Below are 131239 nucleotides of genomic sequence, written 5' to 3' on the forward strand. Positions count from 1 at the left end.
TCTTTATGAAAATTAGTTATCTTTATTACCGTTACAGTTTAATTTGCACATTCCCACGTTTAACATTAAGCACTGCACATTTAAAAAGAGGCCGTCACTCATCATTTTATCTTAAAATACCAATCAATCTGAATTAGATTGATTGGCATACAATGCACTATTTTCTATATTATCTATGGTAACCTGTGTTCATATAGTCTTAAACAATTTCCCGTGCATTTCCTACTATTGTATGTAAACGTGTTACATGAATCTGTGGTTCTGTAAGTAATACTAAATGCTAATGCTCTTGTGTTTTAAGACATTGTGGGGAAAATGACTTTGTCTGCGTTACCACAGAAACATTTAAAACACAGCACTGTACATTATGTATACTCACTAGCCACTTTATCAGGTACACTTAACATCTATGATACGACTGTCTCAATCCATTACATCCCAAAAGTGCTCTGTTCGATTTAGATCTGACGACTCCTGAGCCAATTTGAATACTAACCTTCTTGTCACATTCAAGCTTTGCGACATGTGTGACATGGTACGTTCGCTTGCTGGAAGCAGTCATCAGAAGATGGGTACAGGCATCTGTACATCTGACGGGTTCAGGGATGGACGGTAACAATACTCAGGCAGGCTGTGGCTTAGCTGGTACTAAAGGGCCCAAAATGTGCCATTAAAAGAACCCCCACATCATTACACCACAACTAGCAGCCTGATCCACTGATAAAAGGCAGGGTGAATCCATGCTTTCACAAGTTCTCAATCTACCATTTGAGTGAAACAGCAGAAATTGAGATTCAAAACAGATGTTTTTCCAGCCTTGTATTGTCCAATACAAGCCTGTGTGAATAGTAGCCTCAGTTTCCCGTTTCCTGTTCCTGCTGGTTTGACACAAATGCTGTAGCTGCTGTAGCCTGTCTGCTTGGTGCATTCAGAGATATTATTCTGCATCCCTTGATTGTAGCTAGTTATTATTTGAATTACTGTTGCCTTCCTATCAACCCATAGCAGCCTGACCATTCTCCTTTGACCTCTTCCATCAACAAGGCATTGGCACACAGGATATAATTCCCAGTAAACCTTGGATAGTTGTGTGGGAAAATACCAACAGATCAACAGTTGCTGAGATACATAGATCAGCCCACTTGGCACCAACAACTAAGTCACTTGAATTACCTTTCCCTCTCTTGGTTATGCTTAGTTTGAACTTCAACAGGTCTTCTTGGCCATGTATGCATTTCTAAATGAATTGAGTTGCTGCCATGCGATTGGCTGATTGGGTATTTGTGTTAATAGGAAATTGCGAAGATGCCTACCTAATGAAGTAGGCAGTGAGCGTAATTCAGTAAACAAAAGCAAAAATCATGGCTTTACTTCTAATTAAAACATTTTCAAATAAAAAATTATTTCAAAAGATGCTGTTGTTAAGACGTTTAATTTTTTTGTGTGAGAATAAGCTGAAGATTTTCTACCTTCCTTGACTGATGTTCCTCTTGCTGATAACAACAAACCATTTGCTTTTGTTCTCATGACTGAGACACTGACATCCTACATGTGATGTATGTTCAAACTGAGGTGTATTTATAAGACAGACTTTTTATAATACACCTCACATGCTGGCTGATCCTGATTACAAGTTACAACACAACTGCTTTTGATAATCACACAGTTACAATTATTATTCAGAAGGCTGTTTTTAAGTAAATAAAGACAAAGTGGATGTATATCTTAACTGATTATATTAGTTTGGTTTTTAGAGATATGTGTTAGTACTCTGCTTTTATTGTCTTCCAGTCCTGAGAGAGCTGTAACACATTGTGAAAATAAATGGGTACATTTGGTACTGCTGGAAGTCAATAATCAACTGGGAATTGGCATGAAGGTGCAGGCAATGCCATGCTTAGTTTGACACAGAGAGGCATTTCATCACTCCAGTGATTTATATTTATTATTTACGATTTTTCTTTCTTTTTTTGCACTTCCAGTTTGGTTGTAAACTGTAAGAGAAATTGTCCTTCTTTCCCATTAAAAAGACTTCAAATGGAAATAAAGCGGGATTCTTTTTTTGTTCTTATACTGAGCTTAACCACATGGTGAACCCTGACTGCTCATGCCCAAGCAAGCTAGAACTTATAATTTAAAGGCCTGGGTGTCATGAACTGCTGCACCATCTCATCTGTGACTTGTTTTCGCCTCTCTTGATGCTGGGCAATCATTGGCTGCAGAGTCTCAATCAAAATCTTCTTCAGCTCTCCTGTTAATAGAGCCCCACTTGTGTAGTCCTGCAAAAGAAGAGATTGAATGAGTACAGGCAGAGGGGAAATAAGAGGATGAGGGAAGGAGGGACTGACAAACAGCTCAGATTCTACTTCCTCACCTCTTTTATCTTCTCCAGCTTTTCATCATCCTCCAGGAAGAAGGTCAGATACAAGAAAGAGACATCTACCTCTGTGTTGCCACCATACTTTCTGTGCTCTTCCACGGTGTCTTTTCCTCCCGAAAATGCGTGTTTGTTGATCTGCGACAAATTATTACAGGTCAGAGTAAATCAGACAGCAAACACAGATATTTTGAATCTGAATAAGAGTAAAGAGCAGCACCTTATTTTTGATCTGTTTGGGTGTGTCAGTGAGGAAGATAGATGAGTTGGGGTCGCTGGCGCTCATCTTAGTCTGCGCCCCCTGCAGGGCAGGGAAGAAAGTGGAGTGCAGCAGGGCTGGTTTGAGGAGGCCGATCCTTGGAGCGACATCACGGGTCATTCTGAAGTAGGGGTCCTGAGAATGTGAGAAGACGGATAAGAACATAAATAACTGCATACTGTGAACACCACTGTACATTACGGGTTGCTACGTATTGATTTAATGGCGTCTTGACCTGGTCTATGGCACAGGGGATAAGACACGGCACATCTTTTTTGCCGCCGAATATCTGCGGGAATGAGCTACTGAAGGACGGAGCTGCCTGGATGGCTGGAAAACTGATCTTTCCTGGACGTATTAAAAAACCCCAAAACAAAAACATACCATTACATACCAAGAAGTTATCACACAATCACACTTATAAGTAAAATAAATGATTAGATGACATAATTTCAGTCATTTTACCAATGCAGTCGCTGTCTGTGAAGCCAAAAATGCCTTTAACCTGGTTAAATGTCACATGCTTCTGGACCTTTACCACATTTCTGTAGAACTGAGGTGATGCACTGCAGAATATAATACATTGAAATGAGAATCAAAACATTTCTATTCATCTGAATTGGAAAAAATATGGATCTATACACACACAGTTCTTTATTTTTTTAGTTGTTTTGAAACAGTAATGTCAACACCAAGGTCTACCAGATAAACATATAAAGATAGTCTCTTGGCATATTTTACCCCATGTAGTCAAGGTCTGAGAAGATGAAGGTCTTGTTGACATCAAAGCCACAGGCGATGATATCCTTGGCATTTTCCACAGTGAAGCGATGACATTCCTCAAGTGTGAGATCTTTCCACAGGTATTTCTCGTCATCGGTCATCTGGACCACGAGGGGGATGTCAAACACATCCTGAAGCCATCTGGAATGAGGACACTACCTTCAGTTTGAACTTAGTCTAAAAGTCTAAACGTAAAATTCACTGAGCATGGAATCAATAATTTTAGATATTGAACACAATATTGCGATCAGGCTGAGAGATGTCACAGAGCCACTTAATGCTTTAAATTTCATTGACATCACAGAATTAAGAGGTAGAACTCACTTGGTAAAGATGAAAGGGATGAGGTGACCAACGTGCATGGCCTCTGAGGACGGACCTCTGCCGGTGTAAAGGTAGAAGGACTTGTGCTTTTCATACGCATCTAAGATCTGATGCATATCTCTGGCAGAAACAGTAATAGGAAGGAATTATCAATGTGTGTTCTCAATACACTCCTATCTTTATGTTTTCATTTGGAATAGCAAGTAAACATTAACCATGATTCAACATTACTGATGACGTGCCATATAATCATTTACAAGACCATCTTTTCAACAAAAGTTGGTAAATTAGAAACAACAAAACCCATGGAAAGCTGACCTGTGTGAGAAGAAGATTCCTCTTCTTAGGAAGTGATGGGCTCTCTGTCCCGAGACTTTTTCTATTCTTTCCAACAGCTCCTTGTCAATTTTACTGCTGCCAAACCTCACTAGGGAGTGACATCACACATTCACCAGTTATTCAGCTTAAATTACCTCATATTAATGTATTAGTGAAGTACAGCTCTTGAAGTGAAGAATTAAAGCTCATTGAAAAACCCACCTATGAGTTTATCATAATCTACTCCTTTGGTGCTGGAAGCAGAAACATTCCACGGGTCAACTAAGTCTTCTCCATCACAGTCATCTGCTGCAGGCCCATTGTTTGACACAATCAGGTTTTCTGAAGGTGGACATCCTGCCTTATATTCTTGGCCCGTCATCTGTTTATAGTCCACTTTCAACTTTAGCAGCAGCTGGACAGCAGCATCGATTTCAGCCTGGGGAAACAAAACAATTGTATTAGATGATAGATATCCCAATAGAAATGACACAGTGACAAACTGTTGTAGAAACAATGGTTTTTTTGTATTAATATGTGTGTGTGACCCCTTCTTATTCTGTTGAATCAGTGTTGCATTTATAGCATGTACACACTGGCCAATTTTTTTCTTACTGCTCTGCGTAAGTCAGTAAATAAGATTCCTTCTAAATCAACTGTCTCATGTTTACTGCCTGGAATCTACATGCAGCAACACCTGATTTCTCTATCTGAGGAAGCATGTATACCTGAAGGTGAAGTGGAGAGAGTGAGAGAAAGATGTCTGCATTACTAAAGCAAAAAAGAAGGACAAAGTCAGACTGTAAAAGACGATTTCCGAAGTCCGAGGAGAAAGCCAGACGCTCAAGTTGTTAAAAAGAAAGTTTGGACTGATATGAAAACGGACTTCAACAAAAAGAAGAAAAAAGGTGGAGGACAAGGAGCATGTGATCTTTCAGCCCTAGATGAGAAATTAATTGCAATTAAAAAAACAAAAACAAAAACCCACATAAAAACAAACTCTCCTGATTCTCCAGCATCCATGGGATGCCAAGGAATTAGGATATAATTGATGACATCCAACATTGATATAAGTTGTTTTTTTAATGAAAGATAAAATTATTTGGAAATGTTTAAAAGGTTAAAGCCTACAGCTTTCCATAACTATAGTTTTCTTTACATGGAATTAAAAAAAATGCAATAATAATTCTGTGTATTGTGTGGCTCATGTTGCTTTGGAAAACTGTAAACAATGGTCGACAGGCAACAACACTAACAACAATAATATTAATAATAACAAGACATTATTATTATTATTTAGTATGATTATTATTATTGGTGGCAGTAGTCATTTTAAAGACCAGGTTTCCATTTGTGTGTTCGTGAAGTGAGTGGGACTTCTAATTTCTTCTGTAAGTGTGGACGACTTCAGGTATAAAAATATTGATATGTCACCAATTTGTTTGTGAAATGTTCATTCATATGCATGATTTATGCACAAATTTGTACATATCCACTGTTAGCAAATGAGGAGCAATGTCAGAATTACAGTACATGTAATTACAATACACCCATCAGGAGGAGGTCCTCCCTTTGCTGCCAAAACAGGCATGGACACCAGACCTCTGAGGATTTAATGTGCAGTCTATCATAATATTTTTGAATGGACCCTCAATGCTCATTGGAGTGGTCAAATAGTGCCATTGCCATGGTGGTGTAACGGTGGCACATGTCAAAGTAACATCCATTCCACATGAATACCAGTCAAAATTTTCATAGTAATACAATGATCAATGATGACCAGTGTGGTGAGTAGGGCTGCCACAAATGATTATTTTGATAGTCGACTAGTCACCGGATATTTTTGCAATTAGTCGACTAATCAGATCATGCATCCATTGGACGTAAAACATACAGCTTATTGCACCAGCATGCATCTGCTCTTATATAACTATCATCAGTGTTGGGGAGTAACGGAATACATGTACCGCCGTTACGTATTTAAAATACAAAATATGAGTAACTGTATTCCGTTACAGTTACCGTTTAAAAAGGTGGTATTCAGAATACAGTTACTTTGTTGAAATAAATGGATTACACTGCGGTACTTTCCTGTTTCATTTTGTCGCGGGTCAGGACTGTTTGGGTTTTGTTTGACAGCTACGTTCTGTTGTTCCAGGCGGCAGCGTTACGGTTGCCATGGTTACAGGGCGCCGCTCTCTCTCTCTCTCTGCGACTGTGTGTTTCCTGGGTGAGAGAGCGCCTTTTCGTTGTTGTTGTTGTTGTGCTAAGCTAACAGGCAGAATGCTACAATGCTCTAAAGAATGTAGCATCAAGGGCAGTGTAGTCCGTGTTGCAGGGAGAATGGACTGCCATACACGTTATGTGTCTGTGAGCGCGAGGAGGGAGAAAAAGGGGAGTGGAAAGGTACGAGTTGTCATCGAGGAAAAACGGGAGCTGGAAGCATGTAAATATAATAATAACCACTTCAGCCAAAAAGAGTGCCTGATGAGCCCAGTTGTAAGTAAGCTATTAAGACTCGACTGTACACCGTGTTCGTGTTTTCCTCCGAAAACAATAAGTTGCATTGGAGCAGTCTTTCAACGCCTCTCTCTGTCTCTCGCAAGAAAAGTTGACCCACACAACAAAGTAAAGCTATTTTTCGGCTACAAGCCGACAGGGACCCCGCCGTATTAGCCAGAGGTCCCTTTACTACAGTTCGGAGTCGCGGACCTTCAGTAATAGTAATAAATCACACAGCAATAGTACATTCACGTTGTTGTAAAAAGCATGATAATATATTAAGTAATCCAAAGTATTCAGAATACGTTACTGTCATTGAGTAACGTAACGGAATACGTTACAGAATACATTTTGGGGCATGTATTCTGTATTCTGTAATGGAATACATTTGAAAAGTAACCTTCCCAACACTGACTATCATTAGCTTACAGCTTTAAGTGTTTAAGATATGTGCTAACTAAAAATAAAGACAAGATGATAGTTTATTAAATGTTAATGACATTTGCAGATTGTTTCGGTGAAGTTTAATAAACTCCTTGCTATCTAAAATATAACAGGACACCGGAGTATATTCTCGAGCATCTCATGCTCAGTTGTCTGCTTGACGTTTATTCAGCTGGTCAAAGGAGCTTGCAAAGACTGTGTAAAAACTATAACTTTAATCTCAACCAAACCGATTTACTCAGGAACAAATAAAATACTAAAAAAAGCCAAACAATAACATTTGTAAGTTATCTAAGTGACTTATATATGTTTAACCTGAGTAGCGAAAGACGGCAGTGGGTTTGAAAACGATTTGCCGGGAGTCCGGTGCTCTCATGGGCTCCAGTGAGCCTTGCCCCCGGCTAGCTATCGAGCTAGTGGGTAACAGACGTCTCCGAAAACGTCGGAGCGCTTTTGAAAATATGTGGTGTCTTGATAAACTGAGCAGATATTTGAGGTTCACACAGCTACATTCTGAAAATATGTTAAACGTTTATTTTGTGACACAGAAAGAATAATAAGAATAATATCAAAACTAACTAGCTGCCGCCATTGTTGGAAACTGAGCTGGGCTGCGCTACGAATTCTAGGACAGAGTTACTTCTTCTTCTTCGGGGTTTAACGGCAGCTGGCATCCTTGTACATGCAGTGCTGCCATCTTCTGTTTCAGTCCGGTATTACACTCTTAAATCCTACTACTTATTCCTGCGGCTTTTGTGATCTTACAAAGCTTCAAACGACGCATCGACTATTAAATCAGTCATCGACGGTTTTGATAGTCAACGTAATCGTGACTAGTCGACTAATCGTGGCAGCCCTAGTGGCGAGTAACTTTAATGTTGTTGATGATCACTGTGTGTCACGATAGAAAAGAGTGTTCAGGAAAATCATCTGTTCACCCCTTCTGTGAATCTGAAATTACAATTTGCATTTGCACAGTGATAGAAATGTAAATCTCGAAAAACTCACTTTCTCTGCTTTAGCTGATTTCAAGGATCTGACTTTCTCTCCTTGAGCATTCAGTTTCTCGAAAAGCTCCATGGGACTCATGGTTCCTTCGCCATCGCCTTGACAGTCTGTCATCTTCTTCACAGCAAAATATGAAGTGAAAAATAGTTCATATCCAAATATACATGTCATAAACGAATGTTACATGTTCTGACAAGGATCAGTTTTATACCTAATCCAATTATCTTCTACAGAATGTGTGTATATACTTAAACAGCACCTGAGTTAACTGCCATATGCGAAAATAACAGCAGAGCTGGTAGTGCTAGCTAATCGTCCTATACTAAACACAAACTACACTTAGCTCATGCTGTCATGTTTAATAATTTATATAGTCATGTATCATATATCCAGCTCATTATATTTCTGATTAAATATAGTGACAAGTCGGTATACCGTCAGTATTCTTCACACGCAGTTGACAGCTCACTCATTCAACTTGCATCAGCCTGTGTGATGTAGTGTTTGGGTGAAAGTCTTCCCAGGCAAACGACCTTATTCATTGGTTCCGCGGCGAATTAACCCACCAGAAAAAAAGTACTACTTTGGGAATTCGCTTACGTGAATATTACACATATAAATTTTGATATATAATTTTCAGTTCGATTTCCTACGAAATCCACGAGTTTAACTAAATGTACAGAAATATAATACGTCGGAAGACAGAGGGAGTCGCTTCAGATCCGGCTTTTTCAAAATAAGAGCTTTTAATTTAAGTGAGCGTGTTATTTCAATTGGCAAACGGTAACAGTACTTTTATGCTGAAATGCTACATTTACTCGAATTGTTTTGCGGGATGCTGAACCTAAAGCATGACTGTATTCATGCTCTGTGCCGGAAAATGTGATTATTTCTGCAGAGTACAGGTACAATAATTAAGAATACAAACAACAATTAAATGGTAGCTTTCTGTGTTTATAGTCTCTGTTAAGTTTTCAAACATAGAGGCAAACGACCATAGTTAGCTACTTTTGCTATACTTGGTGGAAGGTACGACCAGTGCTTGTCATAGAGATGTTATTAATCCAAAATTCTTACGTCAAATACCTCCAATTAGCATTCATGCTAATTATACATGCGTGGCCGTGACCGTAACTGTACGCTATCCTAAGGTGGGAAGTTGACAAACCTGCCTTTTGCTGTCTCTGTTTTGGACAATCCAAGTGTGTAATCACCGTTAATTAACACGTAATGCTAACAGCTAGCTTTAAAAAAAGCATCGCATATGATTCCGAATCTCCCAAAACATCGCTTCATGTCCGTTTTTGTTATTAATAAAATGGTCAGCAACGTGTTTACATGAATAGTTTACCCCTAGTATCTTTAGCTGGTCTCTGGGGTATTATTTTAGAAATAGTCGGTAAAGCAAAACAAATGTTAAGATTTGTTGTTAAAATTCCAGGTTAAATTATTTTAAAACCAAAAGCTGCAGGTTTAAACCTTTAAAGAGTGACAAGCATGTTTACCACCTTTAGTTGCAGGAGTACATGTAGCCACTAGATGTCACCGTCGGGCCTCTAATGAAACAACTCATGCCTCTCTGTTTTCAGATTTTCATGTGAAGATGTCTTCATTAGTGGACTATGAAGATTCAGAGTCAGAGGATGACTCGCTGGATCAGAGAGTAGAAGGAGCAACAGATTCTGCTCAAACAGAAGAAAACCAAGACACTAATATTGTCAAGGTTATACCTTACCCTGGAAGATTTGTGTCTGACCAGACAGTGTGGGAATATCAACAAAATATGGCAGAAACAAGCAGGTCTTCACTCCATCCTCACTCCCAGCCACAGAGCTTTACTAACTCGAAAAGAAGATGTGGAGGTGCAGCAGATTTTAGAAATACTGAAACATCTTTGAATTTGCCTGATAGTCAGAGGGAGATGGCATCCCCGCAGGCTCTTCCATGCATGCCACAAAGTTTAGGCAATGCTGCAAACTTGGCAAAAAGACAGCAAACTGTCCCATCTGGTGTCAGACCGTATATCCCTAAGAGGAAGAGACTTGCCACTTCAGAAGGAGTGGAGCTAAAGCACCCAGCAGAGCAAGTCCTAGGGAATCAGGCCAGAGAAAGTCAGATTCTCTCAGATGTGTCAGCAAGACTGAAGCCATATCTTGCTCAAACGCCCAGCATGACAGGGATACCCAGGAGGCTTCTGATGAGCCTGGGAGGCCACCAGGGCCCAGTCAACACAGTGCAGTGGTGTCCTTTGCCCCATGTCAGCCATCTGTTGCTGTCTGCCTCCATAGACAAGACTTTCAAGGTAAAGAAAGCTACATTTGTTTTATAAATGATGTACAATAGTGAAGCTGTGGAAATACATCAGTAGTGCTATGCTTTAAATAATGTAGACCTGATGTGTTGTTTTCTTTTATTTAAACTGTCTCATACAATTAAATTAATCATTATATTTCCCCACTTATCTTTCTGTAACAGAGTAGAATTTCAGTAGAAATAGAATAAAATATGCTATTTACTCTTGGGATGCTCCAGGTCCAGTTATAGCTAACTGCTTCATAAACATTGAAACGTAGAAACTATGCAGGGTTCAACATAACAAATAACCCTGCAGCCTGGGGCCATTAAAAAAGTATGTCGGTCAAGTTGATTGGCTAGCTGCTGACACATTTGGACCAGTAATGTTGTTTCCACCAATTGATTTACCTGTGAACTGGCTGAAATGGACCCTCACTGACGAGCGTTTTTTTCTTACCATCAATATGATCACATTAAAGAGGCAGTAAAGATCACAATCTGTGCGGATAGCTTACATGTGAGAAAGGTGACCTGCTCCTAACCACAGCTGCATTAAGAAGAAGCTAAAATTTATGCAGATAAACTGATATTTAAATTTGTCAGGGGAGCTGTGGCAGCCATCCACCATCTCTCTTTGAAGCAACAAAACCTGCGGCATGCAAGTGCTAATTCAGGCTTTGGTTATATATTTTTTTCTGATATGAATTTATAATCTGAAGACACAAATCTACTAATACATTATGCGATATGCTTATACATTCAGCTAGCAGTATATAAGTGAATCAATAATTGGCTTTTGTTTGTGGGCACCATAAAAAGTCTGATCTGCTGGTCTGTTGGCCCAGTGGAGAAAAATGCTATGTTGACAGGTTTCAGCTTTCATGTGGATATATATCACTCATCCAAAAACAGTTGTTTAATCTGCCACGAGGGTACTGTGTCCATACCTCTACAGCAGAACTTACCCAGCATGCAAGCTGAAGCTGCGAGCGCTAAGACGATACTTGCTTACCTGACATGTAGTGTAATTGGAAGAGATACAGTGTCTGTCCTGCTGCCTCAATTTATAAATATACAATGTACCACTTTCTTTAGAATCATATCTGTCACTGTGTGTTGAATATATGTCAGGGCCCATGGGCCCTGTCTCTCCTTCCCGATTTATCTCACTGTTTGTATTCTACCTCCCTCTCCTTTTCTCTGGTTCACACCAGGAAAACACTCCATCATTTCCCTGTTGTAAAGGTCAAGCAATGCAGCTAACTGCCTGCTATCGACTAAATATGTCTGTCCCATCATAAAATCAAATACTGCCCCAATATCCTGTGAGGATTTTGAATAATTAACGATTTAAATATGAATGACTATATTTGCATAATCTTACAAGTGCAGCGGTATGGTAGCCACCTCTTCTGGCACCTGGAAAGGGTTGTTTGGAACAGATGGTGGAGACTAGCAGAGGAAGGGAGGAGAAGACCCGTTTGTTTGTATGCATGGATTATCTCTTCTTCTCTCAGGCTGTCTAACCAGGCGTTTTCTGTGAAACCAGTAAATAGAAGAAGTTCTCATACTTATTGTCGAGGACTGTGACAGCATTTTGAAATGTGGAATTTCAGCATCAGACAATGAAATGAAATAAGTATTTCATTATATTAGATTTGTTGACAAATTCAGGTACTTCCAGGATAATTATTTTTTTTATAGTAATTTGATTTTTCTATGTAGAGAAGAAAAATCTTTTTCCCAAAAATATTTGAATTATATTAAATTAAATTACATTACATTTAATATAATTTTAAAAACTCAGTGAAAAGAAGAATGATCAATAAAAAAGTCAATATCTGTACTTAAAAAAATTCTAATAGGAAATTCAATTTTGCATAGCAACAAAACCGGAGCTTCCATTACTCCCATTTAAAAATAGGGTTATTTTATATTTAGATGTTTTATATTTTTTCAATGCAACTGATACAAATATAGTAACTCTGTGGCTATCTAACTGTATCCTGTGTAACCACTTCTGTAATATACAGATTGATGGATTAAGATTCAGGTCTTTTCCAAAGCAGTTGGTGTGATGTGGTGGTGATGGTGCAGAGCTCCACTGCTCCATATAAAACCAAATCGTCTGAATTTCACAAAGTTCTGCAAAAATCTATGAATCAGTCAATCTTCAAAGAAATGTTTTTTATTTGGTAAAAGTATCTGTAGTTTGAGATAACTACAAGATGGTACTGATTATTTCACCGCTTATTACATATTTAATTGAATATTCTGTACTTAAGATTTCAATTGATCAGTAAAGAAAGTAGTTGTCAGGAGTTCATCGATTGATCTGGTAATCATTCGGTTTAGGGCTGTAACCTTTCCAGAGTTCCACTTTACGATTATCATATTAAAAAAATCTAATCAAAACATATATAGAAAAACAAAAAAAAAGTAATCACAATTATACAAAATTGATTAGTGTGATTAATCTGTATCTTTGTTTATTGTGTGTTGTCTTTTTTTTTGGCAAATTCAACTCGAAATGCAAGTGAAACCACTGTTTACACAATCAGTGGCAACATGATCAAATGTGTATTTAAGATATAATATTGAGATTTCATTTTAAGTTAGCTCAGAGTGACATTAAGTTCCAATTTACTGTAAACCTTTTAACAACACAATTAATAGGAATTTGTTGGTATGCTCACAAAACACACCCAACAACACACAACACAGCACAAAACACAAGTATATGAAATCAACCTATAAAGTAGTGCAAGTGTATTAGGGGACGGGGGTGTAGCAGATCACAGCAGGGCACAGTACATACTGCCAAACAAAAAATGGTGTATTTTGTCTACAGACAACTTCAGATTAGAAGAACCTGCTTTTTTTATTTGGGAAGTGTTAACTGCCAGAGAAACAGTAACGCTCCCTGGGGTGTCCTGGTGTTGAAAGTAACAGGAAAACTGTTGAAAAAGACACGTTGTTCATGCAGTTTCTATTTTCTTATTGCACATTATTATTTATCTTTTATAGTCTTTTATGGCTTTCAGCACTTTGACCACAGCTATTGTTTACTAGTCTGGTTTAATTCAGAGGAAGGACATAATGAATGAAATCCTAACATTCACCTCTCTGTACTCAAGTTCCTTCACTGACATGCTTTTGGTTCCTGACTTGTGTTGTTCAGTCCTGTCTGTCAGACTATTATTATTATTATTATCCCAGCCGGTTTGGAGCTGATGTCACCATGGCTACAGCAGGTGTAAAGCAGCCGTTTTATGTTGATAACACGAATACCAATTTAGTTTTAATTACCAAGAGTCATTTAGGAAGCAGATTACCCCAATGAGTCATTTGCAGGGATCCGCTCTGCATGTCTGTTAAGTGGCCGGTGAAATTAAAGGGGATGCAAATAAACAAGCACTCGTTTTCAGTGATGCACAAGTCTCGCTCGGTATTGGATTAATGCAACTGTGTGCAATGAATTGTTTTGTTATGCTGTATATCATCGCTGCTGTCATTCACAGAGCTGAAGCTGTGGCCCTTTGTCAGACTTGTTATGTAGAAGTATGTTTGGTTTAATACTCTTCAGCTTTTTGGTCAGTTTATATTGTTATCAGTTGCTTTTCTCTTAGATTTCCATGCTACCTTCAGATGGCAGTGTTTCCTTAAGTGGAAGATCATTCAGAAAATAGGCTTATAGTGTTGTACAGTGAATGGGAGTAATTCCTAACAGATGCATCATGTCCATATGGCGGCTAAGCTGTCACCCCTGTTGGACAACGTCTCCCACCCCATGCAGCAGACTGTGACAGCACTGAGCAGCTCCTTCAGTGGGAGACTGCGGCACCCACGGTGTGGGACGGAGAGATTTCGCAGGTCTTTCCTCCCCACTGCTGTCAGACTCCACAACAAAGACTTTAACTGAACAAACACACACATCCACACATGTGCAATAACACTAAGTGCAATAATCTTTTCTGGCATCGTTGTATTTTTACTCAGTTGTATATAGCATTCGTATTCTATTTTTATCTTATTGTATATTTTTATTCTATTTTATTCTACTGTATATAGTATATTATTTTATTCTATTCTGTACAGCTGTGTACTGTATTTATTCTTATTGTATTCTAATTTTTGCGTCATAACTTTTGCACTGTCCACTTCCTGCTGTGACAAAACAAATTTCCCACGTGTGGGACTAATAAAGGTTATCTTATCTTATCTTATCTTATATTTAGTTTATTTCAATTAAAAACATGCCTCTGTTTCTCTCTCTCTCTGCTACTTTTCCCCCCACCCTGGAGGCATCTCTAGCATTCTGTTTGTCAGACTTCTGTCTGCTGGATTCAGATGTCGCTCTTCTCTGTCCATCTGTCTTCTTTGTGTCCTGTGGGAGCTGTGGTACACTACTTTTTACTGTGTTTCATGTGCTGCATAGAAGAGTCGTATTTAATAATGAAACACAGAGAGAAGCACAAAGGGATCTGCAGTGCTCCATAGATCTTAAAATTTCCTCTGTGGCCCTGGCAGTGCTTAGGAGCCCAAAAAATACTTCATCACCTCAGTGGGCACCAGTCCAGACCACCCACTGGATTTCAAGCTGGGCTTCAATGAGAACCTTTTTTCTTTCAGCATGTCTAGGAGAAAATCCTACTGGACCTTTTATGAAAGACATTTTATAATAGTGATTTTGCCAAGTGAACTTTTTGAAAGCCATCACTTTGACCGAAGACATCACTTGAGCAGTGTGGGTAATTACCACCTCCTTTATTTACACGCCACATTTTCACCATGATATCGTATTTCAAACCCGCAAGGTGTCACGGTGTGTAGTCATGACCACCATGACAAACAGGAGGCAGCTGGGAGCTTTTCTCTCCTGCTCTGTTTTTTATCAGAGTAAACTCTGAGAATACCAACGCATTAAAGCCATTACAGCCCAGTGGGAATTGATTTATAGGCCCACTCAGAGGTAATTAGTTTGATTAATTCATTAGAAAGGCTGTTTCTCCCTTAAAATCCTACAGACAGACCCAATTTCTATGGATGTTTTTCCTAGTTTTTCCAGCTGATCATTTCATTTCATTACAATGGAAGAGAGGTGAAAGTGGCCTATATTAAATCTTTCTCAGGTTTGCGGAGACTTCACACAGAAAAAGAGTTTGAGTTCCAAAGGACACAGCACAGGCACACACAGAATATTTTAGGTTTGTAAAATTTGTCCAAACCTGCTGCTTTTGATTTTCATCAAGCTGCTTTAAAGCTTCGTCCAATTCAGACAAAAGTCAAACAAGTACAGTCAGTTAAAAAAGAAAAAAGAAACACTTGAGCATTGATGTACATATACCATAAACCCATGCTACATGTATTCCATGTATCCATTTGTAGTTATGCGCTCACAGTTCCATACTTATTTAATATTTGTTATATATATACACACACACACATAAAAAAGAAAAGTAAAAAAACAACTTTTGGCTTATTTTATCATTTTCAATAACAGTAATAAAAATTTTCACCTTCACTTGGGGGCCCAAAAAATGAAAACAAATAAAGTTGTCTTCTGTATGAATATCCTTTTCCAGAGTGCAGTGATACTTCCAAAGCATTTGACTTATTTGATATTCAATAGTTTTTTTATAGCTTTACAGTATATGTGCACATTTCCCCCTTCGTGGTAGTGATGGCATTCAAGTATTTGACTTCCACATTATTATTACTATTAAACTTAACTAATAGATTTTATTGTCACATAATACATAGCTTGGTTTTGAATTTCATAACTGAGCTAAACCGCTCTAGAATGATACACTGACAGGAAGTTAACTGAATATTTGTATAAACTTTTCTTTGAATGTCAATTTGATCCAATGACCTAGGCTTCCATCTCTTTGATGTGGAGGGAAAGCACTGCATGCCAAAACCTCTGATGTATTTCCTTGTTCTTTATGTCATCAGATCGCGTAAAAGATCCAGGGTTCTTTTGTGTATCTGTATATATGTGATCATTTAAAACAACCCCTTAAGACCAAGCACAACCTACTGATTATGGATTTTGAACTCTTAGAAATTCATGCAGTCAGTTCTTGGCCTTTGAGTCTTTATTCCTGGAATGTCTTAATCTTGTGCACAGTCAGTGAAAAAACAACAAAAAAGACTGCAGTCTGGATAAGTTTGTGAGTTTGGCGTGAATTGATGTGCCCATGTCTGGCAGGTGTGGGATGCAGCAGAGAGCGGGCGATGCCTCAGGGTTTACACCTGCCATTCGGGAGCTGTGCGCAACGCCTGTTGGACCCCCTGCGGGCGACACTTTCTCACTGGCTCATTTGACAACACGACTGTGATCACTGATGTGGAGACGGGTGAGCAGCAGCAGCATTTCTTTCTGTAGTTCTGAAGAACCAAATGTCAAATAACAAACCACTGGCTTTACTTTTTCAAGTATATCACTGTGATTTTTCCCCTGAACCAAACTCAACACGAGATATAATTTTGGATGTTCCCATACACAGGCAGAACGACTGTGGTGTGTATATTACATTTACTTAATTGGCTTGAAGTATGAACCTTTGTTTGATTAGATATTTTTCTCCAACCACGTTGCTGATGTTGTGGGACAACAAAACGCCTATGCAATTTCACTTCATGCACATTTATTGTTTCTCAAACTCTGATTTAAAGTCAGTGTAGTAATTTATGTGTGGAGTAAATTTAAATTGCCTTGAGCCTCCAGAATCTGTTATGAGCTCATTGTATGAATTGCAGAGCTACTTCTCTCTCTGTCTCTGACTCTCTCTCTATAGTCGTGACTCATTTCAGGGACAACCTTTGAAATCTGAATTCCTCAAGCAAATGTCTCTGCAAAGATGTCTCCAAGCACAGCCAAGAAATGCTGCTTTCTTGCCTTTTAATATCAAAATAAAATAGCAGGTATTTTGTTTTAATGCCCAATTTATGCTTTAGCGGGAAATCTACGTCATAACTTAGACGTAACCACAAACCCCTCTGAACTCTACAACATAACCTGACCTACACACCCTCAGAAATGCAACTACATGTTGGTTAGTGCTGCTGATAACTATTGTGGTGTACCAAAATCCACTTGGATTTAGGCACTCCAATTCATGTCAGCTCATTAAGTTACACATTTGGAACTTGAACACAGAATTTGGCTGGTGGTTGGTGGTTCGATCCCTGGCTGCGCCATCTGCATGCCTTGGGCAAGACACTAACCCTTAAGTTGCGATGCATCCATCGGACTTGAGTGCTATGGTATAGTAGAAGTGATACATATTACTAACAAAGTTGTGAATAATTTGCAAGAATAATACATTTACTTTAGTTAGTTTCCTGCAAATCAGCCTAAAAATCTACAGTGGGACTACATTCTCTGGCCACTACATTCTCTGGTATACCTGTTCAATGGTCTTTAACAAAATACATAATCAGCAAATTACATTGCAGTGCATTTAAGCATGTAAACAGCAAGATGACATGCTGAAATCTAAATTGAACATCATGCTGCTCTGAGCATTTTAGAAATGGCTGATCTACTGAGATTCTCCCACACAGCCATCTCTACAGGTTACAGAGACTGATCCAAAAAGAAAATAACCAGTAAGCCGCAGGTTGAAAATGCTTTGTTGATGCCAGAGTTCAGATGAGAATGGCCAAACTGCTTTGTGATTTTTTTGCACTTTGAGCCACTTTGTAGTAATTGAACATCAGTTAGGCGCCACAGTCTGCCTGAGTACTTGTGATCACAGTGTACCCATTTTCTGATAATGATATTGTGCCATGTCACAAAGCTCAAATCATCGGAAACTATTTTCTTGAGCGTAACTGCAAGGTCATTGTACTCAAATAGCCTCCGTGGTCGCCTGATCTCAATCCAACAGAGCACCTTTGTTATGTGGTGGAATGGGAGATTCACATCATGGATATGTCAGCAGTTTGACACTATCTTGTCAGGATGAACCAAAATCCCTGAGGACTGTTTCCAGCACCTTGCTCAATCTATGCCATGAAGAATTCATGCAGTTCAGCAAAGTTTACCTAATAAAGTAGACGTGAGTGTATATTGAATGCCTGTAGACTGTTTCATTCAGGTGGGAGGCAGATGTCTCAAATGAAAATCTAAAATAGAAGTATATCTGTCTATCTTTTTATCTATCAATACAAGCATGGCAGTAAAGATGATAGTAAGTCATATATACAGTCTGCCACAGTAAGACTGCTTATTGAGCAATAAGAATAGTTACCATGAATGTTCTCAAATTCCTTGTATCTGAACAGAGAGAGAGAGAAAATTTCTTTGAAGCCCCCATGGCATCTGCATCGCTAGGGTCAACACATGGCAAATGATGACTTGCTGCCATTTTCACTTCCCCTCTAAGCTTGTCTGTCAATACTGTCAATAAAGCCTACGGATAATAGCTTGGGCAGCCCATTAAACACACAGACAGCTCCAGGAAGTGGATCAATAATGGATACATCACCACAGGAGCAGCTACCATGACCTTATACGGCAGGGGTGCCCAATCCCGGTCCTCGAGAGTTACCGTCCTGCAGCTTTTAGATGCATCCTTGTTCCCACACACCTGAATCAAATGAATGGCTTGTTATCAGGCCTTTGCCAAACATGATGGCATGCTGAAGAGGTAATCAAACCATTTGATTCAGCTGTGTTGGAGTAGGGATGCATCTAAAAGCTGCAGGATAGTAGCTCTCGAGGACTGGGATTGGGCAGCCCTGTTATACGGGATCGTCTCTAACCAAAACCATAAACAAACAAATGCTTTTGGTCATATGCAGCCAATAGCTTGATTGATCTTCATCCTTAAAATTGATATTTTAAGGATGAAGATCTGCATGAGAGCGCAATAAGGCTGCATTTCTATTGCAGCGTGTGATGAAGAAAATTCAATTTAGCTGAATATTAATGTGGGAGTTGGGAATTCCAGACCAGTTTCTGCACTACAGATGTGGTGGAGCTCAGACCAAGTCACGAACACTTTAAAGAAAATCATATTCTTGCAGTGAAAAGAGCACATGGAATAAGCTACATGCATAATTTCCCTCATAATATGTTAAACAGATTCCAACATGCATGGGGTTTGAGTTCTCTTCACATCAAATGCTTTTCTGAAATATATGGCACTCACAACTCACCGAGGTTTTAGCTTAGTTATTCTACCAGCACCCCCCTCGCCATTCATGCAGCCTATATATCAATACTAGACTGGATGATGGGATACTCAGAAAGCTTGAGTGTTTGTGATGGCAGACTCTAATCATGATAAATGTGATCTTTATGCTCTTCACGGTAATGCAGATCCTCTTAGCTGTAACAGGAAAAGCAGTTGGAGCTTTTGTGTTCAATTGAGCTCTCTTTGCAGAGGTATACTCGTCCTTGAATAAACAGCAAGAGTCTTCATGGACATCTGACTCATCATTTCACCACTGCATATCTACCCTCAGTGCTGCACTAATCATTATGTTTGCGAAGAAAAGTAATTTCCTATGCCTGTGTGTTCAGAATAGTATGTGGACCCATTTTTCCTTGCAAACCTTTGCAGTTGTTTCTGTGTCCAGTTTAATTTGTAGAACCTTATACCCACTCCCAGCGGTCCAAGGGAAGCTGTCACAGCTGAATAGCAATAGCTTGGGGTGAAAACGATATAGGGAAGGCGAGTAGGTTAAGTGGCATAATGCTAAAAGAGAAACTGAGGAGAGGAATGTAAGATAAAGAGGACTTTTTAAAGTCAGAGAGGCTGAATAGTGGAATAAATTAATTAAGTATGGATGGCATTAGTGTGAAGCCCCAGCTTTTTTTACACACTCTAACGACCGTCTTCAGAAAAGCTGATCGTCTGATGACGGTGATGTAAAATATGTTCACCTATTTACATTCTCCCACAAGTTGATGTGTCATTTCATGCAAGAAAAAAGAAACAAAATTAGATCAGAGAAAAGCAATAATACACAATAGTTGTCTCTTGTAGTGACTTCCAGCTCAGTTTAGGTTTGCATTACCTTATTTGATAAACCCAGGTGAAAGCTTCAGTAATAGGTTGGTTGTGAGGTGGAGTTTCACATTAGTGCCACGGGCAGGCTTTTTTCTTTTTGTTCCAGACTGAATTACAAGGCCAATAGTGCAAAACTAAATTATTGAGTCACACTGGGGATTGGAGTCTGGGGGTCATGCAACAGAAAATCTTTCTGGTTTTCAAAACACAGCTTAGATGCTGAAATTTCTTCTCCGGCCATGCAATCCATGTAACCCACACTGTCACGCTGGGTACATTTGAAAAAGTTAGATCAATGAATAAATGCACATTTTCATAAATAAGGAAAGAAAGGGACGAAGTAGTAGCTTGCACACGGGTTAACAAAAAGTCAGATTTTGTAGTCAGTGCTCTTATTTCTTTCATCATATATAAATAAATAGAGAGGCTTTTACAATATTACAGTATAAAAAAAAGATCTTTCAGCATTCTTTCACACATTTTTATTCCACTGGAATATTTTCTTCAACATATTCAGTTCATTAGACTTCATTTGCACGTACCAAGAATTAACCACCACCATATTACTGTATAATCACAGGAGCCTCAAGCGTTGCACACCAAGAGGCAACGAATGCAAAAGCACACATCCGCAGTATTATTTCCTCTAAATGCCACCAGTATTTTGACCTACTTTGAAAGCTTCATTTTAGAGTAGCAACCTACTAGGTCAACACAGGCTTTATATAGTCCCCCCCCCCAAAGAAAATAAAACAAAAGAGCTTTCCTTCAAAAGACAAAGGATAAAGCCCACATCACAGCATTTCTAACTTACATTAACGCCCATGCACTAGTCAAGAAAAGTGAAGGACTTGGAGGCTTTGTATGAGCTTCCGTGGTGATGGCATTCAAAAGCAGCCAACACGGAGAGGGGAGCATTCCCAGCAATTCAGTGTGCAGTATTTTGCAGTTGCTCAATACTTCATTTCTTTCTATTATTGAGCTTCTTTCCTGCTATTCGAGATGATTTGCTTTGACCTACAGCGTTTAGTCATTTAACTTGTCACCAACATAACCTGACAGCTAAAAAAGAGAGGATAAAGCAAAGACATAGTATTAATTAAAAACAAGATCACAGAAACATATCCAGAGTTAAAATATCAAGGGAAAGATTGTTTCAAGCTGTTTCAAGGCCCATTAAGAAAAATAAGGATTATTTTGACCTGAAAAGCAGTGTAGGTAGAAAAAAGGTGGTGCAGAGAGTAAGCATAGTATGTCAGCTATGACATGAAATTTGTGAGAACAGTTTTTCCTACTTTCATTTAAACACTAGGTTTAAGTTTTGTTTTTGTCATTACTTCCAGTACTACGTCACAATGATTAACTAAGCAGTGGCTCACTTTAGCTTAAAGCCGTCTTGGTTAATGAAAGCTACTATGCAGTGTTGAAGGAAGTACATTAATTTTTTAAAATTAGGATTAAATTAATAAATCATGCACAGTTATTTAAGGATTTTGCTACCTTTTCTATCAAGTCCTAGGGCATGGTTGAAATGAAAAATATAAAAATAAAACAGTCAAAAATACCGCTTATTAAGTCTACATCCAAAGCATTTTTTCGGATGTGGCGTGTCAGACTGAATAATGTGTTTCCTAACCTCTGCAGAAGTGCAAAGACAGCACCCATAATGAGGCAGACTCGCTGCTACTCTCTGCTCTGAAGGGCTCATCCCTGCTATCCCAGTCATCCCTAATGTCCTCTGCTCCAAGTCATCCACTGTTTGTCAGCACTACAGCACAATCACAGTTCTTTCAACAGAATAAACTATTGTGAGGGAGGGACAGATCACTGCTGTCCTCACGTATCTCCTCTCGCATGCCAGCTAATTAATCTTGCTTAATTAAAACATGATGAGGAGAATGTTTTCTCATTGTCTTGCTAAACACGAGTTTAAATCTCGATGACAGATCTTCTGAATATCGCTGTTGGTAAGCCAATTAAGCAGGAAGTATGAGCCTGATGAAACTGCCTGTTAAAACTTTGGATCAGACCAGTGCAGTCGTGAGTGAGTGAACTAGTCCCCCATTAAAAGGAGAGAAGGTCCATTTTTGGTGCAGTTTATTAGCTGTGAATCATTCCCCACTTCTAAAAAGTCTTGGTGGGAATATTGTGGAACAAGTCTATAATGAAGTATGTTTTTGTTGTGGGCTAACTGTCTAAGACTGTTTTAGATGTGGCCTTTGTTGTTTGTTCGATGAATTAATGAGAAGCCATTGAGCCCTGAGGTGCTCCACTTTGCATAGCCTTTGACAGAGTTGCTGGCTCATAGTCTTGTTTCATCGTTTTCCCAGGAAACTAATTTTTGGTTGCACCCTGTCAGGCTTAATTATATTTTAGCCCTTCGGTGTTTTTGTTTTATGTTTAAGTATGACATTTTTTAATTGACTGAGATAAAGCAGCCTCTAGCCAAAACAGTACTTTATACTCTGGTTTCTTTTCTCCACATCACATCTTTGTCAGTTTTATCTTTTTGTCTCGAGTGATGCTTAAATCCTCTCAGAAACTCATGTGTACAATGCCGCTGTCTGGAAATAGAGAGATAAAACTATCACTTAGGAAAGTTGTGCACTTTTGCAATATTTTCGATCGGTAGAAACTAGCAAGATTTTGTACTGAACACAAGAGTGCAGGTTGGCTGAAAATGAGCAAACAGTGCTGCAAGAAATAAACAGCTTGCATGGTACAGCACACTTATTTACATTTGATATTTACAACAACAAAAAAGTGTGCTATCCTGAGGATTAGCACTGCTCTTCAGCAGACAGAAATGATGCTACATTCACAATATTCAGGTCACATGGACAGAGTCTAGACACAGTGGAAGGATACACTGTAAACAACTTTCTTTATAAACAGGCTGTATATAAAAGACAGACTAAGTCTCCATGTCTAGATGTAAACAATATAGAAAAGCCTTGAAGGTGGATTCTTTCTAATGGTGAGTAGTTAACAGAAGTAATCTGACTTTATGGAAGTTTGTGAGAAAATGATCCCACTGCTCACTAGATTTATGATCTTAGTAAAAAACTTGAGTTTATGGTCTCAATTGGTAATTTTAAGTCTTGCTTAATGCAACATGATGTTCATGTTGTAAGTTAGGTTCTAATTCAGAGTAAACTATAGAGTAGGGTATAATTTAGGCATGCCTACCCTGTGATTGAAAAAAGGCTCCTGCTCGTGACACTAGGTTTCAATGCAAAAACCAGATCTGGAGCCTTCAAACCAGGAATCCACTAATCAATGGGGGACATCTTGTTGGCTTAGTCCATCTTTAATTTTAAAATATATGAACTCTACACATCTGTACAAGTATTTACATGTGGCAGCAAGCATATCTAAAATTAAAGTACATACATAGCATGTGTAACTTTTGACAGTGTGAAGTGATGAGGAAGGCTTATAGGATTTCCACAACCACCAAGCTTATCATCTTCAATTTCTGCATTTATTCTCATTTATTTAGAATGTTTCTTTAATCAGTCTTTGATTGTAGTTGTCATTTATTTTTACTAAATCTGTGTGTTACATTTATATCATGAAAGCAACTGAAATCTTTAGGATCCCATTATAAAGTAACAGAAATCGAAAACATTTTCTGAAAAATGCATTATCATAATTGGGCAGTTCTGACCATAATACATTTTTGTTAAGCAGTGGTAACAGGAAGATTCTTGGTTAAGGAGAATTAGGGAACACACTCTCCACGCTCTTGTGTGAGTTCGTATTAAACTTGTCCCTGCCTGGAAATCTTTTCTTTCCTTTACTCTTCCATCATTCCCCTGGCCCTACATTACACGCAGAGTTTAATGCTCACAAATGTAATGCATGTGTCAATGGAACTGAAACTGGATCCCCAAAATGTGCTCAATTAATAAACCAAAGAGAAGTATCTGGAAATGTTGCATGTGTGGGGTAATGCAGCTAAAATGTATGCTGGCTGTGTTTAGTTTGGCTTTGACAGCTGAGAAAGAAAATTCCTGCCATTTACCTTAATTCATATAGTCTCTTTATTTTTTGCTTGTTTTTGGGACAATCAAGCAGAAAGTAAATAGTCTGTATTTACTCAGATTTATTGTTGAGCCTTTATTTATGTGTGTTTTTGATACCAGATTAATGATTAGTGATTAATCGTCCAGCCATCTTCTCAGTTTATCAGTGGATCTTTATGTCTGTGACATTTTAATGATAATGAATCAATTAAGCAATAATTCAGCAATTTTCAGTTTTTAGTTGAAGTGCTGATCTTGACATTTATAAATGTGGACGCAGTAAAGAACAGTAAAGTAGAAAAATAACAATATAACAATAACTATAATGATTAATTCAGTTAAAGAAATGTAGTTTATAATCAATCTTGACAAACCTGACACTTCTGCATTCACAAATTAGCAGCATGATGTTGTAAATTATTCATAGTAAACATACACACACATACACAAACACAAGATTTCTGTCATGTCTTTTTAAAATCAGTCTTTTTTTTCTTTTGTAGGGCAGCCAACAGTGAAAGTGGACAACGAGTTTAAGGTGATGTGTGCGGCCGTGCATCCCAGCAACCCGGAGGTTTTCCTGTGTGGAGGTTACAGTTCAGCAGTCAAGGCGTGGGACTCTCGCAGCTGCAAGGTCAAATTTATTACCCTCCTTACAGTAGATTTATCATTTTAATTTTCTGTGGGGTTTTTTACCTTCAGAAATCTAAATGAATACAGTTCAAACACATCCTCTTTGTTCAACGCTGCTACACGCTCGGTTTCACATGAGTACAAACATACGAGTCTATATTTCACTTTGTGCAATGACCCTCTAGATAATGCTTCAGCATGCATAGGGAGAATGCAGGTTATATCACTAATTGTTCAAAGCAAATTTTAATTTAATCCTGGCTGCATAAATTATTCCTGTGAAGCTGCAACCTAATATTGCTATTAAGCTTAATGGACTGTTTTATATGATAATCCTATTCACTTCTTCAGAATGTGAATGCTCACATGAATGTTCACTTGGCGAACTGAATCGTTCCCCTGCATGGTTAGACTTAATGCACTGAAGATGTTTCTGCTAGCAGGTGTTAGTATGAGTTGCGGACAGAGAGCAATCCTTAGAAAATATGTTGTTAAGGCTGTATGGTTATGGCTGCCTGTGACTCTTAACCGTTAGCTGTTCCATTCAGGATCAAATTACCCATATTGGATAAAAAATTCAAGTCAGCCACCTATGTCATAATTTTGCTGATATCCAAATGGATTCAAGAAGCAGAAAGGATTTGTGAGACTGATCTGCCACATTATGTTACAGGCCACTCAATCAGCCAATTAAATCTTTATTTTGAACATAAAAGTGCCAAATAATATATCACATTGGAAAAAAAGTTGACTATTTCCCATTTAAAAATGAGCAGGAGGAAGCAAATGCTTAATTAATTCATATCCCTATCTAGCTCATACACATATGCTATAATATAAAAAAAAAAAAAAAAAAAAAAAAAAAAAAAATATAATAATAATAATAATAATAATAATAATAATAATATATATATATATATATATATATATATATATATATATATATATATATATATATATCCAAATATAAAGTTAGAGGATGCTTTAAGCAGCAGGTAAAGGGTTAAAGGTTAAATTCTCAGTGCAGAGGAGCCGGTAGCCATCCACTGTGTAGCTTTTTAAAAAATTTTATTAATCATCAATAAATTGATACTTCAGGGTGTGCTTTATTGCAGATTGAAACCACAACATATATGTTCTCCATTGCTGGGCACTCTGTCATCATTTGACAGCAAGTCTTTACAGCTCAAGGACACGTGGAGCTGTTATCTTGCCTTTCCCCCTTAATGACAGAGGTCTAGATGTTCCTCTCCCCTGTTTATTTCTCTTCTTGGCTGAGTGCTTCTACGGGTCATCCGTGTATATGTATGTGTGTTACCAGGTGGTGAAAGTTTACCAAGCCGGCATCCAGCAGACCTTGGACATAGTCTTTCTGAGAGGCGGTGTGACTTTTATAACAAGCTCTGACTGCGTGAGCAGAGACTCTGCAGACCGCACCCTCATTGCCTGGGACTATGAGACCACAGCCAAAGTCTCCAACCAAATCTACCATGTAAGATATCTAAAGAAAAAAAAGTAGGTCTAATTACATGAGGTTTGGCTGGTATATGAAATTAAATTTATAATCTTAAGAGACTCATTTTTATTTTAACAGTTAAATTAAGTTAAAAAAATTGTTTAATAATTGTTTAATAACCTTTCTGCTTTTTTATACAGGATAACAGGATAATTCTGAACAGTTTTGAGTGTATATTCTCTTTACTCATCGGAATAGATTGAAAATGATGGTCAAAATAAAAAATATTACTACATATACACAGTGGATTGATCATAAACCTTTATACCATTGTACAAGCTTTTTTTTTATCATTAATACACTAGTTAACATGGAGCTGACTTCACTATAAGTAGTAACAAGAAAAGGTCAAATAGTGAATTAATTTCCCTTCTCATTCTTCTTTTCATTTGGCCACCAGGAGCGTTACACGTGCCCGGGCCTGGCTCTCCACCCGCTGGAAGACTCCTTTGTTGCCCAGACCAATGGGAACTACATAGCAGTGTTCTCCTCCCAGCAGCCGTATAGAATGAACAAAAGGCGGCGGTTCGAAGGACACAAGGTCAGTATCGACTGGGGGTTACGCAGGCGTAATCCATACTGAATAGCACTGCAGTCAGATGTACACAGACACACACACACACAGAAATACAACTTCAGCAACATCCCACCCCACACAGCTTTAATTGCAACCTACATGCTTCATTGTCTTTACCAAGATTCATAGCAGTGTTTCCTCCCAAAAAAACAAACCCACCAAATACAATACAACAGTTCCACTGAGGGAGGCAACAGGAGCAGCATATGGCAGCACATTTGAAATATCACTGAAAAATGCAGCACTGCTAGTGTGGCATTTGGACTGTTGTTTACAATAATTGACAGGAAACAAATGGGTATCGCACATTCCAGGTCCATTTTTGCTTTTCTCTTTCTGGTACAGCGCTAAAAATCAACAAAAAAGAAACAACGTGGCAGAAAAGACCAATAAGACAGATGTTTCTTATAATTACCTTATAATAACCTTTGCGTTATTGTGATTATATTACTGAAAGCATTGGTAATTAGCCAGTTGCTAATTAGTTGCTATGATGACTAAAACACAGACATATCTATAATTTTTCTGCTCCTCCTACCATATTGGTAGGACACAATGATCACTTAATGGGTCTTCACCCAAATGGTGCACAAGGTTAAGCTCACGTTTGTTGTTTTACAGCCAATAGCCTGTGAATTTTGATGGATTGTGAGCCAGTTGTGCTACTACATCATTGATGACAAGGTTTTAATGCAGTCTTAACAGAAGCATTACATACTCTAACAAGAAGTTTAATACAATGAGCATGAACTGTAGTAACCCATTATTTTCCACAGGTGCAGTCTATAATTTGAAACCACTTGTTATGTAAAAATATGCACACTTGAGTCTGGGCTTTGTGCCATAAGAAATAACCAGTTGTATTACAGTAAAGTTTAGATGAAGAAGTAATGAGCTTTTATTCAGCTTAAAACACAAAGTCCAAAATTGACCAAAAAAAATACACAAAGCAGGGGTCTAGGAATCATCCAATGCAGAAAACAACAGCAGGATCTCACAAAAACACGGGGCAGAGACAGGACTATTTATAGAACAAGGACTATTTGGGGATTGGAAACAGGAGGGAAATGAGAGACAGGTGAAAGTAATCAAGCCAATCGGACAGAGTGGAAGTGAAGTCCAAAAAGTGACACGAAAGAAACGGAGCTATCGCAGCAAATCAACAGCCCTAAAATGCCTGCTGAACATGAATACAGGATTCAAACTAAACAAGGGAACACTGTAGGACATAAGCATAAAGAAAGAAAGTTAGGACAAAGTAAGGAAGGACAATAAACTAGAAGTAGGGACTCAAGCTAAATAAAGTATAATGACTGAAAACTAAGGCAACTTAGCAGGGATCGGTAATGCATAAAAGCGGAATATGGTGCTTCCAGATAGTTCTTCAACATTTAGCCTATTTCCAGATTGGATTATATTCATATTCACCTCAAAATTCTACAATTACCCCATAATGTCAAAGTGAAGAATAATTGCTTGAAATTATTGCATATTTAAAAAAAAAAAAAGGTAAATGGCCTGTATTTGTATAGCGCTTTTCTAGTCCCTAAGGACCCCAAAGCGCTTTACACAACCTGTCATCCACCCATTCACACACACATTCACACACTGGTGATGGCAAGCTACATTGTAGCCACAGCCACCCTGGGGCGCACTGACAGAGACGAGGCTGCCGAACACTGGCGCCACCGGGCCCTCTGACCACCATCAGTAGGCAACGGGTGAAGTGTCTTGCCCAAGGACACAACGACCGAGACTGTCCGAGCCGGGGCTCGAACCGGCAACCTTCCGATTACAAGGCGAACTCCCAACTCTTGAGCCACGATCGCCACAAATAAAAATATAACATGTACATGAAAACAAAAATTGAGCTCAGGTGGGTTCCGTGTCCACTGATTATCTGTCAGATTTTTCTACAACTTCACTGGAGTCCACCTATGGTAAAGTCAATTGATTGTTACTGTGGGGTATTATTGTTCGTCGCATTTCAACAAGGGTTTAACATGAAAAACTGTGGAACACATCTAGCGCTGCGAATGCTTTCTGTTTATTCCACGGCACCTGATGAGATTTATATTTCTGGGGGTTCTTTATGCAAAGTGACGACCTAAAGTGGGTTGGTGTGGATACAGACTTGCATTTCATTCAAAATTTAAACAAGAAAATCACTAAGTAAGAAGATGAGCCCAACTTAAACATTAAAAGGTTAGAGTGTTATTCTGCTTCCTTCTGTAATCCTTTGTCAGTCAAGACTACACTTAAACTGTCTACACAAATCAAGAGTTGCCTCTGCAGTGTTTGTAGGTATAAATCAACAGTATGCAGACACCATCAGGGGGCCTGCACTCTGTCTGTAGATTTGTCCTCCCCTGGGACTTTCCCCAGTTATTTGTGACATTAAATGTAGGCAGGTAAAGGAGGATGAGAGCTGTTCTTTGATTTCCCTGTAACAATTGCTTTTTGTTCTGAAGGTTGAGCCAACACGATTCTGATTAGTTCTCTAAAATCTCCTCTGAGCCGCTATAAATGGATTGTAACATGTTTTTTGTTCTAGGTGGAGGGATATGCAATAAAGTGTGGCTTTTCTCTGGATGGAACTATCCTGGCCTCAGGGAGCTCCACTGGCTCCGCTCACTTCTATGATTATCACACAGCTCATATGCTTCACACCCTCCGTGCCCATAGCCAGCCCTGCCTTTGTGTGTCTCAGCATCCCGTCTTACCTACGACTGTGGCTACTTGTGACTGGGGCGGTGAGATCAAGGTCTGGCACTGACAACCAACTATGAACAAAGAGATTATAAACTTAAAACGTAGCTGGTTGGCCATGAGATGGAAGACCGTATTAAACAGAAACGTCATGTGCACATTTATCTTCAAGACTATAGCTTTCATAATCTCTTGGCAAAAGATAAGAAGAACTTGGCAAAAAATGCTGAAAGTCAGCAAATCTACTATCTACTGATTCATTTGGAAAACATTTTTTTACACTGACTATCTTGCAAAGCTTTCACATCATAATAAAAAAACTAACTCGATTTCAGTCGCTATGGTGTCATCTCACTTTAAGCGTTTTATTCATATTTGTCCCATCTGTTCACATCCTGTAATCTTGGTGGTTGAAATGAAAACAGTTGAAGTTACACTGTATGAGATCAAAGGAAGCTTCTTTACAGTTAAGAGTTCAAAGAGTGAACTATTGTTATGGGTTTTATCTAAAGTGGAAAAGTAGTCTAGCTGCACATATGCCCACAAAAACACCCCAGTGCTTTTATAGTCCTGCCTTTCACCCCAAATACAGCAGGGGATTTCATCATCACCGTAGTCTTTAAGGTTTTGTCAAAATAAAAATAAAAACATCTCTCCGGGTGGTTTTTAATCAGAAGTGTTTTTCATTCCACATTCTGCATACACATCACTTTTCTTATTCCCTTTTCTTCTCTCTGGCTCTGATATGACATTTCCTTTCACACTGCATCAAAGAAAGACAACCAGAGAACTAAAAAAATATGCCATCATCTGTCAAAGCATTGCCAAGTTCTCCCAGAGTCCTGCCAGTCAACAGCAGAGCATTGAAGTGCAGAAGCTTGTGATCTTTATTCAGTATATATAGTAGAAACATCCTTATCCTTGTTTATAGGGAAAAATCTAATGTGTAAATAGTTTCCCCTGTTTTGTAACGCCTATGCTTATTTTACCTCAGTTAATGATACAGAAAGCATCATTGTAGTTGTCTTTAAAAGGCCCCTAAATGATTTTTAAAGCAGTTTTTTTAATTAATCTGCATCTACATACATAGTCCACCGTAAGAATAAGAAGAAAGAATGCCATCCTGTGGAAAAACATACTGTTCCCTTACTACTTCCATAGGAAATAAAGTAGAAGCCAGGTGCTGTTAATCAGATGAGTTAATGATCAGGAAGTGCGACCACCTCAGTAAAAGCCCAAGAGCTACTACTAAAAGTGACGTGGCAGCATGACGTCTGGCACAATGCTCTCTATAAAGATGGGACCAAAGTGGAGAAGTTTGGCTATAATGCAGAGCGCCATGTTTGGTGAAAACTAAAGAAAGCATATCAGCATGGTGGTGGAGGCGTAATGATTTGGGCTCGCTTTGCAGCCACTGGACCTGAGGAGCTTACAGTCAATGCGTCGACCAGTATTCTAGAGTCAAACAAGAAGCCATCTTTGTCAGATGACATACAAGCCATGCAACAATGATCCCAAGCATACCAGCACCAGAATGGCTGAAAAAGAAAAGAAGCAAGGTGTTGCAATGGCCCAGTCAAAGATTGAAAGATTGAAAGGCTGCAGTGGCACCTTAAGAGAACTGTCCTTAAATAAAAGCCTGCAGACCTTAAAGAGCGGAAGCAGTATTAATATATCAGTCCCTAACAATGAAGTGAGAGACTGATAAAGTTGCACAGAAAACTGTTATTTCAACTTATTGGTGCTAAAAGCGGTTCTGCAACTAAATGTGATAATTAAGCCGGTTAAGGATTTGTTATAAAAATTTAAAACGGTCCCCTACTGTGAACCACCAGATGGTGGTAGAATAAATTACCTAAAATAATATGCCTTGAAGTCTGCAATCAATTTCCCAACACACATCTTTATTAAGTAAATAAACATACAGCAAAAAATATAGAACCATGCATCAGACAGACAAACGTGACATTTAAACAACAGGCCTGTTATTCCTGGAACAGGGCTGGAGGTAGGACAGGACAGAACCACTTCAGCCTCGTCATTCAAGGTCAAAACATTCTATAAATATGACAACAACTTAAACTAGATAAAAATATTCATATTGTAACAACTGTGTATGAAGTATCTCCTTTTCTACGTTGCGCCCACAACAAAAATACCATTTATATTCTCATTTCCTCTGCACAGTGGTTAAATGTAATTTCAAACCTTTTTCACTGCTAAGACCTAAACAGTCTACCAAATAAGAGTAAAAAAAATGTCAGTGACCTGTATGGTGCAGTTTTAGCTTCACAAATATGACAATGTCAGAATATTTCAAACAGCCTTAAGCCGGTTCTCAGATGTGCGGGAGTGAGAGACGCATAGCTTTCGAAAATAAAATCTGTCAGTGATGATTTGAGGGCAGAGTTGAGCTTCCGTAAATTACCTTCTCTCTAGCGCTGTTCCTCTCGGCTCTGCAGAGCTACACAGACAGTAAGAAATCCTGGCGTGCATAGATGTTGGAACATTGTCATTTTGTACTCTTCTATACTGGAATAGCAAATGGTAGTATGATTGTTGGGCAGCAGGACAATCTCTCTGCAGTTGTTCATTTAACATAAGGCAGTATTTTATAATAAGGTCTTTGACACTTTCTATGTCTGTATATACACAAGCTTTGTCCATTTCACAGTGTTTACTGACCATGCTGGTTGAAAACAACACACTGACTGTACATGTTTGTGTTTAGTCACTCTTTACTACCTTTTCAGTGCACTTACCCATCCACCTTTTCTTGTGCATACGTTTCAGAACTTCCACCAAGGCCTGGACAATTTTCCAATTAACTCTCCCCTTAAAGTATTAGAACCAACAGTGTCGTTTTGCTTTTGTGTATATAGTACCAAAAGTGTTAAAAGTTGGCACATCAGTAGAAATTTTTCAGAATTTCATGTCAGCAAAATCCAGTGATGATCAACATCGAAAAACGTGACTTAATCTGTCTCCTAAAACCTGTGTATGTATATATATTATCTGACAGGAAGAGCATACGCTGTAACAGTAGTGCATACATACAGTGACAATACAGCAGATATACAGTATGTACACAGTTGTTAGATGCTGTAAAGGAGACCTTTCTGTCCACTGGACAGGATTAAGGCAATTTCACAAGTGTCTTGGTTTTTACGGTAACCGCTGTGCAGTATGACTGCTGATGTCATCTTATTTTTGTACAAATATATGAAAAATTTCCAGTTGGGTAAAATGAATGACTTATACCTGCTGCTTTGTTTGAGTTATAGTACTGTGCAAAAGACATAAGCCACCCTTCTACTGACACCATTTCTGATTAGGCGTCAGTTTCCGGTGGATGGGTCAACGTAAAGCCCAGATGCATCTCCCAGGTCCCATGTAAGGTCTTTGGATTTTTTTTTTTGAAGTTGGTTCAATTGCTGTCAATGGGAATCATCTTGTTGATGCCAAAATACTATTTTTTTTAATCTGTCAGACTGTGTTATCGTTAGCATTTTTCATAGACTTACCTGAAAAAATGGGAACAAATGATCTGTTTTTTGCAACAGGCCTCTAGTAACAGAGTGCCTGAAAATATAATTTAAAATTGGTTCTGTGCTAAGTTGTCTGTTATGTGTCGACACAACACTGCTTCATCCCTTTTGTGAGATGCTTTTTTATTATCATTGAATGATTCGGTGAGGTAAAATAACTGGACTGAAAATGAATGAAAAAAGCAACTAAATGTCCAAAGAAAAACTTTGGAAGACCTTCAGAAAACCTAGAAAACTATTACTCAAAACAACATTTAAAAAAAATAACAAGAAAGAGACAAAACATAAAAAAAGGTGGCTGGAGACTTTTGCACAATACTGTACGTCTGTGTAATAGGTTTTACTGAATGGGTACCTGGTTATATTTGTGTATTTCCTCTCATAATAATTATATTATTTAAAAATATATTTGTATATTTTATAGCTGACAAATGTAGGCAATTTAGGGTTCTTATTAAGAAGTGTGGGATTACTCTATTAGCTATATAAATCTTGCTATGAAATATCATATGGCCTTGAAATAAATATATATTATTTAAATCTCTTATTTAGCCAGTTGGAGAATATTTCCTTCTGGTAAGGGTTGCCTACAGATAATGTCTCTTTGAAAAACAGTTTAGCTGGAAATGTTTTTTCCACCTTATTCATATGCATTACACAACATGCATTTGTGTAAGTGAAAGTAAATTGTTTTAACAGTTTGCAGTCAGCGCAGCCTGCCTAAACCTAATGGATAACCTCTCGCAAACATGCAGAATTAAGTCACCTCATTAAACACACTTCATTTTCAGCACTTGTATATATTAGAGCAAGAATTAATGATCTTTTGCTGGTTTTACTAACAGTACTTAAAAAAAGAGTGAATAGCACAGTATCTTTGTGTTGTAGAGAGAATGTGGTTTTATCCTGGTGCCTCTAAATATCGCCATCACTTAAACAAAAACATACTGACTAGCATGTCTCAGGTCAATAAATACACTGACGTACAATAGAGAAAAAGGTTGCAGACTGCGTGAAACGTGCCGTGGCTAAGATACATAAAACAACATCGGAACACCCCATCACACCAAGTATGTGTTTGCTGCAGGGAGAGATACAGAACAGTACAGAAAGTTAGGACTCGTTATCATCGTCATCATCATGCATAAAATAAAAATCGCTTTCTCCACTCAGTTCAGCAGCGTACCGTATAGCTGTGCCTTGGTCAAACTGTCCTTTCTCGTCAGTCCTGTACTGCCAAACTTTTGGTATCTTGCAGAAGTCTTCTTTGGGAGCGCGGGGCCGATGCTGAGAGCAGAGCTGGAGCTCGGGCGGGGCCGGACGCTCGGCCTGGGGGTGGGGTAGTGTTGAAGACTTGAGGCTTCAAGTGAGCTTTGGTGTAAGGAATCAGCCGAACTGTCTGCGCTCAGATTCACGTAGTCCTTCTTTGCGCTGCTTGCCGCTGTCGCTCCCCCGCTGCTCTCCTTGTCTTTAGAGCTCCCTGAGAGGAACAAACTGCTCTCAGAGTCCTGACTGTCATCCTTGGCTCTATACAGCACAGAAGTTTTCTCCTGCTTGCGATGCTCTTTTGGCTTGGGACTGCGGCTGGGAGAGGAGGAACTCATGGGAAAGCACTGCTCCAGCACCCGACTGTGGAAGACGTCGTCTCCTTCTTGGAAGCTGCTGTAGAGAGACCCTTTGACTTTACTGGAGGGGCCCATGGCAAAGTGGCGTTCAGAGAAACTGTATGGAGAAGCCCGCCCTGTAATGTTGCGATAAGAAGATGAGAAGGTGTTGATGTCTTCCACGCTGAGCTGTCTCCAGCGGCTGCTCAGGTCATCCTCGGAGACCTGGACATCACCCTGGCTGTCAAGGGTTCCTCCATGAGCCTGGCCCAGTCCAATTGTAGACCCCATGCTGTGAGAGGAGGCCAGACGAGGAGTGCTGGAGTGGAATGGTTCACTGAAACATGACGCTGTCCTTGTGTAGGCTGGTGAGGGGCCCTTCTGGGGGCTCCTTTGGGTTGCCATGTGCTGGATGCTGTGGGACTTGGGGAAGCTTGATCTGTCTTTATCATAGGAGGAAATACTTTTGTGCTCATAGTCTCCACTACTACCTTCTCGCCAGTCCATGTAGAGACCCTGGTGGGAAGAAGATAAGGTGCTGCTGCCAGTGCGCCCACATCCTCCACTAACTCCTCCCTTTTCATCTGATGCAAGACTAAAACTGGAGTAGGAACTGGACACTGGGAGACTCCCAGTGCCGAACTCATCGTGGTGACGGAAGGAGGATGGGGGTTCATGGTGGGAAAAACTTCCAGAGTGGAAAGCATCTTCATCTGGGTTGCTGTCAACAGAGTTCTGAGCGTGAAGCTGAAGCAGGCCAGTGCCATGAAGGTCGACACTTTGTCTGCGCTCGGTGTCCTGCCATCGTTCAGGACAGTAGAGCACCGTGTCGCTGCAGTACAGGTCAGATGTCTTATAAGAAAGGCGCCGGTTCAGATGATCAGTGCTTCCTGTTCCTGTCAGAAAGTCTCCATCCTGTGCCTGCGGGCTGGGTGAACGCGTTACAGGGCAACTGCTTCCAGGCTCTGGCTTTTCCAGGACCTTGGCAATTATGGCTGTGGGCACAGCGTCTGGATAATTTGAGTGACACATTGCCATGGTGACGCCACTACTCTGATTATGTTTTTCCATGAGGGAACTGATGCGTTCCTGGAAATCCAGTGGCAGCTGAGGCATGGAAGAGAAATACAAAGAGAGACAAAAGAAGCTGGATAAAGACAGGAAACTACAACCCAAAACAGCAAAACAAATGTTTTTGAAAAGTTGTGACAGTTGCTGAGCTTGTATTCAGCAAAGCTCTTTAAAAATGAATAAGTTCTTCAAGAGCCTTTTTAGCTGAATACTGAATGTATTTTTAAATTCCATTTCTTACTTTTCTGTAGGTCTAGGTGCAAAAATTCTCCTTTGATTTAGACCAGTATATGTGTCTCAGGGGGGAAATGTTTACATTCTCATTCATCCATGCATGGTAGTATTGAGGGCAACTGGTCGTTTTTTTAGGTTTCTGAAGACTTTTGCCTCTCATCCAAGAGGCTTCTTCAGTTCTATTACAACTAGTGGAGGATCCAAGGTATTTAACCACTAGCAGGGGCTGTACCCTTGGAAGTGGCCCTAAGGGTTGGTGACCAACTATTAGTCATAAAAGTCATCACATGAAATAAGGTGTGAAGAAATGCTTATGAAGTAAAACCTGGTACTCTCCACCAGCCATTTGATAAATGAAACCTCTTAAATGAGAGGTGAATGTCTTCATGAACCTAAAGAAGTCGAGTTGGAGGTAGATGCCCTGTCTGACCTGAATTCCTCTCCTGATAACACAAAGAAACTGTGCTACCTTTAATAACTTTCTAAACAACCTTTATTTAGTTATGTGTTACAGAGTCCACAACTTAATTATACAGACATAAGTATTTCTTCTTTCCTTCCTGCTTTCTTCCATCTGTTTCTCAGCCTGTCATCTTTCTCCTTTTCTTGCTGTGTCTCTCTCTCTCACACACACAGACAGACACATAATCTCTTTGATTGGCTCCAGTTTGAGAAAAATGTTCCTGTCAATTACAGACTGGCTCTTTGTGCCTATTAAAGCTGGTCAGGGTCAGCAGGAACTGTTCCCGACACACTGAGCTCTCTTTCTACTCATCCCTTTCTTTATCCTTTCATCTTTCTCCTCTTGCACCACTGCCTTCTCAACCAAAAGACTCTCATTCCCCCCATCTCTCTTTTTTTTCTTTTAGTGTGTCTTTTTATTTCTCTTTCTACCATCAAACAACATTGGTTCCACAGGGAAGGGCTTAGATTCAAATTAAACCAGTTCTCTGGGTCTCCAGCTGGGTATTGGAAAAAAATAGATAAAATTCTGACTTAGCTTTGTTAAGAAATAGAAGCTCGCCTCGGCATAAAATAACCTGCATCTTTTAAGTCGGGGCTATTTTTAGCAGCTGTTGACTCTCCCAGAGGGAATAGAGATGGAAAGTAGGTGAGGCTGTGGGGGGAGAGTGCAAGATAATATACAGTGTGTGCTCCAAGTAAGTCAGCTCAGCATTAGTTGCTATCTGAGGCAGATCTTAATTAACAGTCACATAGTTGTGCAGTGTTAAGCAACGTGACAGCGAACACATCTGCAGGTCTTCTTTTATTACAATAAGTGGATTAATAGCATATCGTGGAGCTGGTTACTTAAAAGACTAGAAATTCACCCCTTGTTCCTAAACTCCATATTTCCTGCTTCACAATGGAGATAAAACATTTCAAATTAAATGTTAGTTTTACTAGCAATAAGACACACTCCATAGCTTCTTTAGTTAATCTTGGTAAATCTGTTACATATCTAAACTGGGGGAAATAGTTAAACTTAGCACCAAAAAAAGTACATTTGTGTTTGGTCAATTATTTCTTTGTTGTAACAATGTTTCTTGGTAATAAATCTCACACTGTTGGAAATCCTGTTTATTTTTCCTTAAATGGTGCCGAGAAAAATGTGAGAAAAATGCAGACTTAAGTATACGGGCTTGTCTGGCCAACAGCTTATTCTACTATTGACTCTTTTTTTGAGCTTCTGGTACCCCAGGCGCTGACAATCAGGTGCCTGATTAGTGTCACCTGTGAACTACAACGGTCAGCTGTTTTCAGATTAGGAGTGAGTCCTAGTACCACCACCAAATTGAAGGTCAGGGTCCATATAACAGGGAGTGTCAGAGACCAGCTGCAAAGTGGGCGTCCCACAGCATTGTGTGACGACGCTGGTAATGAGTATGAGAAGGTTTTCCAAGCTGTTGTGTATGTGTGTGGTTCTTCCACAAGCTACTGAGGCCCCTATTTATTAAATTAATAAATTGTTAAATTGTCAGACCTCCAATCCAATAAGTGACGCCAAACAAAAGTCAGTAGCAGACTGACACTTTGTTAATGATTTGAAGCAGTCAGGATTTTCACTATTTTAAGTACACGCCTGTAAGGTCCGCCTGCTCAGGAAACACATGCACAGACCTTTCCTAAGTTTGTCAGTGTACATTTAAATTATTTTAAATGTGTTCTTTAGTGGATATTCTGTCTTTCTCTATTAGAATGAAAAAAAAAAAATAAAACAATTTTGTTATTTATTTTGTTTATATTTAGCAGCGGAGCAGGTAATTGGACAGTAGTTCTTTAGTTTCATTGGGCAAACTAAGCCCTTAGGTCTCTTATTTCTAGAAGAATCTCTTGGCTGACAAAATCCCCCAAAGCAGAATTTTTACTGTTTCCAGTCAGCTTAGATCAAAACATGTCTAAATGTTACTCTAAATATGCACAGCAGCTATAGTGCTTCAAAACTGAGGCCAATACTACATGCTCCAGTCACAAACATATTCCCCAGCTGATGCCATTTAGAAGAGTGCAAATGAAAGAGAAGGCAATGTTTGTGGATTGAAGTGTAGCACTAATTACCCTCACTAATGCAGTACAGTATTGCCTGTGTTAATGCATGCAATACTAATGTACTTCTGTGAAAGATTCCTAGATGATTCATGTTTTCTATAGAAAAACATACTTGGCATGCATATTTAAGTTTAACAGCCATATCTGAATCAGTTTCTGGCAGCTATATGCAATTAGTGTTATTGCATTGTGGCTACAGTGCTGCTGTTCAGCAAAGATTAGATGAGCTCCCTATTAGCCAGTGGACTCAATTTCCTGCCCTAAAGTCCTAAATGTGTTTGTTTAAAGAAAAGCATAAAACATCCCCTTTTCAGAGTTTTAACAAGCTGAATTCATTATTGCTCTATTTCATTTATATCAATGGGTTTTTAGTGATGCAAGTAGTCTGTAGGTAGTGCTTCACTTAATTATGAGCCCAGGTCTACAGATTTTTTTCCCTTTCTTTTGTGCCTCAGGTGTCATCACAAGCCAGCCTTTCATTCATTTATTATGCACAGCTAAGATGCACACAGATGGTACTTCAGACAGCAGACCTTCATCAGTCTGAGAGGAGAGGCCATGAGCGCTGTGGCTCCTTCTTATTGTGAAAACCACTCAAGAAGGCTTTTAATGGTACACCAACACAATATCATAAACTTTGCTTCATTAGAAGAAAAATACATTTAATTTCCTCTTTATTAGTACAAGTAAATGAAACCATCTCAAGCTTACTCGTGGCTGATGTAGTTATGTCCATTAGCCTCAGAGCTGTATGTTGGATTTAAGCTGATGAGTTAAGGTTTCACACAATGCTTGGAAATGTTTTAATCCTTTAAACTAACATTATGTATTATTAGATGTTGGCAATAATATTTGTGAAAGAAAGGAGCTAATGCTGTTTGAAAGTAAATTTTGGTGGAGAAATCCCGACATGGCAGGAGTTACCAAAGTGTGTCCATAGTGTTAAGTAGAATACACTAAAGCAGCATCAGCAGTACGTTTCAAATGCTCGACTAGTGTGTCCTTGTATACTGAATTCAGATGTAGCACTTTCTAAAAGACTTTATTCAAGCAAAGCATTTTGTACAACATGCTGCTTGAATGAAAAATGAAAACTTAAACCGCATTAAATAATAAATAGTAAAGACCCAACTATGTTATTTTATTAATACACTTTATAAAGTTCTCAGATGTAAACACTGCAATTTCCTGCCGCTCGTCTAGACTAACCTTGTTTGGAGTGTAATTTAAATAAACAACCCATATGGAAAAGAAATAGTAAAAACTTATATGTGATTACTCATGAAAGTGGCCACTTTCTCATTACTTTCATACATTGTTTTAGTAAGTATCCAAAACATACAAGTTTCATTATATAATTTTTCAAGGGATCTTATATCTGTTTTCACTCTTATATGCTTTTCATACAAGTTTCACACAAGACAGATACAAACTTTATAAGATTTATATATATCTTTTCCATATGGGAAAACATCTTTGCTTATATGGTCGGCGTCGAATTTTAAAGCTGAACTTTTTTTTTTTTTTACTGCCGCACAAACCTAAACCTGCACTGATGTAGCTGCAGCAGGCAGTGCTGGTGAGCTCACCTCAGACATCTTATGTGCTCTGTAGTGAGACTTGGAGCACTGCAGCAGCTGGGCTGCCAGATTGCAGTCTTTCCTGTACAGGTCCTGAAAAAAAAAGCAAAAAGATTATTCCCATTCACTTAAAACACACACACACACACACACACACACACACACACACACACACACACACACACACACACACACACACACAGGGTTTTCTTTGGCATCTTGATAACTAAAGCATGCTGTGAGTGAGGAGTGTTATGAGTTTAAACCATCCCTGAGTAAAACCTTTAATACGTTAGATTACAGCCTTCTAATTGTGCTTTATAATTATGGGAGATGTCTGAGGGGGGAATCAGGAGAGTGTGCAACAATACAGCTGAACATAAAAATATATGTTACCAAGAAGCATATATATGCATCTTGGTTACATAATTTCACTGGGTAGTTTGCAGAATCTTTACAATACCAGCAAACTTTTCTTTAGACATATCTGCCCTGTGCAGATTGTGCTAATTTTATTAGAGTTGTCTGAAACAGCACATTAACTTATCTGCACCTTCCAGCCAAGGAAGCAAGTACAGCATTATTCATCTCTTTACCCATGCTTTCTTTCTGAAAAGAATGGTTATTAAATTTTTGCTCAAATTTCAGAGCACCGTGAGGGTGGTCTACTGGCACAACAGATGCCTGGTTTCATTGTTTTCTTCGTTTACTGTGCATGCATGTGTTAGTGTGGGCGGTTAACTGGTTTTAGAAGGTTTTCTTTTCGTCTCCCTCCTCTGTTAAACCTGTCCACTTATAAAGGTCAGTTCATGCTGCACTGTAGCTTTCCTGTTTCTCTTTAATAGCACAACCCTGACATTTTCCCCCCATAACATCAAAGCCCTCTCTTTGACAGTCTCAACTCCCCCACCAGTTAACAGTGGCTGCTTTTTGAATCTTTTTTTCCCCTGTTTTGGTGAAAAGAGACATTTGAAGTCCCTGTAGTTTTTCGGGACAGTTCAAATAGACCTTTGAGACCTTTGGTGATGTCTTAGTTAATATGAACTGTGTGGTGTGTCTCTCCTGGGAGTGCCAGCTGACAGCTTTGTTGCTCCAGCTGGTTGTGAGGCAGACTTTGTGATGTCTTATGATCAGTTCTTTATGTACACTATATTAATAATCTCTGAATGTGTGAATTGAGTAGATTCTTTCCTTCAAGTTGTTGTGAAATTAGAGCCATTTACTTTCACAGTCATTATCTTTGTAGGTAATTTATTACATTTGAACAGTCTTTGGGGATCATCAACATCTTGATGCCCTCTTTTGCCTGTCAATGTGTAGGATATGTAACAACTTCTACAGTACTGTGCAAAAGTCTTGAGCCCCGCCTTATTTCTTTATGCTTTGCTTCTTAATAGACACACCTTTTTGTAATGTTTAAAGTGGTCCTGAAGTGTACTTCTCCAGGTTTCCTGAAGGTCTTTCAATTTTAGAAGAATATTTTTTGTTTTTTTAAGTCACTTGACACTGACCTATGAAGCATTCAAGCATAAAATACCCTAAGACAAGCCTAAGGCCTCAGTTCCTAATTTATAATTCAAGGGACAAACCAGCATTGTTTGCACATAACAGACAACTTAGTGTATTTGGACACTTTACTAGCAGCCTATTGCAAAAATACATAATTTGTTTCTATTTCTGTAGTTGGCTCTTTCAAAAATGCCAAGAGATAACACAGCTTGACACATAAATGATATTTTTACACCAACCACCAACCAAAAACCCTATCCACTGCAGATGAACAGGATCATGTCCTTAAATACCATGTATTTACCATGCTCGTGTATGTACCATGTACTATGTTAAAGCCTGTTAGAATTGTGAAAACTCAAGTTTTTGCCTTATACTGTATTTCCATGTATGTTTGTACATTTTTTAATAAACTGCTGGACCTGTTTTCCATTTTCCTTGCAAAATATCAAGACATGAGGGGTAATTCAGGACAATTGCAAACTGCTGTAGATTAAACGGCTTCATCAGTTAAGTGTAAAGCAAACACACAATTCATTTGTAGTGTGTTTTGTGGCAGTGGGTCTCAGGCACTGTGACCCACTGACACAACTGTGAGGTTTTATTTTATTTCTTTGTGTTTTGAGCAGAAAATTTGACAGTTGATCTCCAGAGGAAATGTCTGCCTCACGGCTGGCACTGCTGGGACAAATTCTGAAACCTACTCAAAATGAACCTCGTCTCTAATCACCTCCGCTGGATGTTGGAGGGGAGGATTGTAAGAGGGCTCTATAGCTCAGAAGTGCTAAAAATTTGCCATAGAGCGGTAAGAGAAAATCTAACTCATCCTAGAGCCCCTCCACAAGAAAAAAACAGTAAAATCACTTCAAAGAAAAGCGAGGCACCAAATTTCCACATGCCGTTGAGCTCAGGTCTATGCAGCTGTGGATTCAACCTCTGCCAGCCCCGAGGATGCCCATTGATTTCAGTTCTATCACTATAAAACATCCAGTGGCTTAGAGTTAATTCCTCTATCTGCTGTGACACCTTGAAGCACAAATATTGAGGATGTTGCAGAAATACAGTGAGTGTGACTTCCAGTTTGACATGAGGAAGTGCTCTCCTCAGAAAGAGTTGATTTTTATCTTCCAAAACCAACTGTTGTTTTGGTGCTAACAAGGCACCAAGTAAGTAAGGAATGAAGGCAGCTGCCCCAGGGCATCAAGTCTCTGTGCCCTGGATTTCCTGGGCTACTGTGCCTGCAGGAAAAATATAATCTGGGCAAGCAATCATACCAAAAAGTTCAGAAACTGTCCAAATAACCTAGCTTCAGGTATATTCCCAGTGCTGACAAGAGGTGTTATGGGGAACTTACATTATATAGATGGAGTAGCTTTAAGTACTCACATTGTCCTCTCTGAGTTTATTAATGGTGATCTTCGCCTCCATGAGATGATTGTTGAGAACAATGATTTCCCGGCTGAGGGCTCTCTTTTCCTCCTCGTGGTGCTGTGACTAGAGTGTAAGAGAAAGAATGGACAAGTTAAAAGAGAAACTGGAGAAAAACAGAAGGAAAAAACCCCAAGGATGACAGAGTGGATGATAAGATGAGGGGCAGGAAGTGAGGGTTAGAGAAAAGAGATAACGAAAGAGATGAGAGAACCAAAGTTGGAGGAGCAACAGAGGTAAAACAAGATTATAAAGGAGCACAAGAAAAATGAAAGGGGGAAAGTCATAAGTCACTGTCAGCGTGAAGCTGGGGCTAGCACCAGGACTTAATTAAAAGAAGATTACACTTGCCAGAGCTCATATCATATCAATTACTCTGGGAGTAAGAGAAAGAAGCATGGAGGGGAAGCGAGCGAAAGATGAGAAAAATAAAGTGGGTGCAAGAAAGACAAATGAAACACTCCATTTCCAGTGATTACTGTCAAAGAAGTGCAAAATGACCTGTAGTGACATTTGAACCACACTAACAGCCGAGTTTAATGATGGCTTCTATGTCTCTCTCTCTCTCTCTCTCTTTGTGTCTGTCCAGTCAGCTCAGCAGCTGTTGGCCACTTAATCCACCAGCTTGCCACAGATATCACCCCTAATGATTTTGGTGGCCTGATCGCTCATCTAATATAATCGAAATTCCTTTATTTGCACGTCTAAACTGTAAAAATAGGAAATAATTCATTCTTGCTAAATTGGCGTGTGACAATCATTATTCTCAGCCAACAGGCCAGTCGTAACAACGCCATGATCTTTTATAAAGATTATGACCTGTGTGAGAGTATCGTGGGATCAGGTTCTTTAGCTCCACAAACTAAATGCATCTCATAACAAACAATGATTCTGGCATGCAGTTAAGACTTCAGCCTCCAGGGGGCAGTATAGGGTTCTTTTGGCTTAGAAATTATGTTTTGTTTTTCTTATTCACATGTGTCACACTGGCATACACACATACACAAAGTTGTAACTGTGAAACCTGTCACACAGCACCAGCTGTCAAATGATACACTCACTTGGCCTCCCACCCTTTTTTCCCTCCCTCCTTCTAATCTCCCAATGGTGGTGATTGTTTTGAAATACAGAGGTGCAGCGCCAATCTAATAGGTGGCAATTAATGTCAGTTTAAGCAATAGAGCAGCATTGATATTCAAATCCAATTCTGTTACGGTCTCATTAATCAGCTGTCGAGACAAGCGCCTCCCCGCTGTTCTTTCTCCAGCTCATTACTCCTGCCTCCAGCTCGTTCTCACTATGTGGATGACCACATTAGGTACATTTTTAAGCTCAGATATTTAATTTGTCGCTTTCCTTTCTTTGTTAAAGTGATGTTGTGTTGGCTCAGAGACAATCTCCAGCTCAGATGTTAATATGACTGGTGTTGTGGTTTTACACATGGCTGCTTTTTATTTTTTATTTTAAGAGTGACTCTGGACTTTAAAAACTGCACAATCGGCCTCATTTTGCAATACGTGACTTTTTAATGCGACTTTTTTTTTGCTGTTTTCCAGCTGTGCAACAAGCTGCAAGCAACTTTAGTAATCAGCTGGAGTTGTGTGTGTGCACCCCCAGTGAAAGCTCTGGCATTTACTAAGTTTGGTTTAGACTCCACCAGCTACTAGTGCCTGACTCCATCTGTGCTCCCTGTAATGTTGCGCTTTGGGCATGTAGAATAGAAGGTGTTTATCAGAAGGCCTTTTCATTGAATTCAGCTGCCTAATGCATTTGTAAATTATGACGACTAGAGCAGCAAAGTAGAGATAAAAGGCAGCAGCCACACTGTGGGAAGCTTTATAGTTAAGTGATAATTCTGTGTGTGCGTGTTTATCACTTGTACATCAGTAATTTGATTCAGTGTTAGTACAGAAATATTGATTAGTGCATCTTTCAAACCCGTCTAATCGATTGACCGGAGGCTCGAGTGTATCTGCACTGTGATAAATGTTGTAATAAAGAGTAGAAAAAAGGAATCAGCGCAGCTTTAATGTTAGTTAGAATTCAAGCCTGTTTCATTTACTACATATAACCCAATAGAACAGGAACACAGCCGCTATCATCGGCATTAAAAGGCATCTTTAATTTGCGATTCTTCTTAATGATCTTTGGGTCTTCTATTGCATTTTTGCTGAAAATTATAGGAAAACAGGGCACAGAGTCTGCTTAGAGACAAAAGAGACAGAGGGCATTCTTAACTGTATAGTCATCATTGATCTTGTGCTGTATTTTAGAGAGAAGAGGAAAATGGGTTTTTATTTTCAGAGTTCTAGCCAGCAGAATTTCAGCTGTGCACACTGATTTTTGCTATCTCCAGCAGTCACTTTGTGTTGGATACACATGGCGTTCTTATCTATTGGTACCACACAAACAAGGAAACTGCATCAAGGAGAATTAATATGCATATTCTGACAATCTTATCTTATTGATTGACCCAGAGGAGTAGGGAAGATATTGTTTCCCACCCTAATGCATTGCACAGAATTAAAGCATCTCTTTTTGTCTTTCAAGTTTCTTCCAATCATTCACAGGAATGGTTGACCATTAGTGGTCAAGTTTAAGGGTTTGTTCAGACGTCATCTTAAATGACTCCTTTAACAAAGTTATCTCCTCTCCCAGTTGGATACGTAATGGAACAAATCAAAAACTAAACTCACGGGGCACGCTTCAATTATTGATCAGGTGAATTGAGTGCACAGTGTATAAAATGAGGAAAAAGTGTTTTTCTAAGACACCCCGGTTTGTTTTATGTATTCTGCTGGAGATTCTGTCTCTTCGCTGGGCAACAAATGAAGCCTGAGTCCCATGAGATGCAATTACTGAGGACTTCGGTTCACAGAGGAGAGCAGAAAACTCTGCTCCATTTTAAATACATCTTTATTTTAAGAGGGAAAAGGAAAGAAACAAAGTAGATTTCTAACCTCATTAAAGAGGATTTTGAAATCAAGACACCAAAGATAACCACCACCCTGCTAAAAGCAGATTCTGTATGTAGCGAACACTTATAGGTAGAAGGAGATCTAAGAAGTTGTTCAATGGATACAATTAAAGCAGAAGTAAATCTCTGGGTGATCCAAATTGATTATGTTAAGATGAACTTGCCATGTGAAACAAACAATATTTATAGGAGGAAATAAGCCTCAATTTCAGTCAGCATTTCAAAGACAAGGAGTTATTTTTAAATTGTTTCCTGTAGAACTGAAAAACCACCTAGCTTGGCGTATGTGGGTAATCCATCATGATACAAATTTACTTGACTATATTTTGGAAGTGTTCCAGGTGATGTGGAGGGGGATTTGTGGGCTACACTGCTGGGAAATCAAACCTTACCTATTATAAGAAAATACAGTGTACATAGAAAAACTAAAAATCCCTCCATGCAATTTCTTCCACTTATCCAATTCAGGGTTACGTTGGGCCGGAGCCCAGAGACCACCAATCATGCTCACATTCGTACCTACAGCCAATTTAGAATCACCAATTAATTAATGTGCATTGTGCATGTCTTTGGACCGTGGGAGAAAACTGGAATACCCGGAGAAAACATACAAAACTCCATACAGAAGGCTCCAGCCAACCGGTGGAGTCTAACCCAGCGGATTCTTGCTCTGAAGAAACCACTGTGCCACCCAATATGTAATAAAAATGTGCTGAAAATACTTCAAAAATTCAGGACCTGTATCCTGAAACTGTGTCTGCTGAAAAATAGATGTGTTTTAGAACACAGGAGCTTTATTGCTAAGATGAATGAGTCTTATTCTTATCATTTTATTTTACTGTCCATTCTGTGCTTCTCTCTTCCAGAATCAGTAGTAAATGGTGAAATGCATCAAAACTGTCTGGTTTCACTTTGATGCTGCTCTCCTACATGTAATTTTCACATTTTATTCAAGAGTTATGATTAATGGCTGTGGTGTTAATGGCACTAATTAGTGCACTGCAGACAGAGCATGGCTCTGCTCCCTGAAGGGCACAGAGTAACCCATACAGGCAGGTATAACACTCAGAATCGACATGCTTTCTCAACCACCAGGACTATTATTCATCTGCTTCCTTTTACATGGTGAAACGTAATATTAATAATAATAATAATAATAATAATAATAATAATAATAATAATAATAATAATAATAATAATAATAATAGAAAGAAATCTCTCTAAATCAGGCATCTGTATGCACTGATCTTAAAAGAGATCACACTACACACCTTTTTGAAAAGTGTGACTCAATTTACACCATGAAGCACAGAAAATAACCAACCTTAAAAACTCTGTGATGGTTAGCTGACTGACTATCAACTACGTGACACCTCACAGTCATGTCTCCTCCAGCAGATTTCTGCTAACATCTTTGTCATGATGTTGATTAGTTATGGCATGTAGCACAAAGTTTTATTGTAGGGAAAAAAACTGCAAGGAGAGTAATTTGAAAGTCAGTACTGATAAAGTAGAATGTGGAGGTCCCAAAAGAGTGAGAAACCGTTTGTCAGCAAATAAGTTGGGGTGCAGATTGTGAAGTGCTATACAGAGTCACATAAACTGGGCTGGACTGAGTGATAAACTGAGAGCTCAAAAGGTGGAGTGGTGAGAGAAATACTGAAGTATAAGTATTAAACTAGTGGCATCAAAATATATTGTTTTAAGTACCACAAGTAGAAGAACCCATAAGCATTACCACCTATTTTGTTTTAATGTTATACCGTAATTGTCTTAATAGCTGGTCATTTTCAACTCAAGACTGATAAAATTGTGGTCCCCACTGGTCCCTTTATTAAGTACACCTTGGACCCTGTTTGCCTTCAGATTAGCTTTTTCTTCTTCATGGCATAGAGTCAACAAGGTGATGGAAACATTCATCAGAGATATTGGTCCACGGTGACACGACAGCATCATAACCTGTGATGTGAACCTCTCGTTCCACCGCATCCCGTTCAGATGACAGATGACTGTGAACTCATTGTCATGTTCAAGAAACCAGTCTGAGATTATTCAAGCCTTGTGACATGGCATGCTATCTTCTTGGAAGCAGCCATCAGATGAAAGGTACACTGTGGTCATAAAGTGGATTTTGCAATATTTGCCTCTGAGATGTAATGAAGTAGAAATATTTACATCCTGCAGTGAGAAAAACCGAGACTGAGGTGATAAACAACGCACTGATAGAAAGCAATTATGGTTTAATGTTTTTACCTTTAGATTACTTATTATTTTAGTTGCTTTTACTTCCTGTAAAACTGAAGCTTTAATGCTCTGGTTGTTAACTGATCATAATAGAATGTGAATATAGTAAACGGTGGCTTTTTTATGTAAGTATTTATTTATTTAAGTCAAACTACAAAAGACCTTTTTGTTTTGGGATGACAGTTACAGATGAAGAAGATGTAATCTCTGTTAGGAGTAAGACCTCAATTTCCTGTCAGTTTGTCAACGGAGAAAAGAGAAACAAGACTTTCAGCACTACGGAGAGCTCCTTAACAATTCCAGCACTATAATCCAGGATCATCCAACCAAATAAATAAAAGAAAAAGTACTCCACTTAAATAATATATATCATATAAAAACCTATATAAAAGCCTATTATCCAGTTATAAGTACTGGCAGTATTTTGAAGTCTACATTTCTTGTAGTTATTGTTTGTTCAGTATTTAGTCTGAATTTTAAAACTTTCCTCTGTTCTGAAGTCTGAGGGATATTTTGGGTAACACAGGCAAAAGCTTACTTGACTAACAATTGTATGCAAATATGTATTTTCTGCTTGCACCAGCACTGTCTGGGAGAGCCTCAAAGATAAGTTTGAATTCCTACTAAACAGTCTAACAGTCACCAAGCTATAACTCATCTAACGCGAGGACTGTCAAAGCTATATTTCAGCAATGTCCTTCTTGATCCACGCTGGCTACAACTACTGAGCACAGCTATACCAATGTCATCACAGCCTACAACTTGCCAGTTCTTCCAGGTGTTAATCACTTGCTTTGCTCTTTATGAATTAGTTTTAGTCATCATTGTTTTTCAGTTGACCTTGCCATTTCAGGCTTCTCAGAACTTTTAATTACGTGTCTGATCTGACTGGAACTGCTTTTGTCACTGCCTGCCTGGTCTGTCTTCTACAAAGGAATATAGTCCCCCCTTGAAATGCCATTGCATGACATGACATCAAAAGAAATAGCAATCCCAATAGGCCCTGTCTCAGAAAAAAAAAATCCCAATACTGTCTCCTGCCATGAAGACCGATTTGCTACACCAAGGCCCTCTGCTTGAAAGACAATGCCTTTGAAAAGAGTTTCACATGAGCAGAATGCATTGATGTGTGTGACTGTATGATGGAAACACACTGAAGGCATTTATGCTGTTCATGGCAGAAGTGTGACAAAGCAATAACTATTAGATCCAAACATCAGCAGTAATAGACTGCATATCATGTGGGACAGATGTTGGTGTAAGTGGCTATCTACTGAATATACAGCACTGTATTTCATGATTGCTCTGATTTATTACAGTTTTCACATCTCACTGATCCACTACCACGCATGACTAAACCTCCATTATCTGCCACAACCAATACCATTCACTGTAGCTTCTGCTTATTATAATCATTAAAAACAAATATGTTGTTGTTTGGCTATTTCTGCATATCTGCTAACATACCACTGGCCACATATTAAATAGGCGTAAACACGAGATGCCTTTTTTGGGGGGAAATTACAATACTGTGCAAAAGTCTTAATCCACCTCTCATTTCTTTAATGTTTGCTGAGAAAATGGAAAATAAATGCAGTGATTCATTGAAACATATTGAAATACAACATTGAAATGCAGCCTCATAATTCCATCACTTTTGACAACACACCAGGAACCACTGACTGAAATGCAGACCCAAACCCTGAAATAGTCTCCACCTTGTTTTATATCTATAAAACAAGGTGGAGACTATTTCATGGTTTGGCTGTAAACACTCAAAAATACACATTGAGAACCATTTGATTAAAAAAAAAAATAGGATTCATAATTTTCAGATTTTCAGTCCAGTAGTCCAGTTTTTGTTTTTTTTGTTTTTTTTGCAATTTTGCATAACTCAGCATTTTATCCATGTTTCCCTTCCTTTAAGAATGGTTTCTTTACAGCCATCCTTCCACTGAGACCAGTTCTAACGAGGCTTTGGTGAACAGAAGGTGGATCACCTGAAGGTGAATCCAGGACTTGACTTTTAGATACTGTTCATCTGTAGGAGATAATTGTTATTTTGACAGCTTCTTCTCTTGTCCTTTATGTTTCCGAAAGTTACTTCAAATTTTTGAAGTACACCATGAAGTACACAGCACACCATGTTTTTGGTGTGCCTGTTTGGGAATCACCTTGTTGGTGGAAAAAGCATTATTTTATTGATGTCTTCTTTTTGTAGAGACAAATATTAAAATAGGAACAAATTCAGTGTTTATGTGCAGCCAGTATTCACAGAACAACTTTGAATGCCCTTCAGAAAGCCTGGAAAACTAGTGCTGCAGACCACTTTTGGCTCCTTGGAAGCAAAACAGAAAGAAGAGAGGTGTGGATCAAAACTTTCACATTACCCTTCACTTGAAGGAAAGCGAGATGTAATGACATTTAACATAAAAAGTCCTGGTCAAACATAGATCACAGAGATTTTATAGAGCTAATTAAGCTAATGAGTCTCTTCAAGTCACTGTCTTTTACAGTTAGCTAGATCAAGGAAGTCTGGATAGACTCAGGGGTTTTCTAGTGGCTTTTATGAAGTGCTTTATTGCCATGGAAGAAATGACCTCTTGATGAATGAAAACAAGTTGAAATCATTTCCAGATGCTGACAGCAAAAAGTGACAGTTTGTTTGTTGTTAACCAGCTACTGAAGTAAGTTAGAATATTTTTTCTTCTGATGTTTCCAAGGTGTATAAAATGAACTTTCAAGCTCATCATGTCAGGAATGCCAACTCTTTAAAAATCTCAGAAAATTTGAACATTTCCAAATCCAACACAACTGGATGACATTACTTCATATGTAATTGGAGAATCTGTTACATGATCAAAAGCATCAAAGCAAGTTGATCTTACAATGAGACTCCAACAGCCTCATAACAACTGAAAGAAAACGGACAAGTTAAGTGCGAGATGAAAAGCAGCTGACTATAGAAATACATTTTTATCTCCCTATTTCATCCGCCGAGGCTCGATAACCTTGTTGCTACTTCTCTAATAATTACACAGAATCTTCTTCTATCAGTGAGTGTGCTGCACAGACAAGCCAAATGGATCAAACCTTTGATGAGATAACAATCCAGGCTAATCAAGATACTGTAAGTCTGTCATAAGACAGGCTTTGCTGTAGAGCTGGCTCATCTTTTTCACTGATTCTGGCTTTTAAGTCCTAAAGCTGAGGCTGGGAAAATACTTGGGAAACCTCTCAACCTGATGCAATTGGACAGCTGCTGCTGAGGTGACTAGCACAGCAGTTAGCTGTAATAGTTTTCTAACAGGGTTGCGAGGCAGCTAAGACCAATTACTTTGGACATTGATTGCTCTCCCTGTCTTTGATCATGTAATTGCTTTGAGCGAGATGAGAGTGGCTCTGCTGCTGAACAGGTGTGTTGAAATCGATTGCAGCAGATTTCTCATTTCTTAGACGAGAGACACAGAATGGCGAGCGTAAATGTCATCATCATTCATAAATTATCTGGTTGTATAAGATCACACTGTAGTTTATTGTTGCTACTTATTATGATCACTGCATTTGAAGATCTGAAGTCCTTGCATCTTGTGTTTCTATACAGGCTGCTGATCATGACTCCAAACATTTAATAGAGTCATTGATTTACATTTGAACACATGGGTGTGGATAATATTACACTTAGTTTAGACTGTACAGCTACAGACACAAAAAATCTGCATTTGCATTCATACTTTCTGTTGACTGGCATTAGGGAAACATCAAAAACAACGTCAGACAATAGCTTTATCAAGTTTTTTGACACATTCACCTGGAAACTTTAAATTATATTTGGAGCTGAAACAAAAGTCTTGAACCACCCCCTCATTTCTTTACATTTGGCTTCCAAAGAGTCAGACTTTCTTGTAATATTTTACAGTGGTGGATGAGTAGTTCTCCAGGATTTCTGAAGGTCTTTTAGAATTTTTATTCAGACATTGGCTACGTTATCACTCATTTTCAGTCCAGTCCTTGTACCAGACCATATTCAAACAATAGTTATTTGTGTGTTAAATCACTGGTCTACGATCATCACAGCTTGACAGACCTAAAATATCATCATCAGTTTTACAGCCCTTGAACTGACAAAAGTAAAGACATCACCCACAGCCTGCCATGTCACAGAAAAGTAAGATGGTTAAGTCAATGAGCTGTGCCTTTGACTGAGCCATTTGCATTTCTTTGTAATGACAGTAGACTGACTGACTGAATGTCAAAGAACAGGGACATGTTGTTGACATTCTGCTTGTTTTTCTTAAGCTATTATTTGCTAGGTGGTTTAATATATGTGTGTTTTCAGAACGTACACTTAACACTGAATGAAAGGGAACAGTTTTGAGTTAAAAAATACTTTAATTGATTCAGATAATGTGAGACAACAGGACTGTATGTGGCTTGTGAACCTAATGACTAAATCTCGTGGTCTATACTTCACAGAACTGTGACTCTGAGTGTGTTTTTCTTAGGCTGAATTAATTTGGGATAAATCCTCTGCTGTGCCAAACTGATGAAAAAATTTCTCCAAAAATAAAATAAAGAAGAAATGAAACTGATTATCATAAAGCAACAATAATGTTATATTGTCAAATATATTGTGGCATTTCTACACCAGGGAACAATATAATAAAATTAAAAGAAACAAATCTAACAGGAGTTGCACTAGACAAAAAACAAACCAACAAACAAACAAACAAACCAGCAGCGCAATTGGAACCTTGTTTGTTGTTAGACAACATTATAATATTTGGACTGATCTAACTGAAAAGACAAGAAATTGTTAAGGATACAAAGCTGAAGCCTCAGGAAACAGATACTGGTAAACACATCTCTGCTGCTGTCTTTCTACAACTCTAATCTATGACAGGAAGAAGAAATTCTGAAAACCCCCCAAACTATAAGTAATGGTCTCCTGGTAACAGGACTTGATGCTCTCAAGGAGAGGATTCCAGGTCAAGCTTTGGGTCAAAACCTGCTTACTGCGTACATGTGTGTATACAAGTGTGTGGTTGAGCTCACAAATCCCCATCACTGTCATACATCTTTTATGAGAGTCTTAGGGAGACCGCTGTGGTACTTACATACACCATTAGGATTCTGCACTTCGTGCTAATATCAATACAAACAGGCACAGCGGTCAGGAAATGTGAAAGCTCAGAGGGAGAGAAAGAGAGAGGCTGAAAATGTAGTTATGCAGCCTGAAGGTCGAACAAGCCCATTTATATTTATAGCTCAAAAAGAAATATGCACATCCTTTACTTAAGTCACAGTAGAAATACCAGAAAATGGACATTTATCTGCTGCAAGTTAATGTTCTGTTATTGCATTTCATTTGGTGGATTACACAGTAATTACTGATGCATTAATATGTCAGCGGTCGTTACATGTTGCTAGTTGATGGAAAAAAACAAAAATACTCTTGATCTTTAACAGAGTGTCGTATTTTATGAATGGATAACCGTGTTTAAACCTTTACTCCAACTTTCTTTTATTATGGGTGAGCAAATATTTTACATAAGCACTGAAATTACCAAAATATGTTTTTGAAAACATGAAAATATTAGGGTGAGAAGCATTGTGAAAGGCAGGGAAGGGGAAAGCTACCAAGCCACTGCAAATGTGTCAGCGCACAATGAGCATGTACTCCAGAGCCTAAAATAAGAGTTGTTTAATTTAATTTTTTAATTGGACATCTAAACATCGTCTGTCTGCAGGAGTAATGTATAAGCCACTGTTTTCTGTTGGATATGAATCATAGATAAACTAAAGGTAGAACTTAGCTCCTTAAGCTAAGTCATCACAACATAATATCTAAATATATTTGTCTGGAGCTACTTTGTGCCACTGCCCAGCTCTACTGTGTTTTTGTCCATTTCTACTTATTTTCTCAGCATTTTGAGTTAAAACATTTCAACATACATAACTTCAAATTTTGAGATAACGCCAAAATTTGTCTATTTAAAGTATTCTGCATTTGTTACATCTGTACATCATAATTTACTGTAATATACATGCAGAATATTAGAGCTTGCTTTTTTAACGTCAGTATTAACAATGATAGCAGAACCAATGGCATCAATGAATTCCAGTCTAAGCATAGATGTAGTGGGTCTCATTAAAATGAACTGTCATGATTTAGACCCAAGTTTGAGTAATATCAACAGATCACTTTGGTCTTAAAAATGAAAGTGTTCCTATGCTTCCACATTTTGTATTATTTAACAAAATCTTTTGCACATAAAGTTACATCTAATCCTAACTGGCGAATTCGTTTTGAGATTGGGTTGTTTCCTACCTGCGCTGTTAAGTCTGTTTACATCAAACTCTGGTATCTTTTCTTTATATATATATATATATATATATATATATATATATATATATATATATATATATATATATAAAACACCCAGCACGCCCCTGCGGGCGGTTTATCCTTCAAGCTCGGGTCCTCTACCAGAGGCCTGGGAGCTTGAGGGTCCTGCGCAGTATCTTAGCTGTTCCCAGGACTGCGCTCTTCTGGACAGAGATCTCCGATGTTATTCCCGGGATCTGCTGGAGCCACTCGCCTAGCTTGGGAGTCACCGCACCTAGTGCTCCGAATACCACGGGGACCACCGTTACCTTCACCCTCCACATCCTCTCGAGCTCTTCTCTGAGCCCTTGGTATTTCTCCAGCTTCTCGTGTTCCTTCTTCCTGATATTGCTGTCATTCGGAACCGCTACATCGATCACTACGGCCGTCTTCTTCTGTCTGTCTACCACCACTATGTCCGGTTGGTTAGCCACCACCATTTTGTCCGTCTGTATCTGGAAGTCCCACAGGATCTTAGCTCGGTCATTCTCCACCACCCTTGGGGGCATCTCCCATTTTGACCTCGGGACTTCTAGGTTATACTCGGCACAGATGTTCCTGTACACTATGCCGGCCACTTGGTTATGGCGTTCCATGTATGCCTTGCCTGCTAGCATCTTGCACCCTGCTGTTATGTGCTGGATTGTCTCTGGGGCATCTTTACACAGCCTGCACCTGGGGTCTTGCCTGGTGTGATAGACCCCAGCCTCTATGGATCTTGTACTCAGAGCTTGTTCTTGTGCTGCCATGATTAGTGCCTCTGTGCTGTCTTTCAGTCCAGCTTTGTCCAGCCACTGGTAGGATTTCTGGATATCAGCCACCTCCTCTATCTGCCGGTGGTACATACCGTGCAGGGGCCTGTCCTTCCATGATGGTTCCTCGTCTCCCTCCTCTTTCTTGGGTGTCTGCTGCCTGAGGTATTCACTGAGCACTCGGTCAGTTGGGGCCATCTTCCCAATGTATTCTTGGATGTTCCTTGTCTCATCCTGGACTGTGGTGCTGACACTCACCAGTCCCCGGCCCCCTTCCTTCCGCTTAGCGTACAGCCTCAGGGTGCTGGACTTGGGGTGAAACCCTCCATGCATGGTAAGGAGCTTTCTTGTCTTTATGTCAGTGGCTTCTATCTCCTCCTTTGGCCAGCCTATTACCCCAGCAGGGTACCTGATCACGGGCAGGGCGTACGTGTTGATGGCCCGGATCTTGTTCTTACCATTCAGCTGACTCCTCAGGACTTGCCTGACCCTCTGCAGGTACTTGGTGGTTGCAGCCTTTCTAGCGGCCTCTTCATGGTTCCCATTTGCCTGCGGGATCCCCAGGTACGCAGGCAAATATATATATATATATATATATATATATATATATATATATATATATATATATATATACACACACACACACACACACACACACACACACACACACACACACACACACACACACACACACACACACATATTAGGGATGGGTATCGAAAACCGGTTCTTGTTGAGAACCAGTTCCCACTGTTTCAATTCCTTGGAATTGTTTGCCATTTTTGCAAACGATTCCCTTATGGATTCCAGTCGCCCCGAATGACGTCACCACGTTGCGGAGCCTCATTTACCTGGCAGGAAACACGGCGCCTAAGCGGCTCAAACGCTCAAAAGTTTGATTATACTTTATGAGAACGGATGACAACAGGGCAACTTGCAATACTTGCAAAGTAGATATTTCATTTAAGGGAGGAAACACTACGAATATGCAAAATCATTTGCTCACAAAACACGCGATGACCTTAAATGAATGTCGGGTTTTTAATTCCGCTCCGGACTCGTGAATCTCAACCCAGCAGCAGCGGTAACGTTTGCACGTCCTCTCCCGTTAATGTGGCAGGTAAATAATCAACTAACAGTGCATATTATGTTAGCGCGATCTGCCTTATTACAAAACCTGCCATTACTGTGCATTTAGGTGACCATGATGAGAGAGACGGACAGAGTCTGGCTGGCTCAGATGCTGGCAGTTCTCGCTGCAGTCTACTGGTAGCGTCTCCTTTCAGGCCAGGATAGACGAATGTCACCGAGCAGTGACTAAATTTGTGGTAAAAGGCTGCCACAGCAGATGCCCTGATTTTCAGTAAGTGAATGTGTTTAATTGTAGGCAGGGACATTACTGGATATTCTTGTGTAGTTGCCACAGAACAATTTATGTTATACTTTGTTATTGCTACAGAAGAATATTTATTTTATTATTTTACATTTACAATTTTTTTTCCTGGGGACCCTGTGACACCCCATTGAAGAGCCGTAGGCGGGATCTCTTAAGATCTCACTGTTGGGTTTGTAAGGCCATGTTACTCCTAAATTTCTACCTTGTTCGAAGAGAAGATATAAAACAAAGTTCTAAGCTAATCGACCTTAGTGTTCTCCTTTTTTAAAAAAAAAAGAATCGATAAGAGAATCGATAAAGAATCGAATCGTTAAACAGAATCGAAAATGGAATCGGAATCGTGAAAATCTTATCAATACCCATCCCTAAATATATATATATATAGCAGCTGGATAGCATAGTGGTTAGACTACAGGCCTTTGGAGCAGAGGACCAGACCATAGCAACCTCCCTGAACAGGGTCCAGTAACCATCACGGTGGCAGACATCCAAGCAAGGGTCTCCAGTATGAAGAGTTGGACAGCACCAGGCCCCGACATGGTTCACGCCTACTGGCTGAAGACCCCAAGAACCCCAGGACCCCAAGAAGGGACCGGTCCCATACAACTACCGCCTCAGTACTACATGGAAGCTCCTGTCAGGCATCATATCGGCTAAGATGAACAGGCACATGGGTCAATACATGAGCAGGGCACTGAAAGGGATTGGCAAGAATACCAGAGGCGCAAAACACCAGCTACTGGTAGAAAGAACAGTCAGCCGAGACTGCAAGACCAGGCTGACCAACCTGTGCCTGGATTGATTACCGTGATCAGGTACCCAGCTGGTATAATAAGTTGGCCAAACGAGGAGATAGAAGCCACTGACATAAAGACAAGAAAGCTCCTTACCATGCATGGAGGGTTTCACCCCAAGTCCAGCACCCTGAGGCTGTACGCTAAGCGGAAGGAAGGGGGCCGGGGACTGGTGAGTGTCAGCACCACAGTCCAGGATTAGACAACGAACATCCAAGAATACATTGGGAAGATGGCCCCAACTGACCGAGTGCTCAGTGAATACCTCAGGCAGCAGAAACCCAAGAAAGAGGAGGGAGACGAGGAACCATCATGGAAGGACAGGCCCCTGCACGGTATGTACCACCAGCAGATAGAGGAGGTGGCTGATATCCAGAAATCCTACCAGTGGCTGGACAACGCTGGACTGAAAGACAGCAGAGAGGCACTAATCATGGCAGCACAAGAACAAGCTCTGAGTACAAGATCCATAGAGGCTGGGGTCTATCACACCAGGCAAGACCCCAGGTGCAGGCTGTGTAAAGATGCCCCAGAGACAATCCAGCACATAACAGCAGGGTGCAAGATGCTAGCAGGCAAGGCATACATGGAACGCCATAACCAAGTGGCCGGCATAGTGTACAGGAACATCTGTGCCGAGTATAACCTAGAAGTCCCGAGGTCAAAATGGGAGATGCCCCCAAGGGTGGTGGAGAATGACCGAGCTAAGATCCTGTGGGACTTCCAGATACAGACGGACAAAATGGTGGTGGCTAACCAACCGGACATAGTGGTGGTAGACAAACAGAAGAAGACGGCCGTAGTGATCGATGTAGTGGTTCCGAATGACAGCAATATCAGGAAGAAGGAACACGAGAAGCTGGAGAAATACCAAGGGCTCAGAGAAGAGCTCGAGAGGATGTGGAAATTTAAAATTAAACCACAGCAACCACAGCCTCCCAGACACTGTTCAGAGAGGTGTACTGTTTTCCCTCCTTGTAAATCTCACATTTGATGATGGACCACAGGTTCTCAATGGGGTTCAGATCAGGTGAACAAGGAGGCCATGTCATTAGTTTTTCTTCTTTTATACCCTTTCTTGCCAGCCACGCTGTGGAGTACTTGGACGCGTGTGATGGAGCATTGTCCTGCATGAAAATCATGTTTTTCTTGAAGGATGCAGACTTCTTCCTGTACCACTGCTTGAAGAAGGTGTCTTCCAGAAACTGGCAGTAGGACTGGGAGTTGAGCTTGACTCCATCCTCAACCTGAAGAGGCCCCACGAGCTCATCTTTGATGATACCAGCCCAAACCAGTACTCCACCTCCACCTTGCTGGCGTCTGAGTCGGACTGGAGCTCTCTGCCCTTTACCAATCCAGCCACGGGCCCATCCATCTGGCCCATCAAGACTCACTCTCATTTCATCAGTCCATAAAACCTTAGAAAAACCAGTCTTGAGATATTTCTTGGCCCAGTCTTGACGTTTCAGCTTGTGTGTCTTGTTCAGTGGTGGTCGTCTTTCAGCCTTTCTTACCTTGGCCATGTCTCTGAGTATTGCACACCTTGTGCTTTTGGGCACTCCAGTGATGTTGCAGCTCTGAAATATGGCCAAACTGGTGGCAAGTGGCATCTTGGCAGCTGCACGCTTGACTTTTCTCAGTTCATGGGCAGTTATTTTGCGCCTTGGTTTTTCCACACGCTTCTTGCGACCCTGTTGACTATTTTGAATGAAACGCTTGATTGCTCGATGATCACGCTTCAGAAGCTTTGCAATTTTGAGACTGCTGCATCCCTCTGCAAGATATCTCACTATTTTTGACTTTTCTGAGCCTGTCAAGTCCTTCTTTTGACCCATTTTGCCAAAGGAAAGGACGTTGCCTAATAATTATGCACACCTGATATAGGGTGTTGATGTCATTAGACCACACCCCTTCTCATTACAGAGATGCACATCACCTAATATGCTTAATTGGTAGTAGGCTTTCGAGCCTATACAGCTTGGAGTAAGACAACATGCATGAAGAGGATGATGTGGACAAAATACTCATTTGCCTAATAATTCTGCACTCCCTGTATGTAGCCCATGATGTAAAATTAATTTGACGTGTTCGGCTTACCAAATAACTTTTCATAACTGTACAGACTGTGAAATGACATAGTTTTAATGTCCATATGGAAAACATCAAGAACACTGTGATGTTTTCCAACACAATAAAGAATACCTTCCACCATGATTTACAAAACAAAATAAGATTTTAGTGGCGCTTGTACTATATGTAACCTTATGTAACTGGATGCTTCAGTGTCAATGAAAGATACAGTTACGCAAGGTTTTAAAAAAAATTAAAAAAGACTTGCAAAAACTTCAGCAGGGGATTCTTACCGCCCTGTGCATCTTGTCCTCCAAATCCTGGTTGATCCTCTGAAGAGCTGCATAGCTACTCTGGATCCTGCAAAAAAAAAAAACGAACGGAGAAGTTAACGCACTTAAAAATGCAAACTGCACAATATGACGAGTAAAGGGTGTTTTACTGTTCGTAAACCAAAACAAGCAGCGGTGATCAGCACATAAATTTAGAGGAATAAAGCATTTACAACATCAGCGCTGACAGAAAGTCTCAGATGGGATTTGCAGGATATCTTAAGTTCTTACTTAGACTTAAGGATCACTGTGGTTATAAATCTGCTGAACTAAAATGCCACAAAAAGGGCTGATGATATGTTTAAGTGCAACACCAGGGGAATCTAACACATAAAAAGTGGGCACAAAAAACTTTTACATCCATAAATATTATATGAAAAGAATAAGGAAGCATGACTATGACTTTATAGTTAAATACCACATAAGTTTTTTCCTCCCTTTTAAATTCTGTTTCTTCATTTTCTGTAGTTTTTATCATTTTGTTATTTTCCCTTACTGATAATATTAGTATTTATTATCGGTTTTGCTCTTAAGTAGACCATTGCATTAGCTTAATGCTTAATGTAACATGCCCCTGATTTTATATTTGTTAACTTATTCCTCTTATTTTATCCTGTCACCTCTCAGCTCTGTATTACATTTTCCCATTAGCTCTCAGGCCAAAGAGAGTGTTGATAAACTAGCATTTATGGCTCCATTAAGCAGACAGATTTGGAGACTGTGGGCAGTAGAGATCAGAGGCAAAGACAGATCATAAAACAAAGGTCTGGAAGAGATTTGACAAGCTAAAGAGGGAGCATAAATGGGAATGAGTGAGTAGAGCTGACAGAGAGTGGCTCACACCATAGTGAATAAATAACTGTAGTAAAACCTGCCATAATAAGGGAACACTGAGCACTGTTACTCATATTAAAGGTGCATGAACAAACTGAGCTTTGTTATGAAGTAAAATTGTGCAACTTGCGAAATATGACTGGCATGCATTGTATCAGGAGTGTTGAAGGACTTCAGGCCACCTAGGCACAGTTTATCAAGACATTTAAGTTAATCAAAGTACCACCTAAGTCACTGGAGGGGTCGTCAGTGTCGCCTACGGGCTCCCCAATGGCTGGCTGCCAGAGCTCTGGCTCTGCGACTGGTTCCCAGAAATGACTTGACTACGTTGACATCTGCCCTGGAGCTTGCGTTGTGGGGGAGCTGGCCCCCATGAACTGTTGCATCTGTTGGTCCCCAGTGGACAGGCCTGTCCCTGGGACTATGTTTTCTGGTCTATTTTGATCTCTCCATGTGGACATGATTTCTCCCCAGTGCTTCCTAGTTTAGTTATTTGCCTTTTTAGCACTTGTTTTTTTGGTTTAATTAGTTTTCTTTCGTGTCCAGTCTGTCTTAGTACTATCTCTGTTCCCAGTATGTAGTTGGTTCCTTGTCTTGTATTTCTTGAGCTAAGTGTCTGACACACGCTGTGCCCCCTTCCTCATGTGTCAATTCCATTGAATTCAGTCAATTCATGTGTATATTATCGTTCTGTTTACTTAATTCTCTTCCTGTTTCCTAAATAAATGGCTCGTCTTTACTTAACTTGTATTTGCCTATGCATATCTGCACTTGGGTTTCCACATTCCTTGAATCCCGACACAAATATGATATGCCAACTCCTCAGATCATGACACATTCACTTTACTTTAATGATTAATATTCACTATTTGAATAAGTAAACCTTTGATTTTTTTATATTTCAGCTGCATTTTACTCACTTTTATAGGTTCATGTTTACTGAACTGAAGAATCTTCAGTAAACATGTCCATCAACACTTCATCAGGTACACTGCAATAAAATGTTTATTAAACTAACAAACACTAAAACTAAGGTTTTTCTTTCCTCTGCATTTTTTATTTAATTTGAGTTAATTTTCCCAGTTCACAAAATCGTTAGTTTTTTCAAAAGTCTTATTGAAATTTTTAATTAGTTATTTAATTAAAATATCAAGTTTTAGTTTTTAGTTTACTTTCCATTAAATACAATAGCCTTATATCAGATGCTTTAGAACAGGCTCATTCTGAATCAATACTGGCGTTTGTACACAAATTTTCTAATGTATTTTTTCTATTTTTATTGTTTTCTAATATAGCTCTACTTCACATTTTTCTTCCTGTCCCTTGTGCTGCTGTAACAAGTGGATTTCCCCAGTGTGGCATTAAATAAAGTCTGTGTCTATGTCATGAAGTCATGTCATAAAAGTTTGGACTCATCCAATATGGACTTAATTACTATAATGATGGATAGGCAGTGCTGGGGAGTAACGGAATAGATGTACCAGCGTTACGTATTTAAAATACAAAATATGTTTATATTAAGACTCGACTGTACACTGTGTTCGTGTTTTCCTCTGAAACAATAAGTTCCATTGGAGCAGCCTTTCAACGCCTCTCTCTGTCTCACGCTAGCAAAGTTGACCCAGACAACGACGTAAAGCTAGTTTTCGGGTATGAGCCCGACACAAACCCGACGTATTAGCCAGAGGTCCCTTTACTACAGTTCGGAGCCGCGAACCTGTTTTATATACGCGTGGAATAGTTTTCTATATGAAATCACTGCAAAAAGTGCAGCCTTACATAATGTCCACCCTACTATTACTCATTTTATATTAAGATTTAAAAATTTAGTAGGTATTGGTATGGCGAGTAACCTTCAGTAATAGTAATAAATCACACAGCAATAGTACATTTATGCAGTTGTAAAAAGCATGATAATATATTAAGTAATCCAAAGTATTCAGAATACGTTACTCTTATTGAGTAACGTAACGGAATATGTTACAAAATACATTTTGGGGCATGTATTCTGTAATCTGTAGTGGAATATATTTTAAAAGTAACCTTCCCAACACTGTGAATAGGACGGTGTCTATTTTGGGAAACTCAGAGTTGCATCCTTGATTTTTGATGATGTAGTTCTTCTGGCTTCATTTATGTGCCTCTGGCATCCACTGGAGCTGTTCCAAGTAAGGATGTACTGGCAGATTGCTGCAACATCAACAGCACTGTGGGCATTGTACTGGATTGCTGTAGTTAAGAGAGAGCTTACCTTCACCTATGGTCATGAGCACTTGGTAACAACCAAAAGAATGCAATCATAAAGCAAGTCAAGATGCTTTCCCTCTTTATGGTGGCTGAGTTCAGTCTTAGCAAAATGGTAAGGGACTGGATAATCCTGGAGTAAAGTCCCTATTTGTGTTGTTAGGGTATTTGTTTGGAGGTTTTCCAGGTTCTCCCATACCTGCTGAAGAACTCCCATTCCACAGCATCCCAAAGGTACTCTATCGGGCTGTTCATTGCATCTAGGTGACTGTGCAAGTCATTTAGATGCAATGAACTCACTGTCATGTTCAAGAAACCAATTTGAGATAATCTGAGCTTTGTGAAATTGTATATTATCCTGCTGGAAGCAGTCATCAGAAGATGGATACACTGTGGTCATAAAGTGGTGGTAATAAAGCTGTGGTGTTTAAATAATGGTTATGAGAATACTGCGGGGGCCCAAAGTGTGCCAGGAAAATATTCCAGACACCATTACCCCACCATCAGCATGAACTGTTGACACAAAGTAGGATGGATCGATGTGTTTATGCTGTTAATGCCAAATTCTAAACCCACTCTTTGAATGTTGCAGTACTCAAGACTCATCAGACTACGCAACACTTTTCCAGTCTTCTGTTGTCCAGTTTTGGTGAGCAGGGTGAATTGCAGTCTCAGTTTCCTGTTGTTGCCTGATAGGAATGGCGCCTTGAGTAGTGTGGTCTTATGCTGCTGTAGCCAATCTGCTTCAGTCTTTAACATTCTTGGTTGTTACTAGTGGTTATTTGAGTTACCCTTGCTTTCCTATCAGTTCAAAGCTATTTGGCCATTTCATTCAGACTTCTGTGAGATGTTCTGAATACCCTGCTTAGCCTGTTGCCACCACCACCTAAGTAAAAAGCAGAAGAGGATGACGGGGTGGTGTTCAAACCACCTGCGAGAAGTCTTTTAAAATACTGGAAAAGACCCAGATAATTGACTGTCAAAGAATTAAAAAGCAACAGAAATGTATAAAAGTGAAAACTGTAAATATGTAGACTCAATATGATTTATCTAAACCGTATTCATTTTCTCAATAAAACTTGCTTCCTACGTCCCAAAAATTGCCCTTCTTAAGCTAAAACCAGGAAATGAAAGTTGTGCCACAAAATGCATGAATAAAAAGGCAGCCATCTCATAAAGCCATGCACGCGAGCACACACACCTGCGCAGCTTCTCTGTAAATTTCTCCAGTTCCTCCTGGGCCCGGCGCAGCTCTGTCTCGAGGTACTGCCGAGTGGAGTCAAACTCAGTTTCCACCATCTCTAGTTTGTGGGTAGTGTACGACAGGCGCTTACGTAGGTCATCCTTGTGGTCGTGAAATGAGCTGAACAGATAGCAGAGAGCGTTTAGAGAAAAGGAAAGAAGAAGATAAAGTCCCACAATAGTGGTGCACTTTTATTTCTGTCAGTTTGTCAGATTCAACAAGCCAAGCACAGAATGCTAGAGAAAACAGAGACAAGCTGAAAAGGCATTATGTGTTAGTGTGAGAGGGAGGGAAAAGGGTGAAGTGTAGCTGGAGTGTAATTCAGTTTGGGGTCAGAGAGGTCCCAGGCAGGGGATAGCAGGGAGGCCGATGGGGAGGAGTAGATGGATGGAGGAGGACTACTAATCATTTCCCATTCACAAAAAAGGAGTAGAACTGGGAAAGGAGCTCCCATCGGTGTAATGGTGAATTTTTATTACACCCTCCACCCCCTTCACCATCAAATGTGTGAAAGAATAGAAAAAGATTTTTGCCCCTGGACGTGGACCACTGGTGATTCATAGAAGAAGGGGCGAAAATACAGAATGAAACACAACTTTGTGTATGAGAATGCTTTAAAAGAAAGATGGCATGAGAGAGAATGAGAGGCCAAAAGAGCACTGTTTCAACACCATCCCTGTCAACAACACCAGGCAGGAAGAAATACTTTGGTTGTGTGTTTGATGCAGTTTTGCGCATTAACAATGAAAACACACCGACAGGACTGACTGTGGGAATGGATATGGTAGTGGAAGGCTATAAAGATTGGGAGCAGGAGCCATGTGCGCTCTGGGGGATTTAGCATTGTGCCAAACTGATGGATACTTGGCTCATGGAGAAGTTTGATGGCTCGGCCTAACCATCCAGCAGGCGCAATGACAGCATCTTCCAAGTTCACCTCAGTTCTAAGCCTCAAGCTAATCTGACACTAAAGTTGGAGTGTCCATAGTAACTTAGAGGCTATGCCATGTAAAGGGGTGGTGCAATAGGCTAGCCTTCACGTCTGTGTCCTCAGTTGAGAATCTGCATTAATTAAGCCTTTATAAAGTCATAAGAGGTAATCTTATATGCATGGGACCTCATGCTAAGTACTGTGAAAGTTTTTTTTCTTTTCCAGTCTTGATCATATGCTAAACCGAGGTCAGCAAAGGTCTGAGAATTGCATTTTGAGCTGGAGTTAGTAACATGTTTAAAGCCAGTTTAAAATCTTTCAGCACATTTTAAAGGAACTGGTCTAAGACCTCCTGGGTACTTTGTCTTCATGATATTGAGCCCATGATGGAAAGGCCAATCACACTTCTCTTTAATTTCTGTAGACACATTTGGCAAAATACACGACTTTCACCTGGGACAGTGTGGTTTGAATACCATGTCAGCACTCACTTTTGTTGATGCTGTGGTAGACGAAAGTGAATAGAGACGTAAAACTGCTCTAGTCCCCCCCCCCCCCCCCTCCCCCTCGCAGTTTTAATCCTCGGACACGGTGTCTGCAGGCTTACTCTGTGTAGGGACGTGAACAAGTGTATTATACAAAATGTGATGCTACTCTTCAAGTATGGAATCAGAGCCAGAATGCTTTTAGCTTATAAACACTAGAGGAACGGTCAAACAGTTCGCCTGCACCTCCAGCAGCTAAACACAGCACTTCTTGCTTGTTTACAAAGAGAGAAACAGAGACGATCGCTGGATAGTTTATTTTATCTGTTCAATATCCCGATGCAGGTTTGCCCTCCTAAGTGATTTTGCAACACACTCTTTACACCAGCTTCAAGTAATGTTGTTAAAAAAATACATGGCAAGGAGCCCCAAACCTTTTGCTGGTGTCCTCTGTTTTTGGTCCAAAGCAGAGCGCCATTAAACTAGATTTAAATGTCAGCCAACACATGAAGGAATGTGATGATGAGCGATGGCAATGAATAGATACAACGCTATGTTTTTAATGGCTTTTTAATGGTTATAACCTCCCAATGAGAATCCATTTCCACCAGTTAAAATGAATGAAATGGATTCATCAATGATGCGGTCGATGTTTAAATTCTGAATAACTCTGCTGACTGACTCGTCTTACCTCCTTTTTTGATGTTTGCAACCGTTTCTCTGGGTTTTGAGAGCAGTTTTGCCAATATATATCTTTTTCATATTTTTCTCTGTGCTCCGGCTCTCATGTGTGTGTAGTTGGTGCTGCTTCTGCTGCTCCTGGTCGTCTGAATGCTGAAGCCAAGTTTGAACTATAACCGCAAACCGACAGTCAAAGCTTTAAGTCTTGCCTGGGGAGGCAGATAGCAGTTGGCTATCTGTGATGACCCTGGCAAAAGAGCAGAGAAAAACAGCTTTGAAGTCCCACAGATTTAGCAGCACATTTAGTTGCGTTAACTCCAGAGAGAAACAGAGATTTTATGCGTGTTCAGAAAATGAGCTTGTTTGGTACGAGAGAGAGAGCAGAGCTGACGGATCAATGAGATAAGTTCGATAGCAAGGAAACTTGAAAAATATTGAGAAGTGTGATTTATTGCACCTCCAGTTTAACTTTCATTACACAATCAGCGCACAAAGCTCTTTGTGATGTATGCTATCATTTCACAAGCCAAAAAACATATATGCATCATGTGAATTTCTAAAAATAATACTAAAACCAACACTAGTTAAAGAAAACTGCAACACTGAATTACATCATTTTAGCTGCATGTTCGTCCTTTGCTTCCTTCTCGCTCTTGTTGTCAACAATTAAATGCAGTCAATACAAAGAGACGCTAAGTTATTGACTAGCTGAACGCAAAAGGTTATTCCCCAATAAATCAGGGTTATGATGAATGCGTGTGTGTTTCTACTTCCATCGCTCATCATCGCTCTGCGTTGCTGGGGCTTGAACTCGAGTCTGCTGCGCTGTAAGAACTTAATAACCTGCCACTGGCAAGCATGAAATGTCAAAATAAACCTTTCAAGGTGTGAGCATATCTCTCTTTATGCAGCTGTGTTTGGTGAGACCTGCTGATATTACTCCAGCTGCACATACACAATAACAAAATATAAAAATGCTGCTACTAAAGGAAGCTCCATTAAAAGTAAACTACAGCCTATTTTCTAAAGTCGATTATTTAGTTATGCATATCTTTCGGTGCTCTGTTCAGCAACAGCAACCCTGCTTACTTTTCAAGATTCAACACATCACTTAGTCCACATCTTTAAATTTCTTCATTTTTTATTACATTTATTCTTGTGATTTTACAAAAGAAATGTTTGAAAAAGAAACAATGTAGTAGAAATAACTGGGAGCCTAAAATATAATCAGATTTAACACAAATCCCATTACTATGCAATGCACAGTAACATTATGATGCTGACGTCTCTTTTTTCCCATAACACCTGCAGTGACCTACAAGCCATTTTTAAATTCTAAAATGAATTTAATAAACAAACAAACTGGCATTTAACTGTAGCTTTTCTTACCTATCACACAGTACTGTGCAAAAGTCTTGAGCCACGCATCATTTCTTTATATTTTGCTAGGGAAATGGGTGCAGGAATTTACTGAAACGTGTGCAGAGTGGCAAAAACCACTGGCTGAAATGCCAACTCCTCCAAACATTCAGACAATAATTTGGATTGACTGATTTTCCGTCCAGTTCTTGAGTAATTTTGCATAACTCGGCCTTTCCTCGCTGTTTTCCTTTTTTAATAATGGCTTTTTAAAATAAATTTCTGAATTCAACGAACAGTACGAGGATCAGCTGCAGGGCCAGATGCATTTCTCAGGTCCTTGTCTGATCAGGGCAGATAGTTTTTTAGGCCTGGCACTTCTTTTATGCACCCAGTTAAGGACCCCGTGCACACCATACTGAGATATGGCAATATTTCAGCTAATAGGCCTTTGAAGCACTTTGTGAGTGCAAAAATACAATTAAATTACTATCAAATTGGTGTTCTGGTGATCTTAATCTAGATTCAACTGAAGAAATTTGGAACACATTATGCAACAGACTGCTGTGAACAAAGTGCTTTAAGATATAATTTGAAATGGGTTCTTTGTTGTCTTTCACGTGTAGACACAACCTTGATTCTTCTCTTGTTTTCGAGCCCTTTGTTATGTTTGAATGCCTTATAGCCCCTTAACGATGCCCTACCATAATCAAATCAAATCAAATCAAATCACTTTTATTGTCACATCACATGTGCAGGCACACTGGTACAGCACATGCGAGTGAAATTCTTGTGTGCGAGCCCCACAAGCAACAGAGATGTGCAAACACAACAACACAAACGAGCAAAATACAAGAATGGCCAACCTGAAACTAATAAATATATGTACAATATATAATAGTGTATGCATTTCTGGATGTGTATACTAAATATTTTCCTACGTGTGTGTGTGTGTGTGTGTGTGTGTATACACATTTTACAAATTAAATAGTAAAAAAAAAAAAAAAAAAAAATAATAATAATAATAATAATAAAATATATAAAATATACAGAGTTGAATATGTGCAAAACAAGTGGCATTTATATACAGTGTGGAGTGCATAGTGTTGAAGTTCCAGTAGTGAAGCTGAGGTGTCTATGACGTGTTCAGCAGTCTGATGGCCTGATGGAAAAAGCTGTCTCTCAGTCTGCTGGTACGGGACCGGATGCTGCAGAACCTCCTTCCTGATGGAAGCAGTCTGAACAGTTTATGGCTGGGGTGACTGGAGTCCTTGATGATCCTCCCCGCTTTCCTCAGGCAGCGCTTCCTGTAGATGTCTTGGAGGGAGGGAAGCTCACCTCCAATTATCCGTTCAGAGCACCGCACTACTCGCTGGAGAGCTTTGCAGTTGTAGGCGGTGCTGTTGCCATACCAGGTGGTGATGCATCCAGTGAGGATGCTCTCAATGGCACAGTGATAGAAGGTCCTGAGGATGCGGGGGCTCATGCCGAATCTTTTCAGTCTCCTGAGAAAGAAGAGGCCCTGCTGCGCCTTCTTCACTGTTTTGTTTGTGTGTACTGACCACGTAAGATCCTCAGCCAGATGTACACCAAGGAACCGGAAGCTGCTCACTCTCTCCACAGCAGCGCCATTGATGGTGATGGGGGTGTGTACTTCTCTGCACCTCTGGAAGTCCACTATCAACTCCTTTGTCTTTGCGACGTTGAGGGTGAGATGGTTGTCTTGACACCAGTGGGTCAGGGCGCTGACCTCCTCCCTGTAAGCCCTCTCATCACCATTGGTGATAAGACCCACCACTGTAGTGTCGTCCGCAAACTTCACAATGATGTTGGAGTTGTTAGTGGCCGTGCAGTCGTAGGTGTAGAGTGAGTACAGGAGAGGGCTCAGTACACACCCCTGTGGAGCACCAGTGTTCAGTGTGATGGGGGATGAGGTGATGCTGCCCAGTCTGACCACCTGGCGTCTGTCAGATAGGAAGTTAAGGATCCAGCTGCAGAGGGAGCTGCTCAGTCCTAGATCCTGCAGTTTCCTGTCCAGCTTCGAGGGAACGATGGTATTGAATGCTGAGCTGTAATCTACAAACAGCATTCTCACATACGTGTCTCTCTATAATTATAATAATTTATATAATTAATATCACCATTTGTAACCAGAGTGCCAACCTCACAGTGAGTCTATATATTTCCCTTTTAAACCAAAAATGTCCCATACTTAAGAGCCATTCATGAATAAAGACATAAATAATGACACCAGCACAACTTATTTCAGTACACACAGAATGGTAAGGTAGCACTCTTACGACAAACTGGATTGAATGTTTTGTCACCAATTCTAATGGTACCATGACTTAAGCTATTAATTTTAATCCCTGTTTAGTAATGGCTCAGGAAACAATGGCGGTTTCTGGAAACACTGTTAATACGGCTGCTAGAGCCATTTTCTTATCTGCAACGCACAGAGGGAGAGAGACAGAAGACAGAAATAGTTGCTGAATTTGTAAGTAAGTGCGGCTGTGTAGAATCTGTCCTGACATACACAAATGCACCTACACATGCTCCTCCCTGAAGTGTGTACAAGGTACTGTACCCTTGCTGTATCGTATCACGTCCCCCATGGGGATAAGCTGCAGATCTTGGTGCCTCTGGTGTTGTTTGGTAAGGTAAACACTATCCACATGAAGAAACAAATCTAAGTCCTCAGAGCACCTTGTCATAGGCTTACTGCTGTTTTCACACTTTCACAACTCCAAAAAGCACTGATATGTAAATCAAACACAGTCTACATTTTTCCAGCCTTGCCACATAAGTATTAAGTGAGCTCTATAGTGTGGATGGAAACACAAGTAAACCCTGTTTACCTGAAATACTTTCCCAGACTGCTGCAACTTGTCACAATCATCAGACAATGCACACTACAGGGAGTACAACAAATGGTTGTTGTAATGCTGCAGACTATAACCTACTTCAGGCAGACATCTTCCACCTACTCTGACTCTCTACTTTTTCTCCTTAATGAGAATGGCTCGGCTAGCAGTTTAATCCAGAAAAACAACCTAATGCAAAACCAGTAAAAGGTCACAACCAGCCAGCATCCATCTTGGATTCACAACAGAGAGGCCTAATAATGCTTGCGGGTTGATTTACTTGTAATGAGCCACAGGAGTTGAGTGAGGTAGAGCTACTGCCTGCCACATATACTATTCACAGGGAGCAAATAAAGGCATTAAACTTTCATGGTCACAGTGCCATCTCTCCTGAAGTCTAATGTTAAATCTAACCCTTCATTTTATAGCTTGAAATGGGTCTTTGTTGTTAATTTTGTTGCTCAATGATGATACCAGGCAAACAGCTTAGCTATATTAAACCTTTTAATGAAGTCCTCCTAATAACAGAGTTTTTTTGTCACTGCTTTCTAGAATCAGAAAAAATGTCACTGCTTTATTAGCAGCTGCAGAAATAATTGTTTATTATCACATACTGGTTAAAAAAAATAAAGACTGTCTATATTTTTCTTCATTAATTTGCTAGTCATGCTTGGGGACATCATATTTGAAGAATGATTGTATAGTACATAATGTATGGATAAGAATTTACTGAAATGGCAGATTCATCTATTAAAAAGCTTTCCCTATTATGTTATTACATAAATCGATCATCCTAAACATTAAAACCAGGGTGACTTGAATGCCACTGATCATGGCATTACTATGTAATGATTCAAAAATTTGGAATCCTCAAATACTTCTTAGAAATACTGTTGCAAATCAAGGATGCTCCCATTGCACTGGAGATTCCCCCGTTCAGTTTTATGGAAAATGCAACACAAAACTGGTCAGGAATGGCCTCAAATTACTGAGACGGCAATTTATCCCAGCTTTTGCTGGATGCACATGAGCCCCCAAGGGATCCATTGCCACATGACGCAACAGCTCTCCCCAAGAGGTTCCATGTCTGTGCTCCACAGGCCACTGTTAGATAAATGGTGTATGCTGTTAACTGTGCTGCTATTTTTTCCAGTGGTTACAACTGCACCACATTCTTATGGATAAAAATTTTATTAATATTGCCTTTTTTGCTTAAAAATGCCTTACATAAATATATGGTTAATAATTCTGGTAGGATGGTTCCAACAATAAAACACAAGCTGTAAAAAATAAAAAAACGTCTAACCAACAACTGCTCCGCCCAGAGGTATTAGATTCAAACAGACCAAACAGAAGATGAAGTGTTGATAATTAGAAACCTTTCTTCAAGTATTTTTTCCCACTGGTATTACGTACCACATCGGTTGAGGCTTAACTCGACAAGCGCGAGTTGTGCATTTCCTCTGATGCAAGACTCCAGAAATATGGCAGTCTCTTGTGCATGCTCCACTACCAGCGGCCAGAAAAACAGCTCTGTGGATTAAGCCACCGGAGCAATGTTGATGATGACTAGTCAACATAATTTGCTGCCTGAAGACAAGAACTGCAACGGAGGAGTAATCCACATACTGTTTGTCGCCTCTTAATTTCTATCTACATATCAAAAGGGACTTAACCTTAAGTGGGTAACAACTTTGATAAAAGCTTCCAGTTACAGTTTCATTTAGGCAACTAAAATCTAAGAGGTGAACTAAATTATACAGAAATGTTGATGGGAGCACACTAATTAATTGCACTTTTGACTGCAGTATAATCTAGGACCTGTTAAAAGTACAAACACCTGATATTGCAGTTGGAAGTAATGTCAAGCATAGTTCAAAGCTGCAGAGCTAATACCTTTTTTCTACAGTACAAGCTCCTGAGGATAAATTAACTGATAACAAATAGGTTCCCTTGCTGTGTTATGACTCATCAAATTTTCTCAAGCTCCTTTACAGGTCCTTGGCCCTTTAAATGGTATATCAGTCATACCAATAAAGTTTTATTTGCGGGAGTCAACGTTTGTGAATGTACACCTAACGAGCTTCAGAGGAAGCAAGCTTTCGATTCTGACTATTTGAAGGGAGATTTCACATTATCCCTGATCTGATCACATCAGGGGGCCACAGCATGAGTAACTGGAGACATTCATTCCCACATAACTGGTGTGTTTGTATGTGTTGTGTAGTTCAGTGCTGGTGTGGGAAACTGTTCTTTAGTGCATTTGTGGTTAAGATTACATGAATGATCGTTCAATTATCGTCACATGATTAGTGCTTTCATTTTCTCAGTTTCCCAATAAATATGTCAATACCAACTCACTGAACCAATCAGTGTCTTTAAACTGAGTGGCATAAAAATCATTTTGCCTCAGTGTAGGATCATCACGCATCAGAGAGATTTCAAGGTGATGTACAAAGAGTTATTTACAACCCCACTTTTAATTTGCTCCTGCCAAACTACACTCCTCATAATCCAATCTACATTTACTTTGCTATTGTGCAATATAACTTTTTATTAACTTAACCACCACCTTGCACACAGGAAAGCATGACTGCTCTAACCTGAGCAAAGCTAAGCAGCAGGTTAGGGTCAGTTTACAGACAGCAAAATTTGATATTATAAGGTTAAAGAGACAGTATAGCTTGAGTTGCACTGGGATCTCCTGCAGCTCATATAAGTTTATGGTGATATTAAATTGCTTCTCTAATTTTTTCTTTTTGCTATTTGACCCCAAGATGATTGATAAAAAACTATGTAAGCTGGGGAGTGTCTTCACTGAAGGTTATGGTAAGAAAAAGGTTGAGTGGGTTAGGGTTAGGGTGGTGATAAAAATATATCTCCTTTCTGACTTTCAGTTTAATATCTTGATATAGTCTAACAACAGTAAAATTAGAAACTGACTTTCACTCCTATGACAACAGAATTTTGAGAGGGATTATTTTTCGGCTTTGTCTTGTGTCACCACGAGTGGCATGTAGTGACTTTCACAGAAAGGTGAGTAGAGACGATAATGGTTAAATTGGGCCATAATAAAACACAGATACAGTCTCGTGCATCTTTCTGCACTCCTTCCTGAAGAACTGTTTAATGTCATTATTTGTACATCATCAGTATATTTACTATTAGCTGACAATGATGAATAGGGTACTTAAGAGTACTTATTCTGCAGAAAAATGTTCCCCATCAGTGTTGAAGGGATTAAAACTACTGCTGTAGATATTTAAGTTGGGATCATTTTAAATACTTTGTAATCTCTTTCATTTAAAGTAATATGACATATTCTAAAAAAATGTGAGGAGTGAGGACCCCATTCCTGAAAAAACAGCTGTTAACCGAGTTTAGAAAAACAGGTTTATACCTTAATTATATATATATATATATATATATATATATATATATAAAAAACACCCAGCACGCCCCTGCGGGCGGTTTATCCTTCAAGCTCGGGTCCTCTACCAGAGGCCTGGGAGCTTGAGGGTCCTGCGCAGTATCTTAGCTGTTCCCAGGACTGCGCTCTTCTAGATCTCCGATGTTGTTCCCGGGATCTGCTGGAGCCACTCGCCTAGCTTGGGAGTCACCGCACCTAGTGCTCCGATTACCACGGGGACCACCGTTACCTTCACCCTCCACATCCTCTCGAGCTCTTCTCTGAGCCCTTGGTATTTCTCCAGCTTCTAGTGTTCCTTCTTCCTGATATTACTGTCATTCGGAACCGCAACATCGATCACTACGGCCGTCTTCTTCTGTTTGTCTACCACCACTATGTCCGGTTGGTTAGCCACCACCATTTTGTCCGTCTGTATCTGGAAGTCCCACAGGATCTTAGCTCGGTCATTCTCTACCACCCTTGGGGGCATCTCCCATTTTGACCTCGGGACTTCCAGGTTATACTCGGCACAGATGTTCCTGTACACTATGCCGGCCACTTGGTTATGGCGTTCCATGTATGCCTTGCCTGCTAGCATCTTGCACCCTGCTGTTATGTGCTATGGATTGTCTCTCGGGCATCTTTACACAGCCTGCACCTGGGGTCTTGCCTGGTGTGATAGACCCCAGACTCTGTGGATCTTGTGCTCAGAGCTTGTTCTTGTGCTGCCATGATTAGTGCCTCTGTGCTGTCTTTTAGTCCAGCTTTGTCCAGCCACTGGTAGGATTTCTGGGTATCAGCCACCTCCTCTATCTGCCGGTGGTACATACCGTGCAGGGGCCTGTCCTTCCATAATGGTTCCTCGTCTCCCTCCTCTTTCTTGGGTTTCTGCTGCCTGAGGTATTCACTGAGCACTCGGTCAGTTGGGGCCATCTTCCCAATGTATTCTTGGATGTTCCTTGTCTCATCCTGGACTGTGGTGCTGACACTCACCAGTCCCCGGCCCCCTTCCTTCCGCTTAGCGTACAGCCTCAGGGTGCTGGACTTGGGGTGAAACCCTCCATGCATGGTAAGGAGCTTTCTTGTCTTTATGTCAGTGGCTTCTATCTCCTCGTTTGGCCAGCCTATTACCCCAGCAGGGTACCTGATCACGGGCAGGGCGTACGCGTTGATGGCCCGGATCTTGTTCTTACCATTCAGCTGACTCCTCAGGACTTGCCTGACCCTCTGCAGGTACTTGGTGGTTGCAGCTTTTCTAGCGGCCTCTTCATGGTTCCCATTCGCCTGCAGGATCCCCAGGTACTTGTAACTGTCCTCTATGTCTGCAATGTTGCCTTCTGGTAGTTCAATCCCTTCAGTTCTGACTACCTTCCCTCTCTTTGTTACCATCCGACTACACTTCTCCAGTCCGAATGACATTCCAATGTCATTGCTGTATAGCCTGGTAGTGTGGATCAGTGAATCGATGTCTCGTTCACTCTTGGCATACAGCTTGATGTCATCCATGTACAGGAGGTGGCTGACAACATGTGCATAGACAATAAAAAGATGAATGAAAAATAAAAATGATCTCTTAGCAACATTGTTTAAACATTGTTTGGTCATTTGAGATGTTACTTTGTTGGAGTCTGCACCTGTTCACATTGCCTGTTTTAATAAACTGGACATGGCAGAAAATGACATCCACTCTCCATTATCATCAAGGCTGATGTACTAAAGAAGTTATTAAAAAATATTAACAATACACTCCAGCTCGATTTCAACGATACTGTTGTAAAGTGGGGGTTAATCCTGCTTCCAGAGACAATAATTGACTGCGGCCTAAAAACAGCAATGATGTAAAGGATGGATGTAAGCAGGCATGAGAGGATCTTTATGATAGAATACTGTTTGAGATGAAATCACTTTCAGTTTCAGTTCTCCAGGCAAGCACTGCTCCCCTTACTTGCCATTGCATTATACTGCAGCTATTTCAATATGGAAACGACTTCTAACTAAATAAAATATAAATTAAAATGATTCAGAGCTGTCAGACTTTTTTTTAGGAGCCTTACAAAAAAACCCTATAAATATTCCTACTGAGTGTCAAAGTTGATTTCTGCAGCATCTTATTTCATTTGCATCAGGCTGGTGACTGTGATATTTTGTTAGAATTTTGGCATATAGAAATTTTGAGCATGAATGTTATTTGCATGGTTTGTACCCTTTGCAAATGATGGAGCAGCTGTGATTGGCTGATAGAGAGGACCGCCCTCACTCCTGTGTGGAAAGACCAACCCTAATCTGATCATCAGTCACTGCATTAGCAGTTAGAACCTGGAGTCAACAAGGCTGGAAAACACACAGAGAAGATCATTTTCACATATTCACTAACTCTCAAATTGATAATCTCAATAAATGGAACAAGACGTTTCCTTCTCTGTTTGGAGATTAACAGATATGAGTAAAAGACAGGTGACGTGCTGAACACAATGCTGCAGAAAAGCAGAAAATGGTCATCATGCTAAAGTTATCAAAGCAAACAGTTTTCTAAACTGTGGTTTAGAAATCTACTGTGGTGGATTATTTATTCATTTTTTTAAACTAACAGCATTTTTTACTGTTGCAGTTTGATATTATTTCTTACTGGAGTTAAATGGTACAACTAGCCAAACAGCGCAAAGTCGAAGGAAGATTTAACTCTGTCATTTTTTATTTCAAATTTTATTTATATATCATCAAATGACAACAGCAGTCATCTCAAGGCAGGTGGAGACCCTATAATAATACATAGAAAATCAAATCAAAAAATCTCATTTCCAATTAAATTCACAGCAATTGTTTCAACCCCAACTTTCAGGTATTGTTGTGCCTGTTTTTTTCCAGTCATGTTTTGAACAGATCCAAGTCTTTCTCATAGTGACCACCAGTTTCATAATTTTTGTGCTTCTCAACAGTTCTATAAAAGCTCAGCAATTAATATCAAAGCTAAAAATATAGTCTAAGGGAGAAGTTTTCTGGAAAGGCTGCATGCCCTAGAGAGGCTTTAAATCAAAATTCCTCCTCTATTCACCGGCTTTCATGAATTCATCTGAGTGCTACTTTTCTCCTGGTTTAATCTGTGAAGACTGAAAATGAGAATAGATTTACATACAACAGAGAGGATTTGAAGCCTGGACAATGTGCAAAAGGTAGAACAGAGGCACTTGCAGTAACACAGAGGTAGGCACAGTATAACACACTGCACTTAAAAGAATACTTTCAAGATGTGTGAGGTTTTTCTTCTGGGCAAAGGATGAAAAGATTTTCAATGTCTGCTCAAGATTAATAAGACATTAATATAGACCTTGACCAAAGAATATAGCAAGACCAACAAAAAACCTATTTGCTACAAAAGCTTCTGGGCAGCAACCCGGACAAAGTAATAGCATCCAGATCCATCAGGTCAAATGAAGTTCAAGTCACCTATAATTCCAATGATGTTTACTCTCATCGGGAAAAACAACTCGAGCACTTCTAAATTTAATTTCCTTTCAAGCCTCCAGCAGAATTGTGAGAGCTCTTTAAAATGTTTTTTTTTCAGTAACTGTCTGACAGAAAAAAAAAACAATAGGAAAAATAGGACAAAAAATAGTGGTGACATGAATCTAGTTTATGAACATTCAATGATTTATATTGTTTTATCTGTATGTATCTACAAAGTCTCCCCTCTGTCTCTGTTTCTGTGTTTCCTGCAATAAATATACAATACAAAGCTCTACAACTACACATTGCTGTAGGCCAATAGCTCATTGTGCTCTTCACCCCTTCATAACCCTTAAAGCAAGCAACAAGAGTCAGGAGGAGAGAGGGGGGGAGATAGCGAGAAAGAGAGTAGTATAATAAGAAGAAGATTAATACAATCCATATGCTATGTTTGTGTGTTTCGCATATAGACCGATTCAATTGATCTCCATTGTTAAAATTATGTGAAAGAGGAGTTCAGTCTTTGCTGAGGTTGCCATGACAACCCAGTCGTGACATACCTGTGCTCCCAGCCTGGCAGAGGACAAGAAGTATAATAAGAAGCATTTTAAAGCTCTAATATATACTGTAATATTCGTGTTTTCTTTACTACTTGGGAATTAATAGTTTTTGGTTTTTCTGTTTTTTGTAAATGTTTAAACTGTAGTAGTTAATTAGTCAAATGTAATAGTTAAATGAAGACTATAACATCTCAACCAGGATTAGAGCAAATCCCACAAAATTATGAACATCATTGTTCTCCTCAGGTGAGCTGTAATTAATACATTGAAGCCCTTTACTGTGTATTTTAGTGCAACAGAAAGTCAAGTTCTTTTAGGCTTTAAGGCGTTAAGTAACAAATAAAAAATGTTTTACAAATACCACTATTATCATTACTACTACTCTTTCACAAACTCGCTTGCAAGAGATATTTCTGTCTTAAGCAGGCCTCCTGCCACTAGGCCTCATATCTCAAAGGTAATTAAGAGTTGAGTTTCTTGCAAGTCTGTAATGATTCTGTGTCTGCAGAAGCCCCAAGGACTGAGTGAAGCGTCTTTTACCAAATTATAGGCAAACAGACCTCGTAAAAATATTCTAAGAGTGACAAAGCTTATCTAGATGGAGAAGAATAGGGTATTTGGAGAATATGTAGATATGTGGTAGCGTGAATCACAAGCCCAATGCCGTCCAAGTTTTGTACTCGATGCACGATCAGTATTGGTCAGACCTTCAAACCCTTTCCATCTTGTGCTAGCAAAAACCCACCAAAGAACATCACAGAAGCTCCTTCCTACCCGTCAAACTTTATAACTCCTTGTGTATTCTATTTCTAGCATTCCTCGGAATATTTCATTTTAACTTAACATAGGACTTTAAGCAACTTAGCAACAGTCATACTGTATATGTGAAAATATGTCATGTCAGCAAGTGCAGCCATCTTCCTCTTCACTAATGTTGAGCTTCCTGCAGTTACTTACTAAAATATACAACAGAATGCTAATGCACCAAGTTGTAAACAAGGTAAACATTATTTCTGAAAAACATCTGCATTTTGGCACCGTGGGAATGTTAGCACACTAGCAGCTTTTAACTGAAGACATCACTGTGCCTAAGTGAAGCCTCGCTGTGCTGCTACAGTTTCTGTTAATGTTTGCTTCGGTTAAGCTTCTGCTCTTGTTTGTGTTTTCCCCGTATGTGGGTTCATACAAAATACAGCGTGACTTCAATATTCATTCAACACACTGACATATTATTGCATTTAAAGCTGCTGTGTTAGCGACGTTAGCATACATTTACACCTACCGAATTTAAATGTGATGCTCTCTCTTTTTTGCTGTTTTTGGTTTCTACCAACTGACAGCTGATGGTAATATTTTGCCGTGTACTGTAGCTTTTAAACACTCCTCTTATGTGTTATTTTATCTCATCTTAATGCATTTAAAAACCTGTCTGCTGTAACTACAAACAAGCCATAAAATGGAAACGATAAACTTAAGCACATAGTAAAACTGCACAGAGGAAGTGCACAATTCTCTGCAGGTTCATTGACATATGAGTCATGTCATACATTGTTAATGCAATATTAATTATAACCACTTTAAGAGCCCATATATAGGTTTTTTGTTGACATTTATAACTATATAAATCCCTAATATTATAGTTAATAGAGGAAACTATTAATTTCTTTTTCCACAGACATCAGATTTACCAAACTTACTGATATAAATCCAGTGATAACTGACTTTATAGGTTTAACTCTAATCTCTGACTAAAGCCCTACATTCCCTTCTGTAGAGTACAGCGTAACGTCGTACTGTAGGACAGCTCAGCGCTGCAGACCACAAAGCTCTACAATGGCCACATTTTGTCTTTGAAAAAAGAATCCTGTTCTTTTCACCTTAAAGCCTTTTCTTTTTTATCATCACGTCCAGATTGGACATCTGGAAATCCACCATGCATTAAACCACAGGAGGCCACCGGGGCTCAGAGTGATTATGCGCATGTGGGCCGAACATACAGCAGCATGTGCACAGCCCTCCAGGGTGCAATGAAATATTTACTGAGGTGTAATGGGTGCAATAGGTGCGCAGTTTGTTCAACATGTAGCTAGAAACAGAGCTGTATATTTGTTTGACAAAAAGCCTCTTTTAAGAGGAAAAAGCCGCTTCTATTATTAAGCTCAACACACTGCCAAGAGCGTGTCAACAAATTATTGTTTATACAGCAAGAGCGTCAGAACCACGACACTGAACCAGAAAGATCAGGACTGAAGCTAATGCATTAATGAGAACACACAAGCAAGTAGGGGCAGTAAGCTTGAGTTAAAACCTCTGAGTTGAAGACCTTTATCTTCTGTATTTTATCGGTCACATTAAAATGCCACGCATCCCACTCTTTTGACATACAGTACATGGACTTTGTGCTTTTGAGAGACTTGAGGTCTACTCTATGTGTATGTGCACCAGAGGCTTATGTTGCTCAGCTGACCCTGTCCTGTTGGCTTTTACGGAGCTGTATAAACGCCAGCAGCAGACAGGCATATCTCCAGATGTCCAGGGAGCGATGAGGGTGGTGAGGTGGGACGTCAAAGGGAGAAGGCATCTTAAGAGTTAGACATGTGATGCACAGCGGTCTAAATCAAAGAATATGGGTACATGTGCACGCTCGAAGACAGAGCCAAACCCTTGAGAACGCTCCAAAGTAGATTCCACATCGCCCAGCTCCACACGCTACAGTAGTGGACCCTAACAAACGGCTCCTGCATGATTCCCAGAGCTCATGGTCTTGGAAATAATTAGACAGAAGAATGAGAGAGCAGAGAGGTGGTAAACTGCTCCAGGCTAACCTGAAGGGAGACTTTGTATAGCATCTGCCTTTGGAAGCTATGTGCTTAGGAAGAGATGAGAGATGAACAAACAAAGCTTCTTCAGGCATATTCCTAAAAGTCTAAGTGAAGCAGAGCAGGCGATTGATGTCGTTAAGAAGCTGATGGTGGTGGAAAAGTGGATCACGGATTGATGCATCTGATAAAGGGAAGATGAAACATTAGTGGAAAACTAAAGTAGGAGTTGGACTAATGCAGCAGTTGCCCTCTATTCTTTGGCTGCTTTTCAATCCCTTTCCTGTCCTTGCTTTATTCAATCTCAGCAAGCGCTGACTGCAATTTTAAGTTCACAAAGATACTTCCGTTACCCTCGGATTAATGAAAACTCACTGAATTCTTTGAAAGATTGAACGGGGACAAGAATTTTGTTATTTCGAGACCAGAAAAGAGAGAAAAAAAGTTATAAAGCTGTAACCTTTTCATCTGTCAGTAAGCAGTTATTTTTTGACTTAACTGGCACACAGTCTCTTTTACAGTATGCAATGTGCTCACTATTTTCAGCTTTCAATTTTAGTTTGATAGTGATATTTGTATTACAGTCAGAAAGTAGGAAAATTCAGATTTCGTCTTCAAATCACTTTGTAAAGAGCTTATGAAAAATCTGAAAATCAGATAATAGCAGTGCTTGCAATCTACTATGCACGTACACAACATGCAAAATACAAGACTTTTCACAAGGTTTCAATTATTTACTTTAAATCTCATAAAAACTGGCTTTTATTTGGCTAGTAGTCTCTTAGTGCGCTCTTTCATATGGAGACCGTGACTTTGAAAGGGTTTGTCGGTGTCACGGACCCGGTTCCGGGGACTCGGGGTTCGTGAACAGTGTGGACCTTTATTGTTATTAGTGTATTGGATATATGTTTGCTGCACTGTGTTCTTGTGTTCAATGCTGGTGTGTGTATGTGTGTGAGGCTGGAGGATGAAGGACAGCCACCTGCAGGCCTGATGGGTGTGGCCCTGCCAGCTGCTGGTCACGCCTAGCTTACCACACACCTGCTTCTGATCAGGATCGTCGGGGGAGCTACTTAACAGAGCGATGGAGCTTCCTCCGGCGCAGGATCGTTGAGTTAGACTCCATGTCAGTGTTTCTAGTGTTGTTAAAGTGTATGCCTGCCGGAGTTGGTGCCATAACGGCTGTGTCTGTGTTTTTCCCCAGGAGGACAGCGGAACACAGGACTGCAAGACACACGGGGTGTGTGAAGGCACAGGGGCAGAGAGCACGGGATACCAGCACTTGGGAGAAGACACGTCACGGGAGTCGAGGGAGCACTTTTGGAGATTCAATGTGTGGTGTACAATTACCTCACTGTAAATAAACCCACTGTTCATTCCATTAAGTCCAGCGTTTGGGTCCTATTTCCCCATCTCCCCACGATCTGCCAGCCAGACCGTGACAGAACGATCCTGCCACTATGGACCCAGCGGACTCACCGCGGAAGCGCAGCTCCCGTTTTGACGGGACCCGACTAGTGCTTGGAGGGCCTCCGTGCTGCCGTTCCTCGCTGGCAGCCTACCCGTCGGCCCACTCGTCTGTTTCCTCCCCGCGGACGCCTCGGTCTCGCAGAAAACGCTCCAGCCGGTCCCGGGAGGATTACTACGAGCCTGCCAGCAATCTGCTTACACCTGCACAAGCTTTTTACAAAATGTTAGGAATTATCATCGTGCCACCTGACTCACCCAGCATTTCCACATCACAGCAGGAGCAGCCACTTCAGAATCCGCCCTCGTCACATTCCGCCAGCGACGCTCCCTCTTCAACAGGGAGGCAGCGAACACGCAGCCAGCACTCACAGCTCCAGCAGGAGCCAGGGATTCGGCTCAAACAACCGCCTAGGGTGAGTGACAGAGTCTCCCTTCATTCACCTTTCGTGCCTAGGGATAAACAGACTGTTTCCCCCAAGGCTGTGAATGCCAGCTCCGTGAACCCTAGAGCTCGTGTTTCTCCTGTTTGGGAGGATGACAATGTTAGTTTTGAGAACGAGTTTTTTCCTCCTGGTTCAAGAGACTGTGCTCCTGATGTTCCTTCGGACCCAGGAGTTAGGACCGTTTCGTCTAGAACTGTTTATTCTGGGGCTATGTTTATACAGCCAGCTGCCCAGCCTGTAGCCGTAGCACAGCCAGTCCAGTCAGCCTCTCGTCTTCATCCTCAGTTGGAGGCTGATATGCCTGCTGGAACTACCCTGCCATTATGTCACCCGCCTGTTGTTTCTACATCGCTGTCCAGTCTACCACGAGTAGCTGCCGCACCATTATCACCTCCGCCCTTTGCAGCTACTTCTCCACCAGCGTCCCATCAGACTGCAGCGACCGCAGAACTCTCGACTTCACCATCCACATCACCCGCTCGACCGTCATCTTCGCCACCTGCAGCTTCCGCATCGCCATCTTCACCTCCGGATCACCGACCATCTATACCCGCGTCGCAGCCGGAGGAGCGGCTCAGCGAGCCGGAGGAGCTCAGCGAGCCGGAGGAGCTCAGCATGCCCGAGCAGGAGCTCAGCGAGCGGGAGGAGCCCGCGTCGCCAGCTGTGGAGCTCAGCATGCCCGAGCAGGAGCAGCTCAGCGAGCCGGAGCAGCTCAGCGAGCCGGAGCAGCTCAGCGAGCCGGAGGAGCCCGGTTCGCCAGCTGTGGAGCTCAGCGAGCAGGAGCAGCTCAGCGAGCAGGAGCAGCTCAGCGAGCCGGAGGTGCTCAGCGAGCCGGAGGAGCACTGTGAGCCGGAGGAGCTCAGCGAGCTATTGCCGGAGGAGCTCGGCGAGCCGGAGGAGCACTGTGAGCCGGAGCAGCCCAGCGAGCTAATGCCGGAGGAGCACTGTGAGCCGGAGGAGCACTGTGAGCCGGAGGAGCTCAGCGGGCTATTGCTGGAGGAGCTCGGCGAGCCGGAGGAGCACTGTGAGCCGGAGGAGCTCAGCGGGCTAATGCTGGAGGAGCTCAGCGAGCTATTGCCGGAGGAGCTCGGCGAGCCGGAGGAGCACTGTGAGCCGGAGCAGCCCAGCGAGCTAATGCCGGAGGAGCTCGGCGAGCCGGAGGAGCACTGTGAGCCGGAGCAGCCCAGCGAGCCACCCACTGAGAAGCCCGCACCGCTGCTGGCGGACCTCAACGAGCCGGAGGGACCGGCGTTGCCAGCAGAGGAGCTCAGCGAGCTTGGTGAGCCCGCGCTGCCACCGGAGGAGCTCGGAGGTCCGGAGGGATCCGCTGAGCCAGAGCTGGAGGTCTGCGTGCCGGAGGGGCCGCCACGTCCTGCAGCCCGGCCGCCACGTCCTGCAGCCCGGCCGCCACGTCCTGCAGCCTGGCCGCCACGTCCTGCAGCCCGGCCGCCACGTCGGGAATCGTGGGTGGTGCTGAGGCGGGAGCAGCAACGCCGCCGCCACCGGACCCGTGGCCGCCCGCCGGAGCAGTCACACTGTCGCCACCGGACCCGTGGCCGCCCGCCGGAGCTGCAACGCCGTTGCCACCGGATCCGTGGCAGGCCGCCTGAAGCGTTCTGCTTCCATCACGGGGTTAGAGGTAGGCCACCTGAACTTTTTTTTTGCCGCCACTGCCTAACCCGCAGCGGGTCCCGCTTGTTTTGCCGTCCTGCAGATCGGCCGCCAGAACTGTTTGCTGCCACTGGACCGGGGGATTGGACTGTTGACCTGTGTTTTTTCTTTTGTTGCTTTGTGGTGGCTGTTTAGCGGAGTGGTTTTGGGGCCCTCCGTCCTGGACCCCCCGCCACCCGCCCTGGGTTGGTTGTTCTGTGGTTTTGTTTTGGGGTCGTCGGGAGTCGACCCTTAGAGGGGGGGTACTGTCACGGACCCGGTTCCGGGGACTCGGGGTTCGTGAACAGTGTGGACCTTTATTGTTATTAGTGTATTGGATGTATGTTTGCTGCACTGTGTTCTTGTGTTCAATGCTGGTGTGTGTATGTGTGTGAGGCTGGAGGATGAAGGACAGCCACCTGCAGGCCTGATGGGTGTGGCCCTGCCAGCTGCTGGTCACGCCTAGCTTACCACACACCTGCTTCTGATCAGGATCGTCGGGGGAGCTACTTAACAGAGCGATGGAGCTTCCTCCGGCGCAGGATCGTTGAGTTAGACTCCATGTCAGTGTTTCTAGTGTTGTTAAAGTGTATGCCTGCCGGAGTTGGTGCCATAACGGCTGTGTCTGTGTTTTTCCCCAGGAGGACAGCGGAACACAGGACTGCAAGACACACGGGGTGTGTGAAGGCACAGGGGCAGAGAGCACGGGATACCAGCACTTGGGAGAAGACACGTCACGGGAGTCGAGGGAGCACTTTTGGAGATTCAATGTGTGGTGTACAATTACCTCACTGTAAATAAACCCACTGTTCATTCCATTAAGTCCAGCGTTTGGGTCCTATTTCCCCATCTCCCCACGATCTGCCAGCCAGACCGTGACAGTCGGTGCACAATGATCTCAATTTTATTGGCATTGATTTAACTCAGCTTGCATGTGAAGTACAAAACAGCCTTTGGTGGTAAGCTTTGGCTTATTATCTATGACAAGAATCATTTCAGAAAACTGAGGAGGAGCAGAGCTCGTTGTGCTGCAGGGGTTGGTGGAGCTGATGGTTTGTTTGGACGGACTTCAGCACTTATTAATTTTCATCTTTGGACTCATTTAAAGTGGACCTATTATGTTAATTTCCAATTGCATATTTTTATTCTTGTACTGCACAAGATTTAGAGTAGCTTTGCATGATTGGCAGTTAAAAACCAAAACATATTTATCTTACACCGAGCCCATTAGTTCATACTATATTTGAACCAATCATTTTTATATTCTCTCCATTTAACTTTCTACTGACTGACCCTCACTATTGGAAATTTTCAACAGCACGTGTATGGGACTGTTTTTTCACAGTCAGAGCATCAGCCTGAGATGACCATATTCAAGATTTCTTTTTCACAGTATTCAGAGCCAAGAGTAGAAAATCAATAGTTGGAAACTGAGCTCTTGGAGCAGTCTGAAGCCTGAGGTTTTGATTAACAGGGATTACCTGCACATATCCATACATTATTATTTGAAACCTTATATATTGGCCATATATATTATGATTAGCATAATTTGCTTGCATGGACAAGGGACATTTCCCCATCTCTGGTCATACCAGCCTATCACATGGTAAAATAGCAAAGAAAATCTAATAATGTTCATTTTTCCTGGACACAAATTCGCACATTTATGTCACAGTAAGCACGACTTTGAAAATTAGTGGTAAGTATATTAGCAAGGATATTTTATGCCTGACACACCATCCTGGCAACCAAGATAACTGAGCTCTGAAAAAAAGTATCAGCTATTGAATGATCTTTTTTCTAAATCCAACTGAGATGATTAATAATTTAAAATAATAATAATAATAATAATAAATGAATAAAAGAAATGCAATGAAATAATTTTGGTCCCAACGCACCAACAGGATATCTGTGTGCAAAAACTACAGTTAGTTAAATACAGTGAAAAGGATTGAAAGAAGCATGTTATGATATTTTATAGGATCCTTGGAAAAGGGGAAACCAGACTTGTTTCCTCGGTTTTCCAAGTAGAAAGATACCTAGCTGCCTGGTTAATTATTCATTTATTTGTCTGCCAGCATACTGTGTTACTGCATTTTGAGAATATTTTACAGTAAATATTGAAGTTAAATGGCGCGTACACATTCAGTATTAAACACAATCAAAAAAGACATTTAGGATATGCAAAAGTGTGTAAATTACATCACTGTGATTGACATAGATTGCATATTGACAAGGAATATTGGATAAATGTGCAGCACCATTCCACAGCCATACCATTTGCAAATACAAAGTGCCATCTTCCAACTAATTACGAGTTAATATAGCTTAAAGTGGCAGAAGGTTAGCGCACATTGTTCACTCTTCCTTTGTTTTTGCACCACATTAATTAAAGCTCTCTCCACTGTACAGGAGGTTTGAAACTCACTTCAAAGATTCAAAGTTTCCCTCTAGACTGCACTTTATCCAAGGTTCTGTTTGCTTTAATTATGTAACAGGAAGTAGGGATCATCTCCAAAATCAATGGTTCCTCACTAGCAGGAGGTTAAGACCGGAGGTGAAAGCAATTAACTTCTAGATGTTATGATCATGTTATGCTGACATGCTGATTATAGAGCCACCTAAAGGCAATGCATCACTAAAGGCTTTAGGATTTCCTCACTGAAATTCAAAGTGATCACACCCATCTATCACGTCTTTTCTCAACTCATCAAATGCAAGGTGAGGAGTTTGGCTTAATGAGAGCAACTTTCTTTCTCATGATGGGCTGTAATAGCCTCTCTGTGGTATCTTCTTGCTCAGTGAAATATTATGGGAGTAAATTGAGGGCTATGAAAAAAAACGTGGTAACTCATTATTCTCATACCACTAAAATCCAGACGACAATAATAACCCCTAAGCAACAACACCAGTTACACCAGTTTAGTTCAACTTGACCAAACGATCATGACCAACCTAACTTACATGCAGTGACTTCCAGTAAAAAAAACCTTCAGATTTTACTCCAGTATGCTGCGCAACATGTAGTCACATTCTCCAAACATAGTGTACTGTTGAATGCAGAGCAGTCTACCCAGCGCTTTCTCAAAGCGCTCAGAATATGCAACACATGAACAGAGAGGCACAACAGCTACAGAAGAGCCCTCACAACAATCATTACTTTCACAAGTGCAGCAAAGCAACTACACACACTTATCTCAGCGCCACTAATGAAAACAGGCATGCACTTCTTCGCTTCCTTGCCTTACCGTTTATATGCCATTTGCCTCATTTTCAGCAGATAAAATCACTACTTTCATGTGCCTGTGCATCCCCTCAGAGCTGCATGCATTTAGAAAAAGACTCCCCTAATTCTGACTGGAGACAGGGCTGGTAGGCAGAGAGAGAGAGAGAGGGGAGAGAGAGAAAATGAGAGAGGGAGCTGTGAACTGAATGGAGCAGGAGGAGGTGTTCTGGAAGAGGAGGGGTTAGGGGAGTGATGGAGAGAAGAGGGAAGAGAGAGAGAGAGAGGAGAGGTGTGGCTGAAGGTGTAACTGCTGGGAGGAGAGGAAGTAAAAGTGAAAGTAGCCAACCTTGTGTTATGCTGCGTCTCGCCATCAGATTCCTGGTAGGAAGAGAAGCGGGTGAAATGATTAGATATATTTATCAAGCAGATTTATCTGGCGCCGCCGCTGCCACTGCACGCCGTGGAATACCTCTTATCTGGTGTTTAACGAGCTCTCAGAGTGGCTGTGTCTCGGCAAACAAATATATCCATTATTTCCTCACTCTCACACACTGTATCAGTTCTGAGAACATTAAGTGAAAGGAGGAGAGAGGCAGAGCAAGAAATGACAGATTAACAGTGCAAAAGAAAAATGCTGTGTGCTGCAGAAAGGGAGAGAAAGTGCCCGAGGGTGAGAGGCAGACTTGCAGACTGTAGTTGCTAGGAGGAAAGTACAAAAAAGTAAAATGGTAAACAAAACTAAAAATGTTGCAAATTAAGTCTAAAAGAATGAAGTACTCTTCTTAGATTTCTTTCTTGATACCACTCTCTTGTTTTGAAGAATGAAGATATTGCTACCTTAGGGAACACAAAAATCTGCCTAACATGAAGCTCACTGCTGAGCGCTTCGTATTTTATTTCGATATGCAACAATCTGTAGAAAAAAAGGACCACACTTTGTTATGTGGAAGTTAGTCGCTTCAGGTTGCTAACGCTGTTTAGTGTTTATAACATAAGCTAACTGATGGCTAGCTATATTATACTCAGTACTGAGCATACTCAGTGCTGCTCTGTCATATCTACACATGAATGCAAATAAATAGACTGGTCATAGTTTGCATATAGATTGTAAATAATAAGGATTTCACAAGAATTTACATTGAATTATTTTAATGCAGTTACAAGTTACATGCATGGCCATAAAAAACTCCCAATTTCACCGTCTTCTTCATGAACTTTACAGTGGCCACAAAGTCACGCATTGTTTTGGTGCTGTAGTAGGTTGGTATGTTTTCAGGTTCACGTCAGTCTCATTGGTGAGGATTTAGCAAGGTATATTAAATGTCACAGGTGCACAGCTTCAACATACGGACTACAAGATTGCAGTGCGTATTGGTGAGTGTGTGGAAGCCGGGCTTCACGCAGTTGCGTGGGTGTTACAAACAGTGCGAATGATACAGCAGGATGACTCATACAGCTACTGAATGAGACAACGCTCAGTAATCCCCCCACCCCCCACCTCCACGTCCATCCTTCCATCCCAGCATCCCTCTGTGTGGAGAGGGCAAGCCTAGAGAGAGGGGGAGGAGGATAGAATTGGCATTCCTGCAAGGCATCACTGAATGATAATCAGCTCACATGGATTTACTTTCATTCAGTGAAAAAGGTAAAATATTAACCTTTAACTCACTTTTGCTAAATGATGATAGAATGGAGACAAAAAGCAGACATATATTAAAAAGTACTGACTTGACAAACACTATTTGTCATTTATTTTGTACATAGCTTGGGCAGCTAAATATCCATTTTCTTCTGATTTCCAATTCATCGTCATGGGGGGTCTGGAGCTTATCCCAGTTGTCATAGTGTGAGAGACAGGTACACACTGGACATGCCGCCAGGGCTCACACACAGAGGCAAACAAGCATTCACTCTTACATTTACACCTATGGGCAATTTAGAATTACCAGTTAGCCCAACTCCATGCATGTCTTTGGACTGTAGGAGGATGTCTGAGTACCCAGACACAGGGGAAATATGCAGACTCCACACAGAAGGCCCCCTGGATTTGAAGCCATCTTGCATTTCACATTACCATTTGATAAAACTTTTATCATAAAAAATATTAATTAGTATTTTTTAAAAACTTTGTAATCGTTAGGATTTCTTCTTAGAATTATTTCTGATACCATTGTGGATATTTTTCAGCATTATTTTCATGACACTTTTTTGAATCACTGCTCCTACAGCATTTAACAGTAAATCTGCTATTCTCATCCCAATATGAAGGTCATTCACAGGACGCCATGCTTGCATTTACTAGGTGATGATTTTATCGAAACACACACATACATACATAGCCCACATACTTGCTTCATGTTTAATTACTGCTGTATTTCACAGGTATACTCTTGTATTGTTAGGATGCATTCCGCTGCTGACTGATAATTTATAACTTCACTATGTCTCAATTACAAGTTCTCAGTTTATCTCAGCTCATCACATATTTTGTAATAGATGTATTTCAGCCTTGCCCTCCAGACTGCAGAGGACACTTCTCCTTCTTTTTCTCCTACCTTGAAAGAAGCGCCCACCTCATCTCTACACTTGCAAGCCACTAACTGTGAAAAGCTGCCATACAGCAGTTTTCTCTCTTTTTGCCAAATGTATTCCTTTTAATACATACACCCACTCATCGGCTGAACAGTTGCTAGGGAGCTGACATCCAGTGAATAAGTTCTAGTCAGAAAGCGACATCCCAAACATTTATCTTCCTCCTTACTGTTGGACGTTGGTCAAAGTTCACCCATTTAGCAGCAGGGTATTAGTACAACAGCTTTGGGTTATTATCCATTTGTAGTGCGAAGGTCTGTCTGATCAGTTTTACGGCATTTGGCTAAATCTAAGCAGAGCACAGCCCAACACTTCAGAATACATCCTGCTACCTCTACCAGCAATCACATCATCAATAAACACTAGTGACCTGGCTCCACTGACCTACATGCCCATGCTATCGCAGATGATGGTGTATGCTTCGAATCACAAGCTGTTTCTCTTCTTTTCCCTTCTTTTTTCTTCTCATCATTTTAGTGCAGTTTCATCTTGGTTTCATCTGTTCCAAATTATTATTTTTTTAGGACTGTTGAGGCCCTGTCAGATGTTTTTTCTGCCAAAGTGTAATCTGACCTGCTTGCTCTTGTGTGTAACCAGTGGTTTGCACCTTCCATTCATGAAGACATCTCTTCATGTAGACTTTAGGGACCAGAAAAAGTAGAAACATCCAAGTAAAACCCATAGTATAGCAAAGAAGGAGGTATACTACATGTTTAGCTTATACTACAACAGATATGCCTATCTGTTTAAAATGTTCTTGACTGGACTTTTTCATCCACTTTAGTTGTTTTCTGTGGTCTCTCTGGTCTTTTGGTGTTGCCAAATGCTGTTTGTTTGATTACACCTGATGTTTTTGCTATCTTTCTGATAGGTTTATTTTATTTTATTTTTTCCCCAGTCTAATGATGGCCTCCTTCACTTGCATCAACTTTTTGGACCTCATTTTGAGAATTTCAGTAAAAAGCTGGAAAATACAAGTTCAACACTTGAAATTGATTCCAGATATTTTGTCTGCTTAATGTGTCATAGAACAACAAGAAAATAGGCCTCGAAACTACCTTCTCAACTGACCAATTATTTTTAAGCCTCTGAAAATAGGGCACTGTAACTCCTAGATTGTTGATGCAATACTTTTGATAAAGCTCTTCATATCCCCAGTGACTTTAAATCCCCTGTGATGGAGTATGGAGGCAAAAACTACAGAATTTGTGTAATTGTTCAAATGCTTATACCTATTCTTTTCAATCATAGACTGAAAATCATAACATGAGCTGCAGTTTGAACAAATCTTTTCTTGGTAAATGCACATTTTCAATGGCCAGGGTATTCTCAAAGCATTGCTGTGGTCTATTTTACTTTTCATTTAAATGCATCGACATCTTTTTGCCCTACAAACATTCAAAAGATGGATAGCAAATGTCCAAATACTTATGGAGCTATCTGTATGTTATGTGCATGCATTCCTGTGCATATACAGCACAGAATAATTCAGATTCTCGCTAATGAATAATCATGTTTTCAGATTTAGTTTTGTATGACAAGTGGGTCATGTGTCAGATGCAATTAAGCAAAACAGCAAACATAAATGAGTCACATCTACATAATAAGTCTGAGAAGAGTAATATTCAGCTAACAAAGACGAATGTGATGCAATACACTATATCAAAGCCTTGAATAAAGACTGAGTGAATTCATCAGAGGCTTGTGTAATCTTATTCATTTGGCTTCTCATTTCCAGCAATCTGCATTTACTCTTACTGCAGGAGAAAACATGACACAAACTGATCATTTCTTAGAATGATCACGACAATTATCTTCACAATAGCGCAAAATAAAGTTACTGTGCATGATGTAATAACTGTCTATCATGTAATAAAATTCAAAGTATGTGGGATGTGTATCTGCAGTCCTCATTTTGATCCGCTGTGTTGAAAATCAAACTGCAAAAATCCTCTGCAGTTTTCACATAAGCTGTTCACAGTTTAAAGAACGCAGGCTTTCCAGGAAGTAGTTATTCATAACTGACATAGTGCTAATTACTTCCTGCTGGACTATACCTCTTGAAATGGTGATAAATTCTTGGCTAAAGCAACCCTGTTCAATACCATATCAAAAACAGCAGCTGGAACATTATTGCATATTAATAAAAGCAGATGGTGGTTTGCAGACATGGCCAACGGAGGTGTTGAGGGACACCTCACATGTTGGAAATCAAATCTGATTAATTCAGGAAATAACTTCAACTCCAACACATACATTAGATGATCTCTGTTCTATGTATATGTATTTTTAAACCAAACCACCAAACGAACAATTAAGTGTAGTGTAATGTACTCACAGCAACATTTAGAGGTCTGGGAAATGAGGTAGACCTGTAGGACATTCTCGGAAACTGCTGCTCCGGCCAGCTGAAGACAGGGCAGGGGTTGTTCCGTCCACTGGCAGCCAGATGAGGATAAGGTGACTCATAACAGGTAGGAATAACTTTTTTCTCCTTCTCCCGCCCTCTTTCTGACCATCTAACTTTTTCCCAGCAAAGCTTTTCTCTTTTTCTGTCCCTTTCCCTCCTTTTCTCACCTCCTCTGTCTCTCTCCCAGGAGGCTTCTTTTCTCTTTTCCCTCTCCTTCTCTTTTTCCATCCCCAAGCCTCCATTTCTCTCCCACAGAGTCCTGTTTTCCCTTTTCTTTACTCTCCCTATACCTTCTTCAAGCACTTTTTCAGTTTTCTCTTTCCCAAGGGTGCCATTAGCTACCAGTTCATCCAGCTGCCTCACTCTGTCAATGTCTGTCTCTAGATAATGTCTCCCAGTAGGGGTTTGTGCTTGGATCTTTGGACATAGCTCTTGGTTGGGCTCTGGGTGTGAGTGAGTCTCTTCTTTTACTTTCCTTAGGACTTCTCTCGGCTCTATGATCCTACAGCTTGGTAATGTCTTGCTCCACTGGTGGATGGAACTTGTGATATCTTTGGAGTCACACTCCTTAATCGGCTGAAGGTTCGAACTGGTTGGACTGTACCATAAGTTTGTTGTTGATGTCGATGGTGGCGGTGGATTTGTTAAGGCAGAATGTAGTGGTGTGCGAGATGGAGTTGGTGGAGGTGGTGGAGGAGTTAGATCGCTATGTCGTAAAATGAACGGTTGCTGAAGAGGACCACCATTTGATTTTAAGACCCTGCAAGTCACTTCATTTAGAAACTGTGAGAACTTGCGCCTGTCCTCTGATTTCTCACCACACTGATGGAATAAGACCGAAGAAGCATTTTTGCAAGATGATGACATATTTTGGAGTCCGGCATCTTTCCTTTGTGTTGTGCAAGTATTCTCATGATCATGGTCTCTTTTGCTTTCAGATTTAGCAGGAGGACGTGAAATGATAAGATTTTGGTAAATGATTTCATCCTCACCCTCAGCAGCAGAGGACACCTGATTAGTGTTGCAAGACTGTTCATTGCTGTCTTGCTTAATAGGAGTCCGTAGTAAGCAGGTGGCCACTGAGCTCCAGCTGTTTGTATCCCAACTTCCATCATCATCACTAGAGCTGCCGTTGCCACTCTGTAGACTAGGGCTTTTACTTCTCTCAATAGGATTGGGGATGGAGTTGTCCAGGCTTCCAAGTGATCTCCTCTTTATCCGAGAGACTGAACCTCTGAGATTGGGTAAAGAGTTCGGAAAGTTAGACAAAGGTTCGTCAAGACTTGACAAAGATCCTTGCATGCATGAAACAGACCTCTGCAGGCTGGAAAAGGAACCTTTAAGTAAAGGAGAGGATTGGCGACGCAGCTGAGGCTCTTCTTCATGGTCACTGCAGGGTCCAGAGAAGACGGGGCAAGATGCCGTAGAAGAGCAGGAACCACGATCTTGCCGAGTTGAGGTTGCTCTGGAACGCTGTCGCCGTAAAGTAGCCATGTAAATTGCCTTCCTTCCTCTAATTTGCACAGACTCTGGTAATCCTTTCTGTACAGACTCAAGTCTGGGACCATCATCTGAAATGGAAACGCATAAATGAACCATGTCAGGCTCAGTCAGTCCTATTGGTTTCTGTCCTCTGGCTTTGCCCAGTTTTAATTGTCTGCCCTAGTTGTCCTGACTTCCAACAGTGCACCCAAGCTGTTGCAGTGTGACACACTTTACACTGATCCAGCTCAGTATTCAACGAGATCCCAAAGAGGCCTGATAGTCATCTGGATGCCAACCAAATCATTACCATATGGTAACTCCATCAATTCTATGTTTTTCCTTTTTAAAATAGCATTATAGATCAACAGGCGACCAGTGGTTTGTATGTGGGCATGTATAATGAATTTGTGTATTGACATGGATGATGTTGGAAAGCAGCTGGATATCCAGGTCAGTGATATTGACCACAGCGACCATGTGAAATCTGCTTTCTGTGCAGCAGGCAAGGAAAGCAGACACAGATCAATTTGTCACACATTGTTGTTGTGTTGGACCTAAATCTGCAAACCAGTATGACCACATATGGGCAAGACAGGAAAGAAAGGAGACAGAACTAAATACATACAATAGCAAATAGAAGGAAACTCTTGGTCTCTGATCTATATGACTCTGATAAAATCTGTATAATGTGACCACATGCAGGATTGATGTGTAAGCTGGACCTAAATGCAGACGGAGTGTAATGAAAAGCGAGCTTTATTTTAAGCTGTTAACAAAAGCAGTACAGCATAAAGAGAAACTAAAACTATGAAAACTAACTTCAAAACTTCAAACACTAGAATAAAAAACCCAGTAACATTAACTAAGAATTCAAAACAAGGAAGAAAACCAGGGACCATGATGTGATGTAGAACATCCGTATTATCCTACGTGTTGATTGGGATAGTAAGAGCATTGTTGGTGCACAAGTGAAACCTTGCCCCTATAAACCGACACATAAAGAGCTTTGCGGTTGTAGGCCTGTTTATGTTATTGTATTTTCCACAACTCTGTTGCTTGTGAAGCTCGCACACAAGAATTTCACTCGCATGTGCTGTACCAATGTACCTGCACATGTGATGTGACAATAAAAAGTGATTTGATTTGAAAGAGAATTCAGCATTAAGATCCAACCTAATTAATCTATGGTAAATGCTGGAAAAAGGGAACCACATCAGAAGCCATGTAGGTCAATCAAAAGTAAGTTTAAGTTTAGACAAGTGATTCTGAGACTTTAGGCAAGAGCTCTCTGAATAGAAAAGCCTTTTGTTATATAGAATAAAACTACTGAAAGTGATGGCTTTACAAACAAACAAATAAACCAGACATTAATGTAACATTAGAAGCAAAACCTTGCAACACTAAATCAATTTCATTGATTCACATCAGTTCAATTCTAATTCATTCGCAGAACTTGTTGTTTGGTCTCAAACATAAATTCCCAAGATGAACATTAACATATCGGTATCCTAGAGCCTTGTTACTGGTGGGCTGATACATAGTTTGAATCTTGATCAAAACATATCTCTTCCTAAAAGTCCAAGAGGACAACACTAGTAAAAAAAACATCCATCCATTTGCTTCCGCTTATCCTTTTCAGGGTCGCGGGAGCCTATCCCAGCTGTCATAGGGTGAAAGGTGGGGTACACCCTGGACAGGCGCCAGTCTGTCGCAGGGCTAACACACAGGGACAGACAACCATTCGCACTCACATTCGCTTGCACATTCACACCTAGTGGCAATTTGGATTATCCAATTAACCTATCCCCACAAGCTGCATGTCTTTGGACGGTGGGAGGAAGCCGGAGTACCCAGAGAGAACCCACGCAAACACGGGGAGAACATGCAAACTCCACACAGAAAGACCCCGGCCTGATGGTGGAATTGAACTCAGGGCCTTCTTGCTGTGAGGCAACAGTGCTAACCACCGTGCCACCGTGCTGCCCCCAAAAAAACACACTGCCTTATTTTTTCTCTTCTGCTTTATATTGTTTTTAAGTGCCCCTTGGTATGTTTTTCCTCCTGTGCATGAATTATTATGGCACACAGGGTGCTCAACCAAGCAGGAAAAGGACTGCCTCATTGCAAATGAAGAGTGTGAAGCTAAAGAGGCAGATGGTGGAACTATTGAAAATAAACATCCCTTCCAACAGCTGTACCCTCTCTAATAAAATGTTAAAAATAAGGGTACTTGATAGAGGAAGTAGCATAGAGAACACCAAATAATGGAAATCCAAAGGATATCTTTGTTTTTATAAGGCTCCCTACCGATGAGGGGGTTTTACATGTTTGACAGTAATTAGATTTAAAATTTTTCTGACAGCAGGTATAATTAATTTGTTTAAAGACCAAGAGGATCATCCCCAGCATGCATAGCAGCTCTTCTGTGATACAATTTATCTTTATTCGTCCTCACACCTTATAGAAACTAAAATTGCTGCTGCAGCTTTGCTGAGACAGTGGTACTTTGCCATAAATTAAGGTAATATACCTAAGGTAAAAATTTTAAAGCCTGTGCAAATTTAGTATAAAAAGAATCTGCATATTTTTCCATTTAAGAATCTTGAATGACCTAAAATAGCTTGAATCCACTCTCAGTGCTCCTGGCTTTGCTTGCTTTGCACCTGGTCTTCTACACACACAATATATGTAACTTACTTCCCTCTATCATAACAGCCAACTCTCCCTTTACCAGTCATAGTCCCTACATTTAGAGTCCCTACTCTCACCTCCAGACTTCTACTTTCCTTCTCTCTTGTTGCCCCTTTACACTTTCTCCTTCTTCTCTTCATTGTCTTCAGCCGACAGTAACACAGTTTCCACCACCACACTGTTTCTCAATAGCATATAAAAAGAACATCTAACCAATAGTCAAACATGGTGGTAATGTCATGGGCTTTTGCTGCTTCAGGACTGGGACGACTTGCTGTAATTGATGTAACCATGGATTCTGCTCAGAAAATCCAGAAATCCAGAAAAAGCAAATGTCTGGCGATAATCTCATGTCCACAAGCATATTTAGGTTGTGCAGCAGAATAAGTGTGGCCCAAAATTTCTCAGCAGTAATGTAAAACACTGACTGTCAGTCATTACAAAAGCTTGATTACAGTTTTTGCTTCCAAGGATGGTATAACCAGTTATGAGGTTTAGGTAACAATTACTCTTTCACACATTTTCCCTTACATTTCCCTACATTTGGTATTTACTCACACTATTCTAGTGTGAGTAAATACTTAATTTGAAATAATTACCAAACTTGGTAGAAGAGAACAGTGTTAAAGAACTAAATGATGTCCAGACACCTGACACATGACAAATGAATCCACTGAGCTGTGAATGATAATTGTGGCAACTGTGGTAAAAGGAATCAATAAGCTTGTATATGACACTGTCACAGTAACACTCGCAGAACCACCTGAACATGAGATCCAGAATATGTGCAGAGACAAATCCCTATGGAGTTAAATCAAGGAAGGGTGTTAGTTGAGCGGGTGTGCTCCTAGCTGCAAGGGATCGATTGGATAAAGACTACCTGACACACCATTAGACCCACCAAGAGCTGAGACTGATAAATATTATAGGAACATTGGGGAGAAACAGGAATCACACAACAACAATACCAAGTGGCCAGTGGACCTAAACATCCCAGAACAAGATCCAGTTGACATCACTAAAGTAGACGTCCAACAGCATCAGGACTCTGACAGCACAATAAGTGGGGCTGCTAAAAACAGTTACTCACCCAGACTGGATAACACAGGACAGAACAATCATGGTCATGACAGGGCGATTGCCTGTAAACTCCTTACAGGCATCATAGCAACCAATCTGAGTATGAACATAAGTCAACACATGAGTGCAGCTCAGAAGGGCATTGGAAACAACACCAGAGGGTCAAAGCACCAACTGGGGTTGATGTAGCAGTACACCACGACTCCAAAACCAGGCATATTAACCTGAGTCGCCCAGGACTGACTACAAGAAAGCGTAGAACTCAATGCCCCACATAGGGATACTGAAGTGCTTGGCATATACAAGGCTAATGGTGCAGTGATAACACCAATTGGACTGTTCAAGACAAAACTAAAGACAACCTCAAAAGCACAAGTCAGTATCATGTGTGGATTATACCAATGTAATGTACTGTCCCTATTCTGCATAGGCCTCACCAGCCTCTGCTACCACACCAAAGAGCACATACGGATAGAGATTCAGGAATGAAGTAGCAATCAGCCACTTCCTGTACATGGACGACATCAAGCTGTACACCAGGAGCAAGTCAGAGATAAACTCACTGATCCACCTCACCAGGACATCATAGTAATTCAGACAAAATAAGTGTGGCTCAGTGTTTGCAAAAAAAGGACAGGTTATCTTGACCGAAGTAGCTGGCAGAAGGCAAGACAGTGGGCATACTGCACAGCCACAAGCACCTGGGTATCACACAAAATAACAGGAACCAAGATAAAGATGCAAGAAAGTCAGGGGTCAAGGATTAAAGATTGTCAGGTTCACAATCCAGGATGAAACAAGGAACCTTTTACATCAAAAAGATACTTGGTAGCACTCCAGACTCTTGTTTTCCTACATTTTCTTTACTGTTGTAAAGCTATCCCGATCTTTCTAGGGCACCCCAAACTTTTCCAAATAAATTGAAATGGGGAAATCCTTTATAGCACTATTTTCAGCAGAACCTTTGTGGGTAAACTAGTGTGCTGAGAGACATGTGCCAAAAAGCTTGTAATTCAGCCATTTCATTGTGTCTTGTTTTTTAGCACCAGTTTTTGAAGAGAAGCTCTGCCTGTCAAAACTCAAATCAAACCCAAAGGATAATAATAATTTAATCAGATGCAGCAACAGAAACACCCCCTAGCTCTTTGAATAATACACAACGGTTTTGCTAATAAGATCTCTGCCGACTCATCATATCCACTGAGCACATCATGATTCCCCAAAGCTTCCATAACTGAAACAAAAAGATCAGATGCCTCATTTAATCCCTTCAAGCATCTGCCTGATGAACTCTTCAGAGAGATGCTTTGACATCTTTCTAAGTTTACACAAATAGAGAAGTGTGGCTCTGTATTTGGCATTTTTCTCTAAACTTGAGCCTCGTTGACAGCACTATCATCAACGCATTGACAAATTACCTTCAGGGTATTTTTGACCAATCACTCAGCTGTACTAAAATAAACATGTAACCGATATACATGTTTGGTAAAGTGCTTCTAGCAGGAGCTGTTTGTTCTCAATACAGACAAGGCTGTGTATTTTTCAGCTAAAATCACGGGATGGATATTTACTGTGGTTTCACTGTGCATTAGGACCCACAGTAAGCACTCCTGTTGGCAAACACATTTAAGCCTGTACATATTATTACATGGTTAAACTCAGCGTGAGCCAATTTCCCATTTGCTACTGAAGAAAACCAAAGCCAGCAGCGAGAAAACCAGCACTCAGTCATTCAACTTTAACATAATTTCAGCCACTTCCATTCAGTAGCCACATGATGTTATCTTTTCCCATTTTATTAATGAGCACTCAAACAAATGTCAGACCCCCCCATATCCCTGTTGTCAACATCAACGTTGTCATGGAAACAGTGATCTGAATCAATCTCTCTCGCTCTCTCTCTCTTTCCCCAGCTTTGTGCTACAGCAATCCGCTATAGCTTTCACTCTAAATGCCAAGGCAATAAAAAAAAGACACCTATAGGAAATGTCAGCCGCACAGCCTGACCAATGAAATCTGACAGCCAAGACAAGCAATATTTCTCATTTTCCTGTCAAGGGGAGCACAGCCATGATGCATCCTTTTCTTTTGAGAGGAGAAAAAACGCCATTAAAGAGCAGCAAATTGAAATGAATGGTACTGCTGTAAATGAAAGCTTTGGATTTGAGGCTACAGGTCAAATTAACATAATTGAAACTCACCAGCTCTTGCACACATTTGTATAAATGCGCACGCTCAGTGACATGTGCCCAGACACATGCACACTCACGTGCCCGCACTTGCGCTCTGTGTGCACGTGCACTGTACCCTCGCCGATTTGCATCACTTCTATTGTTTATGTATGCAACAGCGCTCTCCAGTGGTCACTTCTAGTAAAAGCTAAATTTTGGTTATATATATATTTTTTACAGCTTTCCCAGATTGAAGCGTCTGCTTGTTCACCCATATAAAACCGCTTGTTGACAAAGACAACTGCTGTTTGATCATAGACTCATGTGTGAGCTCAAGAGGGTTACACAATGAAACTGGGTGTTGATAATGATGTTGTACTGAACTCAGTTGTGAAATGTTACAGCTGTCTCCCCCTTTCTTTTCAAGACACAGTCGGTGTTGTTGTTTTTGAGTTTGTGGGAATTTAAAAAAAAGTGTTTTTGGCCTATTTTATGACATTGTGCAGTATTTACAGTGATAACAACAAGTTTCTTTATTTATTTGAGTTTATTCTGTATTTGGTTGCCTGGAACAATGACACACACGTGATCTGTGTATTGCAGCTATTGTAGAAAGCAGCACAGTACAGGCTTAAATTATGTAAATATACATTTATTCTCATACAGTGAAAGCACACGTGTGTGAGTGCGTGAGTGCACAGACACCTGTGTCTCTCACTTCATTTATGGTCTCAGAGTCCTTTATCCCGTCCGTGTTAATTAGTGGTTTGCAGCATGCATGATAATAATAAAATACATTCAGGTGAAATTAAGCAGATCCATGGTAATTTTATGCCAAGTGTCAAACCATGAAAAACACTAAAATGATCTACTAACTAATGCAACCTGTGAGATGAATGTATAAATGGGGGAATAGGGCTGCCATCAGTTTCTAGTACTGCCTTGTGCAGCTGGTAATGGTCAATTTATAAGTCTGTGCAGGATTTATGATTATCAGGAAGGAAATCACATGCAGCATATTCACACGAGGGAAATAAGAGTGACAGTGATGGAAACGAAAATGCTGTGGAGAGAATATAAATAAGACAGATTGTTTCTTTTTGCACAGCAACAGCGTTCAGCACGAATCCATATGGAAGCGCTGACATTAGGATGTTTGCATTAGTCTACACAAACTATCAAGTGCACAGAGACCTCGTTTATTAAAAAAAAGAAAGAAAGAAAAACAAAACAAAACTTTGAGTGCACAAACCCGTGCATGCGTACACAATACCAGGAGTTTTGGTTTTTTCCTTGAACACAAACAAAAATAAAACTGACAGAAGCACATGCAGTATGTTTCTCATGAACATACTGTGTAGTAAATGTACTGTATACTTTCTGTACATATCAGGTAAATCAAACCATACTCAAAACAGGTGTCCGAAGGCAATATTTTTCAGTGTTTGAAGATCAGAAGATTAACTGTAATACTCCAAAGATAGATTAAATATTTTATCAGTAAATCTCACAGTTTGAGATGACAGTTTGGTGGATTTAAATGCAACGCAAAGCCCATTTTGTAAAACTGGCCCCAAGGCATCTGGAATCATCTGGCACAACTACAAAGAGTGAAATACACACAGAGGAAAACAAATGCTGGACAGTGTTTATCTCCAAGTAACTATTAAAATGCAATGGCCACCTCCAAGGGACTGTTTTATTTTATATGAAATAGAGAGAAAAAATGGATAAATAATAGTAAAGCAGCTGTGACTTTTACTGTTTTCAATGTGTCGTATTGGAAGTCTTCCACCAGGGAAGAGTGGTTCATCACAGCCAACATAAATTGAGCTTGTTTGGGCCTCACATTTTGTCTGGTTTTACAGGACAAGCACTTTCTAAAATCTGAATTTTACTCATTGTGTACAAAAAGATGCTTTTGTATTAGTCTGACAAAAGAAAGTCTGTCTAATGTCATGCTCATCAGGGAAATCCAACAAAATGTCACAAGTTTTACAAATTTTACTGAATATGATTTGTAGACATATGAAAAAGAAACATATATTCACAGTTTTTGTCTTTTTTGCTAGTTATTTTTCAGTTTTGCACAGGGACAAAATGTGGTGTGAAGTAACACAGTATGTGTCTGTCATGACTGGATAAAAACGATTAGAACTGTGAGATGTGATAAAAGCTATAATTAAAAAAAGATTTGCTAACCTAGAGATACATCCAAATTAAAATAGGAGAGCAGCTGAAATCAAAGCCTATTGATGAGGCCATGAAAACAGTCTTAAGCTTCTCTTTATCCCTATTGTATTCACTTTGTAAGAGAATTGGACACATTATACAGTGGGGCAAAAAAGTATTTAGTCAGCCACCGATTGTGCAAGTTCCCCCACTTAAAATGATGACAGAGGTCAGTAATTTGCACCAGAGGTACACTTCAACTGTGAGAGACAGAATGTGAAAAAAAAAATCCATGAATTCACATGGTAGGATTAGTAAAGAATTTATTCGTAAATTAGGGTGGAAAATAAGTATTTGGTCACCTCAAACAAGGAAAATCTCTGGCTCTCACAGACCTGTAACGTCTTCTGTAAGAAGCTTTTCTGTCCCCCACTCGTTACCTGTATGAATGGCACCTGTTTGAACTCATCATCTGTATAAAAGACACCTGTCCACAGCCTCAAACAGTCAGACTCCAAACTCCGCCATGGCCAAGACCAAAGAGCTTTCGAAGGACACCAGGAAAAGTATTGTAGACCTGCACCAGACTGGGAAGAGTGAATCTACAATAGGCAAGCAGCTTGGTGTGAAAAAATCAACTGTGGGAGCAATCATCAGAAAATGGAAGACATACAAGACCACTGATAATCTCCCTCGATCTGGGGCTCCACGCAAGATCTCATCCCGTGGGGTCAAAGTGATCATGAGAACGGTGAGGAAAGATCCCAGAACCACACGGGGGGACCTGGTGAATGACCTGCAGAGAGCTGGGACCAAAGTAACAAAGGTCACCATCAGTAACACACTACAACGGCAGGGAATCAAATCCCGCAGTGCCAGACGTGTTCCGCTGCTGAAGCCAGTGCATGTCCAGGCCCGTCTGAAGTTTGCCAGAGAGCACATGGATGATACAGCAGAGGATTGGGAGAATGTCATGTGGTCAGATGAAACCAAAGTAGAATTTTTTGGTATAAACTCAACTCGTCGTGTTTGGAGGAAGAAGAATACTGAGTTGCATCCCAAGAACACCATACCTACTGTGAAGCATGGGGGTGGAAACATCATGCTATGGGGCTGTTTTTCTGCCAAGGGGACAGGACGACTGATCCGTGTTAAGGACAGAATGAATGGGGCCATGTATCGTGAGATTTTGAGCCAAAACCTCCTTCCATCAGTGAGAACTTTGAAGATGAAACAAGGCTGGGTCTTCCAACATGACAATGATCCAAAACACAGCGCCCGGGCAACAAAGGAGTGGCTCCGTAAGAAGCATTTGAAAGTCCTGGAGTGGCCTAGCCAGTCTCCAGACCTCAACCCCATAGAAAATCTGTGGCGGGAGTTGAAAGTCCGTGTTGCTCGGCGACAGCCCCAAAACATCACTGCTCTCGAGAAGATCTGCATGGAGGAATGGGCCAAAATACCTGCTACTGTGTGTGCAAACCTGGTAAAGACCTATAGTAAACGTTTGACCTCTGTTATTGCCAACAAAGGTTATGTTACAAAGTATTGAGTTGTATTTTTGTTATTGACCAAATACTTATTTTCCACCCTGATTTACGAATAAATTCTTTACAAATCCTACCATGTGGATTCATGGATTTTTTTTTCACATTCTGTCTCTCACAGTTGAAGTGTACCTCTGGTCCAAATTACTGACCTCTGTCATCATTTTAGGTGGGGGAACTTGCACAATCGGTGGCTGACTAAATACTTTTTTGCCCCACTGTAGGAACACTTTCATTTTTAAGACCAAAGTGATCTGTTGATATTACTCAAACTTGGGTCTAAATCATGACAGTTCAGTTTAATGAGACCCACTACATCTATGCTTAGACTGGAATTCATTGATGCCATTGGTTCTGCTATCATTGTTAATACTGACGTTAAAAAAGCAAGCTCTAATATTCTGCATGTATATTACAGTAAATTATGATGTACAGATGTAACAAATGCAGAATACTTTAAATAGACAAATTTTGGCGTTATCTCAAAATTTGAAGTTATGTATGTTGAAATGTTTTAACTCAAAATGCTGAGAAAATAAGTAGAAATGGACAAAAACACAGTAGAGCTGGGCAGTGGCACAAAGTAGCTCCAGACAAATATATTTAGATATTATGTTGTGATGACTTAGCTTAAGGAGCTAAGTTCTACCTTTAGTTTATCTATGATTCATATCCAACAGAAAACAGTGGCTTATACATTACTCCTGCAGACAGACGATGTTTAGATGTCCAATTAAAAAATTAAATTAAACAACTCTTATTTTAGGCTCTGGAGTACATGCTCATTGTGCGCTGACACATTTGCAGTGGCTTGGTAGCTTTCCCCTTCCCTGCCTTTCACAATGCTTCTCACCCTAATATTTTCATGTTTTCAAAAACATATTTTGGTAATTTCAGTGTTTATGTAAAATATTTGCTCACCCATAATAAAAGAAAGTTGGAGTAAAGGTTTAAACATGGTTATCCATTCATAAAATACGACACTCTGTTAAAGATCAAGAGTATTTTTGTTTTTTTCCATCAACTAGCAACATGTAACGACCGCTGACATATTAATGCATCAGTAATTACTGTGTAATCCACCAAATGAAATGCAATAACAGAACATTAACTTGCAGCAGATAAATGTCCATTTTCTGGTATTTCTACTGTGACTTAAGTAAAGGATGTGCATATTTTTTTTTGAGCTATAAATATAAATGGGCTTGTTCGACCTTCAGGCTGCATAACTACATTTTCAGCCTCTCTCTTTCCCTCCCTCTGAGCTTTCACATTTCCTGACCGCTGTGCCTGTTTGTATTGATATTAGCACGAAGTGCAGAATCCTAATGGTGTATGTAAGTACCACAGCGGTCTCCCTAAGACTCTCATAAAAGATGTATGACAGTGATGGGGATTTGTGAGCTCAACCACATACTTGTATACACACATGTACGCAGTAAGCAGGTTTTGACCCAAAGCTTGACCTGGAATCCTCTCCTTGAGAGCATCAAGTCCTGTTACCAGGAGACCATTACTTATAGTTTGGAGGGTTTTCAGAATTTCTTCTTCCTGTCATAGATTAGAGTTGTAGAAAGACAGCAGCAGAGATGTGTTTACCAGTATCTGTTTCCTGAGGCTTCAGCTTTGTATCCTTAACAATTTCTTGTCTTTTCAGTTAGATCAGTCCAAATATTATAATGTTGTCTAACAACAAACAAGGTCCCAATTGCGCTGCTGGTTTGTTTGTTTGTTTGTTTGTTTTTTGTCTAGTGCAACTCCTGTTGGATTTGTTTCTTTTAATTTTATTATATTGTTCCCTGGTGTAGAAATGCCACAATATATTTGACAAAATAACATTATTGTTGCTTTATGATAATCAGTTTCATTTCTTCTTTATTTTATTTTTGGAGAAATTGTCTTTTTTCATCAGTTTGGCACAGCAGAAGATTTATCCCAAATTAATTCAGCCTAAGAAAAACACACTCAGAGTCACAGTTCTGTGAAGTATAGACCACGAGATTTAGTCATTAGGTTCACAAGCCACATACAGTCCTGTTGTCTCACATTATCTGAATCAATTAAAGTATTTTTTAACTCAAAACTGTTCCCTTTCATTCAGTGTTAAGTGTACGTTCTGAAAACACACATATATTAAACCACCTAGCAAATAATAGCTTAAGAAAAACAAGCAGAATGTCAACAACATGTCCCTGTTCTTTGACATTCAGTCAGTCAGTCTACTGTCATTACAAAGAAATGCAAATGGCTCAGTCAAAGGCACAGCTCATTGACTTAACCATCTTACTTTTCTGTGACATGGCAGGCTGTGGGTGATGTCTTTACTTTTGTCAGTTCAAGGGCTGTAAAACTGATGATGATATTTTAGGTCTGTCAAGCTGTGATGATCGTAGACCAGTGATTTAACACACAAATAACTATTGTTTGAATATGGTCTGGTACAAGGACTGGACTGAAAATGAGTGATAACGTAGCCAATGTCTGAATAAAAATTCTAAAAGACCTTCAGAAATCCTGGAGAACTACTCATCCACCACTGTAAAATATTACAAGAAAGTCTGACTCTTTGGAAGCCAAATGTAAAGAAATGAGGGGGTGGTTCAAGACTTTTGTTTCAGCTCCAAATATAATTTAAAGTTTCCAGGTGAATGTGTCAAAAAACTTGATAAAGCTATTGTCTGACGTTGTTTTTGATGTTTCCCTAATGCCAGTCAACAGAAAGTATGAATGGCACCTGTTTGAACTCATCATCTGTATAAAAGACACCTGTCCACAGCCTCAAACAGTCAGACTCCAAACTCCGCCATGGCCAAGACCAAAGAGCTTTCGAAGGACACCAGGAAAAGTATTGTAGACCTGCACCAGGCTGGGAAGAGTGAATCTACAATAGGCAAGCAGCTTGGTGTGAAAAAATCAACTGTGGGAGCAATCATCAGAAAATGGAAGACATACAAGACCACTGATAATCTCCCTCGATCTGGGGCTCCACGCAAGATCTCATCCCGTGGGGTCAAAGTGATCATGAGAACGGTGAGGAAAGATCCCAGAACCACACGGGGGGACCTGGTGAATGACCTGCAGAGAGCTGGGACCAAAGTAACAAAGGTCACCATCAGTAACACACTACAACGGCAGGGAATCAAATCCCGCAGTGCCAGACGTGTTCCGCTGCTGAAGCCAGTGCATGTCCAGGCCCGTCTAAAGTTTGCCAGAGAGCACATGGATGATACAGCAGAGGATTGGGAGAATGTCATGTGGTCAGATGAAACCAAAGTAGAACTTTTTGGCATAAACTCAACTCGTCGTGTTTGGAGGACGAAGAATACTGAGTTGCATCCCAAGAACACCATACCTACTGTGAAGCATGGGGGTGGAAACATCATGCTATGGGGCTGTTTTTCTGCCAAGGGGACAGGACGACTGATCCGTGTTAAGGACAGAATGAATGGGGCCATGTATCGTGAGATTTTGAGCCAAAACCTCCTTCCATCAGTGAGAACTTTGAAGATGAAACAAGGCTGGGTCTTCCAACATGACAATGATCCAAAACACAGCGCCCGGGCAACAAAGGAGTGGCTCCGTAAGAAGCATTTGAAAGTCCTGGAGTGGCCTAGCCAGTCTCCAGACCTCAACCCCATAGAAAATCTGTGGCGGGAGTTGAAAGTCCGTGTTGCTCGGCGACAGCCCCAAAACATCACTGCTCTCGAGAAGATCTGCATGGAGGAATGGGCCAAAATACCAGCTACTGTGTGTGCAAACCTGGTAAAGACCTATAGTAAACGTTTGACCTCTGTTATTGCCAACAAAGGTTATGTTACAAAGTATTGAGTTGTATTTTTGTTATTGACCAAATACTTATTTTCCACCCTGATTTACGAATAAATTCTTTACAAATCCTACCATGTGGATTCATGGATTTTTTTTTCACATTCTGTCTCTCACAGTTGAAGTGTACCTCTGGTGCAAATTACTGACCTCTGTCATCATTTTAAGTGGGGGAACTTGCACAATCGGTGGCTGACTAAATACTTTTTTGCCCCACTGTACATTTGGTATGTACATGCTAAATGACAATCCAGTAATATGAACTATATATTGTATTTTTAAGTTTGGTATGAAAATTTCAAACTACCTCTCAGCATTGTTGATGTGTCCCACTTAGTCCCACACAAACACAGTGTTTGCCCCACATTTAGTTTCCTGGGTCATCCTACAGATAAGACCATTTTCCTATATATAAAAATATAAATAAATATAAAACAGATTAGAAATTGAAATTATTTGATTTGAACTAATTAGAAATGTATAATTAAAACAAATAATAAAAAGATATAACCTTTAAACTTTTAAAAATCTACTAAAAATTTTAAGGATGAATACCTTTATGTAATGTTCAGCATGAATATTTTTGCTAAGATACAATTTCCTTCTCTGGAGATGTGCAGATTCAGGTCTTAAGGAGTCGTTTTCATTATGATAACCTCTACGATTTTTCCCTACCTCTCTATTCCCAGCACCTGGAAATCATTACCCATCTGCCATTCTGGAGTATCTTCCTTTGCCAAGTAATTAAAGTAATTAATAACTGGCATTATAGTTATCTTCTGATTATGTGTCTTGCATACCTCTTGCATTTTCCATCTTTGGAGCTTAAATTTGATAAAATGAGGAGAATAAGCAAACATGCTAGCATAATGACTAGCACTCAAGCTATACGTGTATATAGTCAAATCACCGTTTTGAACCAGTCCTGATTCTATGATGAGCTCCTGGCCAATGAAGATCCAACACAGAGTCTATTTTAATTTGCAATGAAACATAAAATGGTCCATCTTGCCAAGTATTTATTGAAAGTGACTGCCAATTCTGAGCTAGCATAGCCTGCTCACTGACTGTTCTAGTGAACTGAAACATGCTGCAATTCACTTAGAACATGATAGTTGGCAATGAACTCAAGGAAATCGAATTTAAAAAGTATTGATACTTATAGACAAACTAACAATACCACAAACCACATTCCTCAATAGCATTTTTTTATTTTATTTTATTTTTCCACCTTTTTGGATATTTACAGCAGATTTTTAGGACGTAGCCAAAACAAAAAGGACTTTCAATATATGTATAAAGAAGCAGCTAGTTGTAAGATAGTTGCTGCTACAAATGATCTGCTGCTAGTTAGTAAGAAAAACCAAAATGGGGAAAAGTTAGTTCTGGTGCTGTAATGAACCTGAGAGTTACTACATTCTAAAAATATAATAAAGAAATATCATTTCTACTTTAACCTAATCAATGTAATGAAATACTCCTTAGATAAACAAATAAATAAATATTACCACAAATCTTACACTTTTTGGGCCATGGCTTCACAGAGATTTATTTATTAAAAGAATAACAGTGTAAAAGTGGAAGTTCAGAAGGTCTCAAAGAAGGTCTGTAAAGAAGAAAAATTCTTTACAAAGATACAAGAATCTTCTTGCATCATATCTGATGAAATGATGTTATTTTGCTCTTTGCTGCTTTTTTTGTGGTTTTTAATGGTTTTTTGATCTGGTTTAAGTTACCCTGTGGTACATGGTGATGAAAAGCAATTTTCTGAAGTGAAAGATTAAGATAAGATAAGATAAGATAAGATAAGATAAGATAGAACTTTATTAATCCCTCGGGTGGGTTCCTCTGGGAAATTCGATTTCCAAAAAAGCACAGCACCGACAGAAGTTACAGAGTTATACACACACACACATATATATAAATACAGAGACAATATAAATAAAATATACGAAGGGGATAAATAGAATAAATAGGAATAAAAATAAAAATACAAGTGAATTGCACATTTCAAGTATTGAGTCTATTGCACCGTTGACTATTTACAAAAGTATTGCACAAAAGGTATTGCACAGTGAGGTGAAGAGGCACTACAGCTTAGTTGTTCCCTCCTTTGTCCTCCTGTTTCCCCTCCCTCTCCCCTCCAGAGAGGAGTAGATTATGAGATATAAGTAAAAACTTTAAGGACGCAATCCTGAAGACACATAAAGGGGCCTAAAAATATATACAATATTAGAGTATGGGATGGTTTGGTGACAACTGGTCACTGATGTTATGCTTTGGACTACCTTGTATAGGTATATCAATACATTTTAGAAGGAAATGTATGTTAGGTGAACTACATTTATTTAGTTGATCTCAAAATAAGGGTTTAAAATATGTATTGTAATAGATTTAACAGCTTTGATTACAAACAGAAACAGTATGTTAGACTGATGTGAAACAAACTAAAATATTGTTTTATTTTCATTGTTATTATTTGCACATCCTTATCACCATTAAGAAGTACATTGGTATTCTGACTCCATATTTTCTTAAAAATATGGCGTGCAGTACCTTCAAACACATCGCACTGAGGTCAAATGGACTTCAGCAGAGGGTTTTTCCTCAGCAGTGACCTTCAGCTCAGTCTGAGCAGTTCCATTCAAATAACTAATAACCAATTATTAGCCTTAAGCCTACATGTTGAAATTGTGTCTGGAAGCTTGGAAGCCATCATTATTCACGCGTGAATCTGTTACTATGTACGGGAGTAAGTTTCACAGATGGAAGAGAAGAAAGCAGATGGACTTAATGAGCAGGCAAGCTTTGAAGGGAGCAGGTGGGTGGGTGTTGGGGGGTGGGGGGCAGGCAGACAGAGGGAGATGGAGGAATCTGATGGCTTTATGGTTTTTCTGAGGTAGTGTATGTTTTTGCAACTACAATTGGGGTATCAATGCATCTCTCAGTTACCATGACTACAGCAGAGCCTCTCTGTTCATATAAAGAATGGCGACTGATGTGCGGCCACGCAGGGACCAATTATCTCTGTCTGAATTAGCGAACCCTGAACGCTCTCCTAAGTGCGTACGGGGGGGATACACCTAAATTGAAGTTCCTAAATTGTAATTGTCCAGATTAGGAGAACATTTCTGGAATGATAATGCCAGGAATAATACACGGAGGATAATAATTTGAGAAAGAAGGTTTGAGTCACTCTCCCTCATTACAGCTTGAATAGTATGTTAATTGTTCCTGTTATTATTAAAGTTTGTCTGATGAGGTTAAATATGTGAGGAACTCATTATCCAAAGTTGTTCTGGATTTTCATTTACATAACTTCTTGGAAAATTGTTTATAACATGAAATATATCTTAACCCATTCATACTGTTGACATTTCATGCCCTCACAATATGGTCCAGGCCAAGAAAGCCAAACTATGAAATACAGAACTACTTAGAATGTGTAATTAGCAAAGCTGACATGAATAAATGGATTATTAAAACATAGTTTAATAATAGTTTAAATTAGGACAACACTGCTTCATCATAAAAATGATCATAACTACCAATCAATCTAATCTGTGCACTCATAGCAATGATTGGAAATGTTGCAAGTGTCATGTACTTGCATTTATGTAAAGCTTTTCTGATCTTACTGACCACTGTGAGTACTTTTAACTAGCCACATTTTAAGCATGCATCCATGCCTTATCATTACTTCACTCTTTGGAGAGTCCCCCATGGTCCTTTAAAGACCAGCAGGTGTTTCTCTCTAGAGCACAGGTGTCCAACTCCAGGCCTCGATGGCCGGTGTCCTGCAGCTTTTATATGTGTCCTTGAACCAACACAGCTGATTTAAATGGCTAAATTACCTCCTCAACATGTCTTGAAGTTCTCCAGAGGCCTGGTAATGAACTAATGATGTGATTCAGGTGTGTTAACCCAGGGTGAGATCTAAAACCTGCAGGACACCCTCAAGGCCTGGAGTTCGACAGCCCTGCTCTAGAGTAACCTGGGTAAACGTGGTCGGACCACAGACAGTTCACGTTACATTGTCTAGATCACCCTTGAACTCCAAAAATTGCAGCACCTGTACAACAATATAGTATTTTTTAAAACTCAGATTTCTTTTTTTGTTTTTTGTTTTGTATTTTGTGTCACCTTGTGTCAAGTTATCAAATAATACCCAAAAAGAATTTAGCAATTTTACTGCCATTGAATGTCAAAATGGTATTTAAGGGTTAAAGTCATGAACTCATTTCATTATCAATGTTTCAACTTATGCTAAGCCACACACATTATGCTAATTGTTATGTACTGGACTATACCATACCAGTTATGCACTCATTTTGTAAGGTAGGTCAAAAAAACATTAACCTCCTAAGCCCCAAGCCTAACTGATCTCCTGCCTTTTGCCCCCGTATTAGGGGGCATTGGGGCTTAAGAGGTTAAAGAGAACCATCTTACTATGGTTTCACTATAGTAAGATTGTGTTATCTGTTCACATCACTGCTCTTTACAACACAGAACAAACTTCCTATTGAGAAAATCAACCTTCATCAATGCTTTTTAAACACTGGGTGGTGCAACATAATGCAGAACAAACTGAAGGAGTCATAGGCATGTCTGTGTAATTATCTCGATGGGCATTTTATTTTAATTACATGTCTTGTTGAGGCAGCTGGGCTATAAAAAGCAGCTGGAACCATGAGGCTAATTTAGAAGAGCAGTTTCAGTGTCTCTTTCAGGAAAATTTCCACAGATCTTGGACATTTGCCTGCATGTTTGTACCCCTTAGGACAAGAAAAGAACTGCTAGAATATCTGAAAACGAAAAAAGCATGCAGCTTTAGTTTAGTTGCTCTTCTTTTCCGTTGCTCAGTGTATGATGCTGAGAAACTTCCTTTATTAACAATTAAACTGCTGTAGAAATAATAAAAGCAAATCTTTACTCAAATTCAATTAAAATGAGCTCCAAGAGAATTGTGACTGTATATGCATAGTTTTTTTTTAATCGACTGTATATTAATGCATTAGCAAAGCCAGAAATCTTTGCAGTTTTCAGTCTGAGCAGTAAAGATGCATTGCAAGGATCATCCTCAGAGGACAGCTGTACTTTGAGCTGAATGCTAATGTAACATGCAAAGACTGCATAAGAGAAGCGAAGGTGAAGGTCTGAAAATAGAATCCAATGTAAAATTGCCTCAAACTTGCATCCTTTATTATGGCTAGTAGTGCCAGCTTGACTGGCTCCAAAAAGAGACTATATTGGACTGTGCTAGGGGAAGAAAATTACCCTGTTTCTTAGTTGATTTATTGCCTCGGTAAGCATTTTTTCTCTTGAGTTCATGAGCAAAATTGCTTTTTCAAGTATTCTTCAAAACGACATGATGTTCATTTTATAAATTATGATCCCATTTGGAGTAAAATAGTCCAATCGTTCTTCTATAAAATCACTAATAACTGATATCATCGTCTTAAGGGTTAGCGTGCACTCATTCATGCTGTGTGGCCAAGGCACAAAACCAAAACACACAACGGAGTGTATTTCCCACGCCCAGCATGAGGAGAACAATGATTCAGTCTATTATAGTTAGTAATAATGAAATCGATGGATATCAGCTGAACAGCAAGTCATCGCGGAAAGTCATCGCCTATCTCTAGCTGCTTTCTAAATCTTTTTTTTTCAGCCTAAAGGTAAGTTTATTCATGTGAATTTGCATGAATAAATAAAAAAAAATATTCTCATGTATGACCAAAAACAGAAAAAAATCAGACGTGGAAAAACTTCCCAGGATGTTAAATCCATCACTATTTCTTGAAGGTTGCATCTTGAAGGATTCAAAGCTTTTCTTTGGCTCTTGGCTGCTTTTTATTGCCTTCGCTGTCAAGATGATCCCACATTGCTTTCATAATGTTGATTTTCGAGCTCTGGGGAGGCCAGTCCACGAGTAGTAGTGTGCCACTGTGGGTTTTTCTATCTTGATAGTCTTTTACTGCATTGGCGGTGTGCTGGGGATCATCGTCATGCTAAACAATGAAGTTGTTTCCCAATCAAAGCTTTCGTAGATCAAAATCTGATGATGCTTTTCTGTGTTCGTATTTCCATCAACTTTAACACCACTGGTGGAAATGCAGCTCCAAACCACGAGAGAGCCTCGACTGAGTTTTACAGACGGCTGTAGACACTCACTGTTGTACCACAGTGCAAAACAACTCGAAACAAATATTTCAACTTTAGATTCATAACTACATAAGACGTGTTGCCACAGATTTTCAGTCCAGTTAGAGTCCAGCCCTTTCACCCTGTTTCCCCTTAAAAATGACTTCTATGATTAAGACCATTTGTTCAAGAAGCTTTGGCAGACAGTAGATGGATTAACTGAAGGGCCAGACACATCTCTCAGGTCATATGTCAGGTCTTTGCTAGATTATCCCTGTTTCTTAAGGACATGACTTTCAGATACTGCTGTACATATGTGATAGATAGCTATTATTTAAACTGCTAGACTAGGACTAGAATGAAAATAAGTGGAAAATAAGTGGAAAAAGCATCTGATGTAAATAGAAGAACTTTCTCTGTCTTCTTTGGACATTGAAAAGTCTAAAAAACTATTGCCCATGACCACTTTTATAAAACAGGAAAGTCTGGCTCTTCAGAACAAAAATATAAAGAAAGATTTCTGCACAGTACTGTATATGTGTGAAAGCATCTCACCTGTCTCCCCACTCTACACCAAAAAATATTAAACCAAAAATCACACACATCCAGTGGGCATAAAGGAAAGGGGATAGATTTATTTTAAGCTTCATTTTAAAATCAGACCTGCAGACATAAACTCCATCCTTCTGCTTTCTCACATTTCGAGGGTGATGGATCAGCCGCACACATTAAATTTAAAGAGTGAAAACGTGTGAGCTACATCCTGTGTGCACCCTCACACCCACGCACGTCTGTATTGCATGTGTCAGTTTTATTCAGAAATGTTAACATGAAGAAGGCAGGATGATTTTTGGCAGCGTTAGTATTAATCTAATAATAGTTTTGGTGCAATAATAGAAAACAGGGCAAAAACAGCCTGTTGACCATCACTTTGACCTTTTGTTGATCTGAGCGCCCAGGCTGACGGCAGTTTCCTCAGTTTATGTGCCTGCATAAGCCAGAGTGCCGAATAAATGAAATCTGTGACCTGAAGGAGACATGAACGCACATCAAACAACTGCTTCTATAGTTATTGAGACACTTTAGAAAAAGATAAAAATGTCAAAGTCATGGTGGTTGTAAAGAAAAAAAAAAGGACTCGGGAGATCACAGAAGTTCAAATTAAAAATCTACCTCAGGAGAATAAATGAATGTGTGAAAGATTTCAAACTGGATCATATAACAGCCATGAAATACACTAAAATAAAAGCTAAACAGCATCTAAATGTTAACCAACATCTAAATCATTTAATTTTACTTCGCCCCATTAAGTTTAGTCCGTCTTGCTTTTGGCATTTACATTTTAAATAGAAGGTGAAGCAATTTAATTTCATGGCAAATCTTCAATGTTTCCACACTTTCCACATTTGTGTGTTCAGGCTTGGTTTGTAACGGCCGATAACTGCATCTCCTGCTGTGAAACTAAAAGCCTAGATGTATGATGTGGAACAGGTCAACATCAGAGTATTAAAAGGTGGGAAACACTGCATATGAGCTCATCAGACCGCGGCCCCAGCTGAGCTTTGATGGTTGAGCTTAAGGATGCGTTGATAGAGAGGGTGCAGCCTCACTTGGCTGAGCTGCTGTCAAGCCTTTCTGAAAGCCAGCGGAAGAAGCTGCCATGATTTCCCTCTACAGCCCCCACCGTTCCCTGCCTTCTTTTTGACAGCAGCAATGGGAGTGATGAGAGTCTGTTAGGAGTCAATGGAGAAACTCAGGAAACCCTTTCTTGCTGTTATATTACAGGGCATGTGCAGGGCTAGATGTGCCAGATAAATACAAGCACCATAGCCCTGACACAGGTCATGGCAGTTGGGTTAACCACCTGCAGATTCTCCCCTGCATTTGATATTAACAGAAACACAGAGAACAGACTTAATGTACTGGAGTGGAGTGTTTCTTGGTCAAAGACTAGTTTGTGGAACCAGGAATTAACTGCATTTGAAGGCCTTTCCCTTAACTTTGATAAAATGGAGAACGCTAACCTTTGTTTGAAAAGGTACTAAGACCCCCTCCATCACACAAACTGAGGCGTTAAAGGCGTTAAAGAGTAAAGAAAGGAAGAACATTTTACAGGTAGGAAATCCTGCACAGAGAGGCAGGAGGTGGGAGCCATTTGCCAATAGCCACAGAAACTGGTAACAATGATGTACCTCAAAGAAGACAGGTTGAATAGCAGCAGCCATTCTGCTACAACAACAAAAAGGCTGTCACCTTAGTGGACAGGTGGCAAAATGTCAAGTGTACAGTGACCAAGAAGTTTTCTACCAATTTTTCTCCCATCCCTTTGTAGAAATATCTGCTATAATCTAAGATCACCTTTAATAATGGAGTGGTGTGTTAAGCACAGCCTTTATAAGTATGCAACCCTCCCTTCTGCATGGATAAAGCTAAGCTGCTTCACTAAAGCTTGAACTCTTTGGAGAAGAGCTGTCATGAGCTATCTTATAGCCATATTCTAGATCAAAGCACTGAAATGGGAGGAACATCAGTGAAGATTGAAGACATATATTTCTCCGCACTCCCTGTGGATTACAGTTCGCATGAGGTGCTACAGCTGCAAAGCAATCACATCTTCTCAGTGACAATCACACAAAATAAAACACCAGCAGTGAGGTGCTGCATGTGGAAATAATTGGAAGCCGTGTTTCAGCTGCAGCAGGGAGTAGGAATCTTTGGAAGGAGTCATTCCAGAGAACCCTTTTTATCTCCTGCAACGTACCTGTTTTTGCGGATGGGGGGTAGTTCAAAAAAGGGGAAGGAATTGGGAATGTAGTGGGAAATTTTTGTGGTTGGATCGGTACTCACAGCATTCCTGTCAGGTCATCTTAGGATGAGATGATTCTCCACTATATTATTTGTTCTGTCTTTCTATTTCATCATGTCTGCAAACCTGGACCAATTCAGAAAGCGAGCAAAGAAGAGAGCGAGAGAAGAAAGTCAGTAAGACAAGTAGTTTTTTGCTACTTGAAAGCTAAAAGCTTTTTTTTGTGACTGTTTTTCCAAAGATACAACATTGCAGAAAGCTAATGCATTGTTGGATCTTCTGTGAACAGCACAGAATTGCATCCTTCATCTCAGAAGAAAGATGTAGTCAGTTGATCGTGCTGTGTAAGGACGGCCCTGGCTTTCCCCAGGTTAGTGGACTAATTTGTCTCATCTTCAAATCAAATCAAATCAAATCAAATCAAATCACTTTTATTGTCACATCACATGTGCAGGCACACTGGCACAGCACATGCGAGTGAAATTCTTGTGTGCGAGCCCCACAAGCAACAGAGATGTGCAAACACAACAACACAAACGAGCAAAATACAAGAATGGACAACCTGAAACTAATAAATATATGTACAATATATAATAGTGTATGCATTTCTGGATGTGTATACTAAATATTTTCCTACGTGTGTGTGTGTGTGTGTGTGTGTGTGTGTACACATTTTTACAAATTAAATAGTAAAATAATAATAATAATAATAATAATAATAATAATAATAATAATAATAATAATAATAATAATAATAAAATATATAAAATATACAGAGTTGAATATGTGCAAAACAAGTGGCATTTATATACAGTGTGGAGTGCATAATGTTGAAGTTCCAGTAGTGAAGCTGAGGTGTCTATGAAGTGTTCAGCAGTCTGATGGCCTGATGGAAAAAGCTGTCTCTCAGTCTGCTGGTACGGGACCGGATGCTGCAGAACCTCCTTCCTGATGGAAGCAGTCTGAACAGTTTATGGCTGGGGTGACTGGAGTCCTTGATGATCCTCCCCGCTTTCCTCAGGCAGCGCTTCCTGTAGCTGTCTTGGAGGGAGGGAAGCTCACCTCCAATTATCCGTTCAGAGCACCGCACTACTCGCTGGAGAGCTTTGCAGTTGTAGGCGGTGCTGTTGCCATACCAGGTGGTGATGCATCCAGTGAGGATGCTCTCAATGGCACAGTGATAGAAGGTCCTGAGGATGCGGGGGCTCATGCCGAATCTTTTCAGTCTCCTGAGAAAGAAGAGGCGCTGCTGCGCCTTCTTCACTGTTTTGTTTGTGTGTACTGACCACGTAAGATCCTCAGCCAGATGTACACCAAGGAACCGGAAGCTGCTCACTCTCTCCACAGCAGCGCCATTGATGGTGATGGGGGTGTGTACTTCTCTGCACCTCCGGAAGTCCACTATCAACTCCTTTGTCTTTGCGACGTTGAGGGTGAGATGGTTGTCTTGACACCAGTGGGTCAGGGCGCTGACCTCCTCCCTGTAAGCCGTCTCATCACCGTTGGTGATAAGACCCACCACTGTAGTGTCATCCGCAAACTTCACAATGATGTTGGAGCTGTTAGTGGCTGTGCAGTCGTAGGTGTAGAGTGAGTACAGGAGAGGGCTCAGTACACACCCCTGTGGAGCACCAGGGGTGTGTACTGAGCCCTTCACAGGTCTTTACAGAGGAAAATGCAGACACACAGTGGATGGAGGGAAGCTTTATGATCCTTGAGGTAAGCTCTCGGGACTAAGAGTTCTGGAAATGCAGCTTTAGCAAAAGTTACCTATGAATACATTTAGACTGTGACTGTAGATATTTGCAACGCATTGCTTTCAGGAGTGCTTTCAAGTCCTTGAATAAGGTATCTAAGAGAGGTATTCACTGATGGCAAAATAAGTAATTTTAACAATTTCTAGACTTTCCAGGGCAAGTTAACACTCAGAACTAAATCGCATGTGTCTGCTCTAACAAATCACTCTTTTTTTGGATGATCAAAGACTGGGTATGAGATGATTCACGAGGCTTCTACTTACAGAGATGTGATTTTATAAAACTTTAGCAAATTTCAAAAACATTAAATCCATGTAAATTAATTGTATGCTTTGTGGTCAAATATTATTATTATTATTTTTAGGTATTTTCAGGTATTTCATTTTTTTTTTAATTGGGATCAGTTTTGGGGTTATTACTCCAAAGAAGTAATGTATTACATATATTACATAGGACACTTAAGAGTAATGCAGTACAGTACTTAATTACAGTTTCTCTGTACAATGACCTAAAATGCATTGTCTGATAATTACCATTTAACATTACAAACCTATTGGCTGCAGTCCCACACACCAACACAAATCCCTATCCTAATGAGAACACATATATAAGCTTTCTATTAGTATTTAAGTACAAAAACAGCTGACAACACAAAGCAAAGGTGAAAACTAGCACAAAGACACTTCAAAGCAACCACCACAGTGACTCTACTTTAGAGACCTTAACAAGTAGAAACCAGGGGTGCAACCTGACTGCTCATCAGTTTGTTGCCTGTTAACGTTCAGGGTCTGGCTGCTGAGCTGGGGTCAGCATTCACTCAGCTTTAACATCACTCTGTGTTGTTGGCTAGCTCGTCCAGCCTGATTACTCCCAGCTGTGCTCTCCTTCTGTGTCTCATTCCCTCGTTATCCCTCAGTATATTTAAGCCCTGTGTTTCTCTTTGTCAGTGTTATAGTCTCCCTCATATCTGTGTGGTTCACCATGTGGTTTCACATATGATTTATTTGCAGTTTTCCCAGTTTAGTTTTGTTCTTTGTTTCCTTTCCAAGCCTGCAATAAAGCAGTGTTTTGAGTTCACTTTTGTCTCGGTGAGTTTTGCGTTTGGGTCCTTCTCTTGCCTGCACACAGCCGAAACATGACACCATCCCTACTTCTGCTTTATTGCTTCTTCCAGTACTTTCCACACAATCACCAGCTTATTGTGCAAACACAGAGGCTTTTAGGGGATGGAGTAAATGAAGCAAGGACATACAGAATGGCGTTTTTGCCCTGAGGAGATAGGGCTTGTTTGTAGGCAAGTTATAATGAGCAAATTCTTTCATGAACAAGAAAACTTCACTTCCTTTGTCATCACACTGGACAGATGTATAACTGCTTAGTAAACATTTTGTAGGTTAACCTCCAAGAATATTTATGATTTCACTAATCTATGATTGGATTTTGACTGTTACTATTTAGTTAGAAAGATATCACACAGCAATGTATATGTAAACCTAAGAGTTGTAATTTTGGTCCCTAAAGTTTTAACACCTTTTCCCTTTACACAGGCTTAATTATCTTTGGTTCTGTATACAGTTGTTGGGGTTGACAAGGAGTTCTTGGCACATAAAGATGGCTGTTTCTAAGCAACAGAATGAAACGGTTTAAACTTTACAGGGATTATAATTAGATACCCTGTCAATCAAACCGTCTTTTCAGTCTAGTCACAACACAACCAGTCAAGATGACAAAGAAAATGACATGCTCAGTGGAGATCATTATCATTTTCTACTTTAGTATTTATTTATTTATTGTCATTGTCAAGAACAATGAAATTATATATAGTATAGTATATAATTATGCCATGATTGTAGGATTTCAGTTTAAAGTAGCATGGGGCTTCAGGCAGGAACTTACCTGTTTTTCCTGCTTTTATTTTATAGTAATAAACAAGTCTTAAACCATCTCTTATTTCTTCATATTTTTCCTTCCAAAGAAACAGATTTTCTTGTAATTTTTAAATTAGTCTTGAGTAATAGTCCTCACGGCATTCTAAGTCAAAGGTTTTCTTTGGATGTTGGTTGCTTTCTCTCATTTTCAGTTGTTTTTAAAGCCACTTAGCACTGCAGAGTCTAAACAGAAATCCACTTAACACTGAATCAAGCATAAAAAGGCACTGAACCTAAGAGATGAACCGGTGTTGTGTCTACACACAAGGCAACGCAATAAAAAATAGAATGAAATCATATCCAGGCATTTTGTGCAAAAACACACAATTTGTTCAGTTTCTTTAGTTGAATCTATGGTACAACAGTAAAGTGTCTACAGCAGTCTATTATGATTTGGGGCTTTATTTCAGCCAGCGGTGTTGAGGATCTTCTCAAAATTAATGAAATTATGAATGGGAAAAAAAAACAAAAGGAAAAAAAAAGTCAGATTTTGATCCACCATTCAAAACATCTGATTGGCAACGCCTTTATTTTTTAGCATGGTGGGATCCCAAACACACTGACATTGAACTAAACGTATACCTGGACAGAAAAACAGCAGAGAGCAGAATATAAGGCAGCCAACATCCAAAGAAGAGCTCTGAAATATACCTGGAAGACTGTTCCTGAAGACTGATTAAAGAAATTATAAGAAGAATAATTAAATATTGACTTTCAGTCTCATTAGAGCTGTACAAACTGTTGTTGCCTTATGTACTTTATGTATTTCTATGTATATCCCATTTTTCTTGCAAAATATGAAGAAATTGAATAAAGACTTTTCCACAGTAGAATAAGATTGATTCAAGTCATCGGCCTTGGTTGCCTTGGTTGTCAAACTGTTTAGGTCATGCTATTTAGCAGCAGCACAAAATTACACAATGATTTGTTCTCAGATGTTTTTTTTCTATCTATCAAAGCAGACTTCTCATTACTGGCAAATACATCTGGTCTCAAAGAATGCAACAACAACTTCACTAATGATTAAAAAACTTGTAAACCAGTTCAAGAAGAATCATTATAAATATAACCCCCCAACCTCTGAGTGGAAACATAACTAACACTAGTTAAAAATGTGCATTTTGTGGCCCTGAATGACTTTGCACATGAAAATCTTGAGAACTCCTGCTGTAAAGGATTAAGAAATGCTTTAAAATCAAGACGATCTATCACTGTTACAAGAGTTTTGTTCCCTTTAGTTGCAAACAAGGCAAACTGCAAACAACGTAATGTGCTTTTCATCCCACGTTTGATAAGATACAAATATATATAAAAAAAAATACGACAGTGTGTGTGAGTATCTTGCTTTATAATACCAGTACTGAGGAAACATTCAAAGGCCGCTCAGCGGGATGTACTGCCATAGATATGCACCGCTTGCTGTGAGGAAAACACGATTTCAGAGTAAAAAACAAAGATCAGCAAGCTCATTGTTCACCTGGTGCATATTTTTTTTTCTTTTTGTGCATTTGTGTGAATCACAAATCCGCTCCTTCATTACCGATGAGACCGTGCTGGAGTGGCTGCTGTAATGATGAGAAAATGAAGAGAACATTTGGGTTTATAAAAGTGCCTTTTTTGCTTTCCAAAGTAAGACATTTGGAAAAGAGCGATTTTCATTGCAAGATCACTGCCGACATGAACATAAAACCTAGCTGAAGCAACTGCCAACATTATCAATCAATCAATCTTAGGTTTTTTTTGCCTGTAGAGCACAGAAGCCATGAAAACTGAAGTGGACACATGACATAATGGGCAACAAAAATATAGGAATTAACAACTGCAAAGTCTTTTGTTAAACACGATGATATAAAGTGTGATTAGTGACACATGTAGGTGTCCCAAAGAAACCTGCCAGATTGCTGGCAGTCGCTGTGAAGTCTATTTCTAGAGCCCCAATCACACAAGGCCTAGATACTGGCCAGTGACCCCTTGGTAACCACAGTCACTAGGGGAAAGTGTTTATTCTGAAACTTGTTGGGGAGTGGTTGCTGGCGGTTGCTGTCGCTAATGTCAAACTGGTTGCAAAGAGGAATGCAGCCCTAAAAAACCCCTCTGAATTGCACTGTTTGCCAACAGATTGCCGTGGTCACCTCTAGTTTCTATGTGTTACGGCCCTAGCAGGGCCTCCTCCTGAAGGTGCCTGTGTGGGCGTGTCCCACCACCTCTTCTGCCTGAGGTGCCACCTTTCCCTTTTCCACAGCTGACTCTCGTCAGTAATTAAAGAGATTTAAGCCCAGGGAAAGGTGAGCTCTGGGCCAGAGTGCCATGTGAGTGGTTACAGCTAGTGAGCTGAGTGTTTGTGGTGTTTGCAGCTAGTGAGCTGCGTGTCTGGGTTTGTATCTAGTGAGCTGCACTCTTTTTTTGACTTACTTTTTACTTTATTGACCAACGCTTGAGTTTTGTTTGTTTTCCTTAAATGGTGATAGCGGCTTGTCCGTCTCTTTTAGTTGAGCTACTTTAATAAAACTATTTAATTTAACCCTTTTGCCTCCTTGACTCCTTTTTTCTGACCCAGACACTTTTTGTTACTTCCCCCTCACCGCCTAGACCCCTCAGGGGAGCGTAACATATGGAAGACATTAATTTTTCTGCAGACAATTGCACACTTGTCAAGCAGTAGAGAAACAATGACAAGTGTGTCACAAACTCGAAACAGAATTTTCACCTTCAAAGCAAACGTTGGAGCCTTACACAGTATAAAAAAATGGATGTAGCTACTGCGACGTCATCCATGGGTTTCTGAAGTCCTGTCTTGAAGCCTGGAGATCAGCATTCAGTAGGGACAGCAAAGAGGGGTGGGTCTGAATGTCAAACCACTTAGTCTTTGGGTAACGACTTATTGATAGCTGTTGAGCATGCTAAAGATAATACTCAAATATAAAACATGGTATGATTGAGATTTACTAAATTGACTTTTTTATGCAATATGACCCAAAAATGAATGACTGAGCCCGTAAACTCAGCAGTAAAATATCTGCCAATGGCAAAGAAAGCCGTTTGTTTACAGACTTCTACAGGATCAGAAATCTTGGCTTATTTTTTCTGATCTGGAAGCTTTGAACATGTTTTATACTGTGTATGGCTGCATCAGTGAGGCACAACAACAAGTACGGGCAACTGCAGCAATCAGCTAATGGCTAAAGCAATCTTAAGGAGGGTTTTGGTGCAGTCTTTGTAACTGATTTCATGTAGGGACAGCCAGAAACCTCCAGCAACCACTCACTGTGTTTTCTCTACAATTGCAGGTTACTGCAAAGCTGCTGATCGAACTCTAGGCCTGCGACTTAGGCCTAGCAAGATATTTATTATGAGCTATTTTTTAATTTTCAAAGTCTGGTCTAAATGGGCATTAATTTAAATGGAAGGAACTCAACATATCTTTAAATCGTTTCATTTTAGATCTTCAGCTAACTATCAAAAAATAATCAACAATAAATAGAAAAGTAATACACAACTACTCTGATAATTGTTCATTTGTTATTTTCTAACTGTCTGTCCTTGGAACTTGACATGTCAGGAAAGGATTGAGGAAATTTGGCAAACTTGGGCTCAAAGATGAATTGTTTACATTTTGTTGGTCACTGCGACCAAATGTCATTCTTAGTAGTATGAAGGCAGTGTGCCAGGAGGGAATTTCATTACGTCTGGCACAAACAACAACTTCATCCTCACAAAACACATTTTTGGACATTACTTATTCATGTGGTAATTATGTAAAAAGAGAAAGCCTGATAGGATAAAATGCTGAAGTGATTATATTTCAGATGCAAGGCCAAAGGTCATCTTCCATGTGGCATCAAAATGGTCAAACAAAATATCTTTCTGGTGATTATTCAGTACCCTACCTCAGGAACAGAGGGGGAGATTGTGGCCATATTTCCCATTTAGTTGGATACTAAATTTCAGGCCCCTCTTCTGTGGAACCAGCTTCCAGTTTGGATTCGGGAGACAGACACTATCTCTACTTTCAAGATTAGGCTTAAAACTTTCCTTTTTGCTAAAGCATATAGTTAGGGCTGGACCAGGTGATCCTGAATCCTCCCTTAGTTATGCTGCAATAGACGTAGGCTGCCGGGGGATTCCCATGATGCATTGAGTTTTTCCTTACCAGTCACCTTTCTCACTCACTATGTATTAACAGACCTCTCTGCATTGAATCATATCTGTTATTAACCTCTGTCTCTCTTCCACAGCATGTCTTTTATCCTGTCTTCCTTCTCTCACCCCAACCGGTCGCAGCAGATGGCCGCCCCTCCCTGAGCCTGGTTCTGCCGGAGGTTTCTTCCTGTTAAAAGGGAGTTTTTCCTTCCCACTGTCGCCAAAGTGCTTGCTCATAGGGGGTCATATGATTGTTGGGTTTTTCTCTGTATCTATGAAGCGCCTTGAGGCGACTTTTGTTGTGATTTGGCGCTATACAAATAAAATTGAATTGAATTGAATTGAATTAAATTCCTGGCACTGACCTCAGGTGCCCACCTTGAATCTGCAATGATTTTATACATCTCTGCCTGCTTACAGCAAACATGAATCAGCCAAATAAGATACAGTGTTACTCGTGAAACATAAATACACATAATACTTTCATTACATGACTTTGGAGACATGGTGGATATATTTGATAACAGATTTTGAAGCTGCTGTCAGCAGCAAAAAAGGAAAACCACAGATAATGAAGGAGGACATCAAGGGGTTTATATTACAGAAGAGGATGTAAAGAATAGGGTGGGATGGACGCAGATGATTTGGGGTGGCGACCCCTAATGAGAGCAGCAAAAAGAAGACTTTAAAGTCATCATAACATCTATAATACAAGTCTAGACAGTCGCAGAGGTAAACTGAGACTTGACTGATCCAACAATAAGGTGTGCAATTCATGTCTCATTAGAACTTCAAGATTTTTGAGCTTTGTCTTCTTTTTTTTAAATAAAATAACTGTCAGAATGCCTGAACGAAAAATGACTCATGCTGCAGCCCTACTGTGGATTTAGAAATGTCATGTATTGTCATAAGAGGAGTAGCATTATAAGAATAAATAATTAATACAATATATATTTATAATTTTACATGCAATGTTCAGGAAAACTTAAAGAACACATTTACAGGGAGAGGTGTACTTGTTTATTCTGTTCACACCTTGTTTTCCCTGTCACACAATATTGCCATACTGAAAGTTAGTTTTCCTTCTCTGCACTGTTGCCCCTGATTGTGGAGTTTTAGCCAGGGGATTTGTCACATCAGTTCATAGGGTCTGACCAAACAGCACTAAACAAGCTTTATGCTTTAACAGCAACCGCTCTGTTTCCTTGCCGCTGCCTGTCCGAATTCATGCCTTTCTTTTCATCACCCTCGTTTCTCCATCAACATCACTTCCCTTTGCAGTGTTTTTGGAACATCCGCGTCCTCGTCTAGCTCATTCTCACCTCCCTTTCAGTTTCCGTCTTTTCATCAGGTCCATTTTTGGCCTTCTATCGCTCCTTTTATTTTGAGCAGAAGTGGAAAAAATGTTGAAAACCAGAGAGAGAGAGACAGCCAGTAACAAAAACAGAACAAGGTGAGCAAGGTCAGACTGTACCGTTGCTGTTAAGAATCTCGTCTTCTTTATCTGTTTTTTTTTTTCAGTTCAGTCTTGTTTTTACATTGAGTTTGAAATTGAGTAACACTGGGTTTGAAATGTATGTATAAGCCTGAGATTCACTCTGCTTTTTACCCCTCTTTTGTAAACCTGCACAAACCCTTCTTAATTACAGCATTCTAGCTCCTGTGTGTTATGTGCTATTTTCTGTACAGTGATTAATGGTGTTGAAGCTGCATGCAATCCTGCATTTTTGCACTGTCTATTTTTTTTCTTTAAAAGAAAACACCTCCTTTATCTCACACAGATATTTTCCTGCTGCAGGAGATCAACCGGTAAATTTAGGCTTATCATGTTGGTCACAACTGGAGGAGCACTGACATGTGCATTGTCTTGGTCCAGCCTGTGTACGGAAGAAAAATGATGGGATAATTTCAGTAAGGTCACGACAGCGATCTTTAGACGTCAGTGAACCGGAGCCTTTTTGGTGTAAAACTGCCTGAACAGGAAATTATCAAATTCACATGTCTGCCATGGCTTTGGTGGATTAAGCTCCTAAAACATGAACTACAACCAATAAAAGTCAAAATGCTTCAGGCAAAAGTCCTTTTCTGAAAAAAATGTTTTATATATGGTGGCTTGATCTGGGAGGTTGAGTTTCTCCCCTTGCCCTGGCCTCTTTTTCAGCAGTGACTGTGCCTGTGAATAATTCATAGTGAGGGACTCTAGTGAGTGAGAGCGTGCAGAGAAGCAATATCAACACTGTCTTAACCTTGGGCTGGCAGCCACAGGTTTCTGTTGAGGTGAGATTCAATTAGACGAGGAGAGTAGTGTCTTATCCTTCACTTTATTTCCTCCTCACTGCAGCTCGCTGGAGCACAGAAAGCTAAAGAGGTTTGTAGAACTCGCAAATGCTTGATAATATATAATAAGGAAGTTTAGAAAATCCTTACATTATTAAAAGCGACATGTAAATGTGGACTCGTGTAGAAAATTTACAGTATGATTGATTTAACCGCAGGCTTTGCTATAGTATTAAAAATAGTGTTAATTATCATTCTGACTAGAGTGAAATATGTGAATTCTTCCATACAATGATTAGTGCAGAAGAAAAATGAAAGAAAAAAAAAAGTACTTAGCCTCAGGCAAAAATTATTACTGTTTCAAAATTACATTTTGGTCAAATTTAGGATTTAAAACTTCTTATAATTTTTTAAAATTGGTCTTGAGCACCACTTTTTTTTGCTTTCTGAAGGTCTTTCAAAGTTTTTCTTTGGAGATTGGTTGCTTTTCCATTTTCAGTCCAGTCTGTTTACCTGGCTATTTTCAGAGGAATTCATTTATTTTTGAATGTATAAATCATTCAAGCATAAAAAGGCACCAAATTCAAGGGATGAACCAGTGATTTGTCTACACATAACAGACAATTTAGCAAAGAACCAATTTTAAATTATCTTTAGGCACTGTTGCAAAATCACATAATTTCCCATTTCTTCAGTTTATCTAGGGAAAATATACCCCAACATTTGCATCAACAAGGTGATTCCCAAAGAGCTATTAGCCAACACCTGGGCATATGTCAACATGATGTGCAGTGTGTCATTAAGAAATCTGAGGAAACTTGACAAATGGAGAATGAAAGATGAGTGGCTGGTTTACACAAACTATTTACACAGATGAACAGTAACGGTCTCAGAGACCTGATACATGAGCTGAGAGATGCATCTGGATCTTTGTTTGATCCACCTACTATTCAGTAAAGCATCATCAGAAATGGTCTCAGTGAAAGACTGGCTGTCAACAAGCCATTTTTAAGAAAAGGAAATAGATATACATGTACATATAGTCAGAGATATACCAGATCACACAAGAACTGGACTGAATATCAGTAGCAACAGGTCTAATGAATCCAAATTATATGATGAATTCAAGTGCGATAGCTTTGGTTGAAACTGTCATTAATATGTACAGGGGAGGTCAGAAGAGAGGTGCAACAGTAGAGGTAGAGGTTGAACAGTGAGTGTGTGCAGTCATTTGTAAAATATGGTGGAGGCTCCGTTATGTTTGGGACTGTATTTCTTCTTGGGAATGTAATAAAAAAAGATTTTGATTCAATATTCAGTACCACCTGGAAATGGTTTAATCTGCAACATCTTCATTTTTCAGCATGACAGTGATCCCATACACTGTCAATGTAGTATGATTGGTTAGAAAAACACACAATAGAACACCAGTCATGGATTGGTCTCCCCAGAGCCTGGACCTTAACATTACTGAAACAATGTGGGATCATCTTGGCAGAGAACAATAAAAGGCTAAAGGTGGTCGAACTAAATATTGACTTTCCAGCTTATTCAAATTGAAGGAACAGTCTTTTTCTTATATAATGTTTTAATGTATGTTATCAATTACCTGGCTTGAGACTTTTGCACAGCACTTTAAAAATTGCAATGTTTCAAAAGGCAGAATGAATTTAACAGTCTGATAAATAATAAGGATTTTGACAACCTCGGGACATTTTTCATCTCCTTTATTCAGTTCTTGTTCATATTCTTTAATTTGTTCTTATAATTTTGGGAGATGTGGTTATATGCCATCTTACTAAAAGTAATATACCCCATTCACCTTTAGAATTAGAAATTGAGCATTTCTTTTCAGAGGTTAAAATATAAAACTACAGACTGAAAAGTAATTAGAAGTTTTCCCCCAGTAAAACCACAGTGTGAGACTTAGTCTGAGGAAAGCTTCGGCACTCAGGAGAGACTTGGGTAACAGAGAAGTGAAAGGCATTGATGAGAAACCCTTTTGGACTCCTGCTGATCAATTATGATCAATTTGTGCCAAGAGCAACTAAAACGTGGTAAATGGTAAATGGCCTGTATTTATATAGCGCTTTACTAGTCCCTAAGGACCCCAAAGCGCTTTACATATCCAGTCACCCACCCATTCACACACTGGTGATGGCAAGCTACATTGTAGCCACAGCCACCCTGGGGCGCACTGACAGAGGCGAGGCTGCCGGACACTGGCGCCACCGGGCCCTCTGACCACCACCAGTAGGCAACGGGTGAAGTGTCTTGCCCAAGGACACAACGACCGAGACTGTCCAAGCCGGGGCTCGAACCGGCAACCTTCCGATTACAAGGCGAACTCCCAACTCTTAAGCCACGATCGCCCGTTACTGATTACTGATTGCACTTTAAGGCACCCATAATTAGACTTCCAACTGAAGGGACATAAAAGACTGGGTTGTTTTGTGTCCTCTGTTGTGTATGTATTGAGGTAGAAAGGTTTGGGTCCTATTTGCTCAGATTAGATGCCAGTCTTTCAGATTTTCTTTTTTCAGTTGTTTCAGGCCTAATGAGACAAATAAGAAGGATCTTGAAATTTGTCTTAATGGTTGAACTTAGTTTTTGGCAACAGCTTGTGATTTTAGAGTCATGAAAAGCTCTGAATGAACGTCTTATTCCAGATTGCCTTCATTTTATTTTATGGTTTTTCTTCAGCATCCCTCCTGCTGACTTTATCGAGGCTGTTACCCAGGAGGGATCAGGATGAGTGGCAGCTGCTTGGCCTTGAACTTGATCAGGTAATAGTGAGCAGTGCAGCAAACAGTCAAAGGAGCTTGCAAAGAAAAGCGTCTGGACTTCTTTAAGTTGCTTGAAGATGTTTCACCTCTCATCCAAGAAGCTTCTTCAGTTCTAAGGTCAAATGGTGGGGAGTCCCAGATTTAAAAGCTAGTGGGAGAATATCCCCCCACAGAGGGACAAAAGGACCCCCTGATGATCCTTTAATCACCTGAGCCAAGGTGTGAAAATGGGTGTGGGTCCCAATCAGCCAGAGTTTCGGGTGAGCTCATTGTGAAACCTGGCCCCACCTTATGCGAATTCCTGAGGTCAGATGGCCCAGGATGTGAGTGGGCGTTAAGGCGTCTGGGGAGGGAACTCAAAACTGAATTATAGATGGCAGAAAGTTGGTGTCGTAAACCCCCGCCTCTGTTCAAAGATGGTCGCTCACAGTGGACATAGATGGCTTCTTTCAAACCATCTGTCCTCTCTGTTCAAAATGAGAACATTGGCATCCTCGAAAGAGTGTCCTTTATCCTTAAGATGCAGATGGACTGCTGAGTCTTGTCCTGTGGAGGTGGCTCTTCTGTGTTGTGCCATGCAAACACATTGGTGTACATGTCTTTTTGCAAGGCAAAATAAGAACTACAATAAATCATTGTGCCTTTAAATATACATAGCTTCACATGCCCGAGGCTTCTTCTGCCAGCATTATGGATTTTGTCAGAAAGAAAATCTTTATTCAATAGTCTGTGTTAGAAAATGTGTCAGATTATTTGAGATGAGTCGCACAGGGGAAAGGCTGAAGAGATTCTGCTCTTTAGGTATCATAGGAGACTATTGTTGTGTTAGCTCAGATCTTTTCCTCTGTCTGGCTGCTTTCCTCCCACTCCACTCTCTATGTGTGTCAAAGAAAAGGATGCTGGTTACTAATGGATAGAAGCAGAAGACGAGGTGTGGGTGTGTGTGTGTACTATAACAACCAAATTAATCTCTATATGTGGCACGTGAATGGACTTCACTTTTCTAAACCAAAAGCACAACTAGGGGCTTTCCAGCTAGAAGGAGTTGAGTTATTGCATCGACAAGCATAAAAAGCTTTAATATATTCACCAGTAAAGAAAGCGATGTTGACCTGCCGCCATGCATGAATAGTAAAATGGAGGATGAGTGAATATTTGCAGTGAAGAGTTGGGTTTCACCTGCATCTGTGGCAAATAGAAATGATGGTTTCAGTCAGTGAGCATTGTGGGCTATTTAACTATTCTGTCTGTCAGTTCTGGTATTTGTTTATCCCGGTGCCTGCGGCTATCAACTCTCATCAGCACCTGCACAATTTTGCTTTCTGCCACGTGTCACAGATTGGTCTTGTTTAACCTTCAATCACCTTGTGACGAGCACCTTGATATGGAGCGAGTTTTAGGCTTTTAGAAACACAGGCTTAAGAAATAAATGAGCAAATGTGAGCTTTCACCTGTCTAAAAAATGTCAGAATAGCTTTTTAAACACATCAT

General features: G+C 40.1%; 3 protein-coding genes and 1 pseudogene across 6 annotated transcripts; 2 read left to right on the forward strand and 2 right to left on the reverse strand.

Moving 5' to 3' along the window:
• Positions 1-1927: 1927 nt before the first annotated feature.
• Positions 1928-8672, reverse strand: wars1 (tryptophanyl-tRNA synthetase 1). Of its 2 annotated transcripts, none has more exons than XM_086275828.1 (11): positions 8451-8672; positions 8016-8129; positions 4284-4500; positions 4062-4170; positions 3744-3863; positions 3378-3560; positions 3102-3202; positions 2872-2984; positions 2598-2771; positions 2375-2515; positions 1928-2279 (listed from the first exon to the last, which is right to left on the reverse strand). In XM_086275828.1, exons 2-11 carry the CDS (start codon positions 8127-8129, stop codon positions 2121-2123), a joined length of 1431 nt encoding a protein of 476 aa, XP_086131954.1. In that variant the 5' UTR covers positions 8451-8672; the 3' UTR covers positions 1928-2120. The 2 variants fall into 2 exon arrangements, with proteins under 2 accessions (XP_086131954.1, XP_086131953.1); XM_086275827.1 differs by having other exon boundaries at positions 8016-8132.
• Positions 8673-8784: 112 nt separating this feature from the next.
• wdr25 (WD repeat domain 25) lies at positions 8785-42423 on the forward strand. The gene is made up of 7 exons (XM_086275825.1): positions 8785-8920; positions 9605-10317; positions 16525-16672; positions 24870-25000; positions 26321-26491; positions 26916-27056; positions 29647-42423. The coding sequence occupies exons 2-7, from the start codon at positions 9619-9621 to the stop codon at positions 29866-29868; spliced, it is 1512 nt and encodes a 503-aa protein (XP_086131951.1). The 5' UTR covers positions 8785-8920; positions 9605-9618; the 3' UTR covers positions 29869-42423.
• Positions 31484-94609, reverse strand: begain (brain-enriched guanylate kinase-associated). Of its 3 annotated transcripts, XM_086275822.1 has the most exons (8): positions 92871-94609; positions 88287-88318; positions 64558-64719; positions 60240-60306; positions 43284-43391; positions 40398-40481; positions 34536-36060; positions 31484-34430 (listed from the first exon to the last, which is right to left on the reverse strand). In XM_086275822.1, the coding sequence occupies exons 1-8, from the start codon at positions 94539-94541 to the stop codon at positions 34411-34413; spliced, it is 3669 nt and encodes a 1222-aa protein (XP_086131948.1). In that variant the 5' UTR covers positions 94542-94609; the 3' UTR covers positions 31484-34410. The 3 variants fall into 3 exon arrangements, with proteins under 3 accessions (XP_086131948.1, XP_086131949.1, XP_086131950.1); XM_086275823.1 differs by having other exon boundaries at positions 31484-36060; XM_086275824.1 differs by lacking the exons at positions 88287-88318; positions 92871-94609 and adding exons at positions 66707-66943; positions 87963-88028 and having other exon boundaries at positions 31484-36060.
• Positions 82612-85479, forward strand: LOC147307184 (uncharacterized; annotated as a pseudogene).
• Positions 94610-131239: the final 36630 nt, after the last annotated feature.

Source organism: Aulonocara sp. 'chitande type north' Nkhata Bay, linkage group LG19, assembly GCF_057382095.1.
Source record: "Aulonocara sp. 'chitande type north' Nkhata Bay isolate Kocher_YH1m ecotype deep benthic linkage group LG19, A_spYH_male_GT1.1, whole genome shotgun sequence".
Classification (NCBI taxonomy): domain Eukaryota; kingdom Metazoa; phylum Chordata; class Actinopteri; order Cichliformes; family Cichlidae; genus Aulonocara; species Aulonocara sp. 'chitande type north' Nkhata Bay.

Bases quoted from the DNA above. Each gene is read 5' to 3' on its own strand.
- wars1 (XM_086275828.1), bottom strand. From the start codon at position 8,129: ATGACAGACTGTCAAGGCGATGGCGAAGGAACCATGAGTCCCATGGAG. The intron at 3,864-4,061 runs GTCAGCTTTCCA...TGTTTCTGCCAG, and splicing joins GGAATCTTCTTCTCACACAG to AGATATGCATCAGATCTTAG. The intron at 2,280-2,374 runs GTGAGGAAGTAG...CTTCTTTTGCAG, and splicing joins AGCTGGAGAAGATAAAAGAG to GACTACACAAGTGGGGCTCT.
- wdr25 (XM_086275825.1), top strand. From the start codon at position 9,619: ATGTCTTCATTAGTGGACTATGAAGATTCAGAGTCAGAGGATGACTCG. The intron at 26,492-26,915 runs GTAAGATATCTA...TTTGGCCACCAG, and splicing joins TCTCCAACCAAATCTACCAT to GAGCGTTACACGTGCCCGGG. The intron at 27,057-29,646 runs GTCAGTATCGAC...TTTTTGTTCTAG, and splicing joins GGCGGTTCGAAGGACACAAG to GTGGAGGGATATGCAATAAA.
- begain (XM_086275822.1), bottom strand. From the start codon at position 94,541: ATGGTTCATTTATGCGTTTCCATTTCAGATGATGGTCCCAGACTTGAG. The intron at 64,720-88,286 runs GTTGGCTACTTT...CTATCTGTTCAG, and splicing joins GAGACGCAGCATAACACAAG to CTCATTTCACGACCACAAGG. The intron at 36,061-40,397 runs GTGAGCTCACCA...TCCATGCCTCAG, and splicing joins GAGCACATAAGATGTCTGAG to CTGCCACTGGATTTCCAGGA.